This window comes from Thalassophryne amazonica, chromosome 4 (genome assembly GCF_902500255.1).
Source record: "Thalassophryne amazonica chromosome 4, fThaAma1.1, whole genome shotgun sequence".
Lineage (NCBI taxonomy): Eukaryota > Metazoa > Chordata > Actinopteri > Batrachoidiformes > Batrachoididae > Thalassophryne > Thalassophryne amazonica.
The window spans coordinates 92,653,459-92,797,637 of record NC_047106.1 but is presented as its reverse complement, the minus strand read 5'-3'; positions in this window follow the sequence as shown (position 1 = coordinate 92,797,637).

Sequence of the window (144,179 nt, the reverse complement as noted above, 5' to 3'; positions counted from 1 at the left end):
GACTGGGTGACTGTGAGGAGGAAGCGTAGCCCTAAACAGAAGCCCCGTGTACACCGTCAACCCGTTCACATCTCTAACCGTTTTTCCCCACTTGACGATACACTCGCCGAGGATCAAACTCTGGTTATTGGCGACTCTGTTTTGAGAAATGTGAAGTTAGCGACACCAGCAACCATTGTCAGTTGTCTTCCGGGGGCCAGAGCAGGCGACATCGAAGGACATTTGAAATTGCTGGCTAAGGCTAAGCGTAAATTTGGTAAGATTGTAATTCACGTCGGCAGTAATGACACTCGGTTACGCCAATCGGAGGTCACTAAAATTAACATTGAATCGGTGTGTAACTTTGCAAAAACAATGTCGGACTCTGTTGTTTTCTCTGGGCCCCTCCCCAATCAGACTGGGAGTGACATGTTTAGCCGCATGTTCTCCTTGAATTGCTGGCTGTCTGAGTGGTGTCCAAAAAATGAGGTGGGCTTCATTGATAATTGGCAAAGCTTCTGGGGAAAACCTGGTCTTGTTAGGAGAGACGGCATCCATCCCACTTTAGAGGGAGCAGCTCTCATTTCTAGAAATCTGGCCAATTTTTTGGGATCCTCCAAACTGTGACTGTCTAGCGTTGGGACCAGGAGGCAGAGCTGTGGTCTTATACACCTCTCTGCAGCTTCTCTCCCCCTGCCATCCCCCTATTACCCCATCCCCGTAGAGACGGTGCCTGCTCCCAGACCACCAATAACTAGCAAAAATCTATTTAAGCATAAAAATTCAAAAAGAAAAAATAATATAGCACCTTCAATTGCACCACAGACTAAAACAGTTAAATGTGGTCTATTAAACATTAGGTCTCTTTCTTCTAAGTCCCTGTTGGTAAATGATATAATAATTGATCAACGTATTGATTTATTCTGCCTAACAGAAACTTGGTTACAGCAGGATGAATATGTTAGTTTAAATGAGTCAACACCCCCGAGTCACACTAACTGTCAGAATGCTCGTAGCACGGGCCGGGGCGGAGGATTAGCAGCAATCTTCCATTCCAGCTTATTAATTAATCAAAAACCTAGACAGAGCTTTAATTCATTTGAAAGCTTGTATCTTAGTCTTGTCCATCCAAATTGGAAGTCCCAAAAACCAGTTTTATTTGTTATTATCTATCGTCCACCTGGTCGTTACTGTGAGTTTCTCTGTGAATTTTCAGACCTTTTGTCTGACTTAGTGCTTAGCTCAGATAAGATAATTATAGTGGGCGATTTTAACATCCACACAGATGCTGAGAATGACAGCCTCAACACTGCATTTAATCTATTATTAGACTCTATCGGCTTTGCTCAAAAAGTAAATGAGTCCACCCACCACTTTAATCATATTTTAGATCTTGTTCTGACTTATGGTATGGAAATAGAAGACTTAACAGTATTCCCTGAAAACTCCCTTTTGTCTGATCATTTTTTAATAACATTTACATTTACCCTGATGGACTACCCTGCAGTGGGGAATAAGTTTCATTACACTAGAAGTCTTTCAGAAAGCGCTGTAACTAGGTTTAAGGATATGATTCCTTCTTTATGTTCTCTAATGTCATATACCAACACAGAGCAGAGTAGCTACCTAAACTCTGTAAGGGAGTTAGAGTATCTTGTCAATAGTTTTACATCCTCATTGAAGACAACTTTGGATGCTGTAGCTCCTCTGAAAAAGAGAGCTTTAAATCAGAAGTGTCTGACTCCGTGGTATAACTCACAAACTCGTAGCTTAAAGCAGATAACCCGTAAGTTGGAGAGGAAATGGCGTCTCACTAATTTAGAAGATCTTCACTTAGCCTGGAAAAAGAGTTTTTTGCTCTATAAGAAAGCCCTTCGTGAAGCTAGGACATCTTTCTACTCATCACTAATTGAAGAAAATAAGAACAACCCCAGGTTTCTTTTCAGCACTGTAGCCAGGCTGACAAAGAGTCAGAGCTCTATTGAGCTGAGTATTCCATTAACTTTAACTAGTAATGACTTCATGACTTTCTTTGCTAACAAAATTTTGACTATTAGAGAAAAAATTACTCATAACCATCCCAAAGATGTATCGTTATCTTTGGCTGCTTTCAGTGATGCCGGTATTTGGTTAGACTCTTTCTCTCCGATTGTTCTGTCTGAGTTATTTTCATTAGTTACTTCATCCAAACCATCAACATGCTTATTAGACCCCATTCCTGCCAGACTGCTCAAGGAAGTCCTACCATTATTTAATGCTTCAATCTTAAATATGATCAATCTATCTTTGTTAGTTGGTTATGTACCACAGGCCTTTAAGGTGGCAGTAATTAAACCATTACTTAAAAAGCCATCACTTGACCCAGCTATCTTAGCTAATTATAGGCCAATCTCCAACCTTCCTTTTCTCTCAAAGATTCTTGAGAGGGTAGTTGTAAAACAGCTAACTGATCACCTGCAGAGGAATGGTCTATTTGAAGAGTTTCAGTCAGGTTTTAGAATTCATCATAGTACAGAAACAGCATTAGTGAAGGTTACAAATGATCTTCTTATGGCTTCGGACAGTGGACTTATCTCTGTGCTTGTTCTGTTGGACCTCAGTGCTGCTTTTGATACTGTTGACCATAAAATTTTATTACAGAGATTAGAGCATGTCATAGGTATTAAAGGCATTGCGCTGCGGTGGTTTGAATCATATTTGTCTAATAGATTACAGTTTGTTCATGTAAATGGGGAATCTTCTTCACAGACTAAAGTTAATTATGGAGTTCCACAAGGTTCTGTGCTAGGACCAATTTTATTCACTTTATACATGCTTCCCTTGGGCAGTATTATTAGACGGTATTGCTTAAATTTTCATTGTTACGCAGATGATACCCAGCTTTATCTATCCATGAAGCCAGAGGATACGCACCAATTAGCTAAACTGCAGGATTGTCTTACAGACATAAAGACATGGATGACCTCTAATTTCCTGCTTTTAAACTCAGATAAAACTGAAGTTATTGTACTTGGCCCCACAAATCTTAGAAGCATGGTGTCTAACCAGATCGTTACTCTGGATGGCATTTCCCTGATCTCTAGTAATACTGTGAGAAATCTTGGAGTTATTTTTGATCAGGATATGTCATTCAAAGCGCATATTAAACAAATATGTAGGACTGCCTTTTTGCATTTACGCAATATCTCTAAAATCAGAAAGGTCTTGTCTCAGAGTGATGCTGAAAAACTAATTCATGCATTTGTTTCCTCTAGGCTGGACTATTGTAATTCATTATTATCAGGTTGTCCTAAAAGTTCCCTAAAAATCCTTCAGTTGGTTCAGAATGCTGCAGCTAGAGTACTGACGGGGACTAGCAGGAGAGAGCATATCTCACCCGTGTTGGCCTCCCTTCATTGGCTTCCTGTTAATGCTAGAATAGAATTTAAAATTCTTCTTCTTACTTATAAGGTTTTGAATAATCAGGTCCCATCTTATCTTAGGGACCTCATAGTACCATATTACCCCATTAGAGCGCTTCGCTCTCAGACTGCGGGCTTACTTGTAGTTCCTAGGGTTTGTAAGAGTAGAATGGGAGGCAGAGCCTTCAGCTTTCAGGCTCCTCTCCTGTGGAACCAGCTCCCAATTCAGATCAGGGAGACAGATACCCTCTCTACTTTTAAGATTAGGCTTAAAACTTTCCTTTTCGCTAAGGCTTATAGTTAGGGCTGGATCGGGTGACCCTGGACCATCCCTTGGTTATGTTGCTTTAGACGTAGACTATGTTTCATAATTATTGTATGGCCTTGCCTTGCAATGTGGAGCGCCTTGGGGCAACTGTTTGTTGTGATTTGGCGCTATACAAGAAAAAAGTTGATTGATTGACAGTCATCTTGTGTTTCTTCCAATTTTTAATAAATAATCATAACAGTTGTTGTCTTCTACCAAGTTGCTTGCCTGTTGTCCTGTAGTCCATCCCAGCCTTGTGCAGGTCTACAGTTTTGTCCCTGGTGTCCTTAGACAGCTCTTTAGTTTTGGCCATGATGGACAGGTTGGAGTGTGATTGACTGACTGTGTGAACAGGTGTCTTTTACACAGGTAACAAGTTCAAACAGGTGCAATTAATACTGGTAAAGAAAGCAGAATAAGAGGGCTTCTTTAAGAAAAATTAACAGGTCTGTGGGAGCCAGAATTATTGCTGGTTGGTCAAATACCTATTTGCAGCAGTAACATACAAATAAATTATTAAACAATCATACATTGTAATTTTTTTTTTTAGATTATGTCTCTCACAGTGGACATGCACCTAAGATGAAGATTTCAGACCCCTCCATGATTTCTAAGTGTGTGTTCAAATACTTAATTTCCTCACTGTATGTCCTAGTCACTTCTTTCTTTGAATGTTTTCAGTTATACAAATACAAATAAGAACACTAGAACACTCCTTGCCTCAAGTGGAGGAGTTTAAGTATTTCGGGGTCTTGTTGTGAGGGACGGATGGAGCATGAGATCGATAGACGGATTGGTGCAGCATCTGCAGTGATGCGGTCGCTGTATCGGACCGTCGTGGTGAAGAGAGAGCTGAGTAGGGGGGCAAAGCTCTCAATTTACAGATCAATCTACGTTCCGATACTCACCTATGGTCATGAGATTTGGCTCATGACCGAAATAACGAGATCTCGAGTACAAGTGGTCGAGATGAGTTTCCTCCTCAGGGTGGCTGGGCGTTCCCTTAGAGATAGGGCGAGGAGCTCGGTCACTCGGGAGGAGCTTGGAGTCGAGCCGCTGCTCCTCCACATCGAAAGGAGCCAGTTGAGGTGGCTCGGGCATCTTTTCCAGATGCCCCCTGGACGCCTCGCTGGAGAGGTGTTCCGGGCACGTCCCATTGGGAGGAGGCCCTGGGGAAGACCCAGGACACGCTGGAGGGACTACATCTCGGCTGGCTTGGGAACGCCTTGGGGTTCCCCCGGAGGAGCTGGGGGAGGTGTGTGGATTGGGAGGTCTGGGCAGCTTTGCTTGAACTGCTGCCCCCGTGACCCGACTCTGGATAAAGCAGATAAAAATGGATGGATGGATGGATGGATACTAGAACACTGTCACTCATACAGCACAAACCTCCACCCGCACTAGTTTCCTTCTCTGCAAATTGTTTAATTGGAAAAAAAAATTCAAGTCCTGTTCGAAGTGGCTTTTCATGAGCTAAATTAGATGTGATCAAATGTGAGGAGTATGTTTTTAGTTCATGCACTTGAATCAAATTTTTTGTGGTGTCAGGTTGTTTTTTCAACTTTTTCAGTTTCTGAATTCTTTTTCTGATAATTTTCACAGAACATTGGTTATCTCTGCTCTTCACAATTTGTCATTGCTTTTAGGCACTTGGTTTCTGACTGATAACTGTAAGATAGACAAACAGGCATAAAACTGGAACCTCCATCCAATTTTGGTGGTGTAGGTAAATCCATAACAGAAAAATTAGAGTGATTGAGGCACTTTTGATTAAGATATAATGCAAAATGCACACCAAATGGGCTTTTGAATACTCCACAGTCCAGGTCTGATCTGGATAAAAGTTTGTCTGTCGGTGCCAGTCTGCACCTCACTTTCAAATATGAGAATGTTGGGGCATGTTTGATTCAGATATAATGTAAAATATGCATTAAATGAGGTTTTCAATGTTAAATTTAAATGGCCACAAAATCTGTAACCTGGACCAGATCCGGAATAAGCTTTGTAAGTCGATCAAGGATACCATCCCACATAACACTCTCAAATATGAAGGAAATTTGGTCTTTTTTAACAGAGTTTTGAATTTTTGAAAAAACGTTCAATGTTAAAGAAGGATTTTTTTCAAATTTTCCAAGATTTTTCCTGACTTTGCCCTTTGGCCTATGATGTTAAACATTGAATCAGTTCTTGCCTATCAGGATATGAATCTTCAGTTAAAAAAAAAAAAAAAAAAAATCCTAACAATATATGAAAAACTAGTTGGGGTATCCGGCACTGCCCGGGTTAACCTGTTTTAGACATAAGCCAAATGCCAATAATTTTAATCAAAACAATTGCCCAACATTTGTTTTTGTAATGCTGATGTCTTATAAATATAATAGTTAATGGGCTAAAGTTTGTCCAGCAGAACTATAAGAGGTGGACTCCCCAAACTCAGTGGAAATACTTGGTTAAAAGACAAACACATTTGAAGTCCTTCATGCAGACTTTGTTTTGCAATCAATTTTATAAAAAAATTACACACAAAAGGTAGGTAACAGGAAATGTAAATATCAATGAATCAAAATTGAGGTAGTGGTGTATTTCACTGTTTTTACATTGCAATTTTACAAACATAAAATGAATGTATTCAGACAGGAAGGCAAACTGGGTTGTACAGGACAGTTAGGTGCTTAACAGTTGAGAACATAAAGTAGCTGAAGAAAGGGATTAAAAAAACAGAGTTGGCCAACACATATACAGGGCTGGAAATTTGAATCAGCCTGGTCATACCCACAGCCTCAGCCTAAGCATGTTGTTGTTTTGCTGAGTGTGCTGTGGCTGTGCTGTGCTGAGTGTGCTGTAGAAAGGGATTAAATAAACAGAGATGGTCAACACATATACAGGGCTGGAAATTTGAATCTGCCTGGTCATACCCACAGCTGGCTATTTTGCGGGTAATTTTCAGTTCAACTTTTAAAAAAATGGTACCAGTTTGTTCCCTATGTCATGAGGATGCAGAACATATATAGTTTTTAGGGCTACATATTATAGTTTGGGAGTTTAGTGCACATGGTACAACACTGTATGGTCTTACATAAATGGCTATTTTGGGGGTAATGTTCAGTACAACTTTAAAAAAAAATGGTACCAGTTTGTTCCCAATGTCATGTGGATTCAGAATATATATAGCTTTTAGGGCTTTTTAGCTTGGGAGTTTATCGCGGACAGACAGACAGACGTAGCCCTTTATGTACAGTATATAGATTGTGGGCTACAGGCTGTTCACAAACAAACAAACAGGGTGAAAACATAACCTGCTCTAACTTCATTAGTGGAGATCATAACAAATACCTCTGACCCGTGATTGGAGTAAGCAGTTATAGATAATGAATGAAAGAATAAATGACAAATAAAACAAAGCACAACAAAGAATGATCAAATATGCAGAGACAGAAATGCTGCAGCTATTTAACACAATAAAAGCATTTATTGTTTTTAAGTTATCTACACAAGTTGGCCTGAATGGACTAACCCACCCACCCATGTCCATTTTTCTGTCCAAGCACAAAGCTCTTTGTTATTTTGTTGAACGGTTAAAAGGCATGTTCAATAAAGGATGAGTGGTTGGAACCATATTCATAGTTGAGCGAGTACAGTGAGCAGCAGAGCAGACGGTAGGTGTTTGTGCAGACGGCCGTACCATTTGCTACAGCCTGCAGCCACATTCGGAGTCTGCCGACCAGGCCCGCGGCCGCATCAGTGTCCCCATCCAGGCTTGCTGCTCGTTGGAGGTTGCCAACAGCCTACAGCACGTCGGAGGCCGCCAGTCGGACCCACAACTCGTCGGAGGCCACAAGCTGGACCCGCGACTCGCAGGAGGCTGCCAGCCGGACCCACTGCAGCGTCAGAGGCCGCCACCACCATCAGCAGTCAGTAGTCAGCCTGGGACGCTACAGGCTAAAGTAAGCTAGCTTAGCCTCGGTAAGCTAGCTTTCAGTGTTTGGGAACTGTAGTAGTGCGATTTGTTTTTATTCAAGATCTAATGCGTCCTGAAAGCTGCATGGCCTTAAAAAAGCCTTCAAAAAGACATGGAGGAATCAACCCTTTCTAAGCCTGTATATCTCATCGATGGGAAATTTCACTTTTTATTTGTGAGATACTGCCAAAATGAGGCGGGTGGTAGGGGGTTAAAGGAGTCCATGAACATGATGTCTTCGGAAACCACATCATTACAGAACTACTGGGAGAAATCAAACAGTTAAAATGACAAAATTCTGAACAAGAACAGAAAATTTTATATCTGGAAAGTCAGGTGTCTTACTTGGAGCAGTATTCACGTATGAACGATGTCATCATCTCCAGACTACAAATCAAACCAAGGAATTTTTCACAAGCTGTAACGGGAGTTAGTGCAGAGGATGGTGGACATGAGGAAACAATGGAGGAACATGTGACTGCATTCCTTCATAGTAAACATATTGTCATTAATAAAGAAAATATCGAAGCATGCCACACTCTGCCGACTCAGGATAAGGCATCCACTCCAGCTATCATCATCTGCTTTGCAAACAGAAGGCACAGAATTGAAGTACTTAAACAGGGAAGGAAGCTGAAAGGCACAAATATTTACATAAATGAGCATCTTACTAAGAGTAATGCGGACATATAGGAAAGCAAGGCTCCTTAGAAACATGGTAAAATTCATTTGGTCTGGGTCACAAATTGCAAGGTTTTTATCAAACTAAAGGATGCACCTGAAAATGCCAGAGGACTGTGCATCAGAAATTTGAGTCAGAACGCTTTGCGTAAGGATGTTTCATCCTTCAAGGGACAAATCTTCAGAAATTCTGTGCAATGTTTAGCTTTACACCGTGAAGTTAGATTTTACTTAACTGCATTTTTGGATGGTAGATTACATTTCTTTCATGATGGCAACTGAGTTTTCAAAATTCACTCCTGCACAGGAGCTCAATTTAAAAAATTTTGATGACACCATACGTAGATTTCATAACACTGAAAATAATATTGATCCGGATTGTTTCTTTCTTAAAAATAGAAATCATCATTGTAATTATTTTGCAGAGGAATAATTTAGGCAATATTCCTCCACAAACGGGGCATTCTCTATTATGCATTTTAATAGCAGAAGCCTTTCTATGAATTTTTCCAAAATCCAGGACTGTTTGAAAATTGCTAATAAATATTTTTCAGTTATTGAAGTTAATAAGACATGGTTAAAAGATGAGTATGTTGATTCTGTCCAGCTGGACGGTTATGATTTATTTATTTATTTATTTATTTATTTATTTATTTATTGCCAGAAATTGGGTAAATAAGCGGGGTGGCGGTGTGGCTCTTTACGTCAAATCTAATCATGCTGTGAAATTGTTCCGAATATGTCATTTTCCTTGGATAGTGTTATGGAATGTGTTACTGTGGAGATTACATGTGAAAAATCAAAAAACATAATTATAAGTTGTATTTACAGAGTTCCTGGATCAAATATATACATTTTTGTGGAGAAATTGACTGAGATGTACAACTCAATTAAAAACAATAAGCTTTTATTTGTTTGTGGAGATTTTAACATAGATTTTCTAAATCCTCGTAGCCAAATACCTATAGCGGAATTCTTAGATTCTGTGTTCTGTATGGGATTATATCCTGCGATAACACACCCAACCAGGATTACTACATACACATCAACGCTCATTGACAATATATTAACAAATGTTATTGTTGGGAATTTAATGGCTGGATTACTTATTAGTGACATCAGCGATAACTTGCCAGTTTTTGTTGTTTACAATTCTTTCATTGATAAAGTTGATCATATTGACACTCCAAATTTCAAAAGAAATGGCCAATCTTAGAATGGATTTATCGCACCAAGATTTAGCGTGGCATCTTGTATATTGAAGACATTGGCCAATCATATGAATCATTTATTTCCATTATCTCCAAGTTGTATAATAAACATTGTCCACTTACATTAAATGATGGACACAAGCAAAATATTGACAAACCTTGGATCACTAAGGGACTGCTGAATGCATGTAAAAATATATATTTTTTTGTATAAGCAATTTTTAAAGCATAGAACAATTGAGGCTGAGAGTAAATACAAGACATATGAAAACAAGTTAACCAATATCATGCGATCTTGCAAAAGGCTATTACAGTGATTTGTTGGAAAAAATAAAACAAACATCAAAGGTACATGGAAGCTCTTAAATGAAATCATCTAAAATAAAATAAAAAAAGTTGTCAAAGACTATCCAACATATTTTTGCTCAAATACTGATAGAGTGGTTAAGGGAAAGAAAGTTATAGGAGATCATTTTAACCCTTAAATGGTCAAGCACATATACATTTTTTTTTTTGAAAATTAAGTAATTGCTATTTTCTAATGTATCTTGGCTATAATAACACACTTCCATGATTTTTATCAAAATATGATCTTTATTTTCAATTTTACACTCTGTATCCCCAAAGATATATGGTCCATTTAGGGTATGAATTTAAAATTTTCCAACTTTTAAAATATTTCATTTTTAACTTTGAAAACATATGACAGACAATTAATTATACACAACTTTTTTTTTTTTTTTAAAGTTGGAAAATCTTGAACAGTTGATGATGATTCAAATTCACATGTATTGAGCACCGGAAACAAGTCTATAAACAACAAGCTAACTAACATGTATACACAAACTAACATATGTACAGAAAATATCTTACTCCTGTTCTAACTGTAACATCTTCCCTCTGGAGCTTTTACACTAACAACATCCTATTGACAGTTAGGGTTGCCAACTCTCTGAAAAATAAATAAGGGACACCTCACCTGCCAGGGCCGACTGGCCGATTGACCATTGCCTTCACCCTTCCCAGCGTCTGTGTGAAATGATTTTTAACCATTTGACTGTTGACTTGACCCTGAATTTAGGTAGATGCATGCATGCATTTGTTCTGATATGAACACGTGGAAAACAAATTATTATTTAGCAATTTATTTTTAGTGCAAAATAAATTTTCACTCACAATTTCAATATGAGTATTCTGTCTTCTTTAAAAATAAATCTCTGTAGTGTTATTGCTTAACTTAAAATTGTATAAATTAACAAAAAAACAATCGAAAATTTGCATCCTCCAAAACAATGTAACAGTGCAAAACAATGTAACAGTGCACATTTACACATTTAAAAAGTGCAAAAAATAAAGTCTGAAAAGTAAACAATACTGTTGTCGCGCACCTTTTCCACCCAGCCATTTTCCTTTTCTCATTCTCCCCTGTATTTTTGCATTCTTTTTTGTTTGTTTTTTTTTAGGAGGAGGAGTAACGACGTTACAGACATTACTGTCCGTAGGCATATCTGCAGTGCCAGTGTCGGTGTATGTATCGATATCAGCCATGCTGATTTGTTATTGTCGTCGGCTCATGATGTCGGTATCTTCTTGCGAGCAGATGTCCCTCGACCAATGAGATAAGAGTGATTCTGTATTGTCAACTCGTGTCTGTCAGCTCATTGGTGAAAAGCAGGAGAGAGGCTGGGATCAAATTTACCGTAAGTTTCCATATAAAGCGCCAGTCAATTCCATTGACATTTTACAGACTTTTTGATTCTCACAGAAATACGGGACAAACTACTTCCTGTTTCAGGTCAATACGGAACGCACGCTTTTATTTCCAAATAAGGGACAATTCCATTTTTCAAGGGATGGTTGGCAACCCTATTGACAGTGGAAGCTGAGGAAACAGTTGTGACCATTTTGACCAGTGACAATGCGAAGCCTCACATTGCACTTCTGACACATGATAGAGGTCTGTCAATCCTGTAATATCATCCACAGGCCTGGGGACTTTGGGCTGTTTGATTACTTTGGGTGGTGTATTTTCATTTTCTTTGGAGGGACGTCCCATTTTCTGCTTCTCAGGGTAGATGAGTCCTTTGGTAACATCCAACCTAAAGTCCTTCAGACACTAGTGTTTCTGACCAAGTGGGGCTGCATCACAACCATGGAGAAGCCAGGCATTGTTGACAGATTGACTATCTGTAGAATATAGTCCCCCAAACACAAGTATATCTGAGAGTAAGTGTTCCTGTTTTATACCCCTATCTGGACAGTGTATCTCCCAGGATACAGACATGCAATGGCTGATTATCAAAGCTGTGAAAATGCAATTCATTATTTTTAAACAACAATACATAAAATCACGCTAAAAGAACAATATTTTACAAAAGCAAGCCCTACCAAAATATAATAAACCCTGAAAAATATCAGAACTTACCTTATGACCAGTGTGTTTGTCCACGTAGGCTGCCATTTTGGAATTTGATAGACATTTATCAATATAGTTTTGAATGCTGGCATGAAGTCACATGACCTGGTACTTGGCCCATCCCCCCTTAAGGTTTTCTCACAGTATGAAGTGCAGATACTTAATGCCCTTCCCCCCACAGCCTTCCAGATGTGTGTATCTCCCAGGATACAGAAAACATTTAATTAATGATTATTTTGCCAATGTGGGGAAAAATTTAGCAAATTCAATTGTGTGGGCCACCGAAGAGGAGGTACTGCTGGCCCACCACCAGAGGGCGGCCTGCCTGCTGGCAAGTTGCAGGCACCAGAGGGCGCAGTGGCCATAAGGAATCCACCAGGTGCACTATGCAGCTGTCATCACCTGTCTCACATCTACTCATCACATCATCCATAAAAGCCTGGGAGAGACAGCATAACTGTGCCGAGTTATCTGTTTACCTTACAGGTAAACCAACTCAGCTGTTTTGTGCCATACGCACATTCATTGTTACTGAAGTCTTTGCAGTTGTGACTTATACTTGCAGCTAGTAGCCGAGTTTGTGGAAGTTGGAGGAGTTGGCATCTCCACTCCTAACTTCTTACTTACTAAGTATAACCATTGACACTGCACGTTCTCCAGTTTTCCTCTGCACTCTGGGAGTGGAGACATTTGTTGGAGGGAGCTGTGGTCCCATTTGTGGTTCTCACTGACCATCGGAACCTGAAATACATACAGACCGCTAAGCGTCTGAACCCCAGACAATCCCGATGGTCACTGTTCTTCGGACGCTTCAATTTCAAGATAACATACCGCCCCAGGACCAAAAACCTTAGGTCTGACGCCCTGTCCCGGGTGCATGAAGAAGAGATTGGAGCGAAGCTGTTGGACCCACCAGAGTGCCGGAGTCCACTGTCATCGCCACCCTCACGTGGGACATGGAGGAAGTGGTCAGGGAGGCCCTGACACGACACCCGGATCCCGGAGGTGGACCACCCAATAGGCTGTACGTCCCACCAGATGCTCGGACTGCCGTATTGGACTTTTGTCATGGTTCCAAGCTCTCCTATCATCCGGGGGTGCAAAGAACCGTGGCAGTGGTTCGGCAGCGGTTCTGGTGGGAGTCGGTCGAAGCCGATACCCGGGATTATGTCCGGGCCTGTACTATCTGCGCCAGGGGCAAGGCAGTTCAACAGCCTGAGAAGGGACTCCTCCAGCCGCTACCCGTGCCTCGTCGCCCCTGGTCCCACATCGGCCTGGACTTCGTCACGGGCCTCCCTGCGTCCCAGGGAATGACTGTCATCTTGATGATAGTGGACCGGTTTTCCAAGGCAGCCCACTTCGTGGCCCTCCCAAAACTCCCGACAGCCCAGGAGACTGCAGACCTCCTGGTCTACCACGTTGTGCGTCTGCATGGTATGCCAACGGACATCGTATCGGACCGTGGTCCTCAGTTCTCCTCGCAAGTCTGGAGGAGTTTCTGTAGGGAGCTGGGGGCCACGGCGAGCCTGTCGCCCGGGTACCACCCCCAGACCAACGGCCAAGCAGAGCGGGCCAACCAGGATTTGGAGCAGGCCTTGAGGTGTGTTACCTCCATGCACCCGACGGCCTGGAGTCAACATCTGGCCTGGATCGAGTACGCTCATAACAGCCAAGTCACGTCATCTACCGGCCTCTCCCCCTTTGAGGTCTGTTTGGGGTACCAGCCCCCATTGTTTCCTGCCTTGGAGGGAGAGGTCGAGGTCCCCAAGGTCCAGGCCCACCTCAGGAGATGCCGTCGGGTGTGGAAGATAGCCCGCTCTGCTCTCTTGAGGGCCAAGGACCATGCAGATCGCCGACGAGCCCCCAGCCCCAGCTTACCAGCCCGGGCAGGAGGTTTGGCTGTCTACGAAGAACATCCCTCTGCATACAGACTCCCTGAAACTCACTGACCGGTTCATCGGACCCTTTAAGATCCTGAAAGTCATCAGTCCCGCCGCAGTGCAGCTCCAACTCCCAGCTTCACTGTGGATACATCCGGTGTTCCATGTGTCAAAAATGAAACCATACCACACTTCGGACCTCTGCACCCCCAGACCGGCACCGCCTCCTGCCTGCATCATCGACGGCGAGCCAGCTTGGACAGTTCGGAAGCTCCTTGATGTACGTCGGAGGGGTCGGGGGTACCAGTACCTGGTAGACTGGGAGGGATATGGCCCAGAAGAACACTCCAAGGGTGAAGAGGAGCTTCATCTTGGATCCCGAGACAGCATAACTCTGCCGAGTTATCTGCTTACCTTACAGGTAAACCAACTCAGCCGTTTTGTGCCGTACGCACATTCATTGTTACTGAAGTCTTTGCAGTTGTGACTTATACTTGCAGCTTGTAGCTGAGTTTGTGGAAGTTGGAGGAGTTGGCGTCTCCACTCCTAACTTCTTACTTACTAAGTATAACCATTGACACTGCACGTTCTCCAGTTTTTCAGGAGGATTTCTGTGAGTTACTGACTGTTTGCTGGTTTGCTGACTTGTTGGCTTCTGTTTTATTCTTCTCTACAAGAGTCAGACAGAAGTCAGACTTCCAGAGCAAGAATTTTAGCTGACGAAGCTTCTGCAATTTGAAGCGAAACGTCCTCGCGTCAAGCAACCCAGTCCAGTCGAAGATTCAAGCTTCTCTACTATGACTGTTTGCTGGGTGTACACACACCCACCTTAACCTGTTTTGTTCCTGCCAGCAGTACGGGGTCTGACAGCTGGAGCGGTGGCCACCTGGGGATTCGGGACTTGGCGGCTCTGGTGTGTTGCAGGTCGCCGGTGGCGGTGGAACTTCGTGGGTCCCGGCTCTTCTCTGGATAGGCGTCTCCTACCCTCGGGCCTGCCCACGCATCACCGTTTTGAATTGACTGTCTAAAAGCATATTTGAGTGTTGTGCACATTTGCAGAATAAATTGTGATTTATTTGGAATTCCTATTGACCGTTCATTTTCGCCCCCTGGCGTGGGTCTGTGCATTCACTTTCTCAACATCAATTGTACCTTCTAATATGAGTTCTTGGGATAATAGGACAATGAGGACTAACCTTTCATATTCAATATTTATCAGAGAAACTGACGAATATGAAATAAATAACAGTACACAAACTAAAGGGGAAAAATCAACTGATTACCATAATTTTGATATGTCTTTGATAAAAAAAAAAAAAAAAAAATTGATTGTGTCATTAAACCTTTAACTTATATATATTGTATCCAAACATCACATGCTGATGACACGACTGTGTTTTGTAGTGGGGATCATTTGGGACAGGTTTTGGACACAATGGAGAGGGAACTACAGAAGTTTAAGGAATGGCTTGATTCTAACAAATTGTCGCTTCACTTTTGTAAAACAAAGTACATCATATTTGGTAATAAGCCCAGGAACGCATGTAGAAATTTATCAATATGCGATGTTGAAATTTAACACATTAATGAAGCTAAATTTCTTGGGGTCTTTATTGACGATAATTTAAGTTGGAAAACACATATAAGTTATGTAAAACCTAAAATGTCAAAGATCATTGCCATTTTGTATAAATCACAAGACTTCCTCCCCCAACACTCATTAGTTACTTTATATCACTCATTACTTGTTCCATATATGACCTACAGTATTAAAATTTGAGGAACCACCTGCAAAACTAACACAAATCCTATATTTTTACTTCAAAAGAAAGCTATAAGAATTATTAGTAAGAAACCTGATCGTAAGCCAACAAATCCTTTTTCCGTTGGGATATTTTGAAATTTTGGAATTGAAAATGGGGAGGTCTGGGCAGTCGCAGACTTAGTGGAGCAGTGAGTTCCAGAGCTCACCTGGTTGACGTGACAGTCAGATCGCCCGCTGTGTGTTATCATCTGATGGTCCATTTCAAACTGGGGGCAGCCTGTCAATGGGCTGCAGCGTGTGTGCACGAGCTTGCTGCTGCCTGTTGCCACAGTGATATATGTTTTTATTTATGTCCACATTATGACAGCAAGCAGACACACGCACATACGTATACAGTGGGCAGTTGTTAGTCCATGTCCGTCCAAACACAGTATGTCCAGCTGGAATGTCCAGTATGACAGATTTCCACAGCCGCTTCTGTCGGCAGCCACACCTCCTGTCAGTTCAGCGCACAGACCAAAACCACACTCCTGGGGCACTTAGACAAATTTCACTGCCAGCACGACAGTGATTGCCTGCTGACTGTTGTCATGTTAATAGTGTGAATGGCCACAGATTTTCTAGGTGCCATGCGACCGATGTTTGTGCGTCACCTGGAATTTGCCCGACACCTGCCATGAGAGGGTTTGATGAGCTCGCACAGCGCACACTTTCAGCCCCTGGTGTGCCCAAATAGTAGTAGCAACAGGTGTACAAGGCAGCTGTGATTTTACACGTTTTGCACACAAACACTAAAAAAATTTAAATAAAAAGATATTCTGCCTGTATTCTCTTTCATTTGAGCACAGCAAACCTTGGAGATGGAATTTTGTGATGAAATTTAAAATCTTATAACAATGTAAAAATGGCAGTTTTTCCCATTCCTCTTTGCAGCACCTTTCAAGCTCCCTCAGGTTGGATGAAGAGCGTCGGTGCACAGCCATTTTCATATCTCTTCAGAGATGTTCAATCAGATTCAGGTCTGGGCTCTGGTTGGGCCACTCAAGGACATTCACAGAGTTGTCCTGAAGCCACTCCTTTGATATGTTGGCTGTGTGCTTAGGGTCACTGTCCTGCTCAAAGATGAACTGGTGCCCCAGTCTAAGGTCAATAGCGCTGTGGAGCAGGTTTTTATCCAGGATGTCTCTGTACATTTCTGAATTCACGACTCAATCCTGACTAGTCTCCCAGTTCTTGCCGCTGAAAAATACCCCCACAGCATGATGCTGCCACCACCATGCTTCACTTTCAGGATGGTGCCTGGTTTTCTCCAAACATTATGCCTGGCATTCACACCAAAGAGGTCAATCTTTGTGGCTTCAGACCAAAGAATTTATTTCTCATGGCCTGAGAGTCCTTCAGGTGCCTTTTGTCAAACTCCAGGTGGGCTGCCATGTGCCTTTTACTGAGGAGTGGCTTCCATGTGGCCACTCTACCATACAGGCCTGATTTGTGGATTGCTACAGAGATGGTCGTCCTTCTAGAAGGTTCTCCTCTGTCCACGGAGGATTGCTGGAGCTCTGACAGAGTGACCTTCAGGTTCTTGGTCACCTCCCTGACTAAGGTCCTTCTCCTCTGATCGCTCAGTTTAGACAGGCAGCCAGGTCTAGGAAGAGCTAGTGGATCCAACTTCTTCCATTTATGGATGATGGAGGTCACTATGTTCATTGGGACCTACAAAGCAGCAGAAGTGTTTCTGTACCCTTGCTCAGAATTGTGCCTCGAGGCAATCCGGTCTCAGAGGTCAACAGACAATTCCTTTGACTTCATGCTTGGTTTGTGCTCTGCCATTCATTGTCAACTGTGGGACCTTATATGTAGACAGGTGTGTGCCTTTCCAAATCATGTCCAATCAACTGAATATATCCCAGGTTGACTCCAGTTAAGTTGTAGAAGCATCTCAAGGAAGATCACTGGAAACAGGATGCACCTGAGCTCAATTTTTAGCTTCATGCCAAAGCCTGTTAATACTTATGCACATGTGATTTCTTAGTTTTTTTATTATTATTATTATTAATGAATTTGCAATAATCTGAAAAAAAAAACTTTTTCACTTTGTCATTACGGGATATTGTGTGTACAATTTTTAGGGGGAAAAAAAGAATTTCATCCATTGTGGAATAAGGCTGTAACATAATATGGCAAAAGTGAAGTGCTGTGAATACTTTCTGGGTGCACCATATATCCATAATCTCATGAAAGGTGTCCTGTACTCTTCAGCAGAAGACAGTTTTTCAGAAGTTAACACATACATTTTACCTTCCTTGTAAAGTGTTGTTATAAGCACAGACATAACAAAGTAGACTGTACACAAATCTGTTGTGAGCATGCACCTGTGGTATGGTCCTGCATTTAGTGTTGCTTGTAATCAGCAGGTATCTGGTGTATAATCATCTACAACACTGTGACACTCTATTTAGGAATGCTATTGTGATCATTGGGGTTGATTTTCTTACTTGTGGAATTACAAACCATCAATAGGAGACTAGCCTTACTTCTGCCTTAAGCTCAATGTCTCCAAAAGGGGAAGCATGTTTTTTTTTTTTTTTTTTTTTCTAACAGAGGAAGCCCTCCTCCACTGCTCTCCTCCAGAAATATTTGTTAAAGGAAAGAAGATACAAGATGTTCAGCAGTTCAAATAATTGGTTGTAAGTACACAGCAATTTAACCTTCAAAAAAATGCATTGCAAATATTTCAAAAGAGGTAAAGCACAACCTTGATCATTTTAGATTTATAAGTGTTCAAATGAGTATAAATGCAGAAGAATTGTTCATGCATTCAATGATTTTGTCACACTTTTCATACTGTGCCACAACCTTGTCCAAAATGAATAGTACATTAATCTAACCACAATAAAGTCTGTATCAGCAAGCACTGAAAATTATGAATAAACAACACTTATCATTATTGTAAATCATAAAAATATAGAGGATAATTTCTTGACATTTGATAACTTTTTGTTCATGGCCAATGTTGGCATCACAACCTTTTAAACAGTTCTCAACTCTAGTGGATCTGGGTAGACAGTAGTCAGAGTTTTTTCTAGGTGGTACTGCTCTGATAAATTTTTGTTTAAAAGATTTGGGTAAATCTCAGTCAAGGCATCTATCATTTTGCTTTATGCCATAATTTAGCACCATCTAATTTACAACGTGCACTGAGACACACCCCAAATTAGCTTGTGCCTATTCGGCAAGTCTGTTTAGAATCTGCTGTCAAGGTTGAGCCTTATATTTTAAAAGAAAACCACTATTTGGGGGAAATCCTGGCATAAAAAATTGAGAGACATTATTCTTGGACTCAAATCAGTTGACAAAATGGATAAGATATACAAAGTGTCCATTTGTTAAAGGTAAAACTGAAGTCAGTAGGTCACAGAGGTTTTTTTTTTAAATTATATCTGTTCTGTGGAATAGTCTGCTCAATGAAATAAATCAGATTCTGCTGAGCTCTTTAAATCTACACTGAAGCTCCATTCCATTACAGTTAGCTCATACTTTGCTGTATTGCATCATTGGCTTGTCTCTCACCTCTATTAGTCTCATCACTCAAGAATTCAGTCTCATCAAACTGTAATTTTTTTCAGTAAGGTTAACAGAGTATTGGACTATTCTAATGATGAGTATGTTAGCATGTTCAATGTTAATTTGATTTTTAACTGCTGTTCAGGCTAGTTGTCTTTCTCAGACTTAATTTATGTTCTATTCTTTGTCTGGGGTGTCTTCTGGAGAGTGTGCAAGTGGGCTGCCAACCAGACATCATTGTGACTAAGTATTCTTGTGGATTGAGCTTTGGGATGTCTGTTGAATTGAAGCCTGGGATCCAGCAACTGGGAATGATGCAGTCGGAAATGCCTTGGAACTGGGTCTTCACTTCATTGACTGCATCATGAGTAGATGTACATATGTGGGGTTTAGCTGTTATGGAGTATGTTCCTGGATGACTCTTATATCAATGATCGTAACCACATGTAGACATATGACTGGTGTGGAACCTCCTGGAACTGAAGTGGGTGATTTAAATAACTGGTAGAATAACTTGATAACAACTAGGACATCTAGCAAGTGTAATGTCCACCAACACGTTCCATTATGGTAACAGGTTGCTGGACGCCTCTGCCTCAAATCATCACATTCGTGATCAGCAGACAAGAATGTATACTTTGTGGCATTCGTGACGTGCCATCGTTATGTGTGAATGCAATATCGGAGAAGCTCTTGTGGGTGCTGCAATCTTTGCATCACGTGACCGAGATACATGCCAGTGAGTGGTGCGCTGTTCACTATGTGGTTTTGCACACAAACCGGGATGGCGCTTACAAGGTTCTGCATACAAACCGTATCTTGACTTGCATTTACCATAGGATTTATGGGGTCTTGCAGCAGAATTGATTTTGTTATCGGATACGAGCATCAGTAAGCTTTCACTTGCAATGGTTATCTCATTTTCTGTGGGTGTGGCGTTTACGGGGTTTTGCGCCTGAACTCTTCATATGCAAAGTGCAAAATAAATAAATTCATAAATAAATAATAAAAAGTAAAGTGATACAAGCAATGAAGCATTTCATGTGTTATTTTGCCCCATTCCTCCTGGAAACACATCTTATGGCCCCTTCACACAGTGTGAAGTGTGGAAGATGTGTGGAGGAAAATGGCAAAACAGCACGAAACAGTTCAAAGTTAGCATACCACGAAACAACACGGCGACGAGCAGGCATGCCAGACTCCGACAGTGTCTTTCGAGCAGGAACAGCAACTCATGCTGCTGCAACTGCTCGCATTGTGTTCCATGGGGAGAGATGACCACATTGTGCTGCTGAGGAAAATGAAATAAAAACCAGCTGTTAGTTAATTAGTGAATATCACTGGGTTGATATAAATAATACATAAAGGGGGACGCAATACAGAACTCCGCGGTTAAATAACCCTGGTTTAAAAAAAAAACACACAACATTCACAGGATTTGAACCACATGCATGCATGTGGTGTGGGAGTTGGGGAGCCCGCAACACACACACACACACGCACACACACAACATGTGCTGTGGGGGGAGCCGACGGCACACCACATCTCGGCAACTCCACAGTCATGTGGAACCTAGACAAATTTCACTCGCAGTACAGTGGTTGTCTGCAGACTGCTGTCGTGCCAAGAGTGCGACTGGCCACACATTTTCTAAATGCTATGTGAGCGGTATTAGATGTTCGTGCGTGTCACCTGGAATTTGGCCGACACCTGCTGCGAGAGGGTGCGATGGGTTCGTACAGTGCACACTTTGTCTTTCAGGCACTTGTGTGCGCAAATAGTTGTAGCAACAGGTGTACAAGGCGTTGGCGACACGGACAAAAGTACACGGTTTGCACACGATTCCTGCGTCATTTGCACTAAGTGTGCACTTTGTCCAAATATGATTAGTAAAGTAAATATGATTTGGCTTTCCTTGTGAAATTAACTAGGCTTTACTAAAGTTTTTTTGGCACTATAATTCATCATTTGGCGTGCTGTTACTAAATCCAACACATTTCAACTGTTGCTTTTATTAACATGTACTTAATTTTGTGTTTAGGTTTAGTTAATATAGTCAATACTTTTTAATCAAATTTGTAGAACTTAAACTCTATTCAATTATATTATGTGTCAGTTTGTTGGCACAATTTTTTTGAGCAAACATTGGTCGTTTTTTACAGTGAATATTTAGATGTTCCATGTTATGTGGGCCGCTGAAGAGGAGGTACTGCTGGCCCACAAGCAGATGGCGCCCTGCCATATTGGCAGCTTTTGGGCTCTGGAGGGCGCACTGGCCTTTTTTGGTTCTACCAGGTGCACCGTTAGGCTGGCAGCTGTTTCCCATCATCATCATCTTCTCCATAAAAGCCTGGGAAGGACACCATAACTCTGCCAAGTTATCAGCTTGCCTTACAGGTAAACTATCTCAGCCGTTTTGTGCTGTTCGCACATTCATTGTAACTGAAGTCTTTGCACTTGTGACTTATACTTGCAGCTTGTAGCTGAGTTTGTGGAAGTTGGAGGAGTTGGCGTCTCCACTCCTCACTTCTGACTTACTGAGTATAACCTTTGACACTGCACGTCCTCCAGTTTTTCCTCTGCACTCTGGGAGTATCTGGATTTATTCCTCCAAGAGGATTACTGTGAGTTGCTGACTGTTTGCTGGGTGAACACTCACCCACCCTAACCTGTTTTTTGCTCCTGCAAGCAGTACTGGTCCAGCAGCCTTGGATGGTGGCCACCTGGGGGAGTCAGGTCTTGGCGGCTCTGGTGTATTGCAGGCCTCCGGTTGGTGGTGGGGATTTGTGGGTTCCGGCTCTTCTCTGGATAGGCGTCGCTTTGTTGTGAATTGGACTAAGCATATTTTGACCTTTGTTTGCACTTTGCTTAATAAATTATTTGTTCATACTCCTACTGACCGTTCGTTTACGCCCCCTAACATGGGTCCGTGCATTCACTTTCCCAACATTCCGCCTGCCAAACAAAAGGGTTCTGCCGGCAGTTGAAATGCAAACCAAGCTAGACTTAACTGTTCCGACCCACACCATCCCATGCAGTACTGAACCAAACCGCTCGGTGGAAATGGGGCTGTTGGCATAGGCTGGCTAAATCGTCATGTTGTGACATCTGCATTAATGCATTCGATGTATCCAGCATATTCAGCTCATTTTTCATACGTCGGCTTACCCTGGCTAAATCATCAAGGTGTGACAGGGCCTTTACCAGTTATACAGCTTCATGATGAAGTGGAGCAGAACCAAAACATCAAATTTTGGCTTCTATTTCTGATTTTTCTCACATATTACAACAATCTGCCTTATATACTCATAAACCAGCCCTCATGAGATCCAAGAAAAAATAGGGCTGATAAATCATAAACAAGCTGATTGTAATTAGTTCAGCTCTTCAGGCAGGTTGACGAGTTAATTATTGAGATCACCTGCTTTCAGTGCACAGGTAGAAGCAATACATGGGAGGAATTTTACTTTCTGAAGCTGGGGTTTTACACCTCTGCAGAAAATATTGTGTTAAACTTGAGTCTGGGTAGCTATCACTCACAGTCATGATTCATGTATATGAAATATGGTTCTTGTTCTTTATTTTTGTTGTAATATGTGAATGAGTTGTTATTGAATGGAGTTGACAATAATTATATGGTTCTTGTTCTTTATTTTTGTTGTAATATGTGATAAATATCACATGTCTGTTTATGTATCACTCCCTGCATCATGCCCCAATGTATCTGTATCAGCCTGAGTCCAACGGACGAGAGCTGATACAGATATAAGAACATGAACAGACATGTGATGAGGCATACGTACCTTCTAGCAAAACTTTCAGGTCTTCTTTTTTAAGAAAATCCTCTTCTATACCACTTCATCATGAAGCTGTATAACTGGGGATACAAAATGCAAAACATGCACTGTGCACTTTCTCGAATCACAGCCACAGAAGCCCATAACTTCTGGGTTGTCTGGGTGTCTCAGTGGCTTTCCTCACTCTTCTCCTTCTTGCACAGTCACTCAGTTTTTTGAGATATGTTTACTCCAAACAGCTTTACCATAGAGTGCCATAGTGTTTGTATTTCTTCATAACTAAATTAAGTCCATCATATTATATTTTTAATTAATTTATATCAAGTTGTAGAGATTTGATTTGAGTTTGAGTTTAAGGAAGATCATTTTAGCAAGTTTTATATTGAGAAGTCTAATTTACTTTTTGCATCTGAAATGGCATAAACAAATGAAACGTTATGTTGTGGTTTGGTGCTGTTTCAGTAAAATGATCCAAAATGACAAATTTCCAATATGCTATCTTCCCTTGTACTGTGATTTGGTGTTGATATCGCAAATGTTTTCCAAGATGTGCTGATCCAAGATCAATAAGGTTTTATTTTTCCACAGTTAAATTTTAAGTGGAATTTCTGGATGTAAACCTGTATTGTTGTACTTGACATACAAAGTAAATATTCAAAGTATAAAGAATCAATTTTTTCTTTTATTTTAATTTTCCATTCCATCCCAACTATGTTGATTTGGGATTCTACATGATGTTGCATTGTGTTTTAATATTAAGAAAAAAAAAGTGTTTTTTGTAAATATAATCATTATTTTTTTTTATTAAGAAGACCTCAGAAAGGAAATGAAATGGGAGGAATGTAGGTTAAGAGACACACTCTTTTGTTCAACATGAAAAGGTGTGTACTAAAATTCAACAGTTCTTTTGCTATATAATCATTCAACACACTCAAGCAGAATCAAATTTAATGATGTGAGAGTCTGAATTGGGAACCACAGTGGCCGTACATCAAATAAATCATTTTTCTTTTATTTTGACTTGAAAGGAAAATGAAGCTGTGATTGCTGTGAAACAAAACCTTATTGTGTCCCAGAATCACTTGGTCTCAACTGTAAAGTGAAAGCAGTTCATCAATGATAGATGACTGCAATAAACTGTGTAAATATTCCTCACATTCATTAATAATGTACTGTGCAGCGCATTCACACATCAGTATTTTAGATGAGGCTCCACACAAAATACTGTAGTGTTGTGTACATGTACTAGAAAATCCTCCCAACAGTTTGGTGCTTACTGGCCTCTGCTGGTGCATCCTAAATTTACCACTGTTACATTTTAAAACATTCTTTATTTTATTCTACTGCCATGTTACAGCTTAGATCAAGATTTTGTTGTTGTTGTTGTTTTGATGGCACATTTTTAAATTAGAATTTGCATTATTAGTTTCATGTCTTAATGATATATAATTGAGCATTTTCTCTGTGCATCAATCTCTTCCTTTCTCTTTCTCAGCCATACACGCACGCACGCACGCACACACACACTAAACACATCATTATTCTTAGTTTGCATCAAATATTAATGAAGCAGCGGTTAACATGGAGATGCGGGACAAAAACAGAATGAAAGATGGTATTTGCATAATAAGAAGTATAACTGAATGAGAAAGAGGATGAATTGCCAGGGCCACACAGTGTCGCTGTTTGTTTGTGTGCATGCTGGTGTGTGCAGAGTACACAGTGGATGCTGAAATGTTCAAGTCATGTTTTCACATTAAGATTTCCTCAGAGTTACACAAAGTGCTGTACTAACAAGCATTAAGTATTCCAGTGTGACTGCACACAAACAGGCCAACCCAGTGTGGTGACAGGCTCTGATTAGATAGACAATGTCCATTAAAGATTATACACCAAATTTAACTTGAATATTATACACATTTGTTAAATGAATCGACATAAAGTTAAAAAATAACCTAATGTAACAAATACATGGAGAACAAGAAGCACTCGGAGAGTGCAAACCTCCGCCAAGGCCATGGGGTCACTGACGCCATAACATCTACACGCCGTGGAATCACTGAACCTAAAAAAGTCTAACAATGATGATTGCTAGTAAAAAAAGTTTCATCTGCTGTGACTGGATAGCATGTATCCTTAGCGCTTGGCATCACAGTTTATTGCAACTTGCACCTTTCCCAGAAGCTACTGTCATCTGAGCACTGATATTGATATTGCATGTGCTTATAGACAAAAACAAATAAGACAAAATTCAATTTATTATTCAACTAAACTGCAAATATATGAATTTCTTAACATTTATGAAACACTTCTCTAAATAAATAACAGTAAATTCTGAAATAGAACTATTTTTTAAGTGTTGCATATGCTACACAAGGCCATAGGGTCACTGACCCTAAAGAGATTCCCTCCTTGGCACGGTGATCTATTCAACAATTCAGTGTTACAACCAAAACTATGATACATACACTTTTCTTTCCTTTATATTTGACATCCTTGACCATGAAAACATACCACTAGAACTTGGAATCACTTTTATGTCTTTATTAGTTCAAATGTTATTGTATAACAACGATTTTTCGGTAATGGCGATTTTCTTATGGCTCTGGCTCCATAACATTTGAAGCTACATCAAATCTGATGACACCTTACTGAATCAGTACAGATTCCGCTACAATTTGGTGTTAGTTGTGCATCTCTAGCTTCAAGCTTCCAGATAATTGGCAAAGCTTCTGGGGAAAACCTGGTCTTGTTAGGAGAGACGGCATCCATCCCACTTTGGATGGAGCAGCTCTCATTTCTAGAAATCTGGCCAATTTTCTTAAATCCTCCAAACCGTGACTATCCAGGGTTGGGACCAGGAAGCAGAGTTGTAGTCTTACACACCTCTCTGCAGCTTCTCTCCCCTGCCATCCCCTCATTACCCCATCCCCGTAGAGACGGTGCCTGCTCCCAGACTACCAATAACCAGCAAAAATCTATTTAAGCATAAAAATTCAAAAAGAAAAAATAATATAGCACCTTCAACTGCACCACAGACTAAAACAGTTAAATGTGGTCTATTAAACATTAGGTCTCTCTCTTCTAAGTCCCTGTTGGTAAATGATATAATAATTGATCAACATATTGATTTATTCTGCCTTACAGAAACCTGGTTACAGCAGGATGAATATGTTAGTTTAAATGAGTCAACACCCCTGAGTCACACTAACTGTCAGAATGCTCGTAGCACGGGCCGGGGCGGAGGATTAGCAGCAATCTTCCATTCCAGCTTATTAATTAATCAAAAACCCAGACAGAGCTTTAATTCATTTGAAAGCTTGACTCTTAGTCTTGTCCATCCAAATTGGAAGTCCCAAAAAACAGTTTTATTTGTTATTATCTATCGTCCACCTGGTCATTACTGTGAGTTTCTCTGTGAATTTTCAGACCTTTTGTCTGACTTAATGCTTAGCTCAGATAAGATAATTATAGTGGGCGATTTTAACATCCACACAGATGCTGAGAATGACAGCCTTAACACTGCATTTAATCTATTATTAGACTCTATTGGCTTTGCTCAAAAAGTAAATGAGTCCACCCACCACTTTAATCATATCTTAGATCTTGTTCTGACTTATGGTATGGAAATAGAAGACTTAACAGTATTCCCTGAAAACTCCCTTCTGTCTCATCATTTCTTAATAACATTTACATTTACTCTGATGGACTACCCAGCAGTGGGGAATAAGTTTCATTACACTAGAAGTCTTTCAGAAAGCACTGTAACTAGGTTTAAGGATATGATTCCTTCTTTATGTTCTCTAATGCCATATACCAACACAGTGCAGAGTAGCTACCTAAACTCTGTAAGTGAGATAGAGTATCTCGTCAGTAGTTTTACATCCTCATTGAAGACAACTTTGGATGCTGTAGCTCCTCTAAAAAGAGAGCTTTAAATCAGAAGTACCTGACTCCGTGGTATAACTCACAAACTCGTAGCTTAAAGCAGATAACCCGTAAGTTGGAGAGGAAATGGCGTCTCACTAATTTAGAAGATCTTCACTTAGCCTGGAAAAAGAGTCTGTTGCTCTATAAAAAAGCCCTCCGTAAAGCTAGGACATCTTTCTACTCATCACTAATTGAAGAAAATAAGAACAACCCCAGGTTTCTTTTCAGCACTGTAGCCAGGCTGACAAAGAGTCAGAGCTCTATTGAGCTGAGTATTCCATTAACTTTAACTAGTAATGACTTCATGACTTTCTTTGCTAACAAAATTTTAACTATTAGAGAAAAAATTACTCATAACCATCCCAAAGACGTATCGTTATCTTTGGCTGCTTTCAGTGATGCCGGTATTTGGTTAGACTCTTTCTCTCCGATTGTTCTGTCTGAGTTATTTTCATTAGTTACTTCATCCAAACCATCAACATGTTTATTAGACCCCATTCCTACCAGGCTGCTCAAGGAAGCCCTACCATTATTTAATGCTTCGATCTTAAATATGATCAATCTATCTTTGTTAGTTGGCTATGTACCACAGGCTTTTAAGGTGGCAGTAATTAAACCATTACTTAAAAAGCCATCACTTGACCCAGCTATCTTAGCTAATTATAGGCCAATCTCCAACCTTCCTTTTCTCTCAAAAATTCTTGAAAGGGTAGTTGTAAAACAGCTAACTGATCATCTGCAGAGGAATGGTCTATTTGAAGAGTTTCAGTCAGGTTTTAGAATTCATCATAGTACAGAAACAGCATTAGTGAAGGTTAAAAATGATCTTCTTATGGCCTCGGACAGTGGACTCATCTCTGTGCTTGTTCTGTTAGACCTCAGTTTTGCTTTTGATACTGTTGACCATAAACTTTTATTACAGAGATTAGACCATGCCATAGGTATTAAAGGCACTGCGCTGCGGTGGTTTGAATCATATTTGTCTAATAGATTACAATTTGTTCATGTAAATGGGGAATCTTCTTCACAGACTAAAGTTAATTATGGAGTTCCACAAGGTTCTGTGCTAGGACCAATTTTATTCACTTTATACATTCTTCCCTTAGGCAGTATTATTAGACGGTATTGCTTAAATTTTCATTGTTACGCAGATGATACCCAGCTTTATCTATCCATGAAGCCAGAGGACACACACCAATTAGCTAAACTGCAGGATTGTCTTACAGACATAAAGACATGGATGACCTCTAATTTCCTGCTTTTAAACTCAGATAAAACTGAAGTTATTGTACTTGGCCCCACAAATCTTAGAAACATGGTGTCTAACCAGATCCTTACTCTGGATGGCATTACCCTGACCTCTAGTAATACTGTGAGAAATCTTGGAGTCATTTTTGATCAGGATATGTCATTCAAATATGTAGGACTGCTTTTTTGCATTTACGCAATATCTCTAAAATCAGAAAGGTCTTGTCTCAGAGTGATGCTGAAAAACTAATTCATGCATTTATTTCCTCTAGGCTGGACTATTGTAATTCATTATTATCAGGTTGTCCTAAAAGTTCCCTAAAAAGCCTTCAGTTAATTCAAAATTCTGCAGCTAGAGTACTGACGGGGACTAGAAGGAGAGAGCATATCTCACCCATATTGGCCTCTCTTCATTGGCTTCCTGTTAATTCTAGAATAGAATTTAAAATTCTTCTTCTTACTTATAAGGTTTTGAATAATCAGGTCCCATCTTATCTTAGGGACCTCGTAGTACCATATCACCCCAATAGAGCGCTTCGCTCTCAGACTGCAGGCTTACTTGTAGTTCCTAGGGTTTGTAAGAGTAGAATGGGAGGCAGAGCCTTCAGCTTTCAGGCTCCTCTCCTGTGGAACCAGCTCCCAATTCAGATCAGGGAGACAGACACCCTCTCTACTTTTAAGATTAGGCTTAAAACTTTCCTTTTTGCTAAAGCTTATAGTTAGGGCTGGATCAGGTGACCCTGAACCATCCCTTAGTTATGCTGCTATAGACGTAGACTGCTGGGGGGTTCCCATGATGCACTGTTTCTTTCTCTTTTTGCTCTGTATGCACCACTCTGCATTTAATCATTAGTGATCGATCTCTGCTCCCCTCCACAGCATGTCTTTTTCCAGGGTTCTCTCCCTCAGCCCCAACCAGTCCCAGCAGAAGACTGCCCCTCCCTGAGCCTGGTTCTGCTGGAGGTTTCTTCCTGTTAAGAGGGAGTTTTTCCTTCCCACTGTAGCCAAGTGCTTGCTCACAGGGGGTCGTTTTGACCGTTGGGGTTTTACATAATTATTGTATGGCCTTGCCTTACAATATAAAGCGCCTTGGGGCAACTGTTTGTTGTGATTTGGCGCTATATAAAAAAAAAAAAATTGATTGATTGATTGATTTGTCACCTCACACTGACACATTTTCTATTTTCCCTATATTTTTGCATATTCTGGATCACCAGATCCGGAATCTGGATCCGATCATCACCAAACTTTGTTGTTTGATAGAACATTTGACTGTTACACCCTATTTTTTTTTTTCAAGCCTTTCTGCCTTGTTTTTGTGGAGTTAGAAACTAGAATGTCAAAATTCCCCCTATCCCGCAATGGTGAAGAATCCTTTAAAAAATTCCTGGATCCGGATCGTGATCCGGATCACCACTTAAATTTAATCACTTGTTCCTCTTGTCATTTCCAACCACTCCACAAAATTTCATCAAAATCTGTTCAAAACCTTTTGAGTTATCCTGCTGAAATACAGACAAACAAACAAACTCGACCGAAAACATAACCTCCTTGGTGGAGGTAACTAGACGGCACCCAGAGATTGCATAGCTCTGCTATGGCCTGAGAGAGTTTACTTCATCTGTTCTTAATTGTGCTCTTGGGTAATATTGTGCAAAATCATTTTTGCAACTGCTTTTAAGACTTCAATATACTTGAAGTTTCATGTTAAATCGCCAGACTCTCATAATTCTGTGGCTCTGCCTTTAGCCACTATAGAGTGTATATAAAATGGACAACCCCTCCATGCTCTCATCTACTGGTTTTCTGAAGAATAGGTTTGAAACTGAAATTGGGCTGTTCCAAGTGGCACATCTCTGCAGTGACTGACTCAACCTAACTTCCAACCAACCCATAAATGGGTAAAGTGGTGGAAAGTGGGCAAGCCCAGCATGCCCTAGACCAGGGGCCACCAGCCCTGTTCCTACTGTTCCTGTATGTTTTCCACATCAACCTACTCAAGACACCTGTTTTTTTTTTTGTTTTTTTAAGTAGTGTCTTCCAGCTGCTGTTTGGCTGAGCACACCTGATAGAATTAATTGCCTGGGAGTGGAACAGGGAGAGTTAGAAAACATGCAGGGCAGGTGCCCTCCAGGAACAGGGTTGGCGACCCCTGCCCTAAACAGAAGAAACATGTCCTCCAATGTTGATGTTACCAAACAAGGTAACAGAGGTGAACCATGGTTGTAAATTCAAATTCAAATCACTTTATTTATCTCCAAGAGGCAAGTTTAAAAAGGCATGACAGTAGTTTTGAAGACTTAATAAATAAATAAATAAATAACATATATATATATATATATATATATATATATATATATACACACACACACACACACAGTACACAACTATCAACAATGCACAGACCATGCAACCACATTCAACAGCTAAAAAGGCTATAGGTGCTGGATTATAAAGTGCTTTTAAATAAAGTGCTATTAAAATGTGCTTCAAACATCAGTTTCAGGCCATGACGGGGTTAAAGTTCAGCATTTAGGAGCTGGACAGCCCTGGGGATGAAGGTTGTCTTCCTCCTCTGGGTCCGACAGTCTGGACAACGAAGTCTGCGTCCTGAAGGGAACAACTCAAACTCCAAAGAAAGCACATGGGTGGAGTCATGTAATATTTTGCGAGCAGTTTTTACTGTCAGTTGATCACATAATGAGGTGAGAGGCCGAACAGGTTGCCCAATGATTTTAGAGCAAATAAGTGATAATAAGTGACACAGCACAAGCTACCGAAAAGTTTATTGCTGACATGGCTCCATATGGGAAAATTAAATACATCCGGTCAGACAATGGTAGAGAGTTTACAGGAAGAGAGTACCAAGAATTACTAAGTAAAAATTGTATCAGACATGAAACCTCTGCTCCATACTCTCCACACCAGAATGGTACTGCTGAATGAAATTGGAGGACCTTATCTGACGTGGCCAGGTGCATGTTAATAGAAAGTGGACTACCAAAGGTGTTATGGACCTATGCAGTCCAGACAGCTGCTGTAGTGCGAAATAGGTGTTTCAACAACCACACTAAGCAGACACCCTACTTCATGCTAACAGGCAGACAGATGTGTGTGTTACACTTACAAACATGATAAAGGAAAATTGGACTCAAGGTGTGAGAAAGGTATTTTTGTTGGATATGATAAGAATAGTCCAGCCTATATGGTATACTATCCTAGCAGCAAGAAAATACAGAAACACAGGCTAGCAAATTTGTATCTAGAATGAAAACTGAGACAAATGTGACTCTGCGCCAGATGTAAATTCAGAAAGCAGGAAATGACCCAGTGGTGTGTATTAGCCGCACACAAAAAGATGAACCTGAACAGGAACGATATCCTGTCAGAGAGAGAAAAAGACCAGGTTATCTAGATGACTGTTTGTGGCATTGATGATGATTTCACTAACATTGACTATTGTTACCCCTTACCAAAAAGTAGTATATGCAAGTATGTTTCAAGTATACTTCTAGTTTACTTTTTATATACTTATCAGTACTATTTTTTGGTAAGGGACAGACTGATGTGTAATGTGCCCCAAACTTATAAATAAGCTGTAACATCAGAGAATGCAAAAGAACTGATTACAGCAATGGATGAGGAAATGCATTCATTAAAAGAGAATATGACCTTTACCCTGACCAACCGACCCGCAGGCAAAGTTGTAGTGGGGGGTAAATGGGTCTATGCAGTGAAGAAGAATAATGATGGATCAGACAAATATAAGGCGTGATATGTTGCCAAAGGTTACAGTCAAAAGGAAGGTGTGAACTACGATGAAACCTTTTCACCAACTGCTAACATGACAAGCATGAGTGTGAAAGAGTGGCACAAGAAAATTTGATTGTTCACCAGATGGATGTAAAAACCGCATATTTACATGCAGTGTAGAGTGTGAACTCTATATTGAACAACCAGAAGGTTATGAGGTGAAATCTCAGAAAGATGAAAGACTTGTGTATAGACTGGAAAAATCTTTGTATGGACTTAAACAGTCTGGCAGAAACTGGAACAAAATGTTACATGAATATCTATGTGAAAACAAGTTTGTTCAAAACCCTGCAGATCATTGTGTATACACAAATGTTACTGACACTAAAAAGTTGTTTTTTAATCATATGGGTTGATGATCTGATTATTGCTGCCAGTGATGAAAATACTCTCAAAGATGTAAAAGAGATGCTCACGTTAAAATTTAAGATGAAAGATTTAGGACAACTAACACATTTTCTTGGTATTGATTTTGGGCAAGATGTTGACTATATTAAAATGTCACAATGCAAATATGTTGGAAAAATACTGGAGAGGTTAGAAAACTGTAAGCCAAGTGCTACTCCTTGTGAATAGAAACTTAACTACACTGACAGATAGATTGTGGGGGGGTTCCCATGATGCACTGTTTCTTTCTCTTTTTGCTCCGTATGCATCACTCTGCATTTAATCATTAGTGATCGATCTCTGCCCCCCTTCACAGCATGTCTTTTTCCTGGTTTTTTCCCTCAGCCCCAACCAGTCTCAGCAGAAGACTGCCCCTCCCTGAGCCTGGTTCTGCTGGAGGTTTCTTCCTGTTAAAAGGGAGTTTTTCCTTCCCACTGTTGCCAAGTGCTTGCTCATAGGGGGTCGTTTTGACTGTTGGGGTTTTTCGTGGTTGTTGTATGGCCTTGCCTTACAATATGGAGCGCCTTGGGGCAACTGTTTGTTGTGATTTGGCGCTATATAAGAAAAAAGTTGATTGATTGATTGACTGGTTGGGGCTGAGGGAGAGAACCAGGAAAAAGACATGCTGTGGAGGGGAGCAGAGATCGATCACTAATGATTAAATGCAGAGTGGTGCATACAGAGCAAAAAGAGAAAGAAACAGTGCATCATGGGAACCCCCCAGCAGTCTACGTCTATAGCAGCATAACTAAGGGATGGTTCAGGGTCACCTGATCCAGCCCTAACTATAAGCTTTAGCAAAAAGGAAAGTTTTAAGCCTAATCTTAAAAGTAGAGAGGGTGTCTGTCTCCCTGATCTGAATTGGGAGCTGGTTCCACAGGAGAGGAGCCTGAAAGCTGAAGGCTCTGCCTCCCATTCTACTCTTACAAACCCTAGGAACTACAAGTAAGCCTGCAGTCTGAGAGCGAAGCGCTCTATTGGGGTGATATGGTACTACGAGGTCCCTAAGATAAGATGGGACCTGATTATTCAAAACCTTATAAGTAAGAAGAAGAATTTTAAATTCTATTCTAGAATTAACAGGAAGCCAATGAAGAGAGGCCAATATGGGTGAGATATGCTCTCTCCTTCTAGTCCCCGTCAGTACTGTAGCTGCAGCATTTTGAATTAACTGAAGGCTTTTTAGGGAACTTTTAGGACAACCTGATAATAATGAATTACAATAGTCCAGCCTAGAGGAAATAAATGCATGAATTAGTTTTTCAGCATCACTCTGAGACAAGACCTTTCTGATTTCAGAGATATTGCGTAAATGCAAAAAAGCAGTCCTACATATTTGTTTAATATGCGCTTTGAATGACATATCCTGATAAAAAATGACTCCAAGATTTCTCAGTATTACTAGAGGTCAGGGTAATGCCATCCAGAGTAAGGATCTGGTTAGACACCATGTTTCTAAGATTTGTGGGGCCAAGTACAATAACTTCAGTTTTATCTGAGTTTAAAAGCAGGAAATTAGAGGTCATCCATGTCTTTGTCTGTAAGACAATCCTGCAGTTTAGCTAATTGGTGTGTGTCCTCTGGCTTCATGGATAGATAAAGCTGGGTATCATCTGCGTAACAATGAAAATTTAAGCAATACCGTCTAATAATACTGCCTAAGGGAAGCATGTATAAAGTGAATAAAATTGGTCCTAGCACAGAACCTTGTGGAACTCCATAATTAACTTTAGTCTGTGAAGAAGATTCCCCATTTACATGAACAAATTGTAATCTATTAGACAAATATGATTCAAACCACCGCAGCGCAGTGCCTTTAATACCTATGGCATGCTCTAATCTCTGTAATAAAATTTTATGGTCAACAGTATCAAAAGCAGCACTGAGGTCTAACAGAACAAGCACAGAGATGAGTCCACTGTCCGAGGCCATAAGAAGATCATTTGTAACCTTCACTAATGCTGTTTCTGTACTATGATGAATTCTAAAACCTGACTGAAACTCTTCAAATAGACCATTCCTCTGCAGATGATCAGTTAGCTGTTTTACAACTACCCTTTCAAGAATTTTTGAGAGAAAAGGAAGGTTGGAGATTGGCCTATAATTAGCTAAGATAGCTGGGTCAAGTGATGGCTTTTTAAGTAATGGTTTAATTACTGCCACCTTAAAAGCCTGTGGTACATAGCCAACTAACAAAGATAGATTGATCATATTTAAGATCGAAGCATTAAATAATGGTAGGGCTTCCTTGAGCAGCCTGGTAGGAATGGGGTCTAATAAACATGTTGATGGTTTGGATGAAGTAACTAATGAAAATAACTCAGACAGAACAATCGGAGAGAAAGAGTCTAACCAAATACCGGCATCACTGAAAGCAGCCAAAGATAACGATACGTCTTTGGGATGGTTATGAGTACTTTTTTCTCTAATAGTTAAAATTTTGTTAGCAAAGAAAGTCATGAAGTCATTACTAGTTAAAGTTAATGGAATACTCAGCTCAATAGAGCTCTGACTCTTTGTCAGCCTGGCTACAGTGCTGAAAAGAAACCTGGGGTTGTTCTTATTTTCTTCAATTAGTGATGAGTAGAAAGATGTCCTAGCTTTATGGAGGGCTTTTTTATATAGAGCAACAGACTCTTTTTCCAGGCTAAGTGAAGATCTTCTAAATTAGTGAGACGCCATTTCTTCTCCAACTTACGGGTTATCTGCTTTAAGCTACGAGTTTGTGAGTTATACCACGGAGTCAGGCACTTCTGATTTAAAGCTCTCTTTTTTAGAGGAGCTACAGCATCCAAAGTTGTCTTCAATGAGGATGTAAAACTATTGACGAGATACTCTAACTCCCTTACAGAGTTTAGGTAGCTACTCTGCACTGTGTTGGTATATGGCATTAGAGAACATAAAGAAGGAATCATATCCTTAAACCTAGTTACAGCGCTTTCTGAAAGACTTCTAGTGTAATGAAACTTATTCCCCACTGCTGGGTAGTCCATCAGAGTAAATGTAAATGTTATTAAGAAATGATGAGACAGAAGGGAGTTTTCAGGGAATACTGTTAAGTCTTCAATTTCCATACCATAAGTCAGAACAAGATCTAAGATATGATTAAAGTGGTGGGTGGACTCATTTACTTTTTGAGCAAAGCCAATAGAGTCTAATAATAGATTAAATGCAGTGTTGAGGCTGTCATTCTCAGCATCTGTGTGGATGTTAAAATCGCCCACTATAATTATCTTATCTGAGCTAAGCACTAAGTCAGACAAAAGGTCTGAAAATTCACAGAGAAACTCACAATAACGACCAGGTGGACGATAGATAATAACAAATAAAACTGGTTTTTGGGATTTCCAATTTGGATGGACAAGACTAAGAGTCAAGCTTTCAAATGAATTAAAGCTCTGTCTGGGTTTTTGATTAATTAATAAGCTGGAATGGAAGATTGCTGCTAATCCTCCGCCCCGGCCCGTGCTACGAGCATTCTGACAGTGTGACTCGGGGGTGTTGACTCATTTAAACTAACATATTCATCCTGCTGTAACCAGGTTTCTGTAAGGCAGAATAAATCAATATGTTGATCAATTATTATATCATTTACCAACAGGGACTTAGAAGAGAGAGACCTAATGTTTAATAGACCACATTTAACTGTTTTAGTCTGTGGTGCAGTTGAAGGTGCTATATTATTTTTTCTTTTTGAATTTTTATGCTTAAATAGATTTTTGGTGGTTATTGGTAGTCTGGGAGCAGGCACCGTCTCTACGGGGATGGGGTAATGAGGGGATGGCAGGGGGAGAAAAGCTGCAGAGAGGTGTGTAAGACTACAACTCTGCAATGAAGCTGAAGTTGATGAAATATGAAATGTTTATGTTTGGTGTATGAACTGTTTATGTTGAATCCATAAATAGTGGAGCAGATAACTGTATAACAATTGTTTATTTCTGAAAAGAAGCACCAAAGTTGGCACAAATACTCCTTTGACATTACTCTTTTGAAAAAAACTGAGTAGCCACTTGAATTTTCAGTGGGCGGCCAGGTAGGGGTCAATTGAAGAATTACACAGGGGTCAAAATTTAAAAATGCTCCAGTCATATTGAAAGCTATACCACATTATTTGTCTGATCACAACGATACCAAAAAGGTATAGTTTGGACTATCTATGACTGAATGTTATGGAGTTATGGGGTAAAAACAACAAGAATGGTGACAAAGGTCAATTTCAGTTTGTACAGGGGTCAAAAGTTAAAGTTGCTCCAATTTTGGTAAAAAGTGGTGCAAATTATTGGTTGAACTAATAGGATTAATAAATGAAATAGTTTTGACTGTGTTGAATGCTTGGTCTGCAAGGTAAAGGTAGAGCAATGTCAACGTCAATTGGATTCTATGACATGTGACATATGTTACCCTGTAACATAACTAAGCATGACACATAGTGCAAACTATTCCTTTTTAAAACCCTATTAACTCAACCAATAATTTGCATCACATTTTACAATATTTAGAGCAACTTTAACATCTGACCCCTGTACAAACTAATGCTGACCTTTGTTAACATTCTTGCTGTTTTTACCCCATAACTCCATAACATTCAGTCATAGATAGTCCAAACTATACCTTTTTGGTATCATTGTGATCAGACAAATTATGTGGTATAGCTTTCAATATGATTGAAACATTTTTAAATTTTGAGCCCTGTGTAATTCTTCAATTGACCACTACCTGGCCGCCTACTGAAAATTCAAGTGGCTACTCAGTTTTTTCAAGAGTAATGTCTAAGGACTATTTGTGCCAACTTTGGTGCTTCTTTCCAGATTTGAAGGATTCCTCTGTAAATATTCTGTTATCTGCTGCACTAAAAAAGAGACTCATTCAAATGTGAGCAAGTGGGGGTGTTGACTTTTGTATTTTGGTGCTCCCATTTGTTATTGTATCCCAGTTTTCTGTTGGCTTGTTGTGCAGCCTATCACATGGCTTCCTGTCATGTGACCTCCCTAATTTGACACATGTGAAACTAATAAAGTGTGGGTGTGCCACTTTCCAGGTGGATAACACGAAGAGAAAAGTGTATGCTGTGTTTCATGTTTTTTGTTAAACGCTGCGCCATAACCATCCTCTCCTAACACCTTGGCCACATGCAGCAGATGATTTCTGTTTTGCAGGGTGATGGAGTGGAAACAGCAAGTGAAAGAGAAGGTGATTACATTTTCATTGAATGCATAATAAAATGTAGTGAGAATGTCCTTGTTTACATTGAATGATTTCAGCTTTCTAAGAAAGTACTGTCTCTGGTGACATTTCTGGAGCAGTTTATCTGTGTTAGAGGAGAACCTCAATAAGTTGTCGAAGAGAGTCCTGAGGTATTTATATTCCTCCACTATCTCCACCGGCTCCTGGTGGATGATGGTGGTGGCAGCCTCAGCCAAGCTGTCTTTGTTTGGGTGAAAAGTTATAATCATCTCCTTGGTCTTATTAATGTTCAGCTCAAGACAAGAGCTTTCACACCACAGTACTAAGTCCTGCAGAGCTGAGCCATACTGCTGTGTGTAACTGGAGAGCAGACACAGGACTGTGTTATCAGCAATTTTCACAAAATGACAGTTTGGCTGGGTGGATCTACAGTCATCAGTGTGGACTCTACTCTACACTGTAGAGAATGTAGAGAAGTGGGGAGAGGACACAACCCTGCAGAGAACCGGTGGAGGTGGAGAGGGTGTCAGACAGGGTGTGATTCACCAACACCCTCTACGTCCTGTTGGTGACAAAGTCTAAAATCCATCAGTTGAGTTTGTGGTTCAGATGGAAATGTGAGATGAGCTTCTCAGCCAGGATGTGAGGTTGCATGGAATTGAATGCTGATGAGAAATCTGCAAACAGAAGTCTGGCAGAGGAGCAGGGGGTCTCCAGATATTTGTGAATGGTGTTCAGTATAAATATTTTTGCATCGTCGACACCTCTGCCAGTCTGACATGCAAATTGCAGGGGGTCCATAATTGAGTTGGTTGCCTTGGTGATGTGATATTTGATGATCTTCTTTAAGGCTTTCATGACCAGAGAGGCGAGAGCCACAGGTCTAAGATCATTTAGAACCTTGGTGATGCCCTTCTTCAGGATAGGAATCACTGTTGAGTGTTTCCACAACACAGGGACTGTGCTGCTCGTCAGAGAGCCCTGGAACAGGCGCTGGAACGCACCTCTCAGCTGCTCAGCTCAGTGCGATAGGGTCCGCCCACAGATGTTGCCTCGCCCTCGAGCAGTGTTTTTCTTGGTCTTCTTCAGCTCTTTCACCACCTCTGATGTACTGACGGTGACGACAGGATCATCGGGTCTGAGACTGGAGACAATCAATTTCACCTGGGTGCGGTTATGCCTTTCAGATCTGGTGAAGAAAGAGTTGAGATCATTCGGGAGGGAAGTGAAACTACTACCTTCCACCTGGATGGGCTTGCAGCTCGTAGAGACAGAGTTCACTGTAGCCATATTTTTGAGGCCCTGCCAGGCTGTGGGGAGCTTCCCTCTTACAAAGCTCTGCTCTACTTTTTTTTTTCATATTTCTGTTTAGCAAATTTTATGGCTTGTTTGACCTCTCTGTTGACCTCTTTTTTTTTCTCAGCTTCATGAACAGTAAAGAAGATTCTTTTTTTTTCTTCTTCAGAAAGTTTTTAGGCCGTTACCCTTAATTGGACTAAGCGGTTGAAGATGAGTGTGTAAGTGTGAATGTTTTTAAGATCCTTGGTCAACCAGGGTTTTTTGTTAGGGAAAATTTAGATATATTTTTTGGAAAGGATATTATTGTCTACACAAACAGTTGTATGCAGAGTCTGCCTCAACTTGCTCACTGATGTTGCAGGAGGATGTGCGGGCATCCCAGTAACCTGTCAATACTGTCCGGTGTCCGCTTCTTAATCTCTCTGATGATTTTTTCTGTCCTTTTTAGTACAGGTGTATAGGCAGGAGCAAGCAGAATGCTGCTGGGGGAAGGGCGTCTGCTCTGTAGGCATCTGGGATTGAACCATAATATTTGTCTAGCGTTTTTCCCAAACGGGTGGTGCAGTGAACATACTGATGAAATTCTTTAATTGATTTATCAATTGAACAGTGGTTAAAATCTCCCATGATGAATACAGGAGCATCAGGTGATATCATATCTCGTTTGACCAGCGTGTTTTTAATGTATTCTGTAGCTGTAGATGAACTTGCTTTAGGGTGAAAATACACCACAATGAAAAATAGTGGAGGGAATTCCCGAGGAAGGTAAAAGGGATGCAGTGAGACAGCCAGTATCAGGCGTGGCACAAACCGGGTGGACACAAATACAATCTCATTTGACTGATAGAGTTCAAAAGGTTTAATAAGTGAAACAAGCAGGAGGTTGGTACATGGGGGAACACAGCAACAAAGCAAAGGTAGCAGAATGGCGAGAGGCGGAGACGTAGTTCACTAAACAGGCACAGGTCAAAAACACGGTGAACGGGCTATCAGAGGCAAAATCAAGGTCAAAAATGAGGCAAAGTCAAAATACAGGCAGGCAAAACTGCAGCAAGGTACAAGGCTGGAAAGTGACACAAAATCAACAATCTGACAGTGAGGTCTGAGACTGTGAGGGTTTAAATAGGGAACAAACTAATAAAGGTGAGATGAGGTGCAGGTGTGTGGAAGGGTCTGGAATGGGGCATGAACGGGGGAGACAAAGGTAAGTGCAAGAGAGTGGAGAGACAAAAAGCAAAGCGAACTGGGACAAGATAACTAACTGAAAATCCAACAGTGCAAAATGTGAGGTGCTCAACAAACAACAATTAACGTGAACAAAACAAAAGGGAAAAAACTAGAAAATGACGTGACTAAAGTAAATGGCAGAAAACAAGGAGATCAATGATTATAATCAAAACTAGAACCAGAGTGAGACTGATTAAAATATAAAAGTAAATGCAATAGCCAATAGTGAGGTGACAACATAAAAGACTACACAAATGAATAGAAGGAAAAACCAAAGACTACAAAATAGTGCAATAAATAAAAGGAACTAATTGACAATTAATCTTTCTTTAACTTTATCTTACTGAAAATACTCTCTTTGAGCCACTGCAGTCTGCTTTTAGAAAATATTCCACAGAGACGGCTCTCCCTAAAGTGGTGAATGATCTTCTGCTTGCAATGGATTTGGACACCACTATGGTTCTGGTGCTGTTAGATCTCAGTGCTGCATTTGATACCGTGGATCATCATATTCTACTTGATAGGCTAGAAAATCATTTTGGGATTACTGGCAGTGCCCTTGCATGGTTGACATCATAGCAGTCATTTTCACTGTGTTTTGTACAGTAACACTACCTCTAACCTTAGTGACATGAAATTTGGGGTTCCACAGGGGTCTGTCTTAGGCCCCCTGCTTTTCTCCCTTTATATAGCACCCCCTTGGGCACATTTTACGGCATTTTGGGATTACCTTTCACTGCTATGATGATGATACTCAGTTATACATGGCGATAACTGCTGGTAATCTCATTCACATAAAATCCTTAGATTGCCTTGCAACAGTGAGAAGTTGGATGTCTAGAAACGTCCTACTTTTAAATTCTGATAAGACTGAAATGGTTCTTGGTCCAGTGAGACATCGGAATCAATTTGACTAGTTAATGCTTAGCCTAGGCTCGTGTGTCATACATCACACTGACAAAGTGAGGAACCTTGGGGTAATTTTTGATCCTACATTGTCCTTTGACCTCCACATTAGAAATATTACAAGGACTGCTTTATTCCATCTGCGAAATATAGCGAAGATTTGTCCCATCCTGTCTATGGCTGATGCTGAGACGATCCATGCATTTATCTCTTCTAGATTGGACTACTGCAATGTTCTAATTTGTGGTTTACCGCAGTCCAGCATTCGGGCTCGCCAATTGGTTCAAAATGCTGCAGCCAGACTTTTGACATGAAGCAGAAAGTTCAACCACATTACACCCATTTTGGCATCCCTTCACTGGCTTCCTGTCCCAGTGATATCAGATTTTAAGGTTCTGCTACTAGTCTATAAAATTGTTCATGGACTGGCAACTCCCTACCTAGCTGCCCAGGCTTTGCGTTCTCAGGGTGCAAGACTACTTTGTGTCGCTAGGGTGAATAAGAAGTCTGATGGTCATAGAGCTTTCTCTTTTTGTGCCCCTATTCTGTGAAATGATCTCCCCGCGTCAATAAAACAGCCAGATTCTGTGGAGACTTTCAATTCCAGACTTAAGATGCACTTATTTTCCCTATTGTGTGGCTAGCATACTGGCATCGTATAGTTCTGTGCTTTTTTTTTACTCTTTTAATTCATTTTATTAGGAAACGGAGCGTGCCGAGGTCTCAACTTTACCTAAATTCTGCGACTTTTAGTGAAGCTTAGGGCTAGTGGCCAACGATCGCCTTAGTACCTGTTCCCAGATTTGGCGCAGCTCCGCACAGCAGATAGGAGGGCGGTGTGAGTGGCCCGCTGCTGCATTTACTGAGCCCGCAGACTCAGTAAGCGCATCGGAGGCAGTGAGAGCAATCATGGTGATGCCGACCGCTGCCACGACCGGCCCGCCTGATAAGGACGCAGAACACAATGCGCTGTTTAAAAAAAAGCATGCAAAATTGCACTAAAAATATCCGCGAAACTGCAAGGCCACGAAAGGTGAACCACGTTATAGCGAGGGACCACTGTACTTACATTGTAACATCAAACCACAGATTACAATGACTAAAGGTAACCCTTAACCCACAAATGTCTTACACATAATATATGAACAATCAATAAAATGGAACTTGAAAGATTTTCTGTGCGTTCTTAATCTTGAAAACCTTAAATTCAAATAGTCCACAACACAAGGTGAAAAGTAATATATTACAACAAGGCCCGACAAAAATGCCGATTTTCACCAGAGCTTTTTCCACAAATTGATAAAAAAAAATGGCAAACAAGAAAGGTACAGTAGGTAAAGTCAAGAAGCCACCAGATATGTTGCAGGCAAAAATCTTTGAATTGACCAGTGCCAAAACCAGGTGGAACAGCCCCCAACTCAGAACATGGGGCCAGGATACACCAAGACCCCAAAAGAATGCTGGGTATGAGAACTATGACACACACACAACAGAAGGATTATGTTCAAGACACATCACCATGGCTAACATTTTTGTAATATTGTACAATACTGAGACAATGCTGCCCTCCAAAGGTAAACCGCAGTGATTCACTACACTGTCAAAATGAACAATGCTTTTTTGTTCTTTTTACTATGCAGCATCTTCACTTCTGATCAAAACTGTTCCCAGGTCAGGCTTATCTTGGAGGTCCAAACATCCCTGTTCTGCAGTATCTGCCATAGGGCACCACAGATAGTACAGTTTGCCTTGGTAGTGGGGTGTCTTATGGCAGATACTGCAGAACAGGGATGTCTCGTGCAGATACTCTGTATTGGCAGCTGATATGGCTATATTTTAAAGAATTGGAAATAGTCACGTGGTCGGGCTGATCTGGTTTCATGTGAATTTTCAGCAATGTCATGCGTTACAACTGCTGGATGTTAAGGTTGTGCAAAGATAATCATAAAAAAAAAGATTAAAAAGGTAGCCAAAAAAAAAAAAAAAATCTGTATTGGGACATCCCTACCGCAGCAAATTTTATTTCATCTGTGGGTGTACAGAATGTAACATTTACATGTACAAGAGTCTAACAAGAATAAAACACAAGGAATTTGTCCTGTACTTTATGGGTAGGCAAAGAAAAAAAAAAAATCTATTCACTGTTTAAATTCCCTTTACCCACATATTGCAGGTAACCTTTTAATTCAGACTTCTGAAAATTCTTAGAAAGTTGAAGTACATTATCTACACATTTTGGAGTTACGGTTTATGATAGAAGTAGGATTTTGGAATAAACTTGGATTTCGGTATGGCAACCAACCACCACACTTTTGTTCCACAGGTCTTAGCAAGACAAAAGTCAAATCTTTAAACTTTTTTTTCCAGTTTGTGCATCTGTGCAGTTATCCTTTGGAGGGCAGAATAGAGTGCACCAATAACATTGAACAATCAAAGTTTTCTTAAAACAAACATGGTGTTTATCACCATGGCTAACTTTTTAAAATATGTATACAACTTAAAAAAGTAGTGCACAGAAAACACAAATCAAAGTATTACAATTAGCAACTATACAATTTTATCTGAATTTGTGTGTTATGGGCAGCAATTTCTGGGGTATTTCTGGGGTTTGAGCATCTTTTTACAAAATGCATTAAGATCTCTTTGGAAGAATCAAAATGATCAATGGTTTGCAGCACATCAGGTTCAACAATCATTAGTTCTGCCAGGGGAGCAGACAGAACCACAGTGTTTCTATCAATGCACAGGTATTTGAAAGCTTTGGACATGCTCCCAAGATGTCGGTATGACTTCACCAGCCTTTTATACCTCTTGAGGATGTCCTCTGGTGTTGATGCTGTAAAATATGACAAAGTATAAATTATAAAACAAGTAAATGTTCATATTTCAAAAAATTTTGGCAGTTACAATTTGAAGTGGAGGATAGACTGTTTACAAAAGAAATTGAAAGTTTTTTTGTCAGACTTTTTTTTTTGACAGCAGCGCACTATCCAGGTTTGCCATCGTTCTCTCCGCTCTTACACCAGCCACCTCAGCAAGTCTGTAAGGTCCAGAGCACTGCCACAAGCAGCGAAATAATCTGTGTATGGTTCATTCTTTGGTTTTTCCATTATTTGCTGGAATGAAAAATACCACAAATCCAAGTTTTTTGTAATTCTTTAAAAAAAACAAAACAAAACATGGAAATACCAAATCTTGAATTTGTCAGTTTTGATTTTGTTTAAGATCCGTTCATTCTAATCGGTGACCCCAGCACTGATAATCTTAAGACAAAAGAGCGCAGTGTCCCTGCCCCAGAGTTATGACAAAACAAACTTAATCGATGAAGGAGGAGATAACAGAAGCACACAGGCGCGCACGTCTGGAGTTGCTTTTAGAACCGAGTGAGCGTTTGTGCCTTGACCCATGTGGCTGCAGAGAGCCGTGCCTGGAACTTTGTGTTTGTGGATAGTTGCTTCTCTCTAAAGCATGGGGTAAAGGAAAAAATTTCCATCTGATGGAAACTTTTATTAACTGAAAGCTGCTGCTTTTACTTCAAAAAAAAGTTATGTCAGTGCTGAGACCTTCCTCTTTACAGCCAGGGATCAGACTGCCCCTGTGTACCAACCATGTGACCTCCCTTTCTGCATCAGTCCCTCCCAATAACCCTCCCCTCAGTGGAGACACATTGCCCCAAACAGCGCGGTTTAATTATCCGTCAGAGTTTGGCCTGTATATCTGAGTTTTCACATCCACTGCCCCAGGACACAGTACTCTGTTGGTTCGGGATCAACAGTGCTCAAGACTTAAATGAAAATCTTACAAACTAAAACAGAAATTACTTATTTATGAATTTAGTATTTCCATATTTTGTTTTTTTTTTTTGTTTGATTTGTAGTATTTTGGATTTTTCCATAAAACACAAAGAACAAACCATACACAGATTGTAAATACCAAATCTTTGAATCCAGTATCGCACTCTGTCTCTGGATCTGTCTAACATTCGCTTGTGGCTCATTTATTAACAACAAATGAGTACAGTTGTTAATCTGTGCTCAAGTATAGGCTAACTGTAAACCACAAGATTCTCTCAGGGCATAAACAAGCCATATTTTTACACAATCAGCTTTTGGACACAGACCTTTAACCTTAGCCACATCAGCAAAGCCCTCGGACAGAGCCTGCTACCATACTCCTGCTTGATACCAGCAACAAACAGAGTGGTCTGAAATAATACTTTGTCCTATACTCATGATGGGAGACAGATCTGGATGCAACAGGCTCCTTGCGCGATAGCATCCAGATCTGTTTTTTTTTTCTTTGTGAATATATAAACAAACTATTCGGGGTGTGCAAAAAAAAAAAAAAAATTGATTCACATAAGAATTGCGCTTCTCATTTTCTACAATTCAGAATGTATTTAAAATTTCCCAAAATCATTTTTTATGAATTAAAAAAAATATATATCTGCTGGCTGTCCAGTGGCGTGTTTGTCTTCCTTTTAATGCAGACCTGACTTCACCACACAGCTGGAGCAGGAACACACTTTTTCCAACTGAACCATTTTCTATTATACAGAAGTACTTTATTTTTGTTCCAAATTATTTTATACTATATAAGTAGCCGCTAACATAGCGGAGATTAGGATGCTAGTCAGCGGCCACTGCCCGAAATGTGCAATCAACTACAACTAAACCAAATCCTTATGGGGCCAGACTTGCAGGTAACAAAGAAAATACAGGAGCAAAACTCACCGCTGGGTTAGAATGATTCAGCTTTAGAGGCTGTAAAGCCCGGTTGAAGCTGCTCGATGTTCAGACCAGACACTAAAAATTGGCATTGAAACGAATCATGAGATGGTAAAAGATCCCCACCCCTACAAACTATTATTCAGGGTCTGAGAGACACAGACCACTCTGTCTATTGCCAACCTGGATGGACAGAGCAGGAGAACTGAAGCAGGGCTCTGGACCTTACAGACTTGCAGAGAATGAGAGCAAGGAGAGAACGACAGAAAACCTGGATACAGCAGAGTACACTGCTATCAGCTGAGAAAAAAAAGTCTGACAAAAAAAAAACTTTCCTTGTGATTTAGCCATTTAACTTCTTTCAATGAAAGAGTTTTCTTCAACTTCTAACAGACTGTGTTCCAATCAATGCGCAGGGGAAATTTGTATCTTCTGGGTAATTTTATGTTATTAAAATAACATAAAATATAAACACTAACAAATTAAAAAATTATTAGTCAAGTCAAATACCACTTACTGACCCCTCATACAGGCATAAAGTCAGAAATTCTACAAAAAACAAAATGACTACTCTGGCCAAAAAAAGAAAGAACTAAAGCACCTCTTGCCTTTGCCAAGGGGTGATCCTTTTTGGTCCTCTTTTGTCTTTTCTTTTTTTCCTCTTTTTTCTTCACCTCAGAGGAAGAATCAGTGTCAGATGTGGAGTCTTCTGAAGAGTGCGATTCCCGTTTTGGCATCACAGTGGATGCTGAAAAATACATTTGAGGAAAGCAAAAGTAAATAAAGATTGGCAATTCTACGGTAACGGAATTACAATCTGAGCTAATCTGTCGTGGTTAGATGCCATATGTCCAGATTTTGCTGCTGTTGTAATTCCGTTACCATAGAATTGCCCAGAAAACTGGAGAGTTTTCAATTTTAAAGGTATTTGGTTAGAATCTCAAAACATTCACAACCTGATTTGCGAACTCAACTGTGGTGAGTGTCTATTTTGTAGAGGTAATGGTAGCTCAGACTTCATTCTTAATTTTACCATAAAAGAAACAAAAAAAATAAGTAAAATAAAGTAAACATTGGTCTCACCTGCATTTGTGTGCCAATTATGTATCTGTTATTATAAAAATACTATGTGCTTGTTTGCACTAATCACCACTGTTAAATTTTGTAATGAATCAAAAGTAGGACAGCAAAGTGGGGCATTGGCATGCACATGTATTTGAGTAGTCATTGTCATGTATTTTTAATATTGTTTTTTGAACAGTTTGTAATGGTTGACTGAAAAGTGTAACCAACTGTATTTACTCAAAAGATGACAAATTTACCTGTGTTTCTCACAGCCTTGCTAAGAGTGGCTCGAAGAAAATCCCATTATTCTTCAAGTTGGTTCGCCTTCTCTTCAAGGGCTTTAATTGTAGCCAGAAGCTCAGACCTAATTTGTGCTGATTTTTGTGGCTGAATGTAAAAAAAAACAAAACAAAAAACAGAAAAAGTCACAATAAAAAAAACATAGCATTCAACATTACAAATGCAAAACCTATTAAACAGCACTTGATTAAAACGTTCATACTAAGAATACAACATTGTAATTGGTTAACAGGTACTTTAGATGTTTATAGTAAAAAACTTGATGTGTCAACTCTATTGCCTGTGCCAGTTTGGACTGCAGCCATCTGTTGACAACCATGAAAAAATGCCTTATCTGGAGGCCTTTTTTAAAAAGGCAATACTCACCATCTGAAGAATCACTTTCAACAATTTGAGCAGGCTCCACCTCCACTTACTGTGGCCTCTTGTGCCACAGCATTCATCGTTTGCTTAATACACAGCACAGTGGGTTTACTGTGTATTTGGCTTAAGTTTGCAATTTCAGTATGGAATACGTGAAGACCACAGTCTCCCAAAATGTTTTTATGTAAGTAAGAATGAGATACTAAATACATCTAGAGTTTACGCATAACCTTAAAGCCCCTTTCACACCGGGGCTGCTCCCAGTTGCGTCGTGTGTTGTCATGATGACGCCACGTAGAAGCAACCTAGTGCCAAGGCGATGAAGCTCGGCGCCACAACAGCGCGAGGAGCGCAAAGGATGAAGCAGATTGGACACCAAAAACTAAACATGTTTAATTTGTTTGCGTCCTCTGCTCAACGCAGAATTAAGTGGTTTCAGTGCGAGTCAGAGCAACAGGATGGTACTCAGCGTGACTGGAAGCCACACCCTCACAAGACAACGTTACCTGATGCCAATTTATGATTTCTGCTGTGTTCCATTGTTCCCGCAGGATTGTTTTTATACTGTGTACACAAGGCAGCAAAACTACACGCTCAAAAAAAAAAATGCTGATTGCAGCTGCTGCTCCTTTGAGAGAAGACTCTTACAAAAGTGTTTAAATAAAATCCATAAGTCCTGCTCACAGACTGATTGCCAGAGACAGGACATGTCCTCATGAAGTATAACTCCAGACATCTCCACATTTACTCACGGACGGTTCGTTTGCGTGCACATCTTGCGGTCACAGGAGGAAAGATATACTATAACAGAACTCAGATATGCAGCTCAGCACAAGAACAAATATAAACTAGAAGAGAAATCAGAGTGCACAGTCTGTCTGCAGTCAAACAGTGCACTTTGATTTCTCTGTGCACAGAACCTGCAGGCTGCATTCTCACCTCCTCTCTGCCCCCTGCTGTGTGCACCTGACGCACCTGTTGCATCATGATGACACAGGAATATCTGCGTCAGGTGGCTTGAATGAACCGGCTTCAGTCTGGAGACATGGAAGACGGAGCCGGACGGCAACTGGATTAATCATCCGGTCAATCACAAAAGGTCCGATGTAGCGGGGAGCCAGCTTTGGAGATGTCCCGAGATGAGAGCCACACCTCCTGTCCGGGCTGATAGTCAGGGGCGGGGGTTTGGTGATGGTCTACATGGCCCTGCATCCGGGTTCGGGCAGTTGCACAGATGGGACGGAGATTTCAGATTCTTGAGAAGGGAAGAGAGGCGGTTGGTATCCCAGGGAGGCTTCAAAGGGTGAGAGTCTGGTAGCAGAGGAGACCTGGGAATTGTGAGCATACTCCACCCAGGGCAAATGTAGGCACCAGTCCATCGGGTGGGTGGTAGAGACACACCATAGGGTGGTCTCAAGGTCTTGGTTGGCCTGCTCTGCCTGCTGGGCTGAGGATGGAACCCGGACGACAGGTTGACTGAGGCCCCCAGAGTGGCACAGAAGCTCTGCCAGACTTGTGACATAAACTGAGGTCCTCAATCAGAAACGATGTCCAGGGGTATGCCATGCAGCTGGACAACGTGGAGGACGAGAAGGTTGGCGGTCTCCTGGGCAGTTGGTATCTTCGGCAGGGGCACCAAGTGGGCTGCCTAGGAGAACCGATCCACGATCGTGAGGAAAACTGTGTTCCCCTGGGAAGGAGGAAGTCCAGTGACAAAATCTAACAGAGACCACCTGGAACAGTGACCACCTGGCTAGCCGGGAGTTCAACTGTTTGGCAGACTGGATGTATTCAAGGTTGCAGTGGTCTGTCCAAACGATGACCGGAACTGCGGCCCCCTCCAGCCAATGTCTCCACTCGGCTAGGAGTTCCCAGTTATCCACGTCATAGTTTCTTTCGGGGGGTCAGGCGCCGTGAAAAGTAAGCACAAGAGTGTACCCAGTTGTCTTTTTGCCAACGCTGGGATAACACTGCCCCTAACCTGGACTCCGAGGTGTCTACCTACGTATAGTTACAGTTTTTCTGACAGCTCTAACGAACACTACATAGGTGAGATTAAGCAGCCATTACGCAAAAGGCTATGCCAGCACTGCAGAGAGGGCACCAGTGGACCTCAGTGTGCAGTTCATCTTCACCTTAAAGACACTAACCACACATTTGAGGAAAAGGAAGTTAAAATCTTAGCCAGAGAGAAGAAATGGTTTGAGAGAGGGGTGAAGGAGGCATTATATGTGAAACAGTTGAAACCCAGCCTTAACCGGGGAGGGGGTCTGAGACACGCTTTGTCCCCTGTTTACAATGGGGTACTCAGGTCAAAGCAGTTTCAGTCTTTTGTTTGTGGTAATGAGTCATTCACATCATCAGGAGATGCGTCAGGAGAGCCGTCAGTCCCATCGTTAGGCAGGACAGCTACCCTGTCATTAGGAGGGTGCTAACTAGAGCACAATAGGTGCTAATTAAAGCAATTTGTTTAGTCACAAGCCAGTAGCAGTCTGCCTCAGTAGGAGGGGTCTGGTTAGGTTTAAAACTCCAGCTTTTGTGGCTTCTGTTTGTTCTTCTCTACAAGGGTCAAGACAGAAGTCAGACTACCAGAGCAAGAATTTTACTTGAGGAAACTTCTGCGATTTGAAGCAAAACATCTTCGCCCCAAGCAACCCAGTCCAGTCAAAGATTCAAGCTTCTCTACTATGGAAACCACCTGGACAACAGAGCCTTCACAGAAACCAGAAGCAGAGAGCGAGCAATTAACAAGGATTTATTGTACAGAACAAAATGTGCAAGGCTGCCTAGCTGTGTGGAGAGCGGCCCGTTGAGCAGTGGAACCAGGGAGTCTGCAGTCCAGACAGTCTCAGTCCCCAGTGGATGGATCTGGAGCCAGGTGGCCGCCGCAAGCTGTTGACAAGGCTGGGGGAGAGACACAGAAGCGGTTCACACAGTCAGTCATTCAGTGATAACTTATCACAGCTCGACCAGATAAGCAGGCAGTTAGACAGAATGATTCAGTTCAGTTTCTTCTAGTTCTTAACCCTTAGATGCATAAGTGGGTCAAAAATGACCCGGTGAGGTCGTTTTCTTGAAATATATTTGTAATGAAAAAAAAATTTCATATTCCAGGTATTCCTCAAAAAAACATGTTTTTGATATGACATTTACATTTTGAACTTACCTTTTATACATTAAGAAATTGTTTTTGTATTACTACCCCCAACCTTCCATAAGTGCATCAAAAATGACCCGCATGCATTTTCTATGGAATCCAAACGGAACCTTTGATTCTTAGCAACTGTGGCTGTCAGGAATAAATTAACTGCAGACCACACTGACTATATCAGAAGTCTCATCCCTCAGGAAACACATTTGATGAACAGAGGACCAGAGCATTCCGCCATTTATGGGTCCTGTTCCTGGCCAACTGCAGACAACGATTCATCCCCAGTGATTGGGTCACTGTGGATGAACAGCTTGTGCCATTCAGGGGTAGGTTCAATTTTCTACAGTACATGCCAAGCAAGCCCCCCCAAGTATGGCCTAAAGATCTTCTGGGTTTGTGATGCACACATCCCCTATGCAATAGATGGTATAGTTTACATGGGGAAACAACCAGGGGAAGAAGTTCAGAAAAATCTGAGGAAACATTGTCCAGCAATTGTTTAATACATTTAGAAACACAGGTCGCAACATCACCATGGATAACTTTTTCACCAGTGTGCCTCTTGCACAGCATCTCCTGGAGAAGGATCTCACTATTGTGGGGACTCTACGTCACAACAAGCCAGACATCCCTCCTCTGATGAAGCCTTCCAAGTCCCGGGAGGTTTACAGCACAGAGTTTCGATTCAATAACAGCTTTACCATGGTCAGCTATGTCAGAAAGAAAGGAAAAGCTGTTGTGCTCCTGAGCACGATGCACCATGACACAGTAGTGGATGAAAATACCAGAAAGAAAAAAAACAGAAGTGATCACATTTTACAACAAGACGAAAGAAGGTGTAGACACCACTGACCAGATGGTTGGGACCTACACCTGCAAGCGCCAAGCACAGAGGTGGCCCATGGTTCTGTGGTACAACCTAATTGACATTGCCGCCCTGATTGCCTACACCTTTTTCACGGCTCAACACCCAGAATTCAAGAGTGGCATCAACAATGCACGATGGCTCTTCCTGAAAGAGCTATCAAAGGAGCTTGTCACACCACACGAGGAGTCGACTGGAAGGCTGCCCCCAACTGCAAACCCCGATTATTGAAGCAAAGGAAAGGTGTGGGGTGACAAAAGCCACAACCCAGCCACACGAAAGAAGCAGACTGGGCCAACCAAAGAGAAAGAGGTGTCAGATCTGTCCAAGCAACAAAGATCGCAAAGTCAAAAATAGGTGTTCACATTGTTCGAATGCTGTTCTGGGTAATTTTCTTTTTTCAAAAATTAGAAAAAAGTAAAAAATAAAGATATTTCATACATAAAATCATTCTTGTGTGGTCCTAAATATAATACAAGTGATTATTCTTAACCAAAATGACAAAAAATGGCTTAAAACACATTGATTCTAATATGGGTCATTTTTGACCCACTTATGGAAGAGTGTAGGGTCCAGTCACTCGTGCATCTAAGGGTTAAGCAGAAAACGTTCACAGTTCAGCTTGTATGATTATTCCAGGCAGTGTTCAGTGTGCAGCAGCTCACAAGAGCAAAAGGAGAGCAAACACTTAACTTGGCTGATGTGGAGCATGGGAGCTCTGTCACAGGCTGCAGAAGAGTCTTGGTAGCAACAGGTTGCGTCAGTGACAAGCTGCGGCTTTTAAGGCTGGTGATTGGAAACACAGAGAGAAAAATATTCAAGCAAGAGAAAAATGACCAGTCTTACCATGGAAGGTTTGCAGAGTTTCTGGCGAGGATGGAGTGAAGAGCCAGAGTTCATATGCTGCAGTTGATGAGATGTGGAACAGGTGTGTTGATCAGCTTGAGGCGCGCCACCTGTGCAGAGGAGAGAGAGAACAGCAACAGGAAACAGGCAGCCCACAACACAGGAATCAGTATATGGCAGAGAATTCTCAGTTAATGTAACCTCTGCTTCGATATCATATGATTCATAGTGTCGACAGCTCTAAGGAAGTTAAGGAAGAGACACACAGAATGCCCAAAACCAGAAACATGAAAGACCAAGCAGTGTCATGAATGAATAAACAGACTGGGTCAATCAGTAAAGTTTATCTTATTTTATCCTAATATAATGCAAAACTAACACAACTAGTTAATTAGTAAAAAAAAAAGTCAAATAATTCGGAAATCAAATAATTGCCTCTGGTTCTTGGCTAATGATTGATTTCCACATTAGCAGGTTCTCACAGGGTCTTCATCTCAGACATATAGACATGATGGATGATGGAGTAGCCCAAAGCTCTGCTACTCTTTCCAAGATGGCAAAGAAACTCAGAAAGGTATGTTAAGATTTGGAAATTTTTTTGTGTGAGTAACAAATCCTTCATGTAGAGGCAGGGTGTCCAAAGTATGGCCCAGAGGCCAAATGCCCCCAGGTTTCTTGCTGAGTTGGCTGACGTCATCTGACATTGTGCCTTTTACAATAACCCTAGATTCTTATAACCTCAAGGCCTTACATTTCAGAGTGAAACAAAGGAGAGATTAAGTTTCCAAGTCTGAATAAAAGTGTGATTTCATGGTTCAACGCATTTGCAACCGATCTGTGGCTCCCCATTGCATTTACATTTCAAAACGCGGAAATGGATGGAATTGATGGAAAAACGTTTGAATACCTCTGGTGTAGAGAAACCCCAGATAACCGGCTCTGTTGATGTTTATAAACTCATTTCTGTCTTATATGTTCTGCACTTCTAGAATGCAGTTGAAATTGGTCCCTTTTAAAACAAAAAGAATCATTTATTGTTGATTGTACTACCAGCTACTTTTTTTTTTTTTGGAAAACAATTTAATTCAAGGGTTCCAAGGAGAAATACTTGCTTTTTTAAATTATCCTAGCTAAATTAGCCTCGCTAATAAGTCGATGCTGTGTTTTTAAGGTGTGTTGTGCATGTCTGAGAAGAATGAAACAGAGGAGGACATTAAAGTTTGGTGGACAATCACATCGTCGCTTTGTGGTTATTGGTGAGTCCATTTGTTCATTCATAAGCGAAAGGTGAGCATCAGATTTATTGTACATTTTGAATGGAGATGCACATTTTGTTTACTTTGCTTGTCATTTACATCATAAATTTTACTCCAGTCAGATTATGAACTGTCAATATCATTATTGCCTATAAACAAGACAGAAAATCAGAAGTTATTATAATACAAGTACTATAACTTTACCCTGACATCTTAATTGTTCATTGTAGCTATTTTATAAACAGCCCTAATTCTGAATCTTTTAACTTTATTAGCTTTATTACCGTGGTACACATTTTTTTTTCACCATAGTACAACCGCGGATGATATGGTGGTACATGGAGAAGAAAGGGATGGGTCTTTGGCATGCTAGAAGTCCACAGGCACTCTAGGAGACCCTTTTTAAAAGTGGTGAAGACTCGTTCACAAAGGACCCTGCTCCCAATCATCTTGAAACACGTGAAAAGAGGCTACTACATCTACAGTGATTCATGGCGCGCATATGTTAATGCTCTTAATACAAAATGAGTACAAACATTATCCTGTAAATCATCATGATTACTTTGTTGATCCGGAATCAGGAAGTCACACACAGCACATAGAGCGCTTCTGGCGAATGATTAAAACAGAGATATGGTGTTTAAGGGCTAATTGTTCTAAAAAGACATTGAAGAAATATTTGAAGTTTATCGAATGGATTTATTGGATTGGAAAGAAGAACAAAAAAGGCATATTTAGGCAACTGATTAGTGATATTAAGAAAAAATACATAGTGTAAGAGTTAGTGGTGGGCGTGCAGTTGCTGTTTTTTGTCATTCGAAATGTGAAGAAACTGTTCTGAATAATGGTCAAACACATTTGAATATAATAAGGTTATCAATTGTCCACATATTCCCTATACATGTGTGTTTAAAATTAGTTTATTATGGTTTGTTGTTACAATGTAAGTTCAAAGAGGAAACAATCTTTTTAAATCTAATGCTTTTAAAGGTAATAAAAGTCAGCAGATGTAGTGAATTGAGTAATAAAAGACTATTAACATTCAAGAACTGTAGTCATTGTAATCTGTGGATTGATGTTACAATGTAAGTACAGAAGAGATACACTTTATTTTACAGTACTCAATCCATTGTATTTAAAGGTATTAACAAAGTACTAAAGTCTGTGGTACATGTAGTAAATTGCGTAATAAGGTACACATTTGTAACAAGAATGCGTTATTACTATATGTACCAACAATCTCTTAGTACACATTTGTAACAATACTCTTTTATTACATTATGTACGTACAAAACTCTAGTACACATTATTCCATTATGGATGTACAATTGAGTATAAGTAATTACAGATTATTACATAGACTAATACATTGTACTAAGTGTGGTAGGTACTATGTATTAAGGGTACTGTAAAATAAAGTGTTACCCATTTTGACTATTTTCTGCTCTATAACACTATACAAACTAAAGCTTAATGGTGCACCAACCCATCCTAAACAACATATCAAAAGAATCCTTCTGGTGCTCACTTAGAAATTCAAGATGGCCTTCACAGGTGATTTTCAAGCTTAAGTTTGTGTAGTGTTATTCAACATGAAAATAGCAAAATTCAGTGCTATTGAGCTACCTCTAAAAATTAATTTATACAAACAAAATTTTAAACAGCATGTTTTCTCATCAATTGGAACCTATTCAGGGGGTCAGAGTATTAAATTTCAAAACTTTGCAAAATAAGGTCCACCCCAATGTGCATCACACAAGGTCAAAACCTCATGCATGCGCACATGCACGTCCTCCTGCAGACGGCATTAAAAAGAAAAGAAAATATTAGTTATGGAATTCACACACACGCTCATCTTCAACCGCTTACTCCAATTAAGGGTCACGGGGGCTGGAGCCTATCCCAGCAGTCTTAGAGTGTGAGCTGGGCTACACCCTGGGCAGGACGCCAGTCTGTCTCAGGGCCACATATAGACAAACAAACACATTCACACCCGCATGCACACCTACGGACAATTTAAAGTAGCCAGTTTACCTAACCTGCATGTCTTTGGATGTGGGAGGAAGCCGGAGCACCCAGAGAGAACCCACACAAACATGGGGAGAACATGCAAACTCCACGCCAAAAGGCCACAGGTGGGAATTGATCCCAAGACCTTCTTGCTGTGAGGCAACAGTGCTAACCACTAAGCCACCGTGCTGCCTTGTTATGGAATTCCTCCCAGGTAAATACAGCTGTGCTCAAACATTTACATACCCTGGCAGAATTGTTGCTTATTTGCCTATTTTCAGAGAATATGAATGATAACATAAAAGTTTTTTTCCTCACTCTTCTCCTTGCAAATTCACTCAGTTTTTGAGAACTGTCTGCTCCATGCAGATTTACTATAGAGTGCCATGCTGTTTGTATTTTTCATAATTAATGTAAATAAAGTCCAAGACATATTCAGTGGCAGCTTTACCACAAAAGACTCCAAGCTGTCATTGATGTTAAAGGGGGCAATACATGATATTAAGGGCAGGAGTATGTAAACTTTTGATCAGGGTCATTTGGGTAGTTTCTATTGTCATTATGATTTATAAAGAGCAAACACAGTTGTTTGACAATAAATGACTTCACCCATCCACTAACCATGAGTAAAAAAAAACAAAAAAAAAAAAAAAAACTTTTGTGTTATCATTTATAGTCTCTGAAACATGCCAAAAAATGGGGAAAAAAAAAAAAATCTGCCAGGATATGTAAACTTTTGAGTATGTTGTCTTCATTGAAATGAGCTGTAATTTTGCAACACATTTAAAAAAATACGAGTATGTAATAATAATAATAATAATAATAATAATAATAATAATAATAATGCTTGGATTTCAGTAGAAATTAAATTTGGTCAGTTTTGCAAAATTTGAAAGGCCATATGGTTTTAACATATTTTTGTGGATGGGGTGGTGGTTTCATAATGGCTGGGTGCAGATATTAAAAACTATATTGCTTCATATGCTGCATATTGCCTCAATAACCACTGCAACATCAGTCAATTGTTGTGTGTGGGCCGCCAGAAGAGGAGGTACTGCTGGCCCACCATCAGAGGGCGCCCTGCCTGAAGTGTGGGCTTCAGGCACGAGAGGGCGCTGCCGCCATGGACACAGCCGGGGGTGACAGCTGTCACTCATTACCTCTTGACAGCTGTCACCCATCTACTCATTGTCCTCTCACTCCATAAAGACCAGACGTCATCTCCACCTCATTGCCGAGATATCATACTTCATTGGAGGTAATACTCTCAACCTTTTTGTGAGATTTGTAAATCTGTTATTGTGAGTGTTTGCAGGAGTACCGGTCGTTTTTGTGGAGGCTGTGCAAGACGGCGCTCTTTTTCTTCTGAGACCGCTGCAATGTGTTGAGTGAGAGGTGGAGGTGGCATTCCCACCGCTGTTGTCACTGGGTGTACACACACCCACACTTGACTGTCTTTGTTCTTCGCCAGCAGTACCAGATCTGACAGTCGAGGACGGTGATCACCTGGGAATTCGGGACTTGGCGGCTCCAGTATTCACCAGGTTCTGTGGCTGGCGGAAATCGTGTGGTTCCGGCTCTTCTCAGGACAGACGTCTTCTATCCTCGAGCCTGCCCACACGTCACCTTTGTGGATTGACTGTAATGATATTCTGAGATTGTCTGTATGTTCGTTGTGCACAATTCACAACATTAAATTGTTATATTTTGGCTCATCTATTGACCGTTCATTTGCGCCCCCTGTTGTGGGTCCGTGTCACTACACTTTCCCAACATCAATAGCTAATGTCACCGAGGTATCAATACGTTCTAAGAAATGCTATGACTGTTAACATATAAATAATACTTGTGACACTAGCTTTCACTCAAAGTAATCATTCCTCTAAATTTTCATAACTTTATGGCTTCAAATATCTTACACTGTTGAATAAATAACGTTTTTGCAAACCATTCTAGTTTGGTTAGACAAGAAAAATCTTCAATACTTTAAGTCAGCCCACAGACTGAACTCTGGGCCCTTTTCTTCTCAAAAACTAAATCCTGGTTCAAACAGGGTTAAGAATGTTGGTGATTTAGGAGAGTGAGTATTTTTGAAACTAAAAGTTGCAGTCACATTTATAAGAATCTTTTGTGATGCACATATATGTACAATGGTGGCAACATTGTGTGATGTGTGTATGTGGCATGAATTTATAAGACACCCTGCCACTTCTCTGAACAAGTGCTTTTTTTTTTGTTCGTAGACAAATATGGGTTGGATGTGTCTGCTGAAAAAAATGTGTGCTACTGCCATGCTTATTATAGGAGGACACACTATGCTGCACATCCAGAAACACACCCTGACAGTTTTTCTGTGATGCAACCAGACTTATTTGTCTTGTAGATATGTATCATAGCCTGGACCATATCACATACCAAGTGAGAAAAATATAAAATATAGATGAGTCCAGTTTTCTGTGGCGGGAGAGTGCTCATTTGCTGCTGATCAAAAGGATGTTTTAAATTAAGCTTCCTAATTGATAGATTTACAAAATAAGTGTATTTGTAATGCAGAGATGCACAGAGGCATGCCCACGTCAAGTCTAAGCACAAACATCACAGGCCCACCAACCGAAGGTCACTGACATGACTGTTTACTTGAATATTATTGTTACTACTTGGATAATATGATCTTCATTTTGTTAAGCAACATTTGAGTTAAAAATAGATCTGGTTCCTCATCATCAATCAATCAATCAATTTTTTTTAATATAGCGCCAAATCACAACAAACAGTTGCCCCAAGGCGCTTTATATTGTAAGGCAAGGCCATACAATAATTATGTAAAACCCCAACGGTCAAAACGACCCCCTGTGAGCAAGCACTTGGCTACAGTGGGAAGGAAAAACTCCCTTTTAAAAGGAAGAAACCTCCAGCAGAACCAGGCTCAGGGAGGGGCAGTCTTCTGCTGGGACTGGTTGGGGCTGAGGGAGAGAACCAGGAAAAAGACATGCTGTGGAGGGGAGCAGAGATTGATCACTAATGATTAAATGCAGAGTGGTGCATACAGAGCAAAAAGAGAAAGAAACAGTGCATCATGGGAACCCCTCAGCAGTCTACGTCTATAGCAGCATCATACTGATAGATGTGAATCATGGTCACAGCACGCCAAAAGCTGCAAAATATTTCCTCTACGTATCTTGTGTGCAGCATGACTGATTGATAAATCCATTATTGGATAAATTATTCCAGTGTGACAGGCTTTATATGGCAAGCTTGGGTAAAGAATTGACAAGAAATCCTCATCATTTTGTCACTTTGAAATGCTCCATTTAAGAAATGTACTCATCGATGAAGTCTGTGCTTTTTTTATTTTCTGAATACTGATCAGGAATTACCTCAGATTATATTAATTTTGTTTGAACACAAGCGTCTACAGAAAAGGCATTTTCTGATTTTGATTTCCTTGAAAGGAAGTGGTAAAACACATTCTGATGTTTGTTAATCTCCACTGTAGGTTCTGGCAGAGGGAAAACACTGCAGAACATCTGTTCAGAAAAAAGAGCACAAAAATTAAGAAAATGGATTTTCACACAAGTATTTAATTACCAAATAACCCTTACCCCAAAATATCACATTTAAAGTTTATTTTATGAAATAAACATAATAAATGTCAAGTGTACTTCCTATGACTCCATTACTATCAGCAAAACATTCTCAGGTAACAAGGTTCTTGAAATGGAGCAATATATCCACCTTGTGGACAATTAAGGCAGGTACAATGGAATTTTGCCAAGCACTGCAGTACTTGATAGTCAACCTGATCTCACACCAATTTCATGATCGGATCACAAAAACTGATTTAATCTGTGAGGAAATGAAGTAGATTTTTATGATGGTGTCACAAAACTTTTTTGTGATGGTATCACAAAATTTGAGTGACATGGGGGGAGGGTGAGTTATGGTTACGGTTAAGTTTAGGGTTAGAGTTAAAATTAGTGAGCAAAGGGTAACTGCATCACAAAAAAGTAATACATTTTGTTACGGTATCAGGAAAAAAAATGTGAGACTGGGCTTTTATACTGTATTTGTGAGTGTGCTATTTCAATACAGCTTGGGACTTAATAAGCACGACGTCCCGCTCTGTGGGAAGTCCTTAAAGCGACAGTATCACCTCAAAATCTCTCATCAGCCGTTAAAATTTTCACCGAAAACCATCTTATTTTTTCGAACCGTGTCCACTTCGATGTGTCTCACAGGTTTAGAAAAAATTTTGATCAAACAAAGCGCCAGTCTCTCAGCAACTTCTCAGACAAAGGAATTCCGACGAGGGGCTGGACGACTCCTCCCACAAGGAGTGCTCACAGGCGAATGACGTCACCGACAGGCGTGGAAAAACTCACGCATGCGCACGAGGGTTCAAGCATGTCTGACGTAAAAACATATGGATGAAATCCATATAGTTTTTGAAAAAAATAAAAAGGACCTATACTTTTTGACAGACCTCGTACATGTAAATGAGCAGAACCTGCTGGGAGCAGAGGGGACGGCGTCAGGTTGAGACCTTTACTGAAGATCTTGTGCCATCATGTGAACTTCACTGCTTTCACATTGTTCACTGGGAAAAGATACACTGGATTCCTCATTCAATTCACAAATAGGACTGTTTCCATCAGAATGTAAAATAGAAACACAAATCTGCCCTTGTCTAAATGTAATGACCTCAGATGGTAACCCTCAAATGACCACCAGATGGTAAAGCTAAGGACCAATAGCTACGTAATATTCACTGGTTTGAGTGCAGGATCTCTGCAATCTGCCTGGCTAAATTAACACATTGCCATTTCTTACACAAATTACATAAGGAGGAAGTCAAACTGTCATGTCATACAACATGGCAGCTAGGAACCAAATAGAAATCTGGAACACAGCCAAAATTGACCCATAGGGTACTGTGTCTTACACCTGCCTAACCTGACTCAAAACATCAAGAAGCCCAGTTGGAGAGTCATTGTTAGTTTCCAAGCATCACAGTCATCATTTTCACACCAAGAGCTCGTGTCCTCTGAATCTCAAGGCCACTTGCACCCATGTGGGCATGTTATTCTCAAAATGACGCTGGTCTTTGAAAAGCTGATCTAAAGTCTGATGCTGTCTCTCTGTTTACACAAAGCACTACATTCATTTAAAGTCTGCAGCCAGTGCCAGGTCTGTACTTGCGCAAGCATGTGCATTGCTTGTGCCATGAATATATAATAAATTATAAAAAGCAATATTGCAAAAATAGCTACAAGATTCTATTTTAAGGTTTGTAAAATGTAATTTGAGTTCATTTATGACTTGTCTGCTGGTGTCACACTGATGATACCCATGTATTTACTGTTCAACATTTTGTGGAAAAGGGATTTTTCTCACACAAATACAGTGAACACAGATGAGTAGAGGTGGCTCAGTGGTTAGCATTGTTGAATTCCAAAAAGCAAGAATAGCCTGGGATTGCTTCCCACCCTGGGCCTTTCTTTGTGGAGTTTGCATGTTCTCTCCGTGTTTGGGCGGGTTCCCTTCTGGTGCTCTGGTTTCCTGCCATATCTAAAACATTTGCCTAACATGTATGTTTGGTGAATTGGAAATTTTAAATTGGCCATAGGTGTGTTAATGTGTTTGTCTGTCTAAATGTGGTACTACTGCTATCCTGTCCAGGGTGTACTTACCCTAACCCTATGACTGCTGGGACATACTCCACCACCCCCACCATGACCCTTATTTGGAGTAAGCAGGTATAATGAATAGATAGACAGGTAGAGCAATCAGTGGTCTTTATAATATGAATAAGGTTTAAAAATATAATGCAATGCTAAAATATTCTCAGCCATATGAGCATTGTCATCTTTATAATTTGCAGTTGTTTAATTGGTATCTCAGTGTAAACTATATATATATATATATATATATATATATATATATAAAATCAATGATACATTTATTGTTATTTACATTAATTATTCAAATTTTATTGTCTTACTTACAATTTGTACATGTTCAATCAAGCCCAAATTTCACAAGGACCACAATGGAAATAAGCATTTATGCTTTATTGTGTTATCTGTGTATCATTGATACATTCACCTCTGTATGTTTATAGTGATGTTGCAGAATAAACTCAATCACTCAATCCATCATAAAAAAAATTTTATTTACATTTTAACAGTGTCTTAGGAGTGTGTGCGTGTGCACATTTATGAGCTTTTGACAAGAGTGGAAGTTAGCTTTGAGTTCGCAGAAGTTAGTGATGTCTGTGAGATGTCTTGTAAATCACTCCACAAATGTTATCAGATTACAGAGAAGTGGTTTCAATTTTTAGACAGGTTTATTCCTCACTAGCTTTTAAATAATATATGAGAAACATGTTATACATCGTGGGTCAATAAAATGTTACCGCCCCTGCTGCGCTGTTCTCCGGCCAATCTCATGCTCCATTGTCCCCTCACTCGTGAACAAGACCACGAGGTATTTGAACTCCTTCACTTCACACACACACAAAAAACCCCAAAACAAACAAACAAACAAACAAAAAAATAGATTTACACAATTCAGTGTCTAAAAATAGGAACAGAATGTGACTTTGTAACCTCCTGACATACCTCTAAAAATAGGTCAAGGTTAACCATCTTTAAATTTGTCCAAGGTCTGTGTTCCAAGAATTTGAAAACTCTGCCAGTAATAGGACTGGACTTAAGCTGAACACAGACAGACAGACAGATGCAAAGCCTTCTGAATACCCAATGGCCATATTTGATGTCCTTCTGTAAAAAGCGAACTTGTCCTTTTATACAGTTATGTAAACACAGTTAATTCAGTTAATGTAATTATGTAAGAAGTCTCCGCATATTTTTAACCACTTTAGAGACTTCTGTAATTTACTTCTGTGATGGACTGGCATACTGCCCAGCGTGTATCCTGCCTCACATCCTATGATAGCTTCCAGCCCCACCAATGCCCTTGATTGGAATAAGCAGGTATATAAAATGAATGAACGTCATTTGCTTCTTGTTGGAAATGAGAAATTTGGTGTACTTTTCTGTCAATGTTCATGTTGCAAAGTGTCAGATTTGTCCACCAGAGGGACCTATTGCTTTTTCCAAACTTTGACTTGCTGCTTGTGGAGACTAGTAGGAGTCTCAACCAAACACTGCCTCCAGCAATGGCTTGCTCAGGCAGTAGGTGTCACCCTGTATTATCACCGAAATCCAGAACAAGATGAACAGACAGCAATATGTGCCGCCTGTGTTTGTCTTCTGCTTGCAGTGGAGCACAGTGTGTGGATTTCTTTTGAAAAACCAGACTCTCCACAGCAGCTTCAGCTTAGTCACTGAAGGGCAAAGCTGCAGCTGTATAGGGAGAGCGAGCCACAAGGCATCTGACTGAGAAGAAATGCAGCTAATTAGGCATCTCTTTTCTCTTTTTTTTTTTGACCATCTCTCTCCATGATCTCCACACCTCCATCTCAACAATCTGCTCCACACTAATCACAATAATGAATTCCAACAGCATGCCCGGCTTAATGGCATCAATTACCTTGTAGAAGCAAGGAAACGTCTTGCAAGAAAACAGCCACCCCAAAGTAATTTGCCTGGACATTTACGGTGTGAATATTAAGTTAAGCCTGAGTATTTATGCTGACAATCTATGATAATGAACTAACATTTGAGGTATTGGTTATGCAAATGAAAGACAACATAAAGCAAAGGAAGAGAATGGAGATCAGACTGAGAGGCCGATGTGACAAAGCAATCTGTATATGTGTGTGTGTGTGTTTGTGTGTAAATGTGAACTCCCTTCTCCACCCATGTGTGTCATGTGTGTGTATATGTTTCTACATTAATGAGCAGACTTGAGATTTTCATTAAAGCCCATTAGCAGGCTCTTCGTCCTCTGGGCTCCAGCTCATCACTTCGTTTTCATCTGTTCCTCTGATGCAACAGACAGACTTACTGTAGCTTATTGCCATAGAAATTCAGAAAATGTCCTGCAATCTATCTGGCAACACAATTCAAGGAAATTGCTTCTTTTTTTGTGTTTTTTTTAAATTATGTGACCAACAAATGTAACTTTGGAGAAAGCATGTTCTATTTAAGACAGCAAGAATGCAAGGTGTAAGAGAGCAGTTACAGAGATATAACATATCTATCATAAATATATATATATATATATATATATACACACAGTTGTGGGCACGGTTCCGCTAATCCGCTAACCATCAAAGATAATGTTTTTATTATTGGATTAGCTTTTCAGATAACTCTGAAAACTGTCATCGGACCAATTATCTTTTGATAAGTTTTGGTCTGAGAACTTTTAGACCGCTAACATTTTTGCAGACATAGCTTTTGGTAGTAGATGTGCAGTTCTATTCTCTACAAACAGAGAAGAAATGGTTCTAGAAGAAACTGCTCTATCCTCTGCAGGTAAAGGAGAACTGGTCACATAATAATAATAATAATAATAATAATAATAATAATAATAATAATAATAATAATAATTCTTTTAACCCCATACTGATACACTGGCAATATCACCCAAGTCATCCAGAGGCATACAGTTTTAACTTATGGTTAAAATTTTAACCAAACTAATTTCGGACAAGTTATTTAAATTAACGTCACATCTGAAGTTTTATAAAGTGAAAATAGATATATGTTTTAGTTTTAAAGTAATGCACTAATTTTGAAGCTTTTAGTGTGGACATGCTGTGCCCAGTGCATTATGGGTAAGCCAAGTACATTCACAACAGAAGAAATGCATTTGAGACGCTCTGACACTCTGTATATTGTGCTTAAAACTCTCGTGAATATATTCTTTGGGTTTATAGACATTATTATTGTGTTTGTTTTCTCTAAAAATGCCAGAAGAGGCCCTGGTTGCTTCTCCAAAAGCCAAAAGGTCTGTTAAACTATTGTGATTCAGGTCGTGTGATATAACCGGTGTCAAAATGCATAGAACACTGCCATCTACTGGCGACTGGTTATACCACAGTGTTGTCCACCGCAGGATTTTAAAATTATCTGTAAGATAACTTTTCAGATATGTGCAGTGTGTGCGCCATCTGATCGCAATCTACATATTCTGATGACGTCACAACAGCAATTGAAACGATCTGATCGCGTTTGGGGGAACTATGAGATGGATTGTTAAACTATTGTGATTCAGGCCGTGTGATATAACCGGCGTCAAAATGCATAGAACACTGCCATCTACTGGCGTGTTCACAGTGTTGTCGACCGCAGGATTTTAAATTATCTGTAAGATAACTTTTCAGTTAGCTGATTACCGGTTATTGAAGCTATATATATATATATATATATGGGCAGCACAGTGGCTTAGTGGTTAGTACTTTTATCTCACAACAAGAAGGTCATGGGTTCACTTCCCCCCTGGGGCTTTTCTGTGTGGAGTTTGTATGTTTTCCCATGTTTGCGTGAGTTTGTGCTCCGGCTTCCTTCCACATACTATGTGAATGTGTTTGTTTGTCTAGATGTGGCCCTGCGATAGAGTGGCATCCTCTGTACAGGGTGTACCCCGCTTCATGCCCTATGACTGCTGAGATAGGCTCCAGCCCCCTGTGACCCTTAAATGGAATCAGCAATTACAGAAGGTGGATGGATAAATATATTTTTTGTGAATAAAATAAACATTTCTGTATTACAGGATTTTTAAAATCAATTTGGTGCTTGCACAGACCCTGCAGTGAGTGTAGTCCATTTTGATTTTCTCCAAAATAGAGAAAATTCTGTTTGTGATTGTTACATTTAAATGGTCTGCATTTCTGGGACACTTTTCCATTTGAATCAGAGTGCACACATGCACACATCTAGGTGCTGCCATACACGGCACTCAACCCCATACCTGGAGCAATTTGGGGATTATGGACCTTGCCTAAGAGCCATTAGTGATTGTTTGGTCTGACACGGATTTGAACTGAGTACCAGTTTAACCTCTGCATCCATCATCTCTCACACACTTAACAAGACCTCTATTTGATTGCATGAATCTAAGGTATTTCATGTTTTGTGTGGCCAAATAAATTTATTTGTGAATATACATTCATTCCTGCATGTAAGGAATGCACCACATTCCAAAAAAACTGTCTTGTTTTTAGTTGTGTCCATTGGAATGGCATGCTGGGAAGCTGTACTGCATCATTGTCATCCACACAGAAACGTCTCAAGGTCTGTCGTCTGTACTTTAACCCGGGGGGCAACACTCTAATCAGTGGTGTCCAAAGTATTCCAGAAAGAGCCAAGAGGGTTCAGGTTTTCTTTGCAGCCACTGACTCCAGCAGGTGATTTCACTGATGAACTCATCCCACCTGCTCAAAGTGATGTTAATCCGTGAAATCACCTTCTGGACTTAGTGGCTGCAAAGAAAACCTGCACCCTCTTGGGTCTTTCTGGAATACTTTGGACACCACTGCTCTAAATTGTTTCTAGACAGTGAATCTTGATCATATTGGCAATATAAGATTGCCAATCCTTTATTTGACCACTATTAACAAAAATATTTAAAAACCTATGGTACTGATGAATTAAAATCTTTCATGAATTGAATTGGAAAAATTAAAAGGGAACACCTTTAAATATGATATGGATGCACAATTCTTATCCGCTCAGTAGGTAGCAAAGCACACGATGGCTTCCTTTTCATGCGAACTTGAGAACAATGTTCAAAACACAGGATTTGAAATGTTCTGAATCAGTGCTTTGAGTAAGACCCCCATCACACAGAGGCCAATTGAGGCCAAATGGCTTCGGAATAACACATCCACCCACAGTCGGGAAGTGTCAAGGTGCACTCTGAAGACAGATGGACAGCAATCTCAGAGCAGTCTACATAGTTGGTCCCATTCATTCAGCTGTCCCGAGTGTGTTGCACTTATTCAAAACACTCTTGGCATCATCAAGATGGGACACCCATCTGATGGCGGTCTATGTGCAGTGTGTGCGCCATCTGATCGCAATCTACATATTCTGACGGCATCATAACAGCAATTGAAATGATCTGATTGTGTTTGAGGGAACTATGAGATGGATTGGTCAAGGCGAAGCCTGCTGGCATGTCCTGCTTATGCCACTGGAGGTCAAAGGAAATGTTGATATGTAATAACATGTATGTGGCATGGAAACATCATGTGCAGTGGATGTGAACAGTGCACAACCAAACCGAAAGCGCTGTGTACCACTACAGGTCAATGCATCGCACAGTACACGCCGCATGCAGATCTCAATAGGCTGTTATATCCATAATAGACCTTACAGTACAGATACATTTCCATTACTTCTCATGGACGACATAAATAATGTGAAATATTGCGCCCAACCACTGCTCCATGAGCATCAATGCATCATTACATGCGTCAGAGGATCGGAGCTGAACGGATCTCACCACTGTAATATACATATTATTACTTCATCACCATCTAACTCCATAGCAGATAGGACGTGGAACTGTTTCGCCAGCTCATGACACCTTGAATATACATGTGAGCTCAGGTGGCCCATGCACTCCATTTGCTGACAACACCAGCCCGCAAATGCTCCATCCACAATGGCATAAAACAATACCCATGTCGTGCGCTGTCCTGAGCCTGCACGCTGGTGATCCAAATCGTCAGTGTGGAGCTCAGCTGGCCCATGCATTCCGTTTGTTGACAGTACCGGCTCTAAAATGCCCTGTCATCATGGCAAAAAAATATCTTATGGCATGATCTGTCCTGTGGCACGCCACGTGCTGGTGATCCAACTGGTCAGCATGGAGCACAGCTTTCCCGTGCACTCTGTGTGCTCAACACATTGCCGTGCCATGCTGTGTCTGTGATGACGGTGCTGACAGTCAGTCAGTTGTGTGGAAGAGCATGTCCATCCTGGCACAGCAATGTCCTGGTCAGAGGTCACATCACATCTGTCTCAATGTGCCGAAAAAGTGCAGATGTCCACGTGTTCCGCAATTCCTGTGGAAGTCAGACGACGTCCCGGATCAACACAGCGTCCAGTGTGGAAATGAACGGCACATTTCACTGTTACAGGAGTTTTTGTCGGAGGAATTCCGCGCGTCGCGGTGGACCTGCATGGCGCAAAGCAATGCCGTGATGAAGCCTCACAGGACATGTTCTGGCATGTCCAGCTCATGCACAATTTCTTGGATAGTCACATGACTGAAAAGCCACCGAAAACCATCTGAAAGCCATCTGAAAGCCGTCCTGTGAGACCAACACGGAGGTGCTTTTGTCCCGCGCCATTCGCGGCTCTGTGGTGCATCCCTCCGCTTCTCTTTCCATGAAAAAAACTCCTGTAACAGTGGAATGTGCCGAAAAAGTCTTGATGTCCACGTCTTCTGCCATTTTTGTGGAAGTCAGACGACGTCCCGGCTCAACAAAGCCTTCACTTTGGGATCGGCGCTCAGAGCGCGCCGATCGACAGTACCAGTACATTGCTCTCAGCCGCTGTGGGCGGTCTTTAAACTGGCTGGAGCACTCCTTAATCTGTGTAATCCCCATAAAATCATCCCTGAAAGCCATCTGAATTTTCCGAATGGTGTCCACCTGGAGGTCTCTCACAGTTTCTGGAAAAATTTGATACACAAAAAAGCTCAAAATCGTTCAGACATTTATTCGCAATAAAAATCCGACGAGAGGGGTGGACCACTGCTCACACAAAGCCTGCTCACAGGCGAATGACGCAACCAACAGGCTTGAAAAAACTCACGCATGCACACAAAGGTTCAAGCTTGGCTGATGCAATCACACATGATTCAAATCCATATGGTTTTTGCAAAAAATAAAAAGGTTGGATACTTTTCTAACAGACCTCGTATATCAGCTTTTATTGCAATCTCTTCCTTTTCATGCAGACTCCAAAACAATGTTTCAAACACAGGTATTTTGAAGGTTTCAAAACTATTGTAGCAGTGTTTTGAGTTACCACCAGTATTTTGCAGTAACAACAAAACATTCTGGAGCAGCCCCTGCCACACATTCTATCCATTCTTTCATTCTGATTTGACTTTTATGGGTTTTTTTTTTTTGCTGTCTGCTTTGTGCAGTTCTGTTGGCTGCATCAGGCAGTGCCCTTAGACGTGCACTGGGCAGGTGGCTGCATGTGAAGCGACTGGGATGACAATCATCACCCCAAATCTGAGACAATGGTACTCTGTCAGAAAACAGTGCACTGCCCCCTCTGGGTCAGGGGAGAATATTACCCCAGGTGAAGGGGTTCAAGTATATCGGGGTCTTGTTCACAAGAGGAAGTATGGTGGAGTATGAGACTGATACATGGATTGGGGCAGCATCTCATGTTTTATGGATGAACCAGACCGTCATAATGAAGAAGAAGCTGAGCCAAAAGGCAAGACTCTCAGTTTACCCGATGATTTATGTTCCTATCCCAGCCCAGTCTCACATTTTTTTTTCGTGCTCCCATCATAAAATGATTCAAATTTTCGTGACAGGGTTTTTTTTAAACTCACTATTACTAACCCTACCCCTGCCCCCAACCCTAACCTTAACCATAACCTAACCCTACTCCTTCCCCCCACCCTAACCATAACCACCACGAACCCCCCGTTCCACTTTTAATTTTGTGCAGCCATCATGGAATGAATTAGAATGAATTTGTGCTGTCGTGACAAAATGAGGTTCGTGATAATATCACGAACCAATAGAGTAATGTATATTTCATGCTGCTGAATCACGACTTGCCGTGAGAGTGAGTTGCCTATCCTTACCTATGCCATAAACATTGGGTGACGACTGAAAGAAGAAGATTGTGGATACAAGCCACAGAAATCAGATTCCCCTATCGAGTATCTGGGCTTACACTCCTTGACAGGGTAAGAAGCTCGACTATCTAGGAGGGACTTGGAGTAGAGCTATTGCTTCTTCACATTGTGCTGAGGTGGTTCAGGCATCTGGTGAGGATGCTCCCTAGTCATTGCCCTAGTGAGGGCTTCCAGGCATATTCAAATGAGAGGAGGCCCCCAGGGAAGACCCAGGACACAGTGGAGTAATTATATTTCCCAGCTGGCTTGGGAAAGCTTTGGTATCCCTTCGGAAATGTTACAGGACTTGACCGAGGATGGGGAAGTGTGGGAGAAGCTGCTTGGCCTGCTGCTATTACTACCCAGACCCAAACAAGTGGTAGAAAATGAAAAAAATGAAAACTTTTTTGCTGTTGTATAATTTTGTCTTACAGTAGTGTTCAGAATAATAGTAGTGCTATGTGACTAAAAAGATTAATACAGGTTTTGAGTATATTTCTTATTGTTACATGGGAAACATTGATAACGTTAAGCCGCAAAAATTTAGCGGAAGTTACAGCTAACTTTTAGCAGTCACAGAGCTGCATCAGTCACAGTCAGTCAGAGCTGCGTGTCGTCAGAGCGAGCTGCAAAAAGTTTGTACCTGAGTTTTCAGAGGTGGTGTTTGTAGTTGCCATCTGCCACGCCGGTGTTTGCCAACCCGGACAGTGGGAATACCACCTCAACCGGCAACTTAGCCCCGCGACTGGACAGCAACAACGTCCGAGGCCCAACGTGGTGAATTCACTGAGGCCGCGCGCTGCGTCATTAGAGCCGCGCGTCACGAGTGCCGCTTCCCCGAGGCCTCGTGCAGCCACCGCGGATCCATCAGCGCGGAAACACAGAGGCCGCGCGGCACCAGCGCAGTGCAGATCCATCCCGGTGACAAACAACGCAGGCTGTTAACATCGGCGATCGACAAGCTGCTCATAAGCCGACCATGGGGCCTAAGAAGGTTCTGACAGCGGAGGAAGGTGACGATATTAAAAAATCTCTGGACTTTCTATCAGAGGAGATTTCTGTTGTGAAGCAGCAACAGAAATCAATCATGGATCTGGTGGAGGAGGTGAAGGCATTACGGCTCCAGAATGCCGAGAAAGACCGGCATCTGGTGCAGCTGGAAAATAGAGTGGCTGAATTGGAGCAGTACACCAGAATTAACGACGTCATCATCACAGGTCTTCATATCAAACCACGGTCCTACGCACGGGCGGTAACAGATGAGAGCGGAGGGGATCCCAGTGAACAGGAGGTCAGCTCTGTGGAAAAACAGGTTGCTGATTTCCTCCTATCTAAAGGTATAGAAATGGATTTAAATAACATTGAAGCATGCCACCCTCTGCCCCGGAGAAATGACGGTGATAAACGAACCGTCATCATGAGATTCATCAACAGAAAACACAGAACAGCACTGTTAAAACAAGGAAGAAAACTGAAAGGGACAAACGTATTCATCAATGAACATCTCACCAAACGGAATGCCGACATCGCCAGGAAAGCACGCTTCTTGAAGAAACAGGGAAAAATCCAGCACACATGGACTTCAAACTGTAAAATATTCATCAAACTGAACGGATCACCAGAACAAGCAAAAGTCATGGCAATAAGGAACATCGAGGAGCTGGACAAATATGAACAATAGTGTTTCTTAAAGCGAGGATCTGGACAAATATGACCAATAAGGTATGAGGACACAAACACATCACAACACCATGACACAGACCAGAGGAACCTATTCATCTACATCTGGAGACAAGAAGGATATAACTCAAAGGATTGCTGATCATGGAAAAGTAGAACTGAGAACATTTAAATACACAGACCACAATGTACTGGACTTGGAGCACGATATAGACCCGGACAATAATTTCTTCTCAAATATCAATGACAGTTGTTGCTATTATACAGATGAACAGTTTAATCAGATCATTAAAACGGATAACAAATTATCAATAATCCATTTCAACAGCAGAAGTCTATATGCAAACTTTAACAACATTAAAGAATATTTAAGTCAGTTTAAAAAAATATTTAACATAATTGCTATATCAGAAACATGGATCAATGAAGATAAAGGAATGGATTTTGAACTGGATGGATATGAATTTAATTGTGTAAACAGAAAAAATAAGAGTGGAGGAGGAGTGGCTGTGTATGTGGATAAGAACATGGATTATAAAATAGTAGACAATATGACAACTGTGATTGATAACTTATTAGAATGTATAACTATTGAAATATGTGAAGAAAAAAGCAAAAATGTATTAGTCAGCTGTATATATAGAACACCAGGATCTAGTATTGAAACATTCACTGACTGTATGGGAAAAATGTTCTCAAAAACTAATCAAAAAACTGTGTTCATTTGTGGTGACTTAAATATTGATCTGCTCAATCCAAATAAGCATAAAATAACAGATGAATTTATCAGTATAATGTACAGTATGAGTTTATATCCAAAAATCACCAGGCCAAGCAGAATTACATCCCATAGTGCTACCTTAATTGATAATATATTCAGCAATGATATTGAGAATAACACTGTGAGTGGATTATTAATCAATGACATTAGTGATCATCTACCAGTTTTCATCGTTTATAATAGAAACCATCGGCGGAATCAGCCAGAGGAGAAAATAAAATACAGGCGAGTGCGGACAGAGGAAAACATGAACACACTAAGGAGGATTTACAAGAGCAAAACTGGGAAAAGGTATACAGTGAAAGTGATGTTGATAGTGCATATGAAACTTTTTTACAAATATTTACATCATTATATGATAAAAATTGTCCAATTAAACAAGACTACAGAAAACAAAAAATCCAAGCTCGACCATGGATGACGAAAGGGTTACGAAATGCATGTAATAAGAAAAATACACTGTATAGAGAATTCATAAAACTAAAGACTAAAGAGGCAGAAAATAGATATAAGAAATACAAAAATAGATTAACTAATATTATACGGGTATGTAGGAAGGAATATTATAGTAACATATTATATAATAACAAAAACAATATTAAAGGAATATGGGATATATTAAATAGCATTATCAAAAATGGTAATAAAAAACAGAGTTACCCTCAGTATTTCATTGATAATAATGTCAAGAAGGAAAATAAGGATGAGGTAGTCAACGGTTTTAATAATTTTTTTGTAAATATTGGACCAAGCTTGGCAGAAAAAATTCCCGATTCCCAACCTGAGGATTGGGATAATAATCTCATAGAAAGAAATCCCTGTTCAATGTTCCTCACAGCAGTGGATGGAAATGAAATTATAGACATTGTGAATAATTGTAAATATAAAACATCTACCGATTTAAATGAAATTGATATGGTGGTGGTAAAACAGGTCATTGAATGGATTGTAGAACCATTAACATACATCTGTAACTTATCATTTCAAACCGGTAAATTTCCCAATCAAATGAAAATAGCTAAGGTTGTGCCGCTGTATAAGACTGGGGATAGACACCACTTCACAAATTATAGACCTGTTTCTTTGCTTCCACAATTTTCCAAATTATTAGAAAAGTTATTCAATAATAGATTAGACAAATTCATAAATAAACATAAATTACTTACTGATAGTCAATATGGATTCAGAGCACATAGTTCAACATCACTTGCATTAATAGAATCAGTTGAGGAGATTACAAACGCCATAGACCACAAATTACATTCAGTTGGAATATTTATAGACCTTAAAAAGGCTTTTGATACAATTAATCATGACATATTAATCAATAAACTTGAACAGTATGGGATTAGGGGGTTGGTGTTGCACTGGGTGAGAAGCTACTTAAGTAACAGAAAACAGTTTGTGAAGTTGGGGGAATATACATCATCATGCTTGGACAATGCTTGTGGCGTCCCACAGGGGTCAGTATTGGGTCCAAAACTGTTTCTAATTTATATAAATGATATTGTCAATGTTTCCAAAATATTAAAATTAGTATTATTTGCAGATGACACAAGCATTTTTTGTTCAGGGGGGATTTGCAGGAGTTACTGAGGAGGATCAGTATAGAAATGGGAAAATTGAAAATATGGTTTGACAGAAACAAATTATCATTAAACTTAAGTAAAACAAAATACATGTTATTTGGCTATTGTAATACAGACATACAGGTTCAGTTACAAGTCGAGGGGGTAGATATTGAAAGGGTACATGAAAATAAGTTTCTGGGGGTGATAATAGATGATAAGATAAACTGGAAGACTCATATAAAACATATACAAAGTAAACTGTCAAGAAGCATTTCAGTTCTAAACAAAGCAAAACATATTCTGGACCACAACTCACTCCGCATTCTTTACTGCTCACTGGTTTTACCATATTTACAGTACTGTGCAGAGGTATGGGGTAATACTTATAAAGGTACAACACAATCACTATCAGTAATGCAGAAAAGAGCTATAAGAATTATTCATAATACTGGCTATAGAGATCATACAAATCCACTATTTTTACAATCCAAATTCTTAAAATTCACAGACTTGGTTCATTTTCAAACAGTACAAATTGTGTATAAAGCAATAAACAATTTACTTCCAGCAAATATTAAAAATATGTTTTTTAACAGATCAGGGGATTACAGTCTGAGGGGGAAATTTAATTTAAAACATCAGTGGGCACGAACAACATTAAAAGGTTTCTGTATTTCTGTCTGTGGGGTGAGGATGTGGAACAGATTGGGAGTGGGGCTCAAGCAATGTCCAAGCATGAACCAGTTCAAACAGCGGTACAAAAATATGTTTTTTTCTGGGTATAGGGAGGAGGAAGGGTAATGAGGGTTAGGGTGTTTTTGTTTTTTGCTTCGGCTTGTAAATATATAGTATTTTGTATGTAAGTAGGTATGTGTAGGTGTATATTTATGTTTGTGTATATATATGTGTATATATGTATATGTGTATATATGTGTATGTATATGTGTATGTATGTTGATGTGTGTATGTATATATGTATGTATATATATATATATATAGATATCGGTTTAGGTGTGTAGGAATCTATGTGTATATGTGGCAAAGGGTATTACTGGTTGTGGGGAAGAAGGGGTAGGGATAAATAAGCTGATGCTTCACCCTACCCCTTTTCGGACATGTTGGGTACACAGTAGGAACTTTTTTGTTGTTGTCTTTACTGATCTATCTTGTAATTGTTGTTGTATCAAATGTTCGAAATAAACAGTTTTCATTCATTCATTCATTCATTCATTCAAACAAGGTACCAATAGATTCAATAGATTCTCACAAATCCAACAAGAACAAGCATTCATGACATGCACATTCTTAAGGTTATGAAATTGGGCTATTAGTAAAAAAAAAGTAGAAAAGGGGGTGTTCACAATAATAGTAGCATCTGCTGTTGACGCTACAAACTCAAAACTATTATGTTCAAAGTGCTTTTTTAGCAATCCTGTTAATCACTAAACTAGTATTTAGTTGTATAACCACAGTTTTTCATGATTTCTTCACATCTGCAAGGCATTAATTTTGTTGGTTTGGAACCAAGATTTTGCTCGTTTACTAGTGTGCTTTTGGTCACTGTCTTGTTGAAACACCCATTTCAAGGGCATATCCTCTTCAGCATAAGGCAACATGACCTCTTCAAGTATTTTGACATATCCAAACTGATCCATGATACCTGGGATGCGATATATAGGCCCTACACCATAGTAGGAGAAACATGCCCATATCATGATGTTTGCACCACCATGCTTCACTGTCTTCACTGTGAACTGTGGCTTAAATTCAGAGTTTGGGGGTCGTCTCACAAACTGTCTGCAGCCCTTGGACCCAAAAAGAACAATTTTAGTCTCATCAGTCCACAAAATATTCCTCCATTTCTCTTTAGGCCAGTTGATGTGTTCTTTGGCAAATTGTAATCTCTTCTGCACATGTCTTTTATTTAACAGAGGGACTTTGCGGGAGATTCTTGCAAATAAATTAGCTTCACAGCACTTACAGGTAACTCCAGACTGTCTTTGGTCATCCTGGAGCTGATCAATGGTTGAGCCTTTGCCATTCTGGTTATTCTTCTATCCATTTTGATGGTTGTTTTCCGTTTTCTTCCACACGTCTCTGTTTTTTTTTTTTTTTTTGTCCATTTTAAAGCATTGGAGATCATTGTAGATGAACAGCCTATAGTTTTTTGCACCTGCGTATAAGTTTTCCCCTCTCCAATCAACTTTTTAATCAAACTATGCTGTTCTTCTGAACAATGTCTTGAACGTCACATTTTCCTCAGGCTTTCAAAGAGAAAAGCATGTTCAACAGGTGCTGGCTTCATCCTTACATAGGGGACAACTGATTCACAAAATTGACGAACTCACTGACTGAATGCCACACTACTATTATTGTGAACACCCCCGTTTCTACTTTTTTTTTTACTAATAGCCCAATTTCATAGCCTTAAGAGTGTGCATATCATGAATGCTTGGTCTTGTTGGATTTGTGAGAATCTACTGAATCTACTGGTACCTTGTTTCCCATGTAACAATAAGAAATACACTCAAAACCTGGATTAATCTTTTTAGTCACATAGCACTACTATTATTCTGAACACTACAGTACATTTGACATCATGACCTGCAGTTACTCGCTTAACTCAGATGTTAGCTAATGCGAATGTGACAGGTCTTTGGGATCTTACATAGAGAGAAGACAGTTACTTTTAGGATTGATCTGCGCATCAAATTTCACCAGAAACTCATCGACTCATCATCATTATGTGCTCTTTTCAATTTGGTACATTATAAGATAATGGCATTTATTGTTTTTGAGTTATCATCTACACAGGCTGCATGGAATGGACTACTCATTCACTCACCCCGTCATCTACATTTTGCTCTCCAAACCATATGATCCTTGTAGTGCAATTTATTTATTTATGTATTTATTGATGTTATAAAGCACATCACATGTGATGGAGTGTTGGTTGAAACAATTGTTTGAGAAACATCTCAGCACTATGTAGCTTGGTTATTATTATTCACATGCTGCTGACAAGCCTGCCTGGGCAAATCTTAAAAAAAAAAAAAAACGTTCAAGTGGGCATGCTATCAAATGAGAGTGCTCTTTTAAACACTCTGTAAACGCTGCAACCCGCCCAACAAGTCAGCTGGGAGCAGATTTTATATCTCGGGAAGTATGTTGTCAATCTTGACCTTTCCAATCCAGTGTGCATGTCAGACACAGATGAGCACTTAAAAGATAAAAATCTTTCTTTGAGCCTAAAGAAAAATGACAAGTGTGTTTCAGAGGGGTGGTGGGCAGTAGAGCAAGAGAGAATGAGAACTGAATGTAGATGCCTGACATTATCCTGTGTACTAACCAGATCATATCTCAGCTATTATTGCACTTCTTCATATATATATATCTATATATCTATATATATATCTATATCTATATATATATATATATATATATATATATATATATATATATATATATATATATATATATATATATATATATATATATATAGACACACACACACTCACTCACTGGCCACTTCAATAGGTACACCTTGTTCATATTTACAATGTCTCATCCAGACAGAGTTACCATACAGTAGTACACTTTTGATTCAAGGCAGTTCTCAAAAACTGAGTGTCTGTGCAAGAAAAAGAGTGAGGAAAGCCACCAAGACATCCAGACAACCCAGAAGAAATTATATATAGGCTTCCATGGCTGTGATTGGATAAATTGTGCACAGTGCAATTTTTGCATCACCAGTTATAAAGCTTCAGAGTGAGGTGGTATTGAGGAGGATTTTCTTTAAAAGAAGACTTGAAAGTTCAGCTACCATTTGTCAGAAGGTACATATGAGATGCAAGCCTACATTTGATCTGTTTTGTTGAAAGAAAATTCATGGAGCTAAGAGTGGTGATGCAAAATGTGAAACAATTTGCATAATTTCTCCAATCGCAGCCACAGAAGCCTATAACATTTTCTTGGCTGTCTGGGTGTCTTGGTGGCTTTCCTCAATTGTCTCCTTCTTGCACAGTCACTTAGTTTTAGGGAACTGCCGCCTCCAGACAGAGTACTATACTGTTTGTATTTTTTGAAGACTGATGGAACTAAAGTCCAAGACAAGTCAGGGGATGGATACATGAACATTTCAAAGTCACTGAATATGTCTGAAGAAAACTGATAAAACTATTTACATGTGTTATACCAAAGGGGACCATTACTTATGTAACCCATCATCTTGGCTTTGATATTTTTATTTAATTCATATCAAGTATAAACAGGATAATTTTCAAAAATTTTATATTGAGAAGCCCGAATTACTTTCTGTATTTGAAATGGCATAAACACATAAAAATGTGTAAAATCCCAAGGGTGCCTTTTCAAGGCACTGTAGCTGGACCCCTTTTTTTTTTTTTTGCATTCAGAAGTACCTTAATTAATGTATTGTTTTGTCACAAATTCCTCAGAGATTTTTCTCCTTGTTGACATGATAGTATCCCACAGTTGCCGCACCATTACACCAACTGTTGACACAAGGCCAGATGGAATCCATGATTTCAGTGTTTATGCTGAATTCGGACTCTAACATTTGAAAGTTGTAACAGAAGTAAGGCGTCTGTGACAACCAGATGAAAAGACGAAGTAACACAAAGGAAGTATCAGAATACCAAGAATCAAAACATGAACACCACAGACAAAAACCATGATGGAGACATGACATTATGTTTTATCCAACCTTCCATTGCACAATTTTGATGAGTTCACACACATGAGTTCATGTATGCTGGCATCATACATTCTGACAGATATGATGTAGTATTCTGCTGCTGGAGCCCATCAAGTTGGGTTAGTTGGTTGGTTGATTTCATTGAGTGGTTATTTGAGTTTCTAATGTCTTTATATCAGCTTGAACCAGTCTGGCCATTCTTTTCTGAACTCTAGTTTTGAAAAGGTATTTTTGCTGAGAGATTTGTCACCAACTGGATGACTCAGAATTGTCTTGGGGTGTACAGGTGAGAAACACCTTCATGAGGTGTTTCATGAATTTGAGCCTAGGACACCACCAGATGGCTCAACAGCAATGCCTAGCACCTCGTGGCGGCTCCTTTAGCCTTTTGGGCCCCACTTCCATTCAACTCTGCTGTATTTTCACTTCATTTCAATGTATTGATATAGTGCCAAATCACAACATAAATTGCCACAAGCCACTTCACAAAGGTAAGCTCTAACCACCCCCCAAAGGAAGCACAGTGGCAACAGTGGTAAGGGAAAAAACTCCCTCAGGTGTTTTTCAATTGTACATAGAAACCTTAAGCAAACCACTGAGTGAGAATGGTTCAGACTCATTATGTTTCAGCCACAGACACCTAACTGAGTGTGTTCTTGGTACTTCTTGAGCTTTCTTTCACAGGCCTCATCCTTCTGTGGCACAAGACAGACTTTTGTCAAGATCGACCATGACACCTGTATTAACTGATTTTATATTATTCCTTTAATTTCTCTTCTACTTCACCCCTGCAATCACCTAGGCCATGATTTTTTGTTTCCACTTGACCGTTATGTCAACAACACTGCTGTTAGGCTGATATAATTTTTCACAACTTGGATGTTCTAATACCAATACAGACTTTTAAGTGTGGGCAAGATATTTTCTGACACCTCTTTGCCAGGTCATTAGTGAAAATGACAATTGGTTCTCAATTGATTTTTACCATCTTAAATCAAACTCAGATAAATAAGTGGAACACAGAAGAATTCAATCTAACTTCTTCGATGTTCCACACATTCTTCCAGCTCAAATGTTTACCGTAGATACCATTCCACTATACCAAGCATCCTTTCTGCTTCATGAACATTACCCTACTTTCAACTGCCCACTTCCTCTACCATCTTAATTGCTTTCTGGACTGGATTGCTTTGATTTTTACATCCTGCCACCTTACCCTAGATAAAACAGTCAGTCTACCTTGGTTGGATGTTCCCACAATAAATGCATTGTGAAACTGCACCTCTGCCTCTGCCAAAGCCTTGCTGTTTGGTGATTTGCACACTGTTTGAATGGTGATGCCAATGTGGTAAATCCATGGGTCATCGCTGTCCCTCAACATCATGGCCTAGTCAGTAGGGGTTGTATGATTTCAGATTTTTCAAATTCTACAGCTATGTATTGAAAATTAAGGCAATATCAACTAACTGCTGAGGATATCATTAGACCTTCTGAGGGTTTCTCAATTTTACCATACTTTCAGTGATTCCCATTTTAAGGAACTTTGTTTTAGTAAGTTCCTCCTGGTGTGTAATGAGCACCTTGCACGTCAGCACATTGACATCGGTGTGTCTGTGTGTGTAGACAGGTTGATGTGAGACATCGCTGTAAAGTGCTTTGAGCAAAAAAGCATGATATAAAATCAGTTCAGTTACCATTTAGAATTAATGTCCATGTGTGGCATATCAAAATGTTAATAACAATCTCAGCTTTCCAAATATGTGGCAAATATTTTGTCTACAACAGTATATAGAGAAATAATTTAGCTCTAAATTTGAAAATATGAAATGTGTTTTTAGAAATTCTTCAAACCTTTTGTGAATCTACATGCAATGATATGCAGAGGTTTCTGTCTTTAAAGATGTTACTCTTGGTCCTCCCACTGTAATAATTGATAGAGAGACTGTGAGGAAAGCCTTCTGTTCAATTAATGAGCGGAAAAGTCCTGGCTTAGATGGCATTGGAGGTAGGCTTTTAAAGAACTGTGCTGAGCAACTGGCAGAGATTTTCACTTATATCTTCTAGTTGTCTCTACAGTTACATTGTGTACCTTGTCTGTGGAAGGAATCAATTATCATTCCCATTCCAAAAAATAAATCCCCAAAGGAATTGAATGATTTCCGACCTGTGGCACTTACCTCATTAGTGATGAAAACCTTCGAGAAATTGGTCAAGACATCACTAATGGACTTGGTACAAGACAAACTTGACCCTCTACAGTTTGCTTATAGACCGGGTAGAGGTGTTGATGATGCCACTGGGGTACTTTTACATTTGGTTTTCAAGCACTTGGAGGGAGAAAAATCTTTGGTTCATTTGCTTTTAGTAGATTTTTCCTCTGCATTTAACTGCATTCAGCCGCATGTGTTGGCAGATAAACTAATGAACCTTTTTGATTTTGAACTAAGCATTGTTAACTGGCTTCTGGACTTTTTAATTGGGCGGTCCCAGCGGGTTAGGGTGAATGGGCAGCTGTCAGATGTCCTTTTCTCCTCCACCGGAGCACCATAGGGATGTGTTCTGTCTCCTCTTTTATTTGTTTTATACACCAATGACTGTCAGAGTAAATACATCAATCATCACATTGTTAAATTTGCTGACGACTCTGTCATTGTGTCACTTTTAAATCAGGAAGACCTCGAGCATGGTCCTATTTTATCAGATTTTATTGACTGGTGCAACACATCCTTTTTAGATATCAGTGTGACCAAAACCAAAGAAATGGTTATTAATTTTGGCAGGTCACTTTCTGTTCTCCCTCCAGCTCTCATAAAGGACCAGTGTGTAGCGCGGGTCCAGGAGTACAAATACTTGGGGACCATCATTGTGCTTTGAGCCCCAAGTGGATGCAGTTTGTAAAAAAGCCAACCAGCGCATGTATTTTTTACAGAAGCTTCTGAACTTTCATGTGGACACTTCCTTTATGAAAATATTTTATTCATGTTTTATCAAATCTATTTTAACCTTTTCTTAAATTTGTTGGTTTGATTGTTTGTCCATCAAGCAGCAAAATCGTCATATGGACATTGTGAAGGTGTGCTGTAAAATCACCAGAGGCTCACTTAATGATCTTAATGAAATATTTAAGGTCAGATGTCTTAAAAAAGCTAAGGCTATTATAGCTGACCCTTCTCATCCTCTTTGGCATGAGTTTTCACTGCTCCCATCTGGCCGCCGTTATGTTGTCCCTCGGTGTAGAACTAACAAGTTTAAAAAGTCCCTGATTCCAAATGCTATTCACTGTCTCAATGCACATTTGTAAATGTCTTAGTTGTAGTTGTACTGTTGTTGTGTTTGTTTAAGTTTGTAATTACTGCTGCAAACAAATTGCCCCACAGGGACAATAAAGAAACCTTGAACCTTGAAAGTACAGAGACATCCTGAATGAAAACCTGCTCCAGAGCACTCTTGACATCAGACTGGGGTGATGGTTCGTCTTTCAACAGGACAGTGACCCTAAGCACACAGCCAAGATATCAATGAAGTGGTGTCAGGACAACTGTGTGAATGTCCTAGAGTGGCCCAACCAGAGCCCAGACCTGAATTTGATTTAACATCTCTAGAGAGATCTGAAAATGGCTGTGCACCGACGCTCCCCATACAGCCTGATGGGGAGCGTCAATGGGCAAAACAGTCCAAAGATAGGTGCCCCAAGCTTGTGGCATCATATTCAAGAAGACTTGAGGCTGTAATTGCTGCTAAAGGTGCATCAACAAAGTAATGAGCAAAATGTGTAAAAACTTGTATACATGTGATTTTTTTTTTAATTTGCACAAATTAAAAAAATTGTGTTGTGAGTAAAAGTTTGAGGGAAAAATTAATTTACTCCATTTTTGAATAAGGCTGTAACATAACAAAATGTGGAAAATGTGAAGCACAGTGAATACTTTCCGGATGCACTGTAAGACTCTGTACTCGAATTGCAAAGAATATTTTTTTTCCCTTGACATTCAGCTTTAAGTTGGATTACGTTACTTGTTGGAATGAAGCACCCTTCCGCAACAAGTGACTGGTTCTGGCAAGGAATTATTCTTCTTTGCCAACTTCCAAAGTCTCCTTCTCAGTGTTGGAACAGAACATCCGTTCGCCTTTTACAATAAGTCATTCCCCTCTTTCCATGAGCATTGTCTGTCTTCAAAGTGGGTGAGCAGTTCAATGAGGCTTTTTGCTTTCTTTCATTCCTCCAACTCCTTTCTCAGGCAAGTACATGTGTGTATGGGTGATATAGATATTCCTCGCTATGTCCTCCATTAACACCTCAGGTTCCCCTGATGTTTTAGCCCCAGAGGCTCAGCCAAGTGTGTAAAAGTATTCTCGGTAAGCCTTTTTTTCTGCCTAACCCATCACCTTCTGTCCCTTTGGTGATGCTCAGCTTAATATAAGGTTTTGATACACTCCCTCAAACACTCTTGGATCACTTTCAAGGCTGCTTTTTCGTCTTCTGAAAACTAGAAAATCCTTGGAAGAACACGCGCGCACACACACACACACACACACACACACACACACACACACACACACACACACACACACACACACACACACACACACACACACACACAGACAATTGTGGTCAGACGTTTGCATAAACTAATGAGTTTCTTGCACAATCACTTGGTAATGCTCTACACCTGTTGTCTGCAAGCATTTTCAATATTTAATGGGGATCCCATGAGTTCTCAGGATGACCCAGAGAGCAGTCTGATCGATTAAATAGAACAGCCAGTCTACATAAATTAAATTAGGGAATGACCCTGTTGTGTCCGATGATTTGAGGACATTAATGTTGGATTTTACGGTCGCAAATTGAGCTTTACCAGTAAAACAGCTATTTGTGACAGTAATAAAGCATTAATTTCCGCAAATCATCAGACACAAGGGGGTTATTCCCATTCTAATCTAATTTCAGCGTTTGCAAGGTTTATTTTATAAGACCGTTAGAAAAACTTAATGTTTGCTTTCTTTGGCCATTCCACAACCAGATGATGTGTGTGTGATGTTTGATGTGTGTTTGGGCTCATTGCCCTGCTGAAAAACCCATATGTATCCAGGATTCAGCCGTCTTGCTGATAGTTGGAGGTTTTGCTGGAGAATTAAGCAATAATTAAGTAATGTTCCTTTGTCTTCAGTCTACCCCTTTGCATAATGCACCAGTAATGCAGGCTAAACAGTCCCAGATCATAACACCACCAACACCACCATGCTTAACAGTTGGTATAGTGTTATTGGGGTTGAATAGTTCACCTTCAGACTTCAAAATCTAAATGTACGCCTGGTCACTGTGGCCAAAGAATGCAATGTTTGTCTCATCTGACCATAAAACTTTCCTCAAAGTATTTGTCTTTGTGCATGTTGTAAGATGCAAATGTTAGTCAAGCTTGAAAATGTTGAATATGGAGCAGGCTGTTCTTTCTTGGATGGAAGGCTCTCAGTCTATGTCAGTATAAATATATCTTGACTGTAGACAACTGGCGTTGCAGCCCCTTCCATTTCATTGGCAGGCCTGTGCCTTGGTAAGGGCCCCTTCACACATAATACCACTGTAGCTGAATTGCGCATGAAGCAGGAATTGTGTAAAATCGTAGCTGCCTCCAACACCTTGTACACCTGTTGTTTCAACTATATGTGCAGGCCAGTGGCTGTAAGACAGAGTGTGCGCTGTGAGAGCCCATTCGATCCCTCTCGCGGCAGGTGTCGGCTAAATTCCAGGTGACACACATGAGCATCTAAGACCATTTGCTTGGCACTTAGGAAATGTGTGGCCATTCACGCTGTTACCACAAAAATAGTGAGCAGGCGATCACTTTCGAGCTGGAAGTGAAATCTGCCTAAGTGCCCCCACGATTGTGGCGTTCCAAAGCAGCAATGCACGTGGCGTGCCAGAGTGTCGGCTCCCCCCGCAACACATGCCATGCGTGTGAATCACGCATGTGCACTCCCCCCATCCACAAAACATGTGTAACTAAATAGCAGTAAAAATAACTAAAAAGAAATTATCACATCACACAGACACAGGGTGACATGTTGGTGCACAGTAAAATCACCAGTGAAAAACTAACACTGACAGTGTTAAATCAACACTGTCAGCGTACATATGGTCCTACTCTGGGCAGAGTGAGACGATATGTACCCTGTCAGTGTTAATTTAACACTAGTGATTTTACTGTGTGTGTGTGCTGAACTGAAGGCGTGGCCGCCGACAGCCGCAGCTGTTGAGATCTCTTGTTCTGGACGTCACGGCTGGGAAACACGTACCGGGTTTGGACGGACATGAACTGGTTTTGTTCCCCACTGTTTTTACTGTTGGTGGATATAGGATAAGATAGGCGAAAGCGGAATAAAATTGCACAAATATATAAATTAGTTCCTCCAGACTTGTTTGCAAATCCAGGCTGCCCCCCGCCCCGTTTACAAAATCCCTGGGGTTTGTTCCCCTGGGGGGAGCTGCAGTCTTTTTCCATCCATACTCCAGTAGCCAACAATCATGCATTTCCTCCCTGTCTCATGGATCACATTTTTTCAGTTTGGCTGGGTTGAGGTCTTAATGCATTCCAAGATCTCAATATTGATGATGCTTTTGCATCCTGTTAACAACTCTCAGATAACCCTTCACTCCCAAAGCAACATTTTTATTTCAGATATCAGCACTTCCACAGCTTTGTCCATGCGACATTCCCAGCATGACCTTGTTTACCCAGCGCAGTACCTCTTGATAAATTTTTTAATATCAGACTATTCGTTAAAAAGGGGTAATCTCAGATATTTACAACTAAATCCACCTTCTCCATCCAGATTCACAAGGTTCTATGAGGGTCACATGTCAGAAAGATTTGGTGGATGAACTATCTGAGGACCTTGGTGATGAAGTTCTCTGACAGGTGTATTAATCTTCCATCTGTGCAAGACATGCTCTCATTCACTGCAAACTGTTCACGACACTTATTAAACCAAGGCTAGATTGTCAAAGATGGAAGAGCATGTATCCCCAAGCATGTGATCAACGTAAGCAAAAACAGGCAAACCTTATTCACATGTTACGGCTTTGCTCATCTCTTTATAACTTCTGCACTGATATTTTTAAAACTAGCTCAGATATTACTGGGGGGGGGGGGGGGATGGCTTCAGATGCTCTTACAGCATTGTTTGGATTCTTCTCCTATGCACCCTCTATGCCAAACTCTAAAATTGATATGATTGCTTTCGTCAGGACGCTTATCCTGATGAAATGGAAATCCCCCAATATGCCTTGGTTAGCAGATGTTCTTTAATTCCTCCAATTTGGAAAAAAAAAAAAAAAATCAGATTTTCAAGTACAGGCTCTTCAAATAAATCGAAGAAGACATGAGGCTCAAGGAGATCAATTTCCTGAATAGTCTTTATTACAGTAGCTGCTATGTGAATGATGATGTGTATTACTACAAAACTAATCAGTGAATGCTGAAAGTATTTCCTTTTTGACAACAAAATGTTGTCTTGAAGCTGTTAAAAAATACCTGGATTTAATCCAAACATATCATCACACAGCTCCGGGAGCTGTGTAAAAGTGGGACTTTGGCCTCTGGACTTGATGTAAATGTATGGAGGATCAGAGCAGACAAATGCAGATAGTTATCGTTCATCCAAATGATCTACACAATGTTTTTTTTTTTTTTTCCATTCAAAAGAAAACTTTGTTGTTATTGTTAGCCAAAAGCTAACACTATGAAAAATGATTACAAAATGTGACAAGTTCTTTTCAGTTTTTTAGATACTTTTTCTCTTATTCAAGTATTTTTAATAGTACTTATAATTATATACTTATTATTATTATTATATACTCTCCCCACCTCTGGATAACACGTGTACGGTGCATCCAGAAAGTATTCACAGCACATCACTTTTTCCACATTTTGTTATGTTACAGCCTCATTCCTAAATGGACGAAATTAAATTTTTCCCCTAAAAATTCTACTCGCAATGCCCCATAATCAGAACATGAAAAAAAGTTGTTGTTTTTTTTGCAAATTTATTAAAAAATGAAAAATAAGAAATCCCATGTACGTAAGTTTTCACACCCTTTGCTACTTTGTTGATGTGCCTTTAGGCTATCTTTGGGCAGTTTTTGTTGTGTGGGCCGCTGAAGAGGAGGTACTGCTGGCCCACCATCAGAGGGCGTCCTGCCTGAAGTGCGGGCTTCAGGCACGTGAGGGCGCCGGAGCACCGGGAGTGGCAGTTGTCACTCATCTACAACACCAGCTGTCACTCATCATCATCATCCACACCTCCATAAGAGCCGGGCAGCATCTTCACCTCACTGCCGAGAAATCGTCTACCGTGAAGTAAACGTCTCAGCCTTTGATTTATACAGTTGTAACGTTTTTACTTCTGTACGTACTGACAGTAATCTGAGTTTGCAGGATCTGTACAAACTCCGTGATTGAGAGGTGGAGGTGCTTTCACCTTCGTGTTGAACTGTTTGCTGGGTGTTCATACACCCACCATCACCTGTCTGTTCTTTCTGCCAGCAGTACCCGATCTGACAGCCGGAGGCAGTGGCCACCTGGGGACCCAGTGCTTGGCAGCTCCAGGATTGCTTCAGGTCCGGTGGAGTGGAAGGCGTGTGGGATCCGGCTCTTTTCTGGACAGGCGTCTTCTATCCTCGAGCCTGCTCACACACCACCGTAACTTATTTGACTGGTGATCTCAATTGTGTTGTCTGTTGTGCACATTCACAACATTAAATTGTTATATTTGACTTACTCCATTGTCCGTTCATTTGCGCCCCCTGTTGTGGGTCCGTGTTCCTACACTTTTCACAACAGTTTTATCCATTCCTCTATTTGTGCCTCGAGACAATCCAGTCTTGGAGGTCTACAGATAATTCCTTTGACTTCATACTTGGTTTGTTCTCTGACATGCACTGTCAACTGTAGGACCTTACATGTAGACAGGTGTGTGTTTTTCCAAATCATGTCCAGTCAACTGAATTTACCCCAGGTGGACTCTGCTCTAGAAACATCTCAAGGATGATCAGTGGAACAGGATGCACCTGAGCTCATTTTTGTACTCCATGGCAAAAGCTGTGAATACTTATGTACATGTGATTTCTTAGCTTTGTTCATTTTTAATAAATCTGGAAAAATCTAAAAAAAAAAAAAAATACTTTCATATTGACAATATGGAGTATTGTGTGTTGAATCTTAAGGGGGAAAAAAGAATTTCATCCATTTTTGAATAAGGCTGAAACATAGCAAAATGTGGAAAAAGTGAAGTGCTGTGAATACTTTCTGGATGTGCCATACATACGCCTGTTTTGGTGTTTTGACTTTGTATTATTTCATCTTATGACTTCTGTGTGACTTGATTATTAAGTCATTCATAACAATCAATCACAAATGTTTTGCAGTTAAGTACTGTATATACTTTAGATCATCCATCTATACTTCTTGATTGCTGGGTTGTACAAGAAAGGTGGTTGTGTTTTGGGACATATTTTCCTTGTACTTGACTTTGGACCAAATGATTCCAAAATCTAATCACATCTAGATATCTATCCAAGTAACATTCCTTCCAAGTCTGAAGGAAATCCTTCCAGCCATTTTTCAGCTATCTTGTCCGCACACACACACACACACACACACACACACACACACACACACACACACACACACACACACACACACACACACACACACACACACACACACACACACACACACACACACAAGTGAAAACAATAGAACAATACCCTGCATTGCCACTTCGCCAGTGCACAGGGTAACAATTGATGGTATGATTGTTTCAAAAGTGAAGCTTGGCAGAATTCTGGTAACCACTGCAGAGTATTCAAAAGATATATACAGGACATGCTGTGTGCTTTCTTTGGAATGACATGAAAAAACAACACAGGCATCAAAACATTGTGGCTACAAGATGTTCTGTTCCACTCCAATGCGGTGTTGAGCTGTGGTTCCTGTAGTCACTGAACACACACACCTGATTTAGCTACATCAGCCCAAATAGAACAGTGACACAGAACAAATAAAAATACTGCAATGAGGGAATCCAGTAGGAACTAAAAAATGGAAATCAACTGGACAACTCACATCTTTGTAACTGTTTTTGGTTCTTTGCTGTCACAGCTCTCAAGGTCTCAGCGCTGAACACTGTAGCAACTTTATTTCAACCCTTTAACCACAGAGTATTTCAGCTCAGTCACAGAGCTCAAAATAATCAGTCTATTCTCACAAATACAAAAAAGTGGCACACACAAATACATACATATTTGTATGTACTTCTGTGTGAATTTGTGGTACGTCATCTTTAACTGTTATTTATTACTCAACTCAACCTTTATTTATGAATCACATTTAAATTAACGGGTTGACCAAATTGCTGTACACATTAAAACAAGATAATCAATAAAATGCAGCAATTCCAATGTATAGATAAAATAAAATAACAATAAAATACATAACACAGTGCTATAAAATAAAATAGAACAGATTTCATTAAAAGTAAATTAAAATTTTGCCAGACGCCCACTTAAACGTGATAAAAAGCCAGGGAGAAGAGGTGAGTCTTTTGAAAAAATTACTGTTGTTATTGTAACCCTAACTCTAAGCCGAACATTAACCAAAAAGCAGACATGAGTTTCTGAATGTGAAATGCAAGAACGTGAATTTTGCATGCACGTGGGAATTTATAGGAATCTAAAAAGTAGCAGATGAAGTTTCAGATAATTTCATATGAATGGCATCATCAGAACAGGTTGAACTCATAAAAAAAAATAGATGTGCTTTCTCTTATAATGGGATAATTGGTTTAACCTTCTGGGGTCCATTAGACTGACAGGCATCCTATTGGTTTGTAACTCTAGAGTGATCATTCAATGATGAACTCATGCACCCAACAAGCTGCTGCATTGAGATGTGTGTGATGTACTCTCCAAAGACTTTCAGAATGATGGGATGTACATAAGGATGCAAAAACTGATCTGAAAACTGATAAAAAAAAAATGTACTGATTTCCTACACATACAGAAAGGAGAAAAATATGGGCAAATAAAGAATGCCCAACTCGTGTCTCTGTCAGGCAAGTTCATGTTCAAGCCTATACATACATTATTGTGTAGGTATTTAATATTAATTGACTATAGAGCTGATCATGTCACAAAAAGATTAACTCTACTGACCTTATCAACACCATCATGGAACCGTAGACCAGCTGTTTAACCTCACAAAGATATTAGCAGGGGCTTGGGAGTTTTGTGGACTTGGAAACAGTGTACAACCAGGTCCCTGGAAGGTGTCCTGTGGATGTGCTGTGGGAGTATGGTGTACTTGAACCGCTACAATGCGCAAACACGTCTCTATGTGACCAAGGTAGCAGCTGTGTCCACATTCTTAGCATCACATCAGACCTGATCCCAATGGGTGTTGGAGTCCTCCAGGGTAGCCCCTTCTCACCAGTCCTATTCATGAGGTTCATGGACAATATTTTAAGTTGCAGCCAGGGACTTGAGGGTCAGAACATCAGAACTGCATCTTTGCTATTTGCAGATGATGTAGTTCTGTTGGCTTCACAGACAGTGACCTCCGGTGTGCCCTAGATAGACCATGACCCTCTGTTGGAACAGCTTGGATCAAGGCAGAGTTATTGCCCAAAGTGGGCAATAACTCTGTGGGCAAAAATATCTCAGAGTCTTGTTAAGTTGGAGAGTGAGATCGGTAGACAGATTGGGGTAGCATCTGATGTTTTACAGATGCTGTACACACTGTCATGGTGAACAAAGAGCTAAGCCAGAAGGCGGGACTCTCAATTTCCAGGTGGATTTATGCTGCTATCCTCCCCTATAGTCATGGACTTTGGCTAATGACCAAAAGAATAAGGGCGTGGATGCAATGGTGGAAATGAGATTCCTTAGTTGCGTAACTGGAATTACACTTCAAGACAGGGTGAGCAGCTTGAATATCTGGGAGGGACTCGGAATAGAGCCACTGAAGGATTTCTTTTCCTCCAGAAGGATTTCAATGGCCTTGGTGAAGCATCTGGCTCCCTCTTCATTTGCCCTCCCCTACATTCTGCGGTTGTAGTCAAGACCACTCCAGACTCTGTGCATACACAGACAGAGGCTGATATGAACTCAGTTGCACACATGACCCCCCATCCCGGCCTCCACTCTGCCACTTCCCCCGAGCTCGGCTACAGGATGGAAATGCTGCTGCAGCCTCCACACACTCATTGCCTCAATTGAGATGAAAAAAGTAAAGTTGTCTGAATCTTGAATCTTGTTTCTTTGCATCAAAAGGAGCCAGCTGAGGTGGTTTGGGCATCCTGGTTGTCTCCCCCCAGGAGGTCTTGCAGGCACATCCAACTGGGAGGAGGCCCCTGGGATAAGTCAAACACCAGTTAATTGCATTTCTTACAAAAATAACTTGTTTTAATAAGCATCATGGAGTTATCTAAAATGTGTTTTTGTGATGTTTCTTTGTGAAGTAGCAGAGTTTTGTACTGAAACACTCCTTCAGCCTTAAACCAGGGGTGCCCAAACTTCTTTTTCCTGAGGGCCGCATACCAATTACTGAAAAATATACAAAGGACTGGGCCAGTCACGAAACATGAGGTGTACAGTCTCACTTCTAATGCATGAATATTAGCAAAATCAATCAAATGCAGGTAAATTACGCTTGATAATTGAACATGTTTGAAGAAAAACCTCCATCACACCTTTTTTTTTTCCAAAAACATTGACAGGTCATTCTCTCAGTGACACCCTCAGATTGTTTCTTAGGCTGTTGATCCCTCGTCAGTGTCCTGTATGAAGAGAGAGACAAAAGGGAAATAGGGGATGTGGATATTTCAAGCTTATTACACAAATCAGTTATTGGGCTTGTTAACACATCAACTAACGTTTGTTCAAAATTATCATCAACTTTAACTGACTGAATTTATTAAGTAATTGGGCTTATTAACACATGAAAACTGTGTGTATATTTATATATATACTCACCTAATGGGAAGAACATTGTGCTCAGTAGTAGCAGTGATGCTGTGCTTTCGTCTGAAGGACAGGTGGCAGGTCAAGAGTAAGTTTAGTGGTTGAGATGCGAAAGGATGTCACGGAGATGGCGGTCTGTCATTCTGGTTCTCAATCATTAACAGATAGAATGTCTGCTCACAGATGTATGTTGAGCCAAACAGACTCATCACTCATTTTGTGTGGCATCTCATCAGAGGAAATGCAAAACGAATGATGAGTTTAATCGGCTCAACATAGAGAAGCTGATGTTGATTCTTCAGAGAATCATCACACTGCATTTGGATCAGTTCTAATTGCAGACTCTCCTCCACTTCTTCTACATCCTCTGAAAATGGAGCCACAGACAGTGTGATTTCCTTCTCAATGACAGAAAAATCTTAAAAGTTCTGACTGAATTCTGTAATGAGAGATGTGATCACAGGCACATTCTCCCATTTTAGCAGAGAGGTTGGCATTTGGAAATGTCCATTTGATTTTGGTCCATGTGGGGAAGTGCGCTACATTGAAGTTGCACAGCTGTGACTCAAAAAAATGGAGCATTGCACGGAATGCTTTCAAGTATGCAAATGGTTTCAAGTACAGCTGCGGTACCATAGTGTAGGATCATTTGTAACTTTGTGTATTTTTTTTATTTTTTTGGCAAAAGCAAAAACTCACTTGATTTTGAAAGAATTTATAAGCTTAAAAAAATTAGGGTGCCATTTTTTCTTCATATTCTAAGTGTCTGAAATTCAAGATGGTATCCAAAATGGCTTCCATTTAGCAATAATGCAATATCTTTGCTAATATACAAGCTATAATTACAAACAAAGTATCTAAATATAGGTTTTCTGCTGTGGGTACTTGTTTCCTGCAAATACAAAGAAAATATATCTTTGGATACATATATATACTCAAGACAAATGAGCCTACAGTACCAGCTGCTCTTTGCCTTGTAGTCTCTTACTCAGGGTGTTCAGATGATCTGTGAGATCAACTAAAAAACCTAGATCTGCCAACCACAAAGGGTCACTGAGCTCATGCAGAGGTCTGCTCTTTTTTTCAAGAACCTGTCGATATTTGATCGCAGGGAATAAAACTGCTGCAACACGAAGCTGCGAATGAGCAGATCCCTGTATTCAGCATCAACATCAGAGTAAGGGGCGCTTCACACATAGTACGATTGAAGCCGAATGGTGCACGAAGGAGGAATCTGCCATTCGTGAAAAATCAGAGCCACCTCAAATGCCTCGTACAGCTGTTACCACAACCATTCGGGCACACCAGTGGCCAAAAGACAGCGAGTGCCCATTCAACTCCCTCTCAGCAGGTGTAGACCAAATTCCAGGTGCCGCACACAAATATTCAACCCCTCTCGCTGGGAACTTAGAAAGGTTGGGGCTGTTTGCGCTTCTGGCACAATAGTGGAGTCTAGATGACCACATTCGAGCTGTCTGTGAAAACTGTCTCAGTGTCACACGAGTGTGCATTACCAAGCAACACATATGTCAAGCAAGTGTGCTCCCCCCAACACATGTGGCGTGCCAGTGTGTCAGTCTCCCATCAACACATGTGGTGTGCATGTGTTACGCCACCCACACCCCCAACACATTTGGCATCCATGTGTGTTGCGCCCCCCCTCCCACCCCTGGCAACACATGTTGCACACAGGGCACACTTGAAAGACATGCTGATAATTATGTACAGACAAGATCACATGGGGACCGGCCAGCCATGTCTGAGTGTGCACAGCACGGCAAGGTGCCTCTCAGCTGATCGCCGGCCAGCCACTCACTGACGGAATGGAAACTAGTGTTGGTGGAGGTTTCATGCGCCGTGCACTACCACTTGTTTTCATGGCCCTGTACCATCTACCTGATGGCAGTGGCTCAAACAGAGAATGGCCAGGGTGGGATGAGTCCTTTTGGATGGTGTGAGATGTGTGTGATGAATGTACCACACAATTAAATTTTTGAAAACCTGGTGTATCATTTATATATTTACAACACAAACAGCGTTTTAGCCATCAGAAGCGAACTGGTAATTAATGTTTTTGTTACAAGCACAAGCTCCTTCTTTAAGCCACTGAACAGATGATCATATACAGTATGAGGTGAATGTAGCACGCAATAAGGCATTTAAAAACCCAGTATATCATTTATATATTTACAGCACAAACAGCGTTTGTGCAGAAACAATACACAAACAGACATGAACGTCTGTTCATGTGAGCCATAACAACACACACACACACACACACAAATATGAGTGTCTGTTTGTTTGTGCCAGTACATTGCACACACACACAGACATGAACGTCTGTTCCTGTGCGCAGTAACAACGCACGCACACAGACATGAACATCAGTTCGTTTGCACTGTAACAACGCACACACTTGAATGTCTGTTCATGTGTGCTATAACAATGCTAACACACAGACATGAACATCGGTTCATGTGCGTCATACCAACACACACACAGTTATGAATGACTTTGTTTGCACCATAACAATGTACACACACAAACATGAACATCTGTTCATGTGCGCCGTAACAATGCATGCACAGACATGAACGTCTGTTCATTTGTGCGGTAACAACTCACACACACAGACAGGAACATCTGTTTTTTTGCACCGTAACAATGCACCCAGACGTGAACGTCTTGCGCCATAACAATGGCCACACACAGACAGGAATGTCTGTTCATGTGCACCATAACAATGCACACACAGAAATGAATGTCTGCTCGTGTGCGTCATAACAAAATGCACACACGTGAACGTCTGTTTGTGTGTGTCGCAACAAACCGTACACACGTGAACATTTGTTTGTGTGTGTCGCAACAAAGCTCACACACAGACATGAATGTCTGTTCATTTTCGCCATAACAATGTGCGCACAGACAGACATAAACATCTGTTCAACTGTGCCATAAAAACGTGCACACACAGAGAGGAACATCTGTTCATTTGTTCTGTAACAATACACTCACACAGACAGGAACGTCTGCTTGTTTGTGCCAGAACAACGGTCACACAGACACGAACGTCTGTACGTGTGTGCGCACACACAGACATGAATATCTATGCATGTCTGTTCATTTGTGCGGTAACATGGCTCACAGAAACACAAACCTCTGTTTGTGTGCACACGCACATGAACATCTGTTCGTGTGCACCGTAACAACGCACACACACATGAACATTTGTTCCTGCCTGTGTGTGTGCACACGAACAGATGTTGGTGTTTGTGTGAGCCTTGAGCCGTAATCATGCGCACACACCTGAATGTCTGTTCACTTGTGCGGTAACACACATACACACCCATGAATGTGTGTTCGTTTATGCCATAACAGTGCACACACACAGACTCCTGTGCATTTTTACAGTGCAGTTCTTTGTATCATTAGACAACACTCTTTGCTGTTTGATAAAGACATTTATTCCCAAAAATAATGATGCCATGATGATCGCTCATTTGTTTCGTGATTTCCCATTTCATTTTTTTTCTTCGCAGATTTTTGCCTTTTTTCTGCTTCTTTCGCCTAACTTCGTGTTATGTATGAAGGGGCCCTAATGAAGCCCTGTTGGGAAGTTTTTACCTCTCTTATTTTATTTTTTAAAATGAAAAGGCAGTTTAATGGTGTGTTCCTTTCAAGTGTAAAGAAAATATGTGGTCATGAATTGTGATTTTTTTTCGGTATTTAAGTCACACAGGACTATACTGTAAGTCGCAGGGCCTCTCAAACTCGTAAAAAAACAGCAAAAAATACACGACTTATATTCTGGAAAATAAGGTAAATTTGTTTCACTGTGGTGTTGTGCCTGAAAAATGTCTTTCCACAGAAAGCAACTTTTTCCCACTCCAACTTCTTAAGGTGTGTAATGAAGCGTTACTGCACACTGTTGTTTCAGGATGACAGCACCATTAGAGAGGTAGACGATACAGTAGATTCTCTAAACAGTCTGTTTGCGACTCCTGCTGCGTAACCTTGATGAGCCAAATAAATATGCTGCTTTGACCTTATTTACTGCATGATTTTCATTATGCAGCAGATGCTCACTGATCTTAGGAAACATATGAGGGACTGTGAAAAAAAATACCTACAGATAATAGTCATACATTTCATTAAGGAAAAAAGAAAAGATGTTTTTGAAAGATTAGGTTTCCTGTCCGAGAAGTTAGGAAAAAGAGGAACACAGCAAGGGAGGAAACAGAGGGTGTAAAAATGCCAGAATGTCAGCTATGGTTGACAGATCAAATCAACACGCCAAGACAAATACTGACCCCTTAGCTAAACAGAAAGCTGAACATGAACCAGGAGTGATGAGTTATTTGTGATTAAAGAGTCAGGTCTTCTTCATTGAACATTTGCGTGTTTGGCTTATTACCTCTTATTTCCTCTGCTAAAGGGCTTATGTGATCATCAGTGTTGTTGCTTGTCAGCAAGCTTATTAAAGGTTTTCAGGCAATATCCACAAAAGCTGTTGCAATAATCAATCTTGTCAAGAAAATGAACCTCATAAAATATGAATTCTAAAAGAGAGCCAGATGTGGATTCTGTATAATTGAAGAAAAATTGTGGTTTAAATAGGGATACACAACAAAACTGGGTTGTTCAAATTTCAGATTTAAACATGTCAGAGTACATTTTAATTCTTAACGTGTGACTTTAAGACTCTTTCTGTAAAAACCTTGTATCATGTTGGAGCTGTTTCTCAGAGTTGATTGTATTAGTGGTGATTCAGCTCTCTACAAAGTGTAATTTAGCTCATTGAAGGTGTAATTTTAACCGTGTCCATGAGGTGAATGCAAAATGAGAAAAGGATCCTGCAACACATCTTGTGAATTGTGATGCTATAACAGTGCTGTTGACTCATAGCCAAAAGGTTTGAAGTTCAAACCCAACCTGAGATTTTTGAAGTTCAAACCCAACCTGAGGTTTTATCCTGTGGTATTCCTATGAACAATGATTTCACAACTACACATTTGAATCCAAACATTATTAAAGTACTCTTCATAGTACTGGAAATACATCTACATGTGTCACAGAGTAACAATAAAGGAAAGCAACTGGGCATAATGGTGGCACTGTTGTCTCACAGCAAAAAGGTACTTGGATCACCCCCCTGGTCCTTTCTGTATGAACTTTGCATGTTCCTCTTGTGTTGTGTGATTTTCCTCTGGGTGCTCTGGCTTCCTCCAACTTCAAAAGACATGCACGTTAGGTGGACTGGAAATTGTAAAGCCCAATTTCTGCTGCTCTGTTTCCACAACATCATGGCCATGCAGAGACCTCTGCATCATTGCAAACCCTCTCCATAGCCTGATGTGCACCTCCCAAAAATTGTAACTACATGTTGAGAAGATGGAAACCACACAGGCTGTGACTGGTTTGCTAACTATATCATTTCCCTAATCTCAAATTTCTGGTTTCACAATCAATGACTTTTATGGAATAGTAGGCCAGTCTTCACGTAAGACATTGCACCGCCTACTGTTTTGGCAGTGAATTGTATTACAACCCCAACCAACCCTGACAGAGAACTTTGAAAGGTTCACGACTCCGTCAAAACATTTGTGTTGCCACAGAATTCCTGAGTAGTAGAATCATAAAAACGCAATTAATTGAGCATAGGTGTAGGTGTGAGTGAGCGCATGAATGCACTGGCCCTGTGATAGACTAGTGTCCTGTCCAGGGTGTACCCCGCCTCTAGAACAGTCACTGCTGAGATAGGTTCCAGCTCACCCATGACCCTTAATTGGAATAAGAATTGTAATTGTAATAATTTTACAATTCCACGCCAACCTTCTTCACTTTGTGATGGAGTTGTTTTCGAAAAGTAACAAACATATTTAAATGTCCATTAATTGCCATATAATCAGTGCCAGCAAAAGCAAGCCAGTCAGCTAGCTGCATAATCATTCTTCTCTACAAGAGTCAAGACAGAAGTCAGACTACCAGAGCAAGAATTTTAGCTGAGGAAGCTTCTGCGATTTCAAGCAAAATGTCCTCACGTCAAGCAACCCAGTCCAGTCGAAGATTCAAGCTTCTCTACTATGGAAACCACCTGGACAACTGAGAGCCTTCACAGAAACATTGCGAACAACTGTGGGCATGAGGCCCTGGTACTGGTACGTAAGCTGGAAAAGACTGCTAACTTTAGAAACCACTTAAGATTTAACCTGAGATGCAAACAAAACAACGTTATTCACAACTGCATGAAGCAAAAGGCACTAGAAGCAGGTCACACAGCAAAAAAGATCCAGCAGTTACCTTAGGAGGATTTTGGGTCTTACAATTAGAAGGCTTCATTTTAAAATATTAGACCTCCAAAATGTTCTTGATAATCTTCACAAAAGGTTAGAAACTTTAGTGTGCAAAGAGGCCCAAAATAAGATCACAAAGTTCATAGTTAAAATTCAAATGTCTGAGCATTTAAAAAGTAAGGAGTGGCAAATCAAAAAGTTTCACCTTTTAGTGCAGAAAAGGCGAACTTTCAGTTCAGGGGTAGTTATAAAGACACACCCAGACAAATTAGTGACAACAGGGAAAACTGGGTAAAGAATCTCTCCGACAGGGTTCTTACACAGACAGAAAAGGATGTGCTCGCTAAAGGACTAAATTTCTCAGTGGCCCCGAAAGAGATACCAACAGTAGATTAGATCACTGCAGTAGAGTCAGCCATTAACCATAACAGTCTGGCAGAGTCAGAAGCTGGGGTCCTCCGGCTAAGAGTCACAGCAGTGCTGAACAGTGCTAAGCCTCCTCCGTCCAACATCACAGGAGAAGAACGGAAAGCTTTGTCAGCACTGCAGAAGGACCAAAGCATCCTTATTCTGCCAGCGGATAAAGGCAGATGCACGGTGGTCCTGAACACATCGGACTACGAGCCCAAGATCAACAAGAAGAGAGACCCCACAAGCGGCTATAAGAAGAAAATCATTAACTACCTCCAAAACCTGGAGAAAGAGGGACTCATCGACAGGCAGGCGTACTACAGACTGTACCCTAGGGACGCCACTCAATGTATCTATGGACTGCCCAAAATCCACAAACAGGACGTGCCACTCAGGCCTATTGTATGTAGCACTGATTCCATCACTTACAATTTGGCCAAGCACCTCAAGTGGATTTTGGCTCCTCTAGTGGGTAACTCAGACCACCATGTGGAGAACACACAAGATTTTGTGAACAAGATCAAGGACCTTCAGCTGGAGGCAGATGAAACTATGGTGTAATTTGATGTGACATCATTGTTCACCTGCATCCCCACTGTGGAGGCCATCACAGCTGTGAGGCAGAGGCTGCTGGAGGATGCATCTCTACTTGAAAGGACCAAACTTACACCAGACCACATCTGCCAACTCTTGGAGATCTGTCTCAACACCACATATTTCCTGTTTAGGGGGAATTACTACAGGCAGATCCATGGTTGTGCGATGGGGTCTCCGGTATCCCCTATTGTGGCCAATCTGTACATGGAGCTAGTGGAGAAGAGAGCCTTGGAGTCATTCACGGGCATCGCTCCCAGTCACTGGTTCAGATATGTCGATGACACATGGGTTAAAATCAAGCAACAGGAAGTGGAGGCCTTTACAAAGCACATCAACTCGGTGAACTCCAAAATCAAGTTCACACGTGAAGATGCCAGAAACAACCATTTAGCCTTCTTGGACTGTGATGTTACGATTGGAGAGAACAGGCAGCTCCAGACAGGGGTTTACAGAAAACCCACTCACACTGACCAATATCTGCTCTTTGGCTCAAACCACCCCCTTGAACACAAGCTCAGGGTGATCAGGACTCTTCAACACAGAGCCCTACAGGTGCCCACAACTACAGAGGGAAGGGCTAAAGAACAACAACATGTCCGGGAAGCCCTCACAGTATGTGGTTACCCACGTTGGTCCCTGGATAAAGTGCAAAAGTCTCAAAGAACAAAGAGACCAGACAGACAGGAGATGGAGCCAAGAGGAAGAGGAGTATCTCTCCCTTATTTAGCAGGAGTAGAGGGAAAAAACTACAGAGGATCTTCAGACAGTACAAAATCCCAGTTTACTTTAAACTTGTTAACACCTTGAGACAGAAATTAATTCACCCTAAGGACAGGATCCCTAGTTACAAACAGAGCAATGTAGTGTATTCTATCAGATGTCAGGAAAACTGTAACAAACACTACATAGGTGAGACTAAGCAGCCGTTACACAAAAGGCTATACCAGCACCACAGAGAGGGCGCCGGTGGACTTCAGTATGCAGTTCATCTCCACCTTAAAGACACTAACCACAAGTTTGAGGACAAGGAAGTTAAAATCTTAGCCAGAGAAAGAAATGGTTTGACAGAGGATTGAAGGAGGCATTTTATGTGAAACAGTTGAAACCCAGTCTTAACCAGGGAGGGGGTCTGAGACACACTTTGTCCCCTGTTTACAATGGGCTACTCAGGTCAAAGCAGTTTCAGTCTTTTGTTCATGGTAATGAGTCATTCACATCATCAGGAGAGTCGTCAGGGAAGCTGTCAGGAGAGGCGTCCGTCCCATCATTAGGAGGGACAGCTGCCCTGTCATTAGGAAGGTGCTAACTAGAGCACAATAGGTGCTAATTAGAGCTATTGTTTAGTCACTAGCCTATAGCAGTCTGCCTCTCGGTAGGAGGGGTCTGGTTAGGTTTAAAACTCCAGCTTTTGTGGCTTCTGTTATTCTTCTCTACAAGAGTCAAGACAGAAGTCAGACTACCAGAGCAAGAGTTTTAGCTGAGGAAGCTTCTGCAATTTGAAGCAAAACATCCTCGCGTCAAGCAACCCAGTCCAGTCGAAGATTCAAGCTTCTCTACTATAATCAAATAAACTCAGTGATCTGGTTGCTGAGCTGGAAGTCATAATAACTGATGAAGAACACAAATAGACACAAAACACTGGCAGGGAGCCAAATAATCTCATGAAACAGTCATGGAAATCTGTTCCTTAAAGACAGAGCAGAAAATTAGCTGCAATTTGCACACTGCCAGATTATCCTTAAACAACAAAATTAAAGAGCCAAATTAGTATTGCAACTGAACAAAGCCAGAAATCTGTATCGATCTCACATCTACCTGAACAGTCATTAAGGCCCCTTCACACATAGTATGAATTGTGCATGAATTGCTCATGAAGCAGGAATCGTATGCAGTACTTGTAAAATCGGAGCTGCCTCTATCGCCTCATACACCTGTTGCTACAACTATTTGGACACACCAGTGGCTGAAAGACAGAGTGCGCCCTGTGAGAGCCTATTTGATCCCTCTCACATCAGGTGTCAGCCAAATTCCAGGTGACACACATAAACATCTAACACCGCTTGCTTGGCACTTAGAAAATGTTTGGTGATTCGTGCTATTAGCACAAAAACAGTCAGCAGACAATCGGTTTTGAGCTGGCGGTGAAATTTGTCTATGTGCCCCCACGAGTTGCCGAGTACACATGTTGCGTGCCAGAGTGTCAGCTCCCCACACAACATGTGTGCGTGTGTTTCACTCACTCCCCCACTCCCCCCCAACACTTGCGTGTGTGTGGTTCATGTGAGACCCCCCCCCCCCCCCCCCTGCAGGCGAGGCACCTCTCATCTGATCACAGAGTGACACCTTCGTCTGTGCACTCACCGACCAGGAGTTGTGGCTGGCTGTCAACAGCAAGAGCTGTTGACAACTCTGATCCTGGATGTCACAACTACAGAACATGTACCGTGTTTTGATGGACACTCATGTGTGTGTGCTTGCTGTCACGTGGAAATACATAAAAACATATGTCAGTTTTGCAACAGGCTGGAGAGTGCGCACATTGACAGGCTGCTCCAGCTGAAATGGACCATCAGTTCATGTGGAAATGCAGCAGGTGATCTGAATGTCACGTCTGTTTAACAGGACATGCGTACCCAGTGAGTGGCATGCCGCAGGACTATATGACAAGCCAACAGTGCAGCAAATCCCTTACCAAAAAGTAGTATATGCAAGTATATTTCAAGTATACTTCTAGTTTACTTTTTATATACTTATAAGTACTATTTTTTGGTAAGGGATACACCACTTTCAGTCATGTTTCAGCAGAAATATGCCATAACCAGTGGTGGGCACAGCTAGCCAAAAACGTAGCTTCAATTACTACTAATCAGCGAACCGAAAAGCTATCTTTTATAATGCTGAACTGATAAACCACCCAAACATTTATTGGAAGCTACAGCTAACTGCTAACCAATAACTTTAAATATTGTCTGTGGTACACTCTCAGCTACTAACATGCCAGTTTTGAGTTTAAACACTGCCAGCACTTCTGACTGAATCAAAGGCGATCACAAATCCAAATGCAGCCAGTGAATCAGCACTTGTGTCTTTGTGCACCCTACCCACTGCTGTAAGGAAGAGTCATTATCATTCATAGCTGCAGTGGTCTAGCCGTGAGGCAGAGTTCTTGAAAAGTAAAGCAGGTTTGACTTATGATTTTGATTTATAAATCAAATTAATCTGGATAGAATAACAACATTAATGTCAACGCTGTCATTTGTACAAAGTGAAAATATAACACATATCTTTTAATTTTAAAATAATGCACTAATTCTGAAGGTTTGAACATAACACATTGATTCCCAAAGGGATTATTAGTAAACTGAGCCTCCGATCACATTGGTTGATTCATTCATTCTATGTAAAAACCAAGACACGTTAATGTAACGTGTGTTGGTGTTAACAAATAAATGTGCTTTTTAAAACATGTTGTTTTTTCATTTGTAAAAAAAAAGGTATTTGCAAAACCAAAAAGTCTGTTAAGTTGTGATTCGACAACCATGTGACATAACCAGGTGCCAGTAGATGCCAGTGTTCTATGCATTTTGAGCCATCTACTGAGTCGGGTATGACACACGGTTGTTGACCTCAGTCACACTTAAACAGACTTTTCTGTTTTGCAAATGTCACTCTGTGGCAGTCTGGTGGCCAGGCCCCTTCTGCTGGAGTAGAGTTGAGGTCAGCTTCTCTCATCTGCCTCACTGTTGCAACATACATAGCAGACAGGAGCCAACAGGGTTTAAAAATGTTTTTCACCGTTAATAACTGTAAAAAAAAGTTAGCGGTCTAAAAGTTATCTGAACTAAATCTATCGGAAGCTAATTGGTTCACTGATGGTTTTTGAAGTCAGCTGAAAAGCAAATCCACTAACAAAAAAGTTAGCTTCACTAATTAGCGGTTAGCAGATTAGCAGAGCTGTGCCCACCACTGACCATAACAAACGCTGTTTGGTCAGGTACCACGGTGCTTTTTTCTCTTTAAAAAAAACCTTTTATGTTCTTGTTGATTTCAGGCATCGTTCCACACCTTTTACAGGGCTGCGATGGTAGCACAGTGGTAAAGTTTCTTGCTGGCAATCAGAGCTTTTGTAAATTGTAGGTTTGAATCCCGTGGGTGGCATGTATTTTTCTTTTTCACAGCAGCTGTGCGATGTGGTAACACATGCTGCTCAATTTCAATTTATTTTCATTTATTTAGCACCAAATCACAACAAAGTTGCCTCAAGGTGCTTCACATGAGTAAGGTCTAACCATAATAATCCCTCACACTGTTTTCCCGCTGTGACAGTTTCGTGCACGCTTGTGCACAACACTGTCACATGCATGAAACCATCGCAGCGGGTTCATTCATGAATACTTTAAGGAGTATATTTTCAGTATATAAATAGTAAGCTACAAGTAATATGCCAAGCAAAATTAAAACTAAACACTTTGACTATTCCTCTTAAAAAGTAAAATAGTGAAATAACCAATGTGTATAACAGTATACTTTAAGTATACAATAATAAACTAAAAATAGGGACTCAAAGTATACAACTAGTACAATGGCAGTATATCGATAAGTGTGGTATACTTTAAGCATAGGAGAGGGATATATCAAGTACATTGCTAAGTGTACGTGTGGTATACTTTAAGCATACAAGAGGGATATACTAAGTACATTAATAGTATATAGATGAGTGTACTTGTATACTTTGTACTTTTGCAAACTTAAAACAAACTTTAAAATATATTTTTATAAACTTGAAATGTTCCAATTTAGTCCGAAAAAGTATTAAATTTGTGTACTTTCTAGTATACTAACAGTACACGGTCTGTAGTATACTTGCTATAGTTATACTGAAGCATACTTAATAAAATGAACTTTAAGTATACTACTTTTTGCTAAGGGTTTTGATCAGTGTTCTCAGTATCAGTAGTAGAATGAATCCCACTGTTACATCTTCACTGTTACGTGCCTACACAGTGGCATCCACAGATCTTTACTGAAACGTGCAGTGATGACAGACCAGACATAAAGAGGTATTTATAAAAGAGTTGATCCAATGTCCATATTTAATTGCAAATTTGATTGCAAATCTATATATTAAAAGCCAAGTGGCCTCTGTGTATGTGTGTGCATGTGTGTAACTTCCATCATGGAGAAACTGGGGTATGGTATGCTTATGTATTTTGGGTAAAGGATGAACGCAGTGAAAACGGAAACTTGATAGGACTAATATTTGTTTTGAGAAATTAGGTATATAACATAACAATAGCGAACAATGGACATTGATATCATCATTAATCCGTCCCCGGTAACCAGACAAGCTCTGAACAAAGGAAATATCTCAACCTTGCCAGTTGTAAAACATGATATCAACTAAATCTGCCAAATAATAAATACAATTATTCACAAAACTTTGTCATTTTAATTTCCTGTACTTTCAGTTAAAATCATTACAGAAACTTTGCATACTATATTAGCTCCCTGTTTTATAAGCACTACCCATTGTAGAGCCTGTGGATCCCCACTGGCACCAAGCTAGTATAATTTTAATAAATTTTCTACAGCAGTAAAGAAAATATTCTGTGAATGCAGCTGAGGGTCAGGTCGAAAAATGTCAACTATTATTATTGTTGTAAATGAATACTTCACAAGATGTTTGCGTGCATACCAAAATCAGTATCTGAATTTTGTTTCCCCACTGAAGTATGTTTCTCCAAATACTGCTCTGTAGCGTATGCTTTCGTGGCATTATCAGCATATTATGATATTGTGGTCCTGATTGCAAATTCTGCTGTTGCCAGAGGAATTTGCAAACAGTGTGATTGTGCACATCTGGAAGGGATATATTCAGCATATCCCTTCCCTATCAGGAAACAAACACATCAAATATCATGGTCATCTGGGAAAGGACTGTTGAGAGAAAGCTACAGACACCATATAGTGAGGAACAGTTTGCTTTGTTTCCAGGCAGATGAATGAAGGATTCAATAAATTGCACTGAGACAGTTCAGGTAGAAAACAGACAACAGAAAGGCTTATATACAGTGTTTATTGTTCTCAAAACATTTGACAGGACACCAGGTTGAGAGGACTGAAGGTACATAAGGGAGACAAAAAGCAGAAAAGAAGTATAGCCAATAACATAAGTATTCTAGAGCGACCGTTTTAACAATAAATATTGCATTAACAATTTAGGAACAAGTCATGTACATGATACTGCATGCATATTATTGTGCCGACTGTAGCCTTTACACAGGAAATTCAAAAACTGTGCAATCATAGTTCATTTACTTAGATGTGAATATTTTAACACCACCAGAAATGTTTTGAAGAATTTGTTTAGTCAATTGAGATACTGAGGGCCCATTCACCACAGCTCGTCATGTGTTTTCCATTTGATATGGACTCCAGAATCCCAACTCTGCCCTGATGATAACCATGACCATAACCCAAACATAGAGGAATGTTCTCTGATGATGTGAAAGTCAGGCAGATAGAGCTGTTTGTTGTCAGAGAGAACTGATGCTGCTGTAAAATAAAGAAAAAAAGTGCTTCCCAGCGTGTCACTAAATGACACAAGGGACTACCTGCATACATAACTCGTTGAAGGGGTACTGATCAAATGTAAAGATGTGATAGGTTGGGAGTCAGAATGTATAGGTCTCCCAGATTGAAACAAAGATTGTTTGCAATGTCAAGAGAACAGCATCTCCACCCACCGATATGAGTACAACTCCAGTATTGCATATACCTGAAGCTTTTCCTGTATTGAGCTGTTTCACTGCCTGTATGATCGCATAAACATTTGGTGAATTCCAGTTACTTGGAAAATCAGCCATAAGAATGCTGGCACTGGAGATATCTAACATCCCAGCGGGACGACCAGCCTTACACAACTGCTCAGTGTAGCTGGCCAAACAGGAGAGTACTGCAGAGGCATCCATCAGGACTGAGCAATCATCCACAATAATTGTGGCGGGATGAGGTGTATGTTTGGAGAAAGGAAGTGCTTTGATTTCCCTGTAAGAAGGCCGAGGGTCAGTAGACCAAAGATAGTGAGTCACCTGATCACAGATTCCTGTTAAAAACGCCTCCTTGTCTACGCTGAGCCATCACAGCCAGCTATCTCAGCTCCCCATGTGGCCTGCAACTTCAAGCAAGCTGTGCACTACAACTTCTCTGGGTGGAAGACCCCTTAACCTACGGCAGTGCTTCTCAATTATTTACTGCCCCCCAGGAAAAAGAAAACATTTCGTGTTCCCCCACCCTCCCACTCTCTGCAGTGACTATAAATAGTATCATTTGTCCATAAAATTGTTATAAGTACACCTCTGCATAACATCATATCCTTATTAACATTAAAGAAAACAAAAAACAAAGAACTTTAGATCAACTTTCAGCAAAGAATAACATTGTTTTTAGTCTAACAGAAAAAAATGCATCACTTTGCTTGAAATAAAAAAAATGAATTCTTAAACTATAAACATTTTTTGACAGACTGCCATTTGATACTGAAAAATAAAATGAAATAAAATCATTAAATAATAAATTCAAATTGATCAGAACACTTACTCAGGAGCACAGTATATAACTAACCCTATAACAATATATAAATAACACTTTTACACTTGAAAACCCAGTCTTTTCTCCCACCTCCTATTCTGACCGGAGGGTGCCAAATGGCACTGCTGGGGTAATTTACAATTCATTAGGCTACCTTTTCTTATGTACCTGTTCTTATGTTTCATATGTAAGTGCAGCCATTAGATCGGAATGTGGCAGTACCAGAGTGACTGGCAGTTTGAGCTTTCTGCTCAAGCTTGCATTCTGACTTTGAGAAAGTCAGAAAAGTACCTGTTATGCATGCATACAAGTAAAAAAAAAAAAGACCAAAAAATTGAACATTAAATTGAATTGAAGTTTCTGCACCACTTGTTAAAACCTTTGTATTATGCTGCGGGTCAATTTGACCCATTTCAGTTTTTGTGTTGGCCAAAGTGCAGGTTATCCTCACTTTTTTCCCATGAAATTTTATGACTTTTCCTCATCTAGGGTCATGAACTTCTGTGTAAAAGCTGAACACTTTGATGTGTTGTGGAGTGTCTGCAAAGAGTTTGTATACAAAGATGATGTTGCAGGTCATTTTGACCAAGACACAAAGTGGCTGTTCATATCCAAACTAAACATGTCTCTGATCTACTTTATTTTGATTGCCTCTGAATAGCCATTCAGAACCAGGTGTGGTGGAAAAGGGACTGTTCTTGTCACTGTTTCCATGCCCTTTCTTTGAGAAATACACCAAAAATGAGCTCCAGACGATTTACATCTGAAGACGTTTTGTCGCAGCCGGTGTCCCTTCATCAGATGAAAACCAAGAAATGCAACAATTGTCATCCACACAGGGGACATGGGCATCTAAAGACAGTGAAATAAAATGGTCAACATCACCACACCAAAGTCGAGGCAGATTGTCATCTTCTAATGTCATCAAAATGACAAGATTTGCTGTAACAAGAATTGATGATATTGAATCAGCATTTCAGCTGTTCATATCCCCACCTATAGAGAAGATAATCCTCGACATGACAAACTTGGAGGGGAGGCATGTTTTTCAAGAGAAATGGAAGCCACTGGTTCCATTTGACTTGCATGCTTAGACTGGAATTCTGGTGTTAGCTGGAGTACGAGGTCTGTTAGAAAAGTATCCGACCTTTTTATTTTTTTCAAAAACCTGATGGATATGAATCACGTGTGCTTGCATGAGCCAACCTTGAATCTTCGTGCCCATGCGTGAGTTTTTTCATGCCTGTCGATTGCGTCATTTGCTTGTAAGCAGCCTTTGTGTGAGGATGGGTGTAGTCTCTCGTCATTTTTTCTTTGCAAGGAAAATGGCGGAATGACTGGAGCAGCGTGACTGCATCAAATTTTGCCAGAAACTGGGCGACAGCCAGGTGGAAACCATTCGGATTATTCAGACGGCTTTCGGTGACGATCCTATGGGCATTTCATGGCCAAATCTTCTGTCACAGTGGAATGTGCCAAAAAAGTGCTGATGTCCACCTCTTCCACAATTTCTCGGACAGTCACACGACGGTCCCACATCACCACAGTGTTCACTGTGGAAATGATCTGGTCATTTCAGTATGTTGATGGCCGACCGGAGCACGGCTCGCTCTCCACTGTTGTGCGGACGTCTTCAAACCGGTTCTGCCATTCCTTAATCTGTGTGATGCCCATAGGATCGTCACTGATAGCCATCTGAATAATTATTACCATTCACCCAGTTTCTGGCAAAATTTGATGCAGTCGCGCTGCTCCAGTCATTCCGCCATTTTCCTTGCAAAGAAAAAACGATGAGAGACTACACCCATCCTCACACAAAGGCTGCTTACAAGCAAATGACGCAATCGACAGGCATGAAAAACTCACGCATGCGCACAAAGGTTCAAGGTTGGCTCATGCAAGCACACATGATTCAAATCCATCAGGTTTTTGAAAAAAATATAAAGGTCGGATACTTTTCTAACAGACCTCGTATACAGGTCAAAGGGTGAACCAACTGCAAGTTCATGGAATGAAGACAATGGAAGGCCAATCTTCTGAACAACAATGTCTTTGGAGACATTTCACATGATCTCTCGTGTGATCCGATTTGACAACCGTGACACCAGAGCTGGTCGATGAAAGAGAGACAGGCTTCCAGCAATCAGAGATGTCTGGGATAAATGGTTCGAAATCCTGCCTTTATTGTATAATCCTGGCCCCAATGTCACTGTTGATGAGCGCCTCGTTCCATTCAGAGGACACTGTCCTTTCCGACAGCATATGCCAAACAAGCCTGCGAAATACGGCATCAAAATATGGGCAGCCTGTGATGCAAAATCCAATTATGCATGGAAAGCTATATACTGGAAAGCCACCTGGAGGAGCACCTGAGAAGAATCAGGGAATGCGTGTGGTATTGGAGATGACTGAAGGGCTGCAAGGTCATAACATAACATGTGACTTATTTACCTCCTACTGTCTTGGAGATGAACTTCAGGAGAGAAAGGTGACTATGTTGGGAACAGTCAGAAAAAATAAGCCAGAACTTCCTCGTGAGATTCTGAAGATGCAAGGAAGACCTCTGCATTCCTCAAAATTTGCTTTCACAGAGAGAACAACACTTGTTTCTTACTGCCCAAAGAGAAACAAAAATGTTCTTGTGATGTTCTTGTGGCAAACTGTACAGACGTCGACTTTTCCTGGAAGAACTAGGCAAAGCACTTGTCACTCCCAAGATCCAGAATTGGGCCAGGCCAGCTCGATCCCCAGCAGCTGCAGCTTTCATTGTAAAGGTCCAGGCAAGAGCATCTGACCAACCCACAATGGATCCTTTGGATACAGGTGCAAAGAAACGCAAAAGATGCCAAGTCTGTCCCTATCAAGATGACAATAAAACAAGTTCCTGTTGTGCAAGGTGCAAGAAGTACATCTGCAGAAAGCACAAAGTCACATTCTGTCCATCATGTGGGGAAAATGTTGAACATTGAAAATCAGAGAAAATGGGGCAAGTTAAATGAAAAAAGTGTTGGTGATGGACTCTTACCCTAGTCCCTTAAACAAGGGTTTAAATATCATGATGGCTACGTATAAGAGGGGGCAGTCACTAGCCCGGCAAACCAAGGTGATGGACTCATACCCTAGTCCCTTAAAGAAGGGTATATCTCTTATTTCCAACTCGTCCTGCACTTATGACGTTGCATCCCCAAACCCTACCTTGGTAAGAAGGGATGTGACCGATGCTATACAGGACACTAGAGTTGGTAAATGTGGTAGTAGTAAATGTAAAACTTGCAAATACATAGTAGAAGGAAATAACTTCAGGAGTAACACCACAGGTAGACAATACAAAATTAGCTCACGTGAAACAAAAATAACATGCAACACAAAAAATATAATTTACTTGATTAGCTGTAAAAAATGTGAACATGTCACCTCCCCACTAAGTGTTAAAAGCCAGTTTAAATAAATAAGTCTTTAACTTAGATTTAAAATGTGCTAGGTCAGGAATAGTACGTAACTCAAGAGGTAGCTCATTCCAAGCACAAGTTGTCCTTTTGATGTTGTTCCAGCTAAGGTGCTGAAGGAGGCTTTTAATACTGTTGGGGCGGGTCTCCTAACTTTTATCAATGCTTGTCTTAGATCAGGGTCTGTTCCAGCTGCTTTTAAACATGCTGTGGTTCGACCTCTTCTTAAAAAACCTCACCTGGACTCATCAGTTTTATCCAATTTTAGACCTGTCTCTCATCTGCCATTTCTATCTAAGGTTTTAGAAAAGGTTGTCTTTTTACAGTTACAATCATTTTTAGAAGACAATCTCATCCTTGAAAAATTCCAGTCTGGGTTTAGATCGCGACACAGCACTGAGTCAGCACTTTTAAAAGTTCATAATGATATTACTCTGTCGGTGGATGCAGGGAATCCTGCTGTGCTGGTTCTGTTGGACCTCACAGCAGCCTTTGATACTGTGGATATTGTCATATGAACATTTTTTAACAAAAAACGTCAGTTCAAAAAATGATCAGGTAAGCGCAATAGACAACATGCAACTACAAAGATAGATTTAGAACTTAGATTAAACGAACTAATTAACAATTACAATAGACCTGGGTTAGTACATGAACTTATCACATTAATTTTTTCAAAAAAAAAAAAAAAAAAAAACGTGGCATCCTAACAGCTTTAGCTAATATTATACTTTCAGAACAAAGATTACCTAACTATATTCCACTTGTCATAAAAGATTTAGCTAACTTTAGGTTAGGTTTACAAAAAATGGAAAAAACTACAATAACCAAAGATGATAATAAATCTTTCTTGAAAATTCCTTTTCACAACAAAGGCATTGAAATTATCAAACTATCACAGATTCTACATAGCAAACCAATCCAAAAAATTATACCAAATTTCATCAATGATACCCCCCACCCCACCCCATCATACTCTATTCATATACTAAATCTATAGCTGGGAAAGTTTTTAATTTCAAACAAAGCATAAAAAATTAGGTACTACAAACCTTAGCTGTGATTGCAACTCATCTAATTTCAAATACGAGCCAACAGGACATATAATAACCGGTAATCTCAGAATAATTGAGAACAGGAAGCTTAAACAATTACTTAGCAAAGGACCATCATTTAGAGAACAAAATAATATTAACTGGGACACAAACCTCATAATAGTTAAAAAAAAAAAGCCATTAAGGATTACAAAAAACGTTGGGCTAAAAAAGAAAAAGTAGATACTAGAACACTGGATGAATGGGAAGGTTGAGTATTAGAAACAGTTCAAATTAAGATAGACAGACTTAGGAAAAAAGGAAAAATCCATATAAAAAACATGTACTGTCAGACAAGGTTTGCCTAGAATACCTAAATAACTTTCAAAAACGTTTTGTTTTAGTACCAGCAGATAAAGCCAGCAACTATATCCTAATAGTTTGCAAAAAATATTACTTAGATGTAGTTTTAAAGGAACTCAACACTAATGATGGGACTAACCAACAAACATATGTCTTATAATAGTCACACAGAAGATATTGTTACAAAACACCAAGAATTTATGACTAAATATAACATTAAAATTACTAACGAGATGAAAAAATTACCATCATTCTACTGGCTTCCCAAAATGCATAAAAATCCAATAGGCAGTAGATTTATAGCAGCCTCTAATGCATGTACTACTAAACCATTATCCCAACTAACCTCTAGCCTTAAATTAGTTACAAAAAATTTCAAACAATACTGTGAAGACATAGCTTGTAACACTGGAGTTAACTGCTTTTGGATTATCGATAATGCTACAGAGGTTTTAAATAAACTAAAAAAGTTAAAAAAAACTAAAGTAGCTCCACATTTTGATAGTTTGATTTTTCCACCCTATATACTAACATCCAACATGACCAACTTATATATAGTATCGGTGAACTAGCCAGGGTGTTGGGAAAGTGTCAGTACACGGACCCACAACAGGGGGCGCAAATGAACGGACAATGGAGAAAGTCAAATAACAAGGCTTTACTGTTGTGAACGTGCACAACGAATACAACCAATCACGAAATGGACAACAGTCAATTCACAAAAGTGTCGTGTGGGCAGGCTCGAAGATAGGAGACGCCTCTCCAAGGTAAGACCCGAACCACACGGCTTCCTCCGCCACAGGACCCCGGAAATACTGGAGCCGCCAAGTCCCGAACTCCCAGGTGGCCACTGCCTCCGCGTGTCGGACCTGGTACTGCTGGCGAGGAACAAAGAACAGTTAGATGGGGGCGCGTTTGCACCCAAGACTCCGAACAGCAGGGAAGTTACCTCCACCTCTCGTTGGAACAGTACTCCACAAGCTATACACTAATCCAAAAGGATACACTCCGTCAGCTTTGATACGTTACCTCGTAGGTAGAAACGATATCTCGGCAATGAGGTGGAGGTGCCGTCCTGCTGATATACCCCACAGATGATTGCCGTCAGCTGTCTCAGGTGATGGGTGACAGCTGTCACCGTAGCTGCTCACGTGAGGCGGCGGCGCCCTCTGGTGCCTGGAGCCCGCACTCCAGGCAGGGCGCCCTCTGGTGGTGGTGGGCCAGCAGTACCTCCTCTTCAGCGGCCCACACAACACAGGGAAGCTTTTAGAATTAGAGGTTCTAAATATATCATTATTAGAAATGATAGCACAACATACTGGTCTAACACTACATCAACACAGTATCATAATATAACTGAGGAAAATATGATTGAGCATATAGAATTCCTTGTAGACAATATTTATATAGAGGTTGGCAACAGAATTTTCAAACAAACAATAGGTATACCTATGGGAACAGATTGTGCTCCACTTTTAGCTAACCTTTTCCTTTTTTATTATGAATACAAATTTATGAAAGATAAACTTAAAACTAATAGCAAGTCAGCAAAAACCTTTAATAATACATTCCGTTACATTGATGACCTACTTACTTTAAATAACCCTAATTTTGAGAATGAAATTAAAAAAATGCATCCATCAGAATTAGAACTAAAAAAGACTACAGAAAACAATAAAAAAACTCTCATACTTAGATATAGAGTTGAGCATTATAGATAGATAGACAGCCATTTTCAACAAATGGGATGATTTTAACTTTGATATTGTAAAATTTCCTTGTATGAGTAGTAACATACCAAGTAAACCTACATATACATACCAAGTAAACCTACATATATATATATACATATATATATATATATATATATATATATATATATATATATATATATATATATATATATATATATATATATATATATATATATATACAAGGTCTGTGATAAAACTAACGTACCTTTTTATTTTTTTCAAAAACTATATGGATTTGAATCACGTGCGATTACATCAGACAACCTTGAACCCTTGTGCGCATGCGTGAGTTTTTCACGCCTGTCGGTTACCTCATTGGCCTGTGGGCTGGCTTTGAGTGAGGAGTGGTCCACCCCTCTCGTCGGAATCTCTTTGTCTGAGAACTTCCTGAGAGACTGACGCTTTGCTTGATCAAAATTTTTTCCAAAACTGTGAGGCACATCGAAGTGGACATCATTCGAGAAATTCAGCTAGTTTTCTGTGAAAATTTTTCACGGCTGATGAGAGATTATGGACTGTTGCTGTCGCTTTAAGGACTGCCCATGGAGCGGGACATCGCAACGCGCCCTGAGCCGCCGCTGTCTGCCTGTTTCAAGCTGAAAGCTTCCAAATTTAAGCCTCTGTTGACCCAGGACGTCGTGAGAGAACAGAGAACTTTCAGGAGAGGTCGGGATCAGCAGTTTATCCAGACATTCCACTGTTAAAGGAGATTTTATTAATGAAAGACGTACGGACGGGTCCGCGCATCGGGACGCAGCCGGCGCGGTGTGGCGGCACAGGAAAAACACCTCCGTGTTGATAACCATTTGTAAAAACCAGGTGGCTTTTGATGGCTTTCAGTTGAGTGAGTATCTGAGAAATTCCCGACGAGGGGACCCGTCCGCACTTTCTTTCATTACAAAATCTCCTTTAACAGTGAAATGTCCGGATAAACTGCTGATCCCGACCTCTTCTGAAAGTTCTCTGTTCTCTCACGACGTCCTGGGTCAACAGAGGCTTAAATTTGGAAGCTTTCAGCTCGAAACAGGCAGACAGCGGCGGCTCAGGGTGCGTCGCGACGTCCCGCTCCGTGGGCAGTCCTTAAAGCAACAGCAACAGTCCATAATCTCTCATCAGCTGTTAAAATTTTCACAGAAAACCAGCTGAATTTCTCGAATGATGTCCACTTCGATGTGCCTCACAGTTTTTGAAAAAATTTTGATCAAGCAAAGTGTCAGTCTCTCAGGAAGTTCTCAGACAAAGAGATTCCGACGGGAGGGGTGGACCACTCCTCACTCAAGGCCAGCCCACAGGCGAATGAGGTAACCGACAGGTGTGAAAAAACTCTCGCATGCCCACGAGGGTTCAAGCTTGTCTGATGTAATTGCACGTGATTCAAATCCATATAGTTTTTGAAAAAATAAAAAGGTCCGATACTTTTCTAACAGACCTCGTATATATATATATATATATATATATATATATATATATACTAGTTTAATGTTTAACACTTTAAGTGGTTACTGGGATGATCAGCTGTAATTACGTGTTCCCACACGAGGGCGAAGCTACAGAATACTGTGTTAAAAATATAGCAGAAGAAGAAGAAACAGCAAGATGTGCAACGCTAGCAGCTGCAGGTTTGGTGATTAAAACGCCTGCCGTTTTTATCTTTTCTGCAAATATATGTACTTATGTCTCCATATACATTTCTACACGCTTTACGTTTTCTTGTTCCCACCTTTTAATATTATATTTAAGTAAATATTGAAGGAGTGGGGTACAATTAGTTATACCTAACAGCTAACGTTAGCTTATCTAGTGTTGTGAAAGTGTCGTGACACGGACCCACAACAGGGGGCGTTAATGAACGGACAATGGATAAGCCAAAAGTAACAATTTAATGTTGTGAATCCCACAACGACGTACAGACAATAACAATATGGTGGACTGTCAATCATACACCAGGTGACGTGTGGGCAGGCTCGACGATAGAAGACGCCTGACGAGAGAAGAGCCGGATCCCCGCACAGCTTCCACCACCAACGGAGCTGAAGAACACCAGAGCCGCCAAGCACTGCGCCCCAGGTGGCCGGTGTCTTCAGCAGTCAGACCCGGTACTGCTGGCAGAGAACAGAGACAGTCCTGATGAGTGTGAGTTTGCACACTCAGTAATCCCACAGTCAGTATTTAGTTAGGAGGGAGCACCTCCACCTCCAATCACACACTCGTACAGCTCCTGTTTCACCACTTATCTGGTTTGGGGTGTGAGGCGAAGCCATCGCAGATCACACCAAACGCCAATCCCACAGATAAGGACACACCAGGAAAACGGCTGCAAAGAAGTTCAGATTAATACTCAATGTTTTGAGTCAGCAGAGAAAATTACCTGAATGGTAGCTGATTTCTCGGCGAGGAGGTGGAGTTGCAGTCCGGCCTTTATGGTGGTGGTGATGAGTAGTGGATGAGTGACAGCTGGTACGGATGATGTGTGACAGCTGTCACTCCTGGTTGCTCTGACGCCCTCTCGTGCTTGAAGCTGTACCTCCTCTTCGGCGGCCCACACAACAATCTAGTCAGCCTTAGCAACGTTCATCGTAGCTTACAAAATTGCTGGTTCCTTTGTGTTTGATAAACTTCTCCTGTGATGTCTTATCCTTCTTACCTCTTATTACTTATTATATTATATATACCTTTTTCTTGAGCTGCTTGAGTGGGTAGGGAGAGTTCCCATGGGATAAAAAAGCTTTTTAACCTACCATCCCTGGTTCTCAAGACCAGGCACCTAAGTGGCTCTACTCTACTCTTTTCTACTCTCCTATTTTACTCTTCCTTTTTAGATATTTAGATATACTTTTGTATACTGGCATAGTTCCACCTTAGAATTGGAATATAATATATAAGATATACCTTACTGAATTTTCATGAAGACGGAAAAACTGAAAACAGGAGTTCTTTGATATAGTGTTTGAATTGTATATCTCTTATCTCTTCAAAATGTTTGTATAATCTAAAATAAAGTGTTATGTGTCGACGCGGGTTGAGGAGCGGACCTGCGTCTGACAGAACCCAGCGGTAAAAATAACCAGAAGGCGGTTCCCAACAGAAACAATTTATTTTTCACCTGTGCTTACAAATGTAAAACATAAAAAGCGTCCCTCTGGTGGAGTGATAAGTGGCACGTTCTCCAGCGCCCGCAAGGATTAAAGCCCGGCGCTCCTGGACTCACTACCACCGCCAAACACCCCCCAGGTGGACACAACGAACCGATTCTCTGTGGAGCAAAGAGAAGGTGAGGTGAGTCAGCAGATATAACTCTATCTTTCGCATAACACACGCTATCAGCAACACACTCAGGTCAATGTTTCTCTTTAACTTTATACAAATGAGCAGCCTCTCACAACAAGTGGAGGATCACTTATCCAACAAGCCACTGCAGTGAGAAGCAAGCTACACAATTCTCTTCACAATCTCAGTTTACTGTGTAACAAAACACCAAGATACTATCAACAATTACTTAATCACTTAATTACCTTTAGCGTGTGCTGACAGCATGTGTCCTCACCCTTCCCTGCTTCACGGGCTTGATATGTCAAACCCAGGCGCGGTCCTCAGCGTCTCACAAACGAACGTCACAAGGTCGAGTTCCCGGCAGTTCTGCTCAAATCACACATGACTTATATGCAGAACGCCATCCAATTATCTGCTTCAGCTACAAGTCTTCAAGGCCGCACGTGAGCCCCTGCCACAGGTGTTCCACATGACGCTAATAAGGGTGAGGACTCTTCAGCCAGCACTTTCTCCACAGACAAATCAGCCCTCATGCCACCTGGAGAGCAAAGAAAAGAAAAGAACACCAAAACAGCCAGCCACGCCCCCCCCCCCCCCCCCCCAACACACAACATAAAGTTCTGATTGGTTTAATTTAATATTTGACTGTTTTGAGTGGCTTTAAACAATACGGGTCAAAATGACCCGCAACCTAATAAACTTAATAATAATAATAAACTCTAATAATACAAGGGTTAAAAAACTGAACATTCTCACAGGCTCAAACTGCCGGTCACTCTGGTACTGCCACATTCTGATCTAACGGCTGCACTTACAAAAGAAAAGGTGGCCTAATTAGTTGTAAATTACCCCAGCGGTGTCATTTGGCACCACCTTGGTCATGAAAGGAAGAAGTGCCATTTGGCACCACTCTGGTAGTTCTAGTACAAAACAAAAATGAGCAATACAATTTCTGCTGATGTTTTTATGATTTTTATTTTTGTTTTTTATTACTTTTTATTTTTGTAGCACTTGCATCATCCAGCATGACAGACACCATGTGTACTGCTGCTCAGCTCCTCTGCTATAGTGCTGTGATGCTAATGGTGCTCGCTGGTTTACTGAAGCAGCATTCACAAAGTGGGATGATTGCTGGCAGTATTCGGCATGTTTTCACTGAAAAAAACTCAAGCGGCTTATCTGCGTGATTGGGGTGCAATGTCTTTAAATGACACCTTCATTTATTTGGCCTCATGCTGTCTGCTGCCAACATTTTAAGACACAGTGGTCTTTCCTCATCTCCCACTGTAGTGTGAAAAAAAAAAACCTATAGAGCTGCGTTTATTATGCTAGAGTCCTCAATACTCCCTGCGCATACTCTGACAATGAGCGCCACTGCCACCTACTGTAGTGGATGTGCAATTACACTTTTTCTAGTAAGGGAAAATGTTCCCCGCAGTCACACGCACCCCCCCGGCATCGCGAGGCGCCCCACTGTTTGAGAAGGACTGACCTATGGTTGACCTATGGTCACATTAATTACAAATGTAGGCGACAAGCAGCTGGCATTGTACAAAGCTTGCTTGATTTGTTTCAGTCTAACATCTTTCACAGTGCTATTTCTGTATCACTAGTTAGCATGCTAACATCTCCATTAGATATCTTGCACATCACTTCAGAGGTAATAGCTAGTTACAAAAACAGCATTTTTAGATTTAGACATGTTTATTTGTCCTTACCTTTCACAAAATATACAAGAAAAAATGCCAACCATATTAAATTCATACAGTGTGTAGTGTATTCTGTCCATCATGGATTATTTTATTTGAATGAGCTGCAGTCTGAGGTCACACTGCCTTTTTTCTCAAATTGGCAGTCTCTGTTGGCAGATGTGTTACGTCTCACAGCATTTGCGCAAAATAGTCTTCTTGTCTATTTTAGCCCCACCTAGCAGGTGGCATAGCAACCTTTGTCATAAATACATAAACGCATTATTACAAATCAGAAATTAAAATAAATAAAATACATTTAAAACAGCTTATTTGCACAGACGGTTTTGTCTTTTGTGCAAATAAACAAAAACAATTTCATGAATATAAACAACATTAATAAATTACATAAAAACAAAAAAGTAAAAATAAAACAATGAAAGCAGGTTGATAATGACAATAAATCAAGACAAGACAAGCTCAACAGTATAAAACATTCTTGACACAAACAGAAAATAAAAGAGTAAAGACAAGATAAAGGCAAAGAAAATTTATGATTATGATTGCCTGGGCGAATCAGTGCTCACCAGTCACCATTATTTGCCCTTTTAATTTGCTGAGTTAGATGATGATAAACAGGTTGTGTGTTTTTGCATCCACCACACTAAGTAACCATGTCTCTGCATGAATGGAAGCCAACCAGGCATACAGCTAGTCCATCTCCACCTCTTGAAAGAAAAAATCTATTTGAACAGTAAAATGAAACAAGAACATTCCCTTGGCTTTCAGCAGCTGGGGTCCTCAGTATTGGATCATGCCCAGAGAAGTGTGCTGCACGGCCAAAACTGTATGGTTTTTGAGTTAATAAAGTGGAAGGGATGATCCATCTATCAATTTCAATTTATTTCATTTATCTGATGCCAAATCACAACAAAGCTGCCTCAAGGCGATTCACTCAAGTAAGGTCTAACTTTACAAACCCCAAGAGCATTTTTATGTCCTCTGGATCTGTTCCTATATGTTTCAGATCTGCAGTGATTAAACCATTACTTAAGAAATCTAATCTTCACCCTTGTGTATTGAAAAACTATAGGCCGAAATCTGTCATTTTGCTCTAAAATTCTGGAAAAAGTGGTTTCACGGCAGCTCGTGGACCACCTTACTGAGAATAATCTTTTTGAGCCACTGCAGTCTGCTTTTAGAAAATATCATTCCACAGAGACAGCTCTCACTAAAGTGGTGAATGATCTTCTGCTTGCAATGGATTCAGACACTACTATAGTTCTGGTGCTGTTAGATCTTAGTGCTGCGTTTGATTCTGTGGATGATCATATTCTACTCGATAGGCTGCAGAATCATTTTGGGATTACTGGGAATGCCCTTGCATGGTTGACATCATAGCTGACCAGTCATTCTCAATGTCTTTTGTACAGTAACACTACCTCTAACCTTAGTGACATGAAATTTGGGGTTCCACAGGGGTTCGTCTTAGGCCTCCTGCTGTTTTCCCTTTATATAGCACCCCTTGGGCACATATTGCGGTGTTTTGGGATTATCTTTCACTGCTATGCTGTTGATACTTAGTTATACATGCCACCGATAACTGCTGGTAAACTCATCCACATAAAACCTTAGAAGATTGTCTTGCATCAGTGAACAGCTAGATGTCTAGCAATTTCCTGCTTTTAAACTCTGTTAAGACTGAAATGATGATTCTTGGTCCAGTGAGACATCAGCATCAATTTGACCATACATACATCACAATGACAAAGTGAGGAACCTTGGAGTAATTTTTGACCCTATGTTGTCCTTTGACCTCCACATTAGATATATTATGAGGACTGCTTTCTTCCACCTGCAAAATATAGCGAAGATTCGTCCCATCCTTTCTATGGCTGATGCTGAGACCATGATTCATGTGTTTGTCTCTTCTAGATTGCACTACTGCAATGTTCTATTTTGTGGTTTACCACAGTCCAGCATTGGGGTCTCCAATTGGTTCAAAATGCAGCTGCCAGACTTTTGACAGGAAGCAGAATGTTTGACCACATTAAACCTATTGCATCTCTCCACTGGTTTCCTGTCCTTGTGAGATTAGATTTTAAGGTTCTGCTACTAACCTATAAAACTGCTCACAGACTGGCACCTCCCTATTTAGTTGACCTACTTAAACCCTATGTACTGGCCCGGGTTTTGCATTCTCAGGGTGCAGGACTAATTTGTGTCCCTTGGGTGAATAAACAGTCTGCGGGCCACAGAGCTTTCTCTTATTGTGCCCCTCTTCTGTGGAATGATCTCCCTGCATCAATAAAATAGTCAGATTCTGTAGAGACTTTCAAGTCCAGACTTAAGATGCACATATTTTCCCTTTCACATGGCTAGCATACTGACATAGTATGTTACTATGCTTTTTACCCTTTTAAATTAATTTTATTAGGAAACGGAGCGGGCCGTAGCCTTAACTTTATCTAAAGTCTGGGTCTTTTAGTGAAGCTTAGGGCTAGTGGCCGGCGATCACCTTAGTATTTCTTCTTTTTTTCTTGTTGCTTAATGATGACAAATTATACTGTACGAGGTCTGTCAATAAAGTATCGTACCTTTTTATTTTTTTCAAAAACTATATGGATTTCATTCATATGTTTTTTCATCAGACAAGCTTGAACCCTCGTGCACATGCATGAGTTTTTCCACGCCTGTCGGTGACATCATTCACCTGTGAGCACGCCTTGTGGAAGGAGTGGTCCTGCCCCCTCGTTGGATTTTCATTCTCAGCAAACAGCTAAGCTACTGCCGCTTTGTTCCATGAAATTTTTTTCAGGAGCTCTGCCAGACAACCAGCTGGAAACCATTTCGAAGATTCGGTTGTTTTTCGGTGAAAATTTTACGGGCTTCACAGAGATTAAGGACTGTTACTACAGCTTTAAGGACGGCCTACAATGGCGCATGGCGCGCCGCGCTCCGAGCTGCGACGACGAGGCAGAAAACGCCAGATCATTTCTAAGCTCATGGCTCTGTGGATACGAGACCGTCATGAGCAATTTCTCTGGTTATCACAAGAGCTGGACATCAGTCATTTTCCGGCAGATTTCACTTTTAACAAGAGATTTTGTCATGGAAAGCCGCGCGGAGGCTTCATGCGTAACGACCAATTCACTGTTTGATCAAGACAAAGGAACACCTCCGTTTCGGCGTGTCATGGGACAAATTAGGACATGCCCAGCTCTCCATAATTTCTCTGATACTTACTGGACTGGTAAGCATTGAAAGCCGAGATAGGCATGTCCCAACTTGTCCCATGACACACCGAAACGGAGGTGTTCTTTGTCTCGCTCAAACAGCGAATCGGTCGTTACGCACGAAGCCTCCATGCGGCTTTCCATGACAAAGTCTCTTGTTAAAAGTGAAATCTGCCAGAAAATGGCTGATGTCCAGCTCTTGTGATAACCAGAGAAAGTGCACACGACGGTCTCGTATCCACAGAGCCATCAGCTTAGAAATGATCTGGCGTTTTCTGCCTCGTCATCGCAGCTCGGAGCGCGGCGCGCCGAGTGTCCTTAAAGCCATCCTTAAAGCCTTCCTTAAAGCTGTAGTAACAGTCCTTATTCTCTGTGAAGCCCGTAAAATTTTCACCGAAAGCCAGATAAATTTTTCAAATGGTTTCCAGGTGTCAGTCTCTAACAGCTCCTGAAAAATTCTGAAGGAAAAAAAGTCCAAATCATTCCGCCATTTCCAGACAATGAAAATCCGACGAGGGGGCGGGACCACTCCTTCCACAAGGCATGCTCACAGGCGAATGATGTCACCGACAGGCGTGGAAAAACTCACGCATGCGCACGAGGGTTCAAGCTTGTCTGACGTAAAAACATATGAATGAAATCCATATAGTTTTTGAAAAAAATAAAAAGGTACGATACTTTATTGACAGACCTCGTATTTGTTGTCTTTCCGATGCCTGATTCTGTTTTTTCTCTCTGTTTCAAGTGCGGCTCCATCCAGAGATGGGTGCGATGTCTACTTCTTCAACCGTCCTGTCCTGTGCACCGGCAAAATTTCCTGTATATTCATTTTGTAAATTCTATTGTAAATTGTGTTGGTAGCATGGCCCAAGCAGTTTAGCAGTGCTTCAAGCAGTGCTTGGGGTTTCTTCCTCAAATCATCAGGGGGAGTTTTTGATTACCACTGTCATCTGTGTGCTTGCTTGTGAGATGCGCCTTGAGGCAACTTTGTTGTGATTTGGCACTATATAAATGAAAATAAATTGAAACTGAAACAAATGAAAATTGCTTCCACGTGTTTTGACCACCTGCCTGTTTGTCCAACTACACCAGTGATGGGCACACATAACCAAAAACATTAACTTCGATAACAAATAATCAGATAACTGAAAAGTTATCTTTGATAAAGTTAAAACAATAAACCACCCAAAAATGTATCGGAAGTTACAGATAACCAATAAGTTCCAGTATTGTCTCGGGTACACTTACAACTACTAACAAGCTGATTTTGAGTTTTAACACCATGATTGCTTTTGGAAGCATCAAAAGAAACAACAGACCCAAACAATGAGTCAGCACTTCTGTCTTTGAGCATCCTGCCCCCTGCTGGAAGCTTCTGTTTACAACATGGCTTCCAGCACAGAAGCCACTGAGAGGAGCCGCAAAGCTCAACTCTCTACCCAATTACAGCACTGCTGTCAGGCCGAGGTCTTGGAAAATAGTTATGGTTTGGTGTATAAATAAAATGAACACTGATAGAATAACTCCATTAATGTCAATTCTGTCATTTGTGCAATGTTAAGGAATAACATAAACTGAAACCGAATAACATAATTCTTAGTATACATACAGGTGTGCATGTTTGTGGATCTAAACTGTTATATTATTTGGTCATGACGAATGTATGGGAAATATGAATGCACACGAGTTGCCCATGATACATGTGTGTGGGAAAAAAAAAAAAATTATATCATCAAGTTTAATCGAATATAGGTAAATGTGCGTGCATGCATGCATGGGCTTGGGTGCCCATGGGTGCATGTATGTGGGTTAAAAGTGTTATATTGTCAAATCTCATTGAATTTAGTGTGTGTATTGGTGTATGCAAGGGTATTTTGTGTATATATGTTGATATGTATAATGCAAGGTGTGTATTTATATAGGTATATATGATCTCAAAATTTTTTTATTTATTCTTGTCTGCGTAGTCGAAAATAAAACATGTGAAAGGGGGTAGAAAATATAAGTTTTACTTCATTCTACTCCCTTTGTGTAATGTACGGATTTTCAAAGATGAATGTGCGCAATGTATAAATGTTTTTAACTTGCTCAATAAAAGTATTCAACATACATCTTTTAATGTTGAGTAATGCACTAATTCTGAAGTTTTGTAACAAACACAGACAGATGGCATTCTGGGTAAAATGTGCCTCTGCTCACTGATTGGATGATTCATTCTATGTAAACCAACACGTTAATGTGAGGTGTGTCATGTGCTGGTGTTTACAGATAAATGTGCTTTTGTAAAATATGCCATTTTTTATTTGTAAAAAAAGGCAGTTTCAAAAAAAAAAAAAGCCAAGTTGTAATTAGCTAACCGTCTGATATAACCGGTGTCAAAATAAATAGAACACTGCCATTCGCCCTATTGACGTATCCCATAATCCCTTGCGCACCAGAGAGTCGCTGCAGTCAAACAACATAGAGAATCCACATGAGGACAATTGTAAATTAATATTATACTACAAAAATGTATTTTTTTATGCTTTTCATCACGTTAATAAGAGACTGCATGCATGATACCCCAAAAACTTGCTAAAACAATTTTAACAAATAATCCATGTCTGCTACGTTTAATCTGCATGGAATTTAATAAACGCAAACCGATTTTCACACATATATACATATTAGTGTGGAACAAAGAGGACAAACAGTGCTGTAAAGAACAATAGTCAAGATGTTAAAGAGCAAACTTCACTTTCCCCCAGAACGACATGATCAGAAAGAGAGCGCAGCTCACAGCAGCTCCCATTGAAAATAACGGAGAGACAGCCTGTGATTCTCCCATGTTTACATAAAACAAAGGCAGTAACAACGTCTATAAACCCAGAGAATATATTCATGAGAGTTTTAGGCACAATATAAAAATAGTTTTATGTTGCCATGTTAATGGTGTTGTCCATGTGCAGTGGTTAAAGTGCAGCCCGATCAGAGCGTATCAATGCAGTTCTCAGTGGGTTTTTTTTTTTTGGTGTTGTTGGGTTTTTTAAACTTTGATGTCTCCCATCGAGAGTTTTTGTAAATTAAGTTTGAAAAAAAAGCTTCTGTTTACATTTGCTTCTGGAAACATGAGTCCCACGTGTGGTTTTTGAACATACGAGTACAGTGATTGAAAATAGCCCAGGTTCAGTTTGAATACTGCCATGAACACTACTGTCAAGTAGATGGCAGTAGAGACCTTGAAAACTTGCAAACACAAAATTCCAGATAATGTGTGTTGCTACTTGCTACGTTTAAGATGCGTGGAATTTAATAAAAGCAAACACAATAACAACGTCTATAAACCCAGAGAATATATTCACGTGAGTTTTAGGCACTAGAGTTTAATGCTGTTGTCCTGATCAGAGTGTCTGAAATGCATTTCTCCTGTTGTGAACGTACTGAGATTAGCATACTGAGATTACCCTATCACCCATAATGCACCTGGACACAGCATGCACCACACTAAAAGCTTAAAAATTAGTGCATTACTTTAAAACTAAAACATATATATGATATTTTTGCTTTATAAAACTTCAGAAGTGATGTTAATTTGTCCAAAAAAAGTTTGGTTAAAATTTGAACCATAAGTTAAAAATGTTTGCCTCTGGATGACTTGGGTGATATTGGCCGCATATCAGTATGGGGTTTTTTTGGTGACCAGTTCTCCTTTGCCTGCATAGCATACAGCATAGAGCGGTTTCTTTTAGAAACAGCTCTCCTCTGTTTGCAGAGAGTAGAACTACACATCTGTTCACTTTTGTTTACCACGTTAACGTTCTAAAAGTTATCGGACAAAAATTTATCAGAAGATAATTAGTCCGATAATGGTTTTCAAAGTTATCTGAAAAGATAATCTGATAATGAAAACTTTATCTTCTATAATTATCAGATTATCAGAACTGTGCCCACCAATGGACTATACCTAAGGCCTGATGATTCTGATTTGTTTGCTGATATTGGAGTACCTCTTTTTGTACCAGACCCTGTTGCTTTATTCAGTAAACAATCCTAAAAACCACAGCTGCCTTGTTGACTCCAGCATTTGTGTCCAGATGTCTGTGTCCATCAAACCTGATAGGCACAATGAGAACAACTGGTTAGTTTCAATGTCAACCATGCAAGGACATTTCCAGTAATCCCAAAATGATTCTCCAGCCTATCAAATAGAATAGGATTATCCATTGTATCAAACACAGTGCTAAGATCGAACAGTAACAGAACCATAATGGTGTCTGAATCCATTGCAAGAAGAAGATCATTTTCCCCTTTGTGAGAGCTGTCTCTGTGGGATGACATGTTCTAAATACAGACTGTAGTGGCTCAAAGAGATTATTTTCAGCAAGGTGATCCATGAGCTGCTGTGAAACCACTTTTTTCCAAAATTTTAGAATAAAATTGTAGATTTGATATACAGTGAGGAAAATAAGTATTTGAACACCCTGTGATTTTACAAGTTCTCCCACTTAGAAATCATGGAGGGGTCTGAAATTTTCATCTTAGGCGCATGTCCACTGTGAGAGACATAATCTAAAAAAATAAAATAAAATCCTGAAATCACAATGTATGATTTTTTTTTTTAATAATTTATTTGTATGTTCCTGCTGCAAATCAGTATTTGATCCCCTACCAACCAGCAAGAATTCTGGCTCACACAGACCTGTTAATTTTTCTTTAAGAAGCCCTCTTATTCTGCACTCTTTACCTGTATTAATTGCACCTGTCTGAACTTGTTACCTGTATAAAAGACACCTGTTCACACATCAATCAATCACACTCCATCCTGTCCACCATAGCCAAGACCAAAGAGCTGTCTAAGGACACCAGGGACACAACTGTAGACCTGCACAAGGCTGGGATGAACTACAGGACAACAGGCAAGTAGCTTGGTAGAAGACAACAACTGTTATGATTATTTATTAGAAAGTGGAAGAAACACAAGATGAATGTCAGTCTCCATCGGTCTGGGATTCCATGCAATGACCTGAAGAGAGCTGGGACCACAGTCACAAAGATTACATTAGTAACACATGATGCCGTCATGGTTTAAAATCCTGCAGGGCAGCAAGGTCCCCTGGCTCAAGCCAGCACATGTCCAGGCCCATTTGAAGTTCACCAGTGACCATCTGGATGATCCAGAGGAGGCCTAGGAGAAGGTCATGTGGTCAGATGAGACCAGAATAGAGCTTTTTGGAATCAACTCCACTTACCATGTTTAGAGGATGAGAACAACCCCAAGAAAACCATCTCAACTGTGAAGGATGGGGGTCGAAACATCATACTCTGGGGGAGCTCTTCTGCTAAGGGGACAGGACTGCACCGTATTGAAGGGAGGATGGAGGTCATGTATTGCAAGATTTTGGCAAACAACCTCCTTCCCTCAGTAAGAGCATTAAAGATGGGTCATGGCTGGGTCTTCCAGTATGACAATGACCCCAAACACACAGCCAGGGCAACTAAGGAGGGGCTCCATAAGAAGCATTTCAAGGTCCTTGAGTGGCCTGGCCAGTCTCCAGACCTGAATTCAATAGAAAATCTTTTGAGGGAGCTGCAACTCCAAACCTGAAAGATTTGGAGAAGATCTGTATGGAGGAGTGGACCAAAATCCCTGCTGCAGTGTGTGCAAACCTGGTGAAAAACTACAGAAAACGCTTGACCTCTGTAATTGCAAACAAAGGCTACTGTACCAAATATTAACATTGATTTTCACAGGTGTTCAAATACTTATTTGCAGCAGTAACATACAAATAAATTATTTAAAAAATCATACATTGTGATTTCCAGATTTTTTTTTTTTTGGATTATGTCCTTCACAGTGGACATGCACCTAAGATGAAAATTTCAGACCCCTCCATGATTTCTAAGTGGGAGAAGTTGCAAAATCGCAGGGTGTTCAAATACTTATTTTCCTCACTGTATCAACCTTGGAGAGCATTTCCACAGACTCTGAGGTGCAGACAGAGTTACACACTTATACCAAACTGCATTAGGTAATTTGTGCATGAAGACAAATCATACAGTGTGAATCGAAGACAAGAGCACAGTTTATCAGCGTTTGCACTCACTGCCAGGGGATAAACTAAATGCATGTTAAGTGGTCCTGACAAATGACAGCTATCATACGGTACTCTTCTGGGTCTAGTCCAGACCAGCTTGAGAGTGAGTTTTATATTAAAATGTATTTTTTTATTAAAAAAAATACATTTAACATATATACATACAAAAACCGGTTATCTGGGATCGGGTCACGGGGGCAACAATTCCAGTAAGGGACCCCAGAACTTCCCTTTCCGAAGCAACATTACCGACCTCTGACTGGGGGATTCCAAGGTGTTCCCAGGCCAGTGGGGAGATATAATCTCCGCACCTAGTCCTGTGTCTTCCCCGGGGTCCCTCCACAGCTGGACATCCCTGGAACATCTTGCAAGGGATGTGCCCTGGAGGCATGCTTACTATACTGTATGCCCGAACCACCTGAGCTGGCTCCTTTCAACGCAAAGGAGCAGCGGCTGTACTCCCAGTTCCTCAGGAATGACTGAGCTTCTCACCCTATCTTTTAGGGAGACACCAGCCACCATCCTGAGGAAACACATTTTGGCCACTTGTCCTAAAAGTCCCACAATTATGTGTTTGCATATGTAGATTTCCCCTTTTTATAAGACCAAATTTGGCCTGAAACAAACACTTTTAGACATCAGTCATGCCACATGAGTCACATTCACTGAACAGTTTGGTTCACTCTGAGACACACTCGTGTGATCTGTGGGAGACAGTGTTGTCAGTTTAGACACAATTTCCTGCACAATTTATTTTTACAGTGTCAAATGACAACATAAGTCATTTCAAAGTGCGACAAATGAACAAGTTGCTGACCTTACCCACCCTCAGAGTTGTGTAACAATGTGGCAAAACTGACACACAAAAGTAAAACAAGAACTTTTCAAACTGTATCTCTGCTCTCACACAACTAATTTCTTTTTTCCATTTGCCATAATCACATTTACATGATTGTTTGTTTTGTCTCTCAAGAAACTCTGTAATCTTCATTTTTCAAAACTCATTTTCATTTTCAAATTCTTCAATAATGTTGAAAGCTCAGGTGAAGCCATTCGGTTTATTTTCTAAAGTGCTAAGAAATGTCTAGACAGCTTAAGCTTCTCTTACACATAGGGCATGTATGTGGCATGTCAATGGCAGCCGTTGGGGTGCTACCTTCTCTGCCAATATCAATGACTGCCTGTGTGTCTTTGGACAAGTTAGCACTTAAAATGGCTGCATGGATTCCCTCAAACCTGGTGGAAATATTGTTTGGATAGATATCTAGCTGTGATTCGATTTTGGAGTAGTATGGCCAAAGGTCATAGGTCAGTGTCAAGGAAAACATGGCTCTAAAGAACACCTTTAAAAAATAATAATAATCTCAACAACCAAGAAGACCAGATGGATAATATAAAGCATATATTGATCAACAAAATGTTTGTGATTGACTGGTATAGATGACTTCAAAATGAAGTCACACAGAAGTCATATGATGAAGTCATGTGTAGTGAAAAACACCATTACAGACATATGTACAGTGGGTAAAATAAGTATTGAATATCCCATCATTTTTCTCAGTAAATATACTTTTAAAGGTACAACCGACATGAAATTTTCACCAGATGTTGAATAACAACCCAGGTAACCCACACTTGCAAATAAATCAAATCATAGATGTCCATAAATGAAGTTATGTGTAATTATGTGAAATGACAGGGAAAAAAGTATTGAACACCCGAAGAAAGGGAGGATGCTAAAAGGCATGGAAAGCCAAGGCACCAGCTGAAATCTATCGGTAATTAAAAAGCAAATCTGCCCCTTGTCAGTGCAAATTATTATCAGCTGGTTCAGTCCCTACTGATGGCCTATAAAAAGGTGTTTCATTACCAAGGTGTCACACAAGAAACATCTCATGATGGGTAAAAGAAAAGAACTCTCTCAAGATTTTCACAGCCTTATTCTTAAGGTCGGTGCTACGTTACGTCTGCAAATTGATCAATCCGAAAATGAGAATTCGTACTTCCATGACTGGCCACTCTGTGAAAACACGCTCGGTCTGTATGCTGTTCTACTGAAATCAACTGGTTTGGTCTCTAACAGCCAGCTGATAGCTATCATTACCTGGGACAATGAGATTTATACACCAAGCTGACCTGAAATGAACCATTGTACATTAAATTGATTTTATTGACGAGTCTGACCCCTTTGTAAAGTGACCAAATTACATGTATTTGTATTGAGTTTGGCGATGTGTTCACCAACAAAACCCACCCCAAGAGACCGACCTTGAGAACTGTTGGAAACCATACTGATGGGATTGATGACAGAAGGATTTCTAGCCTTCTTAATGTTCCAGTGAGCACTGCGAGGCCATAATATAAATGTGGAAATAACATCATTTCACCATAAACCGACCAGGACCAGGTACTCCTCACTGAAACAAATTATCAGAAGAGTTGTCCAGGAGCCAAGGACCACTTCAGAAATACCTGGAATTTGTAGGTACAATTTTTTTTTATGAAAACAACAAGTCTGTGAAATATTGGGAGAATATAGTCTGGTCAGATGAGACCAATGAACTCTTTGGATGCCATAATACACACCATAAATGGCACTGCACATCACCCCAAAAATACCAACAGTGATATTTGTACCTGGGGACATCATGGTGTGATGATGTTTTACAGCATACGGCACTGGCAAACGTCATATCATTGAATGAAGGATGAATGGAAAAATGTACTGAGACATTCTTGATAAAAAGGTACCAGGACAATAAAGATGAAATGAGGGTGGACATTTTCGGCAAGACAGTGCTGTCGGGCAGCACTGTGCGAGCCTATCGAATCCTTTCACAGCAGGTGTCAGCCAAATTCCAGCTGACACATACAAACTTCTAACACCGCTCACATGGCACTTAGAAAATGTGTGGCCATTTGTACGATCATCACGAAAACAGTCTGCAGACAATCACTGTCGAGCTGGATGTGAAATTTGTCTAAGTGCCCCACAACTGTGAAGTTACCGAGTGCAGATGTGGCGTGCCAGAGTGTTGGCTCCCCCTACAACACGTGTGTGTGTGTGTGTATGTGTGTGGTTCGCTCCTCACAGACCAAGATGTCAGAGAGTGACATCTTGGTCTGTGCGCTGACAGGACACTGGGTGTGGCTGGCTCCCCACAGCTGCTGAGACATCTCCGGTTCTGGACATTACAACAACAGCACATGTCCTGTGTTTTTACGGACACGCGTGTGTGTGCTTGTGTGGAAATACATAAAAACATATATTGCTTGTGCGATGGGAGGAGAAACGGACTGTCAGTCTGTTTGCACACATAGCAGGTGATCTAAATGTCACGTCTGACAGGACACACGTCGGACCGTGAGGGCTGTGAGTGGCGCACCGCAGGACAAACCAACAGTGCCACAAATACAACACTTTCATTCATGTATCATCAGAAATAAAACAGCGCTTTAATTATTTTTTTTAGAAAATACATTTATCTGCTTGTTGATTTTGCTCCTGTTATGAGACAGTGATTGTAGCGCAGTGGTAAAGTTTCCATCTGGTAATCAGAATGTGCAGGATTGAATCCTGTGGCATTTTTTTTCTTTTAATTTAACCAGGGTTATTTAACTGCAGGCTTCTGTATTGTGTCCCCTTTTATGTATTATTTATATCAACCCAGTGATATTCACTAATTCTACAGCTGGTTTTTATTTTCCTCCACATCAGCAGCACGATTTGGTGCAGTTTGTCCCATGGAACACAGAGTGGGCAGCTGCAGCAGCTCGCACTGTGTTCCTGCTTGAAAGACACTGTCACGTGCACAAACCGTCGCACCGGCATCGTGCATGCCCGCCCATCAATGCGATCTTTCGTGGTGCGCTCATATGAGCTCTACCGCCATGAGTCGCCCTGAGTTGTACGTACGAGGTCTGTTAGAAAAGTATCCAACCTTATTATTTTTTCAAAAACCATATGGATTTGAATCACGTGTGATTGCGTCAGACAAGCTTGAACCCTCGTGCGCATGCGTGAGTTTTTCCATGCCTGTCGGTTGCGTCATTCGCCTGTGTGCAGGCTTTGAGTGAGGAGTGGTCCACCCCCTCGGCGGATTTTCATTGTCAGGAAATGGCGGAATGATTTGGGGGTTTTTTTCCATCAGAATTTTTTCAGAAACTGTTAGAGACTGGCACCTGGAAACCATTCGAAAAATGTATCTGGCTTTCGGTGAAAAATTTACGGGCTTCACAGAGAATAAGGACTGTTACTACAGCTTTAAGGACGGCTTTAAGGACACTCGGCGCGCCGCGCTCCGTGCCGCCATCGAGAGCCACAAACCACCGGATCATTTCTAAACGGATGGCTCTGTGGAGCCGGACCGTCATGTGCACTTTCTCTTTGAGCTTTGTGAAGCATACAAGTTTTACAAAACGGAGGAAGAATGGCCTCGCATCAAATTGCACAAGCTGCCAACACTCACAGTGCCAGGTTGAACTCATGAGGAATTTTTGCCCTTATTGCATTATTCCTTCTTCCAAATTGGTGAGAACAGCTGAGGGTAACTTGTGATTTCATTGCAACTACATGGTCGCAGGCCTGGTTTTCTAACCAACACTATTAAGAGATGGATTATGAAGACCTGCTGTTAGCAATATCCAAACGTAAGTGTCCCAAAGATGTGAAATGCTTCTCTACTCACTGGAAAAAGGAACCATCAGTGCTTGATGTGCCTCGCTCCAGCATAGTAGCTGAGACGGCTGTAAAGTTGATGGAGGAGGTTCGTTCTACTTGTAAAACAGATAAATATCTTAACAGCAAATCAAATCTGAAACACTATTAAAAATACTACAAATGCTATATGTACTCATTTTCATGTATTCCTTGTGTATTGTATGTAAAAGTGACATGTTATAATAAAGAGTGTTTGAGCCGCTAGGTGTTTTAATGTGAAATATGAAACTGTCTTAGGTGCGGGAGGTTTTTTCAAGGTCTGGCAAAACCTAAGTCATTTTTGTGAGTTTTAGTTAAAAGTTCATCATTTATAACCCCAGGCTAATAAATTTGGGATTTGTCATAACCCTAATATACATAAGTGTGAAAGTAACATAGATACTCAAAATGGAACTGCAAAATGATTTCCAAAGAATGCAATGAAATGTAAAATGCTTTAACATCATTACTGTTGTGAAACCTGTCACATTAATTGTGTCATTTAGTATTTGTGTGTAAAAATTTCACATTATTCAAGAGAGTTGTAATGAATTTAAGCTTTTACATCAGCAAAGTTTCATCTATATGTACAGATAATGCAGTGGAGACATGCACATCCAAAGCATCTGAAGAAGCGTGCAGGATCAACAGCATATCACAATGAAATATCCAAATGATCCGCACAGCCACAGCGCTCTCAGTCAGAAAAATTTTTTTAAACAGGAAAATAAAGTGTTACATTTCGGGCAGATGCCATTCGTCAGACAATATGTTCAGTGCCACACACCTGTCACACCTAAATATTGCCATAATCATTGATTGCTCCCAGCTGAAGACCAATTAAGCAAATTAAAAACATCTGATCCAATTATCTGATGCAGACATCCTTACAAGTTAATAAGAGTAATGAGATAAGTAAATGCAAAACCGATACAAAGAAAAGAAAAGAAAACAGTCAAAGACACTAATGCAAAGCACACATTAATAAAATCAAGTAAAATACAAAACACTACACAGTAACCAAAAAGGCAAAAGTACAAACCAAACAATCAATACACCATATAACTACTTGGTGGCTAGAAAAAAAAAAAAAAAAAAAAAAAAAACTCCCGCATCATTTTAAAAGATTCACTTTTTGACAGCAGCGTGGGTGGAACCTCGGCGGTCTCTCTTCCCAACCTTCAGTGCTCCTTGGAGTGGCTTCAAAGTAAGGAGACGCGCCTCTATCTGCATGCAGTTATGTTGAGTGACTATATGAAAGTGAAAAGGATTCCATGAGGCCTACAAATTAATAAGGGGCTGATTATAGACAAAGATAATGACTCTTTTTGCGATCTGTGGAGTGAAGTTTTGAACAAGTGTTCCTTTGATTTGATGGCTCTGACGATTCAGGAGGTGACAAATAACCTTGTCAGAGTCCGTAACGACATTATGGACATTAAACATAAAATCAACAGAAAATATGCTGGCTCTTCCCAGGCTCAGCGACTCCTTCTAGAGTGTGAACGTCTGAAGCACGACCTATTGGAAGAAATTATGACGTCCAAAAAGAAGAAATTTGAGAGAGATGCTCCAGATTACGCCAACGAGAAAATCTACCCGTGGAGAAATCCTTGTCAAAGGAGCAGACGCAGACTGGCGGTGGCACGCAGCGACCAGGGAGGGCGTGCCGCAACACATAATAACTTTTCTGATGATTCAACAACTGATTTTCACTCTGCATCCAGCACCTCTTCTCAGAATATTAGTAATTTTTTAGACGATCAACGAAGGGGGAGTCGACAACTATGGGAGCGGGTACGAGGAAGAAGAAATGCAGGAGGGGGAAGAGGACACGCCGAGATGGAACCTTATCCCACATGTCACAGACTACACAGGTATACAACGTAGTTAATTTATCGAACAAAACATTATCTGAAACCTGTGTTGCTGCTTTGAGTAAAGGACTATCTTTTGTACCCACCACACACTCTAGAGATTTTGACGTTATAGTCAATTTTCATAAATTTTTTCGGAATTTACGTCTTAAGGAGTTTTTTTGGTACTGCTGATTCATTGGTAAATTCTGCTGCCTCCATTATTCAAGACACCAAATCTACAACTGAGATACAGTTATTGGAGCAATCTGGTGGGCTCAATGACCAATCAACTGATGGTACACAAAAATCATTTTTTAAAGGCAAAAGTACGTTTATACTTCCACATAAAAGAAATGCATCTATTGATACTTATTGTAGATTGGTGGAGTTTGATGTTTCTCAACTTTTTAGTTCTAAAAACAATACAAAGTGGTGGATAATTTATCTAAGGCACAAAGGATGAAACTTGAGGCACTCAGAAAAGATCATACCATACTCATCAAAAATGCTGATAAAGGGGGAGTAATTGTCATTATGGACCGTGATAAGTATGTACAGGAGATATATAGTCTGCTTAGCAATAATGCTTTTTATAAAAAACTTCAGTCTAATCTGACAGCTGAATTTAAAGAGAAAATTCAAAACTCTCTGGACCATTTGTTAGAATCTCACCAGATCAATAAATTTGAGCATTCGTTTATGATGGTGAGCTGCCCAGTAACCCCTGTTTTGTATATTCTTCCTAAGATTCATAAGCAATACAGAGATATGCCACCTGGACGGCCAGTTGTATCAGCTATTGGCTCTTTAACAGAAAAGATTCGGCATTTGTGGATCATTTTCTGCAACCTTTAGTTTTTTCTCTTCCATCTTTTATTAAAGATTGGATGGAGTTTTTGAAACTACTACATACTATTACTGTCTCAGATCGGTGTTTTTTTGGTGACTATGGACATTGAATCCCTGTATACTAATGTTCCCATTGAGGGAGGATTACAAGCCCTGAATTTTTTTCTTGATCAGAGGACTGTACACAAAGCATTCAGAGCATTGTTGACCTTGCAAGTATTATACTGACTTCAAATTTTTTTATGTTTGAAACCGAGTATGATCTCCAAATTTCAGGGATCAGTATGGCGTTAAAAATGGCCCCTAGTTTTGCCTCATTATTCTGTGGCCTTTTTGAACATGATTTTATTTTCTCAGATCGAAATCCTCATTTACATTGCATTTCACATTGGAAAAGGTATATTGATAATATTTTTTTTGTGTGGCACGGTGCAGAGACATCTCTCTTAGAATTTCATAAGTTCATTAATGATTATTGCAATTGGAAATTTACTATAGCATACGATGCACATAAAATAAACGTTTTAGATATTCTGGTCTATAGACAAGATAACTGATTGTGCTCCACCTTGTATAGGAAAAGCACTGATCGCAATTCTATTTTGCATGGCAAATCATTTCATCCAGTGTCTTTGAAGAGAAGTGTACCCATTTCACAATTTAATCGTATACGTCGTATTTGCAGTTCAGATTCTGATTATTTAGCACAAGCGAATGATCTCGTGCACCGTTTCCAGCAGAGAAAATATAATCCCTTGTTTATCAGTGAAGCTCGCAATAGGTTTGATACTGTTACTCAAACTGAATGTTTGCATCACAAATGAAACAAAACTCTGATTACTGGTTTGAACTGTATCACACAATATTCACTGTTGACTAGGGAATTTGATAAAGTTTTAAAAAACACTGGCATATCATTGAAACTGATCCACTTTTGAAAAACTTAACAGCATTTTTCATACCACCTATGATTGTACATAGGAGGCCACCTAATTTGAATAGCATGTTGGTATGCTCTAATTTGCTGCCTCTCACAGATTCTTGCTCTTTATCCAAGATAACAGACGGTAATTATAGATGTGGTCATTGCAGCCAATGTAATTTCACATATCAGACAGAAACTTTTCAACATCCCAGGACGGGTAAGACATTTAAAATCAAGGGAGTTATCACATGTGAGACATCCAATGTTACATTAAGACATAAAGACATGGATGACCTCTAATTTCCTGCTTTTAAATTCAGATAAAACTGAAGTTATTGTACTTGGCCCCACAAATCTTAGAAACATGGTGTCTAACCAGATCCTTACTCTGGATGGCATTACCCTGACCTCTAGTAATACTGTGAGAAATCTTGGAGTCATTTTTGATCAGGATATGTCCTTCAATGCGCATATAAAGCAAATATGTAGGACTGCTTTTTTACATTTGCGCAATATCTAAAATTAGAAAGGTCTTGTCTCAGAGTGATGCTGAAAAACTAATTCATGCATTTATTTCCTCAAGGCTGGACTATTGTAATTCATTATTATCAGGTTGTCCTAAAATTTCCTTGAAAAGCCTTCAGTTAATTCAAAATGCTGCAGCTAGAGTACTGATGGAGACTAGAAGGAGAGAGCATATTTCACCCATATTAGCCTCTCTTCATTGGCTTCCTGTTAATTCTAGAATAGAATTTCAAATTCTTCTTCTTACTTATAAGGTTTTGAATAATCACGTCCCATCTTATCTTAGGGACCTCTTAGTACCATATCACCCCAATAGAGCGCTTCGCTCTCAGACTGCAGGCTTACTTGTAGTTCCTAGGGTTTTTAAGAGTAGAATGGGAGGCAGAGCCTTCAGCTTTCAGGCTCCTCTCCTGTGGAACCAGCTCCCAATTCGGATCAGGGAGACAGACACCCTCTCTACTTTTAAGATTAGGCTTAAAACTTTCCTTTTTGCTAAAGCTTATAGTTAGGGCTGGATCAGGTGACCCTGAACCATCCCTTAGTTATGCTGCTATAGACTTAGACTGCTGGGGGGTTCCCATGATGCAGTGAGTGTTTCTTTCTCTTTTTGCTCTGTATGCACCACTCTGCATTTAATCATTAGTGATTGATCTCTGCTGTCTTCCACAAGCATGTCTTTTTCCTGATTCTCTCCCCTCAGCCCCAACCAGTCCCAGCAGAAGACTGCCCCTCCCTGAGCCTGGTTCTGCTGGAGGTGTCTTCCTGTTAAAAGGGAGTTTTTCCTTCCCACTGTCGCCAAGTGCTTGCTCATAGGGGGTCGTTTTGACCGTTGGGGTTTTTCTGTAATTATTGTATGGCTTTTGCCTTGCAATATAAAGCGTCTTGGGGCAACTGCCCAGACAGTAAAGAGATCCGGGCCGGATGTAGTCCAACATCTGGTACCAATCCTGAAAACAGATCCGGTCCAGACAGTTTTTGCACCCTGGCCCAGATCCGGTACGGCTCCACTTTACAGTTCTGGAACAGATCCGGACCAGATCGGAACTGGATCCGCAAAACACCAACCGTTTACAGACCATATCTGGCACGGATCTGGGACAGATGTGGTCTGCATCACAGCACCGTGGCAGGAACATGGGGCATAACGATAAGCAATTTTATCTGCACTCGGTAGAAACTATCCATTAGTGGTTGTAAACTCTGTACTCTGTAATCGTGATCGTCACTGAGGCTTTTTTAAATGCTTATTGCAAAGCAGTTTGTTTCTTTACGACAATCAAGTTTTATACGTCCAGGGACACTGATTTGTGTGTTACAGATACAAATCAGTTTCCTCGGATCCACGGAACTTACCCCTGTAAAACTTGTTCCTGCTACGGTGCTGTGATGCAGTCCACATCTGCCCCAGATCTGTGCCAGATATGGTCTGTAAACGGTTGGTCTTTTGCGGATCCAGTTCAGATTTGGTCCGCATCTGTTCCAGAACTGTAAAGCGGAGCCGTGCCGGACCTGGGCCAGGGTGCAAAAACTGTCTGAACCGGATCTGTTTTCAGGATTGGTACCAGATGTTGGACTACATCCGGCACGGATCTATTTGCTGTCTGGGTGTTGTTGTGATATGGCGCTATAAAAATTAAATTAGAATTATAAATGAAATTAGAACTGTGGAATCATATTGCATGGGAATATTGCACATGGTTTACAGATATTGCACAAGAAACTTGAAGGTGCAGATTATAGTGGTTTGTTATTGTTCAGTGCAGTGATTGCTCTGGGGAGAAAGCTGTCCCTGAGTCTGTTTCTCCTTGTTTTGATTGACCTATACCGTCGGCTGGAGGGTAGCAGATCAAACAGGTGGTTGCTGGGGTGGGATGTGTCTTTGCTGATGCTGACAGCTCTGCTGAGGTAGCGAGAGCCGGCAATGTCTTCCAGGCTGGGCAGACAGCAGCCAGTGATCCCCTGGGCTGTTTTGATCACCCTCTGCAGCCCTCTCCTGTCTGCTGCTGTGCACCCCCATACCACACTGTGATGAAAAACTGTGGTTATACAACTAAATACTAGTTTAGTGATTCACAGGATTGCTAAAAATAGTTTTGAGTTTGTAGCGTCAACAGCAGATGCTACTATTATTGTGAACACCCCCTTTTCTGCTTTTTTACTAATAGCCCAATTTCATAGCCTTAAGAGTGTGCATATCATGAATGCTTGGTCTTGTTAGATTTGTGAGACTCTACTGAATCTACTGGTACCTTGTTTCCCATGTATCAATAACAAATATACTCAAAACCTGGATTAATCTTTTTAGTCACATAGCACTACTGCTATTCTGAAAACTACTGTACCATCCTCTGGTATTAAGCTTATTTTTAAGTTCAAACTATTTCCAGAACTTAACAAACATTTAACTGCTCCCCCCCTCTTTCCATCTGAAATTAGGTCCTATTATTAATTAATTAATTATAATTCATTTTAGTGACCTATCTATCCTGTTTTATACACAATCTTAAGGTTTTTTTCTTCATGTTAAACATTTATATTACAGTCAAGACAAATATATCGCTCATTCTGGCTATCTGTAAGGCAAAATCTTTCCCCCCCGCTAGAAAAATGTGGTCCACTAATTAGATTTTGGTAGATTTTAGATATGTTATAGACCAGACTGAGAGCTTTCATTTGGTATATGGGTTATTACTACTGCAATATGTTTTGGGTGATTCCGTAGATTTTCTGGGCTAATTGGCTTGCAGACATCCAATGTCAGCTTGATGACAAAGTTCTGTTTGAACGTACAAAAAACAAAAAAAAAAAAGAGTTCTGTTGATCATTTGGAAAAATGATCACTATTTGCACTTGTGAGCTCTGAGACATTCCACCATTACATCAAGTCCAGTGGCCAGATTTCTTCTTAAATTCATGCTTTTAGATTAAAACCTGCATTGGTGGCATGGCATTTTTAACAGCAGCACATGGCAGCACTTTTTTGTCAAAAGGTGAATATTTTCAATGTTCACTGTCTGCAATGGCAATCAAGAACATTTTTTCAACCATTCAGTATAATTCCCCTGGCAGCCCCCTGTGCTTCCCAGAATTCACCAGCAGAGTTCTGGCGTCTCACAGTGCATGTAAACAGTGGCTAGTGAGAATGTGGATGGTGTTGAGCCAGTGAGTTCAGGGGCAATTATGATGATCACACATTCTCCCAAGTTGAGAGGGTTATCTAGAGGAGATGTAGCACCTGTGATGGACTTCTGCCATGTCCCAATGTTGTCTTGGTGTCCACACTTCACGAGGTGTGTTTACGTTGTGCTATGAACCGGAATTCTGCAGAAACCGACTTCTCGAGTGACTCACAGACCACGAGATGGCGTGAGATTCACAACTGCGAAACAACAAATTGCCTGCTATAAGAACATATTAAGCGGATGTGTTGTTTAACAAGGACAATGGACAGCATTTTTTTTTTTTGCCAGCAAAGTATGATGGCACATCACTAAACAGAAATGTCAGAAGGTTCAGAGTTGGGTGTGAAAGCATCCACATGGCGTGTGGATGCCCAGGTGTGTATTTCTTGTCAGTTTTACACTATTTGCTGCCTTAAAATTGTATTTCAAAATAACGAAAATATGGAGATGGGAATACCAGTAAATGTACCGTAAGCGTTATACAGGTGTTTCGATAATAAGGTGAACTGGTGTAGACCCCTAGTGGTTCATAGTGCATTTAGATCAAAAATCCAATTTCCGATTCATCTTGGTGAATTGTTATATAACAAGTGTTTCTGTATGTCTGCATTGTTCCTGGACAATGAAAAGAAGAGAACTGGATTAGATTAGATTGGATTAGATTAGACAGATTGATCCCTTGGGACACTCCCTCAGGGAAAGTGAGGTTCCAACAGCATTGTATAGCAGCACATAGGGTAAGAAGCACACAGAGTATCAAAAGTGAAAAAAAAGAATAACAGTTTGCAAATATAACTACAACCCCTGGCAAAAATTATGGAATCACTGGCCTTGGAGGATGTTCATTCAGTTGTTTAATTTTGTAGAAAAAAAGCAGATCACAGACATGACACACTCAATTCTGAGGAATAAAGTATGGAATCGCCCTGTAAATTTTCATCCCCAAAACTAACACCTGCATCAAATCACATCTGCTTGTTAGTCTGCATCTAAAAAGGAGTGATCACACCTTGGAGAGATGTTGTACCAAGTGGCTCCAACACGAGAGATGTCAATTGAAACAAAGGAGAGGATTATCAAACTCTTAAAAGAGGGTAAATCATCACGCAATGTTGCAAAAGATGTTGGTTGTTCACAGTCAGCTGTGTCTAAACTCTGGACCAAATACAAACAACATGGGAAGGTTGTTAAAGGCAAACATACTGGTAGACCAAGGAAGACATCAAAGCGTCAAGACAGAAAACTTAAAGCAATATGTCTCAAAAATCGGAAATGCACAACAAAACAAATGAGGAATGAATGGGAGGAAACTGGAGTCAATGTCTGTGACCGAACTGTAAGAAACCGCCTAAAGGAAGTGGGATTTACATACAGAAAAGCTAAACGAAAGCCATCATTAACACCTAAACAGAAAAAAACAAGGTTACAATGGGCTAAAGAAAAGCAATCGTGGACTGTGGATGACTGGATGAAAGTCATATTCAGTGATGAATCTCGAATCTGCATTGGGCAAGGTGATGATGCTGGAACTTTTGTTTGGTGCCGTTCCAATGAGATTTATAAAGATGACTGCCTGAAGAGAACATGTAAATTTCCACAGTCATTGATGATATGGGGCTGCATGTCAGGTAAAGGCACTGGGGACAAGTTTATGTTGATATTTTGGACACTTTTCTGATGTTTGAGGATGATGAAATCATTTTTCAAGAAGATAATGCATCTTGCCATAGAGCAAAAACTGTGAAAACATTCCTTGCAAAAAGACACATAGGGTCAATTTCATGACATAGGGTCAATGTCAATGAGCAGATGTGATTTGATGCAGGTGTTAGTTTTGGGGATGGAAATTTACAGGGTGATTCCATAATTTATTCCTCAGAATTGAGTGAGTCCATATTTTTTTCCTCTGCTTGGTCTAAAAAAGTAACCATTAATGACTGCCACAATCTTTTTTTCTTGATTTCTTATAGTGTTTCTTAAAGCCAGAAAGTTGCCATTTGAAATTACTTTAGTTTTGTGTCATGTCTGTGATCTGCTTTTTTTCTACAAAATTAAACAACAGAATGAACATCCTCTGAGGACGGTGATTCCATAATTTTTGCCAGGGGTTGTATAAATACAAATACACAGTATAAACACCAGACATACTGATCAATACTGGTTGACTGTGTATATTACTCTAATATGAGTCACATCTGGTTCATGCAATAAAGAGTATACGAGGTCTGTTAGAAAACTATCCGACCTTTTTATTTTTTGCAAAAACCATATGGATTTGAATCACGTGTGATTGCATCAGCCAAGCTTGAACCTTCGTGCGCATGCGTGAGTTTTTTCACGCCTGTCGGTTGCGTCAGTCGCCTGTGAGCAGGCTTTGTGTGACCAGTGGTCCACCCCTCTTGTCGGATTTTTATTGCGAATAAAATGTCTGAACGATTTGGAGCTTTGCTGCATCAAATTTTTCCAGAAACTGTGAGAGACCTCCAGGTGGACACCATTCGGAAAATTCAGATGGCTTTCAGGGACGATTTTATGGGGATTACACAGATTAAGGAGTGCTCCAGCCGGTTTAAAGACCGCCCACAGCGGCTGAGAGCGCGGCGCACTCTGAGAGCCGATCGACAGGCTCACACCCCGTTGAAACAACCAGATCATTTCCAAAGTGAAAGCTTTGTTGATCCGGGACGTCGTCTGACTTCCACAGAAATGGCAGAAGACGTGGACATCAGCACTTTTTCGGCACATTCCACTGTTACAGGAGTTTTTGTCATGGAAAGAGAAGCGGAGGGATGCACCACGGAGCCGCTCATGGTGCGGACAAAAGCACCTCCATGTTGGTCTCACAGGACGGCTTTCAGATGGCTTTCAGACGGCTTTCGGTGGCTTTTCAGTCATGTGACTATCCGAGAAATTGTGGATGAGCTGGACATGCCAGAACATGTCCTGTGAGGCTTCATCACAGCATTGCTTTGCGCCATGCGGCTCCGTCCCGACGCGCAAATTTCTCCGCTCCTCTTTCCATGACAAAAACTCCTGTAACAGTGGAATGTGCCGTTCATTTCCAAACTGAACACTGTGTTGATCCGGGACATCGTCTGACTACCACAGATTGCAGAAGACGTGGACATCAGCACTTTTTTGGCACATTGAGACAGACGTGCGGAGAAATTCGCGCATCGGGACAGAGCCACATGGCGTAAAGCAACGCCGTGATGAAGCCTCACAGGACATTTTCTGGCATGTCCAGCTCATCCACAATTTCTCGGAAATCCGATGAGAGGGGTGGACCACTGCTCACACAAAGCCTGCTTACAGGCGAATGACGCAACCGACAGGCATGAAAAAACTCACACGTGCACACGAAGGTTCAAGCTTGGCTGATGCAATCACACATGATTCAAATCCATATGGTTTTTGCAAAAAATAAAAAGGTCGGATAGTTTTCTAACAGACCTCGTATATAATTTGATAATATTGCAAAAGCCTATTGTTGCTTTTTCTCTCAATTTTAGGAACAGTTAATAAAATCAAACAGAACACAGCCAATGACATAATGATCACAGTGGCAGCATTTATAGTAATAGCTATCTTACACATGTGATAAAATACCGGGTATTATTGATTATATAAACCATAATCACAAATTTCTTGGCACAGTTAATCATTTACATTACAATGAACTCACAACTGTTGGAGGAATTCTGCCAAGTATTGGAAATGTTCAAAATACTGAATCATCTGGCAAATATTTGCAACTTAACTGCAAGGTCGTTGTTGCCTGTAGGCAATAAAGGCAGAAAAAAAAAATAAGGCAGACAAAATGGACATCAAAAATATGACCTCACATTTATAATCACAAGAAATCACAAATTATGTGCAAATACTACTATTACCATTAGTACCTTATGACCCCATTACCACACACACACACACACACGCACACACAGAGAGAAAAACATTGCTGACTGCAGGAAGCAATCATGTTGATAACAACAATGTATGCAGAGTTTGTCATGCGTTATAAAGTATACTGAGTCAATGTGACTTAGTGCATGTATGTGCATTCATGTGTGTACACACATGAGCATTATAAACCTATGTGCAGAGTGTGACATACATAGTGAAATGTGAGAAAAATTGAATTAATATGAGGAGTTGCATCACTGCCTGTACCTAACAATGCAGAAAGATGAACACAGAGCTACTGTGTTGGACTCAGTTGTTCTGCCAATCAGCCTTTTTATTCTGTGGGATTTTAAGACATGTAATTTATTCAGTCAGCAAACCTTTTTGTAACACTATGTAACTTACTCACAAGCTGGGTGTGGGGCTTCACAGCTCAAGGCACCCACAGCCACACCAAGCACCAGAGACAGAGTGTTCTAGCCAGTGCAGGAGAGGGTACATGATCCAAGGGTCAGCAGGAGCAGACCAGTCCTGTGAGACAAAGAAGACAGAGACCTGGCTTAAACCTACAGCTGTCCTCCCCTTAAATGAGGCCTTCTCACCAGCATATACATTTAGCCACATCCCTCATGATGTGAAGCAAGGTGGGGGTGTTGCTCTTATTTATAAATCTAGGTTTAGCTTATTAGCTGTTGGGGGTTACAAATATAACTCATTTGAGCATCTGATTCTCCGCTCTGCTCAGGATATTATGCATTGCCAAGGTCACAAGAATAAAAATCAGCCGTATTACTTTGTCAATGTATATAGGCCTCCTGGCCCATATTCTGAATTCTTAGATGAATTTGGGGCATTCATCTCTAACTTGTCAACCAGTGCAGATAACATTCTGATCATTGGCGACTTTAATGTTCATATAAATAAGCCTTCTGATCCTCTCTGCAAATCATTTATGGAAATTGTGGATGCATTAGGATTTCGGCAATGCATTTGGGACTTGACGCACATTAGTGGAAATACTCTGGATTTGGTTCTCGCACGTGGTATTGCTGTCACAAATATTGACATCATGCCTCTTACATCAGTGGTCTCTGATCACACACTTATTAAGTTTACAGATTCACTGCCGTGTTTAGTGGAACAACAACCTTATATATCACTACGGCGAAGCATCAACTCCTCAACTAAGACTGAACTCAAAGCTAGACTGCCTGATGTCTTAGCTTCGCATTTGGCAAATACCCAATCAGTAGAGAGTCTTGTGGATAGTTTAAACCAGGGGTGGCCAAGTTCGGTCCTCGAGAGCTACATTCCTGACACTCTTAGTTGTCTCCCTGCTCCAACACACCTGAATCCAATGAAAGGCTCATTAAAAGTCTGCTAACGAGT